The sequence below is a fragment of the Manis javanica genome, chromosome Y (assembly GCF_040802235.1).
Source record: "Manis javanica isolate MJ-LG chromosome Y, MJ_LKY, whole genome shotgun sequence".
Taxonomy (NCBI): Eukaryota; Metazoa; Chordata; class Mammalia; order Pholidota; family Manidae; genus Manis; species Manis javanica.
In genome coordinates, this window is record NC_133175.1 from 3,274,889 (window position 1) to 3,419,067 (window position 144,179).

Sequence of the window (144,179 nt, forward strand, 5' to 3'; positions counted from 1 at the left end):
ATGTTCCATGTGCACTTGAGAAGAATGTATATCCTGTTGCTTTTGGATGCAGAGTTCTAAAGATGGCTGTTAGGTGCATCTGTTCTAGTGTGTTGTTCAATGCCTGTGTGTCCTTACTTATTTTCTGCCCGGTGGATCTATCCTTTGGGGTGAGTGGTGTGTTGAAGTCTCCTACAATGAATGCATTGCAGTCTATTTCCCTCTTTAGTTCTGTTAGTATTTGCTTCACATATGCTGGTGCTCCTGTATTGGGTGCATATATATTTAGAATGGTTATATCCTCTTGTTGGACTGAGCCCTTTATCATTATGTAGTATCCTTCTTTATCTCGTTACTTTCTTTGTTTTGAAGTCTATTTTGTCGGATATTAGTACTGCAACCCCTGCTTTCTTTCACTGTTGCTTGCTTGAAATATATTTTTCCATCCCTTGACTTTTAGTCTGTGTCTGTCTTTGAGTTTGAGGTGAGTTTCTTGTAAGCAGCATATACATGGATCTTGCTTTTTTATCCATTCTATTACTCTGTGTCTTTTGATTGGTGCATTAAGTCCATTTACTTTTAGGGTGACTATTGAGAGATATGTACTTATTGCCATTGCAGGCTTTAGATTCGTGGTTACCAAAGGTTCAAGGTTAGCTTCTTTAGTATCTCACTGCCTAACTTAGCTCACTTATTGAGCTGTTATATACACTGTCTGGAGATTCTTTTCTTCTCTCCCTTCTTATTCCTCCTCCTTCATTCTTCATATGTTGTGTGTTTGGTTCTGTGCTCTTTTTAGGAGTGCTCCCATCTAGAGCAGTCCCTGTAAGATGCCCTGTAGAGGTGGTTTGTGGGAAGCAAATTCCCTCAGCTTTTGCTTGTCTGGAATTGTTTAATCCCACCATCATATTTATATGATAGTCGTGCTGGATACAGTATCCTTGGTTCAAGGCCCTCCTGTTTCATTGCATTAAATATATCATGCCATTCTCTTCTGGCCTGTAGGGCTTCTGTCGAGAAGTGTGATGTTAGCCTGATGGGTTTTCCTTTATAGTTGAACTTTTTCTCTCTAGCTGCCTTTAAAACTCTTTCCTTTTCCTTGATCCTTGTCATTTTAATTATGTCTCTTAGTGTTCTCCTCCTTGGATCCTTTCTGTTGGGGGTTCTGTTTATTTCCGTGGTCTATTCAATTATTTCCTCCTCCAGTTTGGGGAAGTTTACAGCAATTATTTCTTCAAAGAGACTTTCTATTCCTTTTCCTCCTTCTTCTAGTACCCATATAATACAAACATTTTTCCCTTTGCATTGGTCACATAGTTCTCTTAGTGTTGTTTCATTCCTGGACATCCTTTTATCTCTCTCTATCTTCTATACGTTCCTGTTCTCTGGTTTCTATTCCTTCAATGGCCTCTTGCATCTTATCCATTCTGCTTACAAATCCTTCCAAGGTTTGTTTCACTTCTGTGATCTCCTTCCTGACATCTGTGATCTCCCTCCAGACTTCATCCCATTGCTCTTGCACTTTTCTCTGCATCTCTGTCAGCATGTTCATGACTTATTTTGAATTCTTTTTCAGGAGGACTGGTTAGGTCTGTCTCCTTCTCAGGTGTTGTCTCTGTAATCTTTGTCTGCCTGTAGTTTTGCCTTTTCATGGTGATAGTTTGCAGAGCTGGTACGAGTGACAACTGGGAGAGCTTTCCTTCTTGTTGGTTTGTGGCCTTCCTATCCTGGGAGAATAGTGACCTCTAGTGGCTTATGCTTGGCAGCTGTGTGCACACAGGGCTTCAGCTACCTGCCCGGTTGGTTTGGAGTTTATCTCTGCTGTTGCTGTGGGCGTGGCCTGGCTGGGGCTGCTCCTCCAAAATGGTGGAACCCCATTGGAGGGGGAGCGGCCGGGATGCTATTTATCTCTGTAAGGGGCGTCTGTGCTCCCTGTTGCCCAGGGGGTTAGAGTGCCCAAAGATCCCCAGATTCCCTGCCTCTGGGCTGTGTCCTGTCCTGCCCCTTTAAGACTTCCAAAAAGCATTTTCCAAATGAAAACAATAGCAATGAGAAGAAAAAAAAAAGGGGAAAACACGCGATTTTCTTTGTCCTCAGGCGCCTGTCTCAGGCACCCGCTCACCAGTCTTGCTGCCCTGTTTCCCTAGTATTGGGGTCCCAGTCCATTTAAGACTTCCAAAAAGCACTGACCAAGAAAAAAAAAAAAACCACTCCCATTTCTTTGTTCTCTGGCATCAGCCTCAGGAACCTGCTCACCGGTCCTACTGCCCTGTTTCCCCAGTATCCAGGACCCCAAGCATGCACTGTCTGCGCTCTGTTCCGGAATCCTGGGGCTGGGTGTTCAGCAGTCCTGGGCTCTCTCTCCCTCCCTGCTGACTCCTCTCCACCCGCCACAGGCCGGGGTGAGGGGTGCTCGGTTCCCGCCGGGCCGGGGCTTTTATCTTACCCCCTTCGCAAGGCACTGGGTTCTCGCAGGGGTCGATGTGGTCTGGATGTTGTCCTGTGCCCTCTGGTCTCTATTTTAGTAAGAGTTGTCTGTTATATTTTCATAGATATGTTGTTTTGGGAGATTTCCGCTGCTCTACTCATGCTGCCATCCTGGCTCTGCCTGCATCCAGGAATATTTTTAATAGTATGTGAAAATCAGCAATAATGAACATAACCTCCATTTCCATTACATATTTCTGAGTGTCACAAAACATATCACCTTTAGTTCTGATATTACCATATAACCCGGAAATCGAAAATCTCATAGCTGTATGCTTTAGCTAAGGCGAATCTTCAACACAATTACATTTAATTGACACTTTACTCAGCTTACAGAGTACACCCATGTATAAATGGTGAACCAGAGCTCACAGAATTTCCTTAAAGTTTTCTTGTGATTCTTGCCTTTAACAATACAAATGAATTTTGCTTACACAGAATTAATCTCCACCATGTAGAAATGTTGATGCTCAAAAATTACATTTTATTCCCTACAGGATATTAACTACACTCGCATCTATTCACAAAATTTTCAGCATTCCTAAATTACCTATATACCTTTTCTTCAAAGGCTGAACTGGTTTTAGCTCTTACAGGCTTGCTTCATTAATTCATCACATAAAATCCTTGACACATGTAAATCTTATATTTGTATGAAGACTACAACTTTCTGAAAATTGTACTTTAGCACTAGCAATTTTCTCAAGGTTTTTTGAAGGAAAATGCTAATAAGGGGATAATGATAGCAGTATAATAATACTCTACAAAAATAATACAAACAAAAACAATATGAACTAACTTCTTTTGAGTAATTAATGGGTGGCAGGAAAGGTACCAAGTACACTAACCTTATCTTGTCCACAACGAGGTTGATACTCCAATTATTCCCATTTTTCACATCAAGAAACTGATGTTTAGAGATATAAAGTAACAGGAGGAGCAAGTTCACGTAACTTTTGAGTAGTATTCCTGGGATTGGAACATGGACTTCCCTTGATTGGTGCAATTTATTATTTGAATAGTATAATCTTTGTGTTCATAAGAACTGGCTTTTCTCCAGGCTCTATCAGTTGGTTTTCTTCATACTGCATCAACCCCTTAATGTAAGCCATGAATTGTTTTTCTCATGCCATTTTCAAGACTGTCTCTTTGTTTCTGATGTTCAACAGTTTACTTACACTGTCTCAGAGTGGGTCTCTCTAGGTTTGCCATACTTGAAGATCCAGATGACGTTTCAACCTAAAATCTCTGATCTTATCTACAAAGCCTTCTCCTTTATTTCGTTTTGATTGTGCTTTTTCGTCTCCCTGAAATTCTCTCCATTTGTTTGTATACGTACTATTACAAATTTTATCTCTTGCATGAATTTCCCTTGAGGACACCATCCCACACCGATCTCTGTCTTCTGAATTTAAACAACCTTACTGACTAAATTTCTCATTTGGTCTTAGGCAATACTATTTAGCTATTATATTTGCATATTTTTCTATCTTGAAAAGGAGTATGAATGGTATAACTGCAAAGTCATAGGATTGACTTATTTTGAATATGTCACACCTTATTCATGCAAATAAGTGTTTCCTATTCCAAAAAGTTACCCTTGGAAAATGAAGTACTTAACACAATAGAGTCATTATTCAGAACATAAAACCTTTCTTTGGGAATTCTTTATGTATATTTTTGTGGTGGTCAAGTCTTCATTTTTGAAGATCAGTTTGGTTTTCGAAACAATAGTTATTTTTTATTGAGATGGTGAATGTATTCAGTGATACAGCTGGGCATAAAATTTCTTTATTATTACATCCCTTTGGACTTATTATTTTAACAGTTAACTATCAAACAAAACAGCATATTCTTTTAATGTACTTCTTAATGATGGAACTGAAATGCTTAAGGAGAATTTCTTCAAAAATATTTTGAGCCTAAGAGTAAGTGTGCAATTACACAAATGATTGCACTCGCATCTATTCACAAAACGCAATACCTTAAAGGATTAACACTTATTCGGAAGCCTACAAATATTTCTGGTAGCCTGAAAATCTCATTTATGGAAAAAAGAAAAACAACAAATAAATACATGCATAAGGAAATAGATAATTTGCCCTTCCACACAGTTAGAAAAGCTGATGCAATTTTAGAATCAGAGGAATCATGGCCCACAGCAACATACAAGAATCCATGGTATGCTGCAACTCCCCAATGTCCACGTCTTTTAGAAATTGAAGTACACAGACTCCATTTGTTAGTGTGTGGGTCAAGGTATTCCATTGATTTGAGGCATGAACATCCATCACGTCCACCAATAGCATATAACCTAGAAGAAAGACACAAGCGTATGTGTATACACATACGGAGAGAGAGAGAGATTGTATTTACAATTTGTGCACAGAGTGAAAATGAAAGAACCTTGCACAAAGAATTTTAAGTTTATGAGTATTCTTCTCCGGTAGTATTTTGTAACAGATGGTCTGACTCTGTGGATGGATACTTAGTTGAAGGTACTTGGTAAGGTCTACCTTAATCCAAGTCTCTATCATTTTTGTGAAAGTTACTTTGACATGGTAGATTAAAGGATTCCATAGGCAATGAAATACAGAGAAAGGGGAGATGCCAAAAGCATTGACAGTGTTTGCAAATTATGTTTTAATAAAGGTGGAAATTTAAAAAGTTAGGTGTTGCCAAGACCAACTCTAGCAACCTTATAATACTAGCTGAATTCAACTGCCTTGTACTGGAATCCCAATAGTCTTTGTTTTTGTTATTAAGGTATTATTGGTATACACTCTCATGAATGTTTCACATGAAAAACAATGTGGTTACTACACTCACCCATATTATCAAGTGCCCACTCATATGCCATTACAGTCACTGTCCATCAGTGTAGTAAGATGTCAGAGATTCACTATTTGCCTTCTCTGACATGTAGCTGTCCAGTTTTGCCAACACCAGGTGTTGAGAAGGCTGTCATTTCCCCATTGTATGTCTGTAGCTCCTTTATGACACATTGACCATATATGCTTGAGTTTATATCTGGGCTCCCTAATCTGTTCCGTTGGTCCATTGTTATGTTCTTGTGCCAGTACCAAACTGTCTTGATTACTTTGGCTTTGTAGGAGAGCTTGAAGTTGGGAAGTGTAATATCTACCAATTTATTCTTCCTTCTCAGGATTGCTTTGGCTCTTTGCAGTCTTTTCTGGTTCCATATGAATTTTAGAAAGATTTTCTCTAGTTCATTTGAAGAATGCTGTTGGTATTTTGAGAGGAATTGCATTGAATCTGTAGATTGCTTTAGATAGGATTTCCATTTTGACAATATTACTCCTTCCTACCCATGAGCATGGGATGTGTTTCCATTAATAGGTATCTTCTTTAATTTCTCTCATGGGTGTCTTGTGGTTTTCAGAATATAGGTCTTTCAATTCACTGGTTAGTTTTATTCCTAGGTATTTTACTCTTTTTGCTGCAATTGTGAGTGGAATTGTTTTCATGATTTCTCTTTCTGCTAGTTCATTCTTAACGTATAGGAACGCAACACCTTTCTGTGTATTAATTTTGTATCCTGCAGTTTGCTCAGTTCAAATATTATATCTAATAATTTTGGAGTGGATTCTTTCTGGGTTTTACTTGTAATATCATGGCATCTGCAAGCAATGACAGTTTAACGTTTCCTTACCAATCTGGATGACCTTATTTCTTTGTATTGTGTAATTGCTGTGGCAAGGACCTCCAGAATTATGCTGAATAAAACTGGACAGAGTGGGCATCCCTGTCTTGTTCCCGATCTTAAAGGAAAGGCTTTCAGCTTTTTACTGTTAAGTATGATGTTGGCTGTTGGTTTGTCATATATGGCCTTTATTATGTTGTGGTACTTTCCATCTATGCCCATTTTGTTGAGAGATTTTATCATGAATGGATGTTGAATTTTGTCAAACGTTTCTTTGGCATCTATGGAGATGATCATGTGGCTTTTGTCCTTTTTGTTGATGTGAGGGATGATGGTGACTGATTTTCTAATACTGAAACATCTGTGCATCCCTGGAATAAATCCTAGTTGGTCTGGCTGCAAGATATTTCTGATGTATTTTTGAATTCGGTTTGCTAATACTTTGTTTAGTATTTTTGCATCTATGTTCATCAGGGATATTGGTCTGCATTTTTCTGTGATGGCTTTGTCTGGTATTGAAATTAGAATGATGCAGGCCTCAGAGAGTAAGTCTGGAAGTATTCTCTCATGTTCTACTTTATGGAAAACTTAAAGAGGATGGGTATTACATCTTCACTAAATCTTTGATAAAATTCAGTGGTGAAGCCATCTTGTCGAGGGATTTTATTCATATGTAGTTTTTGATTACCAATTCAACTTCATTGCAGGTAATTAGTTTGTTCAGATTTTCTGTTCCTTTCTGGGTCAGCTTTGGAAGTTTGCATGTTTCTAGAAATTTGTCCATTCCTTCTAGAATGTCTTGTTTATTAGCATATAATTTTTCTTACTATTCTGTAATGATTCTTTGTATTTCTATGCTGTCCATAGTGATTTTTCCTCTCTCATTACTGATTCTGTTTGTGTGTAGACTCTTTTTTTCTTGCTAAATCTGGCTTGGGGTTTATCTATTTTGTTTGTTTTCTTGAAGAACCAGCTCTTCTTTGCTAGTTAATTGTTTCACATATGTAGGTGCTCCTGTGTGTTGGTTGCATATTTATGATTAATATCTTCTTGTTGGATTGACCCCTCTATCATTATGTAATGTCTTTCTTGTCCCTTGTGACTTTCTTTGATATGAAGTCTATTCTGTCTGAAAGAAGTACTGCAACTCCTGCCTTTTTCTACTATTAGCTGTATGGAATATCTTTTCCATCCCTTCACTTTTAGTCTATGCATGTTTTTGGGTTTAAAGTGAGTCTCTGGTAAGCAGCATATAGTTGGGTACTTTTTTTTTTATCCATTCAGTGACTCTACGTCTTTTGATTCATGCATTCAGACCATCGACATTTAGGGTGATTATTGATAGGTACGTATTTATTGCCATTGCAGGCTTTAGATTTCTGCTTACCAAATGTCCAAGGTTAACTTCCTCACTACCTAAGAGTCTAATGTAACCCACCCAGTATGCTATTACAAACACAATCTAAAAGTTTTTTTTCTCCTACTTATCTTCCTCCTCCATTCTTTATATATTAGGTATCATATTCTGTACCCTTTGTCTATTCCTTGATTGACTTTGGAGGTAGCTGAATTAATTTTGCATTTTCCTAATAATTAACGGTTCTACTTTCTTTACTGTAGTGTTATTACCTATGGTGACAGCTATTAAACCTTAGGAACACTTGAATGTATAGCAGTCTCTCCAAAACACACTGTAGAGGTGGTTTGTGGGAGGTAAATTCTCTCAGCTTTTGCTTCTCTGTAAATTGTTTAATCCCTCATTCAAATTTAAATCATTGTCTTGCCAGATAATTATTGGCATGAGGCCCTTCTGCTTCTTTACATTAAATAAATCATGACACTCCTTTATGGCCTGTAATATTTCTGCTGTGAAGTGTGATGATAGCCTGATGGCATTCCCTTTGTATGTGATCTTATTTTTCTCTCTGGCTGCTTTTATGGTCTGTCCATGTCCTTGAATCTTTGTCATTTTATCTACTGTATGTCCTGACATTGTCTTCCTTGGCTCCCTTGCGTTGGAAGATCTGTGCACCACCATGGCCTGAGAGACTATCTCCTTCAGCAGATGGGGAAGTTTTCAGCAATTACCTCCTCAAAGACACTTTCTGTCCCTTTTTCTCTATATTTTATTCTGGTACCCCTTTTATATGAATACTGTTATGCTTAGATTGTTCACACGGTTCTCTTTCTGTGCCTCAGCTTCTCTGTTTTACTGTTCTCTAATTTCTGTTTCATTTATCATCTCCTCCACTGTATCTAATCTACTTTTAAAACCTTCCACTGTATTTTTTGTTTCTGATACTGTGTTCTGTAATGATTGGATCTCCAACCAGAATTCATTCAAGAGTTCTTGAATATTTTTCTGTACCTCCATAAACATGTTTATGATTTTCGTTTTGAATTCTTTTTATGAAAGATCGATGAGATTGCTTTCATTTGAGACTTTTTCTGGTGAACATGGGATTTTGCATTGAACCAGGATCCTTTGGTGGTTCATATTTGCAAGTGGCGCCCTCTAGTGCCCAGAAGGTCTATGCTTGGAGAAGCTCAGCCTCTGGAGCAATGTCTGGGGTCACAGGGGAGCAGTGTGGGTGCCGGGCAGTTGGAAAGAGCTGCTTCCTGCTTCCCGGCTACGATTCCTATCTCCAGTGCCAGGACCTGTGCGCTGAGCACACAGGTGTAAGCCTCTGTGCTTTCTGTTTCTGGCTGCAGTAGGCAGGGCTTCCCTCTTGTTGGCCTGATGCCAGGACAGGGTTTGCTGGTTTCGGGACCAGGTGCAGGCTGGCCTGGAGGAAGGCACAAGAGGCTGTGTATCACAGAGTGGGCCTTGGGGCTGTGTATCCAGCCAGGGAGCAGGAGAGCCTGAAGATTGTGAAAGTTCCCAACATTCTGGGCAGAGTGCCCCTGGACAATTTTGTCTACCTGTCCTTTCTCCTGAACAGTAAGCTCTGTGAAATCCTTGCCCCTTTAGCAGCCCTCTCACCATTAGGACATCTCTCAGACTGCCTGTCTTGTTTTTGTCCCAGAGCAGTGGGATATGGATCCAGTGTCCCTAAGAGGCTGGAATCTCTCTCTCCAGGTATTCTGCCTGTCTTAGCTTTCTAACTTCCCTAATCACCAAAGCATCATGCAGTATAGCTTTGTGCTCCCAGAACAGATCTCTAAGCTAGGTTTTCAGCAGTCCCAGGACTTCACTTTCTCCCCATGGTTTCTCTTCCTCATGCTGGTTTGCTGCAGTTGGGGAAAGGCTTGGGTCCTTTTGGTCATGTACTTGGAACTTCACCCTGTTCCATGAGGTCTGCTCTTTTCTCCAGGTGTATACAGTCAGGTGCAGCCTTCTTTCCTCTTCCGCTTTCAGGATAAGTTGCCTGAATTATATATTCCTATTATATGTAGTTTTAGGTGGAGGCCTCTGTCTCACCTCTCACACTGCAATCTTCAATGTCCTCTCATCTTTATGAACTGCTTTACTTAATAAAACCGTAACAAACCCCTAAGTAAACAGGGTAGAACAAGAAACTGGAATTTTTCCTAGGGAGACATGGTGTCAATGACATGTGCCTGATAAACTTTACAATGCAATTATTTTGATGAGCAGGAATTTTAAATCGAACTTAAATTGAATCCTGAATCAATGAAGAGAAACATTTACTAAACTATATGTCTACAACTACACTTCATTCACAGTTATAAGCCCATTTGTTTTCTGACTCAGGAAAATAAAATTAAATTAGTCAAATTTCATGCTTTAAGCCTATTCTCCAAGAGTTAGAAGATGGTCACTGAGTCCCCTGATATCATTCAGGTCACACCAGAGATAATGACAGTTAGGAGTCTTTTAAACTCTAAGACATAGTAAGGTGGATTTCTCTTAACCATACACATTTTCTACCACACACAGGTGCTAAAACACATCTATGTTGAAATTTCTGTTGAGATAATTTATATGACAAAGTACTGGCTTCATACATAGGAAATATGGAAACAGAAGACTATCTCCTGCCACTGATATTATCCTGGTGTCTGAAATTCTTACTATTCAAGTGCTTCCAATATGCTTGTCATTGTCTCCAAAGGTCCCTTGTCAGAAAGCACATAATTACATGGAAAAAGTAACCATTCAGGCTCTTTGCCACCTCTAACACCACAGGACTTTAATATATTAGCTTACTCTTATAGGCAAGTGATCATAAAGAGGGAAAGATTCAGAAAGACATACTAGATGTAATTCTAGAGTTGGGAAATCTGGACTCTCAGGAGAGAGGAAGTAGTAAAGAACCAAAAGACTTCCCTATTACAGAGACCAAAGTTTTGGTAAGTTAAAAAAGTTATAATATAAAAAGTGGTAGCATCTTCATGGCAAAATTGGAAATGATTTACCTACAAAAGTGATTTTCAATTTTACTGTGCATACAAGTCACTTGGGGATCTTGTTCAAATATTGATTGTGATTCAGGAGGTTTATTTAGGGTGGGGCTGGGATTCAGCATTTCTCTTTTTAAATGAATCTTTGAGGGACATACAATAAAATGAACAAATATTAATGTGTAACTTGATAAATTTTGAAATGCGCATACATATCACATAACCATCACCAAGAGTAAGATATCATACCAGCATATCTTAATAGATCTCATGTAATGTTAATGATGCTTGTCCCAGAATGACACTTGAGTGGCAAGGGAATACAGAATATTTAATTTAAATGTTCATTTTTAGAAAAGTGTTTTCTGTCATATTGAATGGAGGGTTCCTAAAACGCCTTTTATGACTGATAACTAGGATGTCCTGCTCCCTGGGAATCCTTACTCACTGATGGGGCACATCAAGAAAATGCTCTTATCATATGACCTGAGAACAAAGGGCATGCTGGTTTGGGTTTACTCACTTGCCCTTTAATGCAACAATGCCAAATATACTTCTAGAATTTGACATACTGGCCACATAAGTCCACTGACATCCCTCAAGGTCCTATCTTTCTACAGTATTTAGATAACTCGACCTATCATGACCACCAACAACATACACTGGTCCTTGAAGGGCAGCTACACCTTAAAGGATAAAAATAGCATGTGGGCTCACCAAGGTACACCACAGATAAGGGATACTGTTTCATTCTGCAAACTGATGCGCCAACAATTTTATTTGTTTCTTAAATGGTTTTGTGTATACATAAATGATTTACTTATCTTGATATGAAACTAAATGTGGTCTATTAATCCTAGGAAACTTTCAGCCTGTAGTTACTGTATTGTGAGAGGCTATCACTGTTGTAACGTTGAAGTCAAAGGAAGTAGTGAGATACACTTTTATGGGGTTATCATAGAAAAGGGAAGCTGATTTTTTCTGGCATAACTTCAAGGCTAGGTTTTGAATGTTAAGGGGTAGATGAGATATGATACTGAGTCTTAGATAAATTTTAGAATTGTAGGCTATCTGTGGTAGGTCTTTTGAGACCCTTCTCTTTGTTCTGGGATTTAAAAAAAGAGATTCCCATGGGATAACTAAATAGACAGGGCTTTTTGAGATTTAGTCCAGAGTTTGTTCCATTACATTCTATAAATAACCCCTCTCTAACTGTTGCTTATCTGCACTGGGAATTCAAATAATTGGTTTAATCCAACACCTTATTCACCATCTCAGTCTCTTAGTGGTATATCCTCATCACCTCTCTTACTTCTTTAGCGATATCAAAGAGATTTTTAAAACTTGCTGTGATTTCTCCTCAAGATATATTTTCTAAGCTATGTCAATGAATCACACTGACACTACTGAGCTGCATAATTATACAGTCTATCATTTGACATAGACAACGTGTTAGATAATTTGGGGTAAACAATAGCAGACCTTGATCTTCCACTGTTTAGTTGTATACAAGTCTGTTCTTAATTGACTTACTAAGGTAATTCTTCTTTATAAACAAAGTCTAGCTTGCATAAAGATGTAGTCTGTAGAATATTCAGGAGAATCAATGCTCCTCACTATTACGGAGGTTTCTATTACATCTTCCTTCAATTTATTGGCAACCTATGGCTTAAGTGTAACCTAGAGCTGTTACACAGTTTCTAAATATCCCTGCCTTGGATCTGCATCGTTAGAGCTTTTGCTGAAATACCAACTTGACATCCTGGGAAGGGTCACACTCATGTAACTAGAAATACAATGTCTCTCCATCACCATGTGCTCATTCCTCGAAACTGAGCTTAGAAAAAAATTCCTGGTGTCGGTTTATGTTCCTCAACAATGTATTCCTTCTGAAAGTTTTTGTCTCCCTTAAAGCAGACCTGGTTAAAATACCAGTAGAAAGGAGATTGGATTCACAAGTACGACATCTGAAACAAGAGAGAGTTTGACAGGGTTTTACTATTAGCTTAAAGTTTTCAGCATGTTAGAGACATTTTGGCTAATGGTTTGGCTAAATCCAATAACTTGCAGCTGAATTTAATTTTTAAATATCCTTACTAAGTATACATTCTTTAGAAAAGCTAACTTTTTTTGAAGCTTAAGGTAAACTATTTATTTACTAACTGTTACCCATCATTTTGAAAAAACTCCTATAATTGCATAGAGGAAATCCCCTTCATAAAATCTTTTCTACAGGCATAATCTTTTATCAGATTCCAATCTGGGTTATACTTTAAAAAATCTCTGCTAACAACTACACATTCTTTAGATACTATGTAACACTAAGCTCTCACCTAAGCCGTGCCTAGGTGTTGACATGGGAGTCATCACAGTCCAGCTTTTGCCAGTTGGATCAAAACATTCCATAGTATTTAAGGTTTTTAAGCTATCACTTCCTCCGTGGACACAGAGCTTACTATCAATAACTGAAACTCCAAACTGAAACCTAAGGCTACGCTACTATGTAGCCAGCTGTTGGTCCTGAGGTCATATTTTTCACTAATAGGACCTGTTAAAGGGGATATTGGACAAAGTTAAAAAATACATGGATAAAAATGTTGAATTGGCACCATTCACATTTTATTGATGTACCTAAAATTTATAGCTTAGAATCAGTGATTGCAACTCACAGTAATGTTAAGTAGGCCAGGTGATTCTCCAACTTGGCAGGCAAGACAACGGGAAAATTTTACCACTTCTCAATCCAAATTCGTGTCAGAATAAAATGGTTTATTTGCTATATATATGGCTTACATGCTCATAATGGCTTCTTTGGCTACAGTATGCTTCTGGTAATACTAACACAGGTGACAAACACAAAAAATTACCTTGGAATCTACCACTCACTTATTTACACATCCACTATGGTTTTAATTACTTAATCATTCAATATATTATACACATTATTATACCATTCTTTATATTAATTAGGGCCCTTTGAAACTTCAGCTTGGGGGTGTGTATATGCTAATCTAAAATGCAAACGACCTAAGGAACAGGAATGCAAATTCCTTTTAAATGGGTCTTTGGTGTTGATTCATAGGAAGTTTCATGATGGTGAAACTAATGATTATAATTAAGACTAAAATTATTTATTACTATTGATATTCAATATGACATTGAGTTATTACCTCCTTTATGTGTTAATAGTTAATTTTCTATTCAAGTACTGAAACACCCAAGTTTTCTGCCATAGCATATTGTCATCACTGTCATAATAAATTGTCATTATGTCATAATAAGTCGTCACTTCTGTAGGCAGTACTTTTTACCAGTCATTCAGAAAGGCTGTTAAAGTGTACTAAAAGTTTCCTTTGTACAACAGGGTTGTTCCTGACTAATAACCAAGATGGAAATTGGAAAAATTATTTTTCAAATGTAAAGCATACCTAAGACAGCTTAGTGATTTCCTCTATGTTTAAAATGATCTAAAAATAACTTGTCCCTTTCCATACCATCTGAGTTTATTGTTTTTAATAAATGAAAAGCTACTGATTGTGTTGTATGTACAAAAACCCAGTTTAAAAAGTTTGACTCTGTGATCATGCTTATGATTTTCTGATTACTTTAAATTGTAGGAGTCATATTTAGCCCCAGCCACTTGTGTGATATACATATTTAGCAACTAATTCCAAGTTACTTGCATGAGTCAGAGAGGAAATTAAAGACTGAGGAAGCACTACCTTTCCTAAACATCAGAAGGTGTAAGTACAAAAAATACCTTAAAAAGAAAGGTAATAGAAATAACAGAGTAAGAACAGGCATATCTGCAGAAATTCTTTAAAGTTTTATGAAGGAGTGAAAATTGGTACATTCTAAAATGTAATACTCATTTATGTATATAAATGCTACCTCGGTAATATTTTTGCTATACTTAGGTATTCTCCTTTTCCCTTTTTGGTTCCTAAGTGCTCATGCCAGTTTTTCAACAGATTCTAAAACCCTCAGAGAGGGCAATCAGTTCTGCTGTTGTTGCTCTCTCTTCTGAAATAATGGCAATATAGCAAAAAGGAACATAGGATTTGAGTGAGAATTCCATTGCTAGTCTTTCTAGGTGTTTGTCCTTGGGTTGGCTATCTAAACTGAAGAACCTTATAGTCACTTCATCTGCCAAATCAGATGATAAATCTATCTTGTAGCCTTAGTGCAAGGATTAGAAATGATGTTTGCAAAATGCAAATCAAGGATCAGATAATCAAATAGAGTAGCTTTACTACTATATTAGTTGGCTACAACTTACCACAGGGTCTTTTATGTTTCCAGGCTCTAGGTACACAAAAAGTCTCAGAAGCTGGTTCTTGCGTCCTTCCATATAAAACTGTGGTAAGGGAGTCAAGGGACGGTAGGGACACATTTTCAGACTCTGATGAGTTGTAAATACGTATTCCCATGTTCTGTAACAATAAAAAAAGAAAACAAACACAAAACCAAAACAAACACCAACAACATTTTCCACCTCTCACATTGAAACGTAGGTTCTTTTTTCTAATCAGAAACTAAGAATGACTGTAACTTACATTTTCTATTTAGTACCTGTTTAATTTAAATATCAAACAAGACACCGTTCAACATACTGTTACTATTCATTCTATTCAGTAAAATGCAATAAAATAACAAGTTGTCAGACCTGAAATCAATTATAAAATTTCATTGTTTGTTGTTTTCTGAAGATTACTCGTTTTCTGAGTTTACTCTACTGCATTGGAAATAATTGTATTTGCAAGTTCTTGTTTTATAGATTTGTGATTAATTGGCATTAGTTCCTGTATCACCTTCAATTTCCATATTAAAGTTACAACTACACATATCAAAAGGAAGAATAAGTTCCTAGTAGCACAGAACGTTGATGTTCACATCATTTTCTACAAGGTGTCCAATGAAATTTCCACATGTGATTTGGTGACTTTTAAGTAGCTTGACTTTATTTCCTCAACAGTCAACTCTTCACTACAAAATCCTTGCCCCACTGTTTTGGCAAACATGGGTCTACTGAATTATATGTAAAAATATATACTGAATTATATGTAAAAAAATTATATGTAAATAGGTTCTTAGAATAGTTCAAAGTGATGATGGATTCAGAAATATTTCCTTATTCCCTTTGATAAAATTCTTACATAAAATCATTACTTTATTCCAGGTTTTAACTACTGATCTTATTATCTTTACTTCAAGATCCTTTGTGACTGGCCTTTGAGTACCTAACACGAAAATGACATCAAGGTGTTGGAGGCCACTTTTCTATTTCTGACAAAAAGCTAATCTGGAGGACCTTGTCTGTTCCATTATGATAAACCTTAAATAAGTTTTCTTTGAAAAGATCTCATACTGCAGGGAAAATGCTCATATTTAAAACTTGCGCCACAAAAGTACCTGTTCAGAGAATAGCCAACACTAATAAAACATTATTTCCCATAAGGAAATTACATAAAGAAGCCTAAAATTAGGTTTAGATGCCAAGATTTTAATACAGCTTAAATACAACCCTCATAACTCAGAGGGTGTTTAGAATACATCATCTCTTTCAATTGATACTTTCAATTAATTAGCTTGTTCTGCTACCTTTCATAGGATTCATTCCTCCCACAGCATAAAGAGCTCCCACAGTGAATTTTCTAGGCATGGTCCAAGAGCTTTGCAGCATGTGCCTTCCTCTCAGGTAAGAGGTGATACTTCATAGCTTCTATCAGAGGTTTCTGGCATTCAAGTTAGCAGTAAACATGGGGCTGTCTTCAGGATCCACCAGTAACTGAAAAGCAATTATTCGCAGTATATGAAATGAGGAGCCCACTATTAGAAAGATCGTATTTATTTAGAGAAATTTGGAGAAAACTCTATAGCTAATTCAAATGTAGAAATGCTGTCTTTTAATATTTTAAATTGCATAGTGACATACTTTGTGTTCAATGATGATCTGAAGTGTCTAAAGCCCTCCATGTAGTAGCTAAAGTGCTCTACAGATTTGATGTATTATTCATCATTGGAATGCATACACATTCACTCTCAAGGGGTGAACGTGAAAAAGCACTCATGAAATGTGTTTCTTAAAGCATTCAAAGCGAAGGACTGTGTGCATGAACACAAAGCAAGCATCTCCCAGTCTATTGCATGTAGCTGGCTAAGTAGCCACCTGTAAGCTGGATTTAGATGAGGGAATGCAAACATGCCCAGTGAAAATGAAACAGCAGTGCCTGCAGGGTGTCACATCTTTATCATCAAATCATTTTTGTAAAGTATTCTGAAAGTAGATGCCTTTTATCTGTACACATGTACATGTGTACATCAGTGAAGTACATGTGTTAAGAATAAGGCAACACATCATCAAAAGTAGATGGCTAGTCCTTTCTGGCAAAACCATCACTGCCTGACAGACAGTAAGACCCTAAATGAATTGGATGTATATTAGATATAGTATTTTTCCTGAGATCAGCTGGGAAATTACATTTGTTTCAGAATTTATCAAGCATCACTTAGATTGTTCCTTGGAGTCTGGGGTTCACAGTATCACAGGACATTGAGAAGAGTATCACTTTGTTGTAATGAAGGTGCTGGTTTCACTCTCTAAAACTTACCTGAAGTTTCCTGTTCTGCACTGGTAAATCTCACCTGTTCTCACCTTACCTATAATCTCTGATGGATCACTCTTTTTATTTGGCTGGTGAGACCCTAGGCATTTCCTAATGCATACACTGCTGAAAATAGGTCTGAAAATTGGGCTGTGTAAATTTTGTCTCCCAAAAATATTCTTCAAAAGTTTACTACCATTCTCTTCATATATTACGTTTCTAGAATATTTGTTTAAGGTCACTTTCAAAATTGCTTTGGAAAGCCTGTATTCGGTATGCCATTACCCACCACTGCCATCATCAGCAGAACTCCCCAGGAGTCCCCATTCTAGGCTCTAAGGCCTGCTCAGTGGTGGGAGGCTAAGGTACCACTGGTTGTATGGGCTGGAAATTTACCCATCTTCTAATAATGTAAGAGAAGTCCAAACTAAGCACTTCGCTAAAAGAATGTCATATTGACTTTAAGCAGTGTAGAGTTAAATGTGTCTGAGCCTTTACACCAGTGCATCTCACATGTTTACATACCTTAGAATCATCTGGAGAACTTGCTCAAACACAAATTCCTTCTCCCTGTACCCAGGAATTGTTTCGGTATATATGTGGTGGGCAACAGAAATTTGAGTTCCTGACAAGCTTCCAGAAAAATGGCATGCAGCTGGTCCAGGGACATTTTGAGTAGCATTGCCTTAGAAAATCTATTAAATTGTATAGACCTTCTCATGAGAGTAATACACATAAGAACATTAGTGTAAAATTTCCATAGATGCTGAGCCTTGGGTCTAAGTTACATGTATATTTTAATGTTTCTCTTTTTGATGTGACTATTGCTTGCCCCTTGAATAATTTGCTATATCCAGGAGGACAATGTTTTTTTTTCCATATGAATAGATTCTCAAGATTACCCGCATTAAATGGAATTTAACTTACACTTAAAAGAAAAAAAAATGTAGAGTAATCATCAGCAAATCAGCATTCTTTTTCAGTACTAATATTTAATTAGTAACTTTGTTGAAAATCAATTAATTTTTGTAGTGTCTATGACACCGCTGATCCACTAGGTCCAGATAAGGTCACTCCTCCTAATGTGGATGATGTTTCAAGCCTTTAGCCAGAGGCTCTATATGAAGTGTGCAATATATTCATATGTATGATACATAAAGGATACATACTATTGATCAATTTGCAACAGAGAAAAAGTGTGGTTTTCACTAATGGTAGAATTATGTAGTGGGACTGTATTCCACCTTCCCTAAACATCACATACTAAAATTCAATATGAGACCTGTCAATCCTGAATCTCATACAAGGGTTTTTGTTTTTAGAATTATTTTTAGGGTGATCCTTCAGCATGCAAGATGAAGATGCTATTATCATGATGGTCTAGTGTATCCAACTATTACAGTATTCTTTCAATCACAGCAGCTAATTATCCATGTCACTAGTGATCATCCAGAGTCTAACTCCTTCCTAGAGTCTCCTCTGACATGCTACTGTACCAATTATCATTGCCATGAATAGAAGGTAGACAGAAAAAGACAGTTAACCTGGGCATTTTCCCTCGTTGTTACAAGTGCTGTCTGGTGAGAGAGGAAATGGAAGCTAATGCGTATGGTGATGTTCAGGGATTACTGGCAGAGTTTCAAAAAAAATCCTTGTTTTCTCTGTCTTCATCATAAATATTGCAAATTAAAGGCTGCATATGTCCTTCAAAAATCCTGTACACTCCAATGACCAGAAATCCTCTGAATAAAACCAGGCAACTAAGAAATGGATTAATGCCAAGTGGTAGTTCAGAACGAGAGTTTGTTCTACACGGGTAGATGTCCCTACCTGTGGTGGCAGTAAGGGCAGTCTGACGTAAGAGAGCAGCATTTCCAGGTCTTGCTGCCTCCCCTGCACATCATAACCTACCCACTGCATGACAGCATTGAAAATGGCTTCTTCATCAGGCACATCAATGTCATCAATGCACAGAAGATTGAACATCCCAATAGCTGGAAGCTTGGTTCTTTATTACCTTGATGAAGTGTTCCTAGAAAAGAAAGGTCTTCTACTGAAACCTTGTACTTTGGAAACTTCTTAACACAGTGAAAATATGAAAACATTTCACTTTGTTGAATTTCAGAAAAGGCCAGAGAGAGATACATATGCATTTATATTGCCTGTGACAGGAGGCATGGGCATGGGAAGGGTTGCTTGTGAGGCTGAAGAGGGATATTTACAGAATACAAGGAAAGACCGTAACTGTTTCATGGGCCACACAGTGAGCAGCTGAGTTGATTTTCTTTCCTAGCTTTTGTGCGTGACAACAGCCTATGACTCCAGAACTGATGTTGAGTTGGTCTCTAGTCAAAAAACCTTAAGAGAAAGGCTGAAAAATGTCAAGTTGGGTACTATGTTGAAGGCCTGGGAGGGGTAGCTCTGGCTGTGCCTTTGAGGGGAGAACATGCTGAATTCCTTTGAGATGAGGGGAAGAAATTGATGAAAAACTTTTTCCTCTATGGGAAAACATGATCTTCTATTAACCAAGGCAAAGGTTTCTTTTATAACGGACAACAATCTCTAGATTCAGGGTAATCTAAAAGTTACTCCTGTGGAATTATTTTGGGGGGACAGTGGGACTCTCAAATATTATATCTCCATTCTTCCTTCTGTCACAGTGTTACCTTGTATTTTGTCAGGTCCAAATTTCAGGCAGCTGTGTTTCATTTTGTATTTCTCAAAATACAAGTCTATTTTTTTCTGATTTATAAGATCAAACATTTTCTGTGACAGCACAATTATCATTTCCAACATGTTTCTCAGTAAGAATCTCCTTTTCAATGCGATGAAATATACTTCTGCAGTAGACATAAACATGTCTAGTTGGCAATTTATGTTGCCCACTAAATAGATATTCTGGAAGAAGCCAAAGATAGTCTCTGAATAACTGGAGGGTCTGGGTAAATCAAGACAATCAGCTCCACTCTGAGTTTGTCACTGTGCAACTGAGTTCACCTAATAGAAAAATATTTCAAGTTTGACATACCCGTTAGGAAGCTCTGATACCATTAAATCTGAGGTAACTTGCTTGTTTAGACCAAGAGCCCTTTTGTGACTGAAGCAAACAATTGACAAAGACATGATGATCTTACTGTAGCAGATGTCCCCAGAGGAAAACCCTCTCACCTATAGCAAAAGAATAGAACTGTTCCTAAAAACTCATCGTACATCACATTTGTACAGAACTGCACAATATACAGGTTTCTCTCATGAACACTGTCATCAGCAGTGGGATTTTGAGGAAGGTGGAAATCTGAGGAGAAAAAAGGCTGTGTGAACTCTTTGATCTCCTGTGTAGTGAACAGCAGGTATGGATTCAGACCTAAGCCCTCAGGTCTACTTCATTTTGTCTGATACTGAAATTGCTTTTCATAAGTGACATAATTTTTGTGAAAGGGTTAAAAAAAAGATAAAGCACTGCAAACCTTGTGGTTGTAAATTACTGGTACTATATGTACACTCTGAATAGTATAGTGGTGATACTATAGAAGACTCCATACTTCCTTTTCATTTGTAACCACTCTCTAATGTAATAAAAGAAAAAATGAAAGTAAATGAGATTGTGGGAGGGAGGGAGAGGAGAAAGGAAGGGAGGTGGCCAATATAGATTGTAGTACAGTCTATCCGATTGGTTCATGCATTAGAGAAAGCTAAGAAATAATTACAATGCTTTACATGAAGGGTCATATTTAGATATAACCATAAATTAGAATTTTTGATAGAATTGATTGTGGCTTCAGAGATCCTGCCTAATGAGATGGTTGAAAATTGTTTGGCAATACAGTGAATTAACCTAAATAAAACATAGTCATGAGTTGGTCTAAAATATCTATATATGGTACTGCCACACCCAGTACTATAGAGAAATATTTAGGGAGTCATGATTAATTTAAATTGCCTTATACTAGAATTATTTTGCTCCTAATTTCAAGCTAAACCCTCTCCTCCATGCCCCTTCCCAAGAGTCTTCTTTGGTATCTCTGGTTTCATATTCCTCTTTTCAAACTGACACTTAGACACTGTGGTAAAAGTTATAAAATGAATATAGCACACTTGGCTCAAGGTTTCACTGATGCTGGCTACTGCTTATATGATAATGATGCTAAATTTTATGTCCCACCTTGAGCCGTGGAGTGTCCAGACATTTGGCAAAATACTATTTTGAGTGTGTCTGTGAGGTTGTTTCTGGATAAAGCTCTCTCACATTCAGGAGGGCAATCTGGTTACTCACTACACAAATCAAGTGACTTTAATTAATTCTTGGGGTTTAACCCTTTGCTAAGACATTAAACATTTGCATTTTATACTATCAATAGTATATCACAAAAGAATTATTAAAGCAAGAACTATACTTATTTTACTAAAATAACTAGACAACAGAGATTTTTATTGGATTGAATGTGGTGGTGTGGGAGGTGAGACAGAGAACTCCTCGTAAAACCACATATATTATAAAAATACAGTTTAACAGAACTAATATTGAAAGAGCAAAAGGAAAGAAGGCTGCACCAGAATGCATACACCTGGAGAAAAGTGTAGACCTCATGGACGAGGATAATGTACCAAAGCTGTGATGTGGTGGGGCCCAAGCCCTTTCCCTACACCAGGTCACAGGTGGGAGGAATACAGAGTGGGAGTTAGTAGAGGCCTGGGAATGCTGAACACCTAGCTCTGCGGACATGCTCTGGGATCATGAACCTACATTGCATGGTGCCCTGGTGATTTACTGAGTTCGGAAAGCAAAGACAGGTGAAATACCTGGAGAGATGGAGATTCCAGCTGCTTGTGGAAAACAGGGATTCATATGTGGTGGATGTAGGTGGGCAGTCTGAGAGACTTCGTAAAAGCAACAGGGCTTCTAAACGGGCAAGGATTGCAAAGAGCTTAATGCTCAGGAGGAAGAATATGTAGACAATTGTCCAGCTGCAATCTGTGAAGCAGGGTGGGAGCTTAAATGGTTTTCAGGCGCTCCAACCACCTAGCTGGCTGTGAAGATACAAGACCCACCACCAGGACATGCAGCGTGCTGTCTTCCTCCTGGCTAGCCTACACCTGACTCAGGCTTGCAAACTAGCAACCCCTGCCATGGATTCAGGCCAGCTAGAAGGAAGCCCCACCTACAGCAGCTACAAACACAAAGCATAGAGGATGACACCTGTGTGCTCGGCCCACTGGTTAAGGATGTGTAGACAGGCAGAGCAACCATGGAGCAGGAAAAGCTCTTTCCTCTCCCCAGGCACAAACACCTCTACTCTGTGACCCCTGACATTGCACCAGGGACTGAGTAGCTCTGGAGAGTGGGGCTTCTGGGCACTTGAGGGCAACACAAATTATGAAATGTCAAAGGAACCTGTTTCAAAACAAAATTATGAATAAACCTGAGAAAGACTCAAATGAAATTAACTTTACGAATCTTCCTGAAAGAGATTTCAAAATAAAAATCATTAACATGCTCATGGAGGTACAGAAAAAATATTCAAGGACACAGGAACGAATTTAGGACAGAGATCCAAACTTTGAAGAACACAATGTAGGGTATTAAAAGCAGAATAGACATGGTGGAGGAGACAATATACGAGACAGAAATGAGAGAAGAGGAATACAAAGAAGCTGAGGCACAGAAAGGAAAAAGGATCTCAAAGAATGAAAGAAAACAGAACTATGTGACCAATCCAAACAGAATAATATTTGTATTATATGGGTATCAGAACAAGAGAGAGAAAGAAGAGATAGAAAGTGTCTTTGAGGAAGTAATTGTGGAAAACTTCCTCAATCTGGGGAAGGAGATAGTCTCTCCGGCCATGGAGGTCCACAGATCTCCCAAAACAAGGGACCCAAGGAAGATAACACCAAGACATATAATAATTAAAATGGCAAAGATCAAGGATAAGAAATGACAATTAAAAGCAGCCAAAGAAAGAAATCAGATCACATACAAAGTAAAATCCATCAGGATATCGTAAGACTTCTCAACAGAAAACTTACAGGACAGAAGGGAGTGACATGGTATATTTAATGCAATGAGGAGGAAGGGACTCAAACCAAGAATGCTTTTTCCAGCAAGATTATCATTTAAATTTGAAGAAGGGATTAAATCATTTCCAGATAAGCAAAAGGGGAAAGAATTTAACTCCCACAAACCATTTCTACAGTGTATTTTGGAGGAACTGCTATATGGAAGTGTTCCTAAGGTTTAATACCTGTCACCAGAGGTAAAGAAAGGAATAGACAAAGAGAACAGCATATGATACCTAATATATAAAGAATGGCACAGGGAGAAAAGGAGGGGAAAAAAGAACATTTATATCACTTTTGTAATAGCATACTAAGTGAGTTAAGTTAGTCTCTTAGATAGTACGGAAGTTACCCTTGAACCTTGGCAACCATGGATCTAAAGTCTTCAATGGCAATGAGTACATACTTCTCGGCAATCACTCTAAATGTAAATGTTCTGAATGCACCAATGAAAAGACATAAAGTAACTGAAAGGATAAAAAAATAACAAGACCCAAGAATACGCTGCCTAGAAGAGACCCACTTCAAACAGAAAGATATACAAAGATTAAAAGTGAAGGGATGGAAAAAGATATTTCACGCAACTAATGCTGAGAAAAAAGCAGGTGCTGCAGTACTTGTATAAGACAAAAAAATACTTCAAAGCAAAGAAAGTAACAAGAGACAAAGGACATTTCATAATGATAAAGGGGTCAGTCCAGCAAAAGGCTATAACCATTATACATATCTATGCACTCAATACAGGAGCACCTACCTATGTGAAACAAATACCAACAGAATTAAGAGGGGAAAGAAAATGCAATGCATTTATTCTAGCAGACTTCAACACTCCACTCACTCTGAAAGACAGACCAACTAGACAGAAAATAAGTAAGGAGAGAGAGGCATAGAACAACACATTAGAACTGAAGAAAATACCAGACGTCTATAGAAATCTACACCCAAAAACAGCAGGATGCATATTCTCCTAAAGTACCCATGGAACATTTTTAAGAATAGATCACATACGTGGCCACAGAAAGAGCCTCAGTAAATTTAAAAAGATTGAAATTGTACCAATAAACTTCACAGATCACAAGGGTATAAAACTAGAAATAAACTATACACAGAAAACAAAAAGGCTCACAAACACAGGGAGGCTTAACAACATGCTCTTAAATAATCAATGGATCAATGACCAAATTAAAACAGAGATCAAGCAATATATGGAGACGAATGAAAACAACAGCATAACCCCAACCTCTGCGGGATGCAGCAAAGGACATTCTAAGAGGGAACTATAAAGCAATCCAGGGCTATTTCAAGAAGGAAGAACAATCTCAAATGAATAGTTTAAATTCACAATTATTGAAACTGCAAAAATAAGAATAAATGAACAACAAATTCAAAAGAAGGAGGGGCATAGTAAAGATCAGAGAAGAAATAAATCAGATTTAGAAGAATAAAACAATAGAAAAAAATTAATGAACCCAGGAGCTGGTTCTCTGAGAAAATAAACAAAATCATGAACCCCTAGGTAGACTTATTAAGAGAAAAAGAGAATCTGCACACATAAACAGAATCAGAAATGAGAAACAAAAAATCATGATGGACACGAGAGAAATACAAAGAATTATTAGAGAATACATTGACAATCCAAATGAAAACGAACTGGATAACCGAGAGTAAATGGACAACTTTGTAGGAAAACACAACCTTCCAAGACTGACCCAGGAAGAAAGAGAAAATCTAAACAGACAGATTACCAGTAATTAAATGGAATCTTTAAATAATAACTACACAAGAACAAAATGCCTGGACCTGACAGATTCACTGCTGAAATTTATCAGACATTTAGAGAACCCACAATATCCATTCTCCCTAAAGTTTTCCAAAAAACAGAAGAGGAGGGAATACTTCCCAATTCATTCTATGAAGATGGCATCACTGTAAAATCAAGACCATGCAAACACACCACAAACCAAGAACACTACAGACCTATATCCTTCATGAACACAGATGCAAAAATATTCAACAAAATATTAGTGAACCAAATTAAAAAATACACCGTGATCAAGTGAGCTTCATCCCAGGGGTGCAAAGTAGGTATAACGTTCGAAAGTCCACCACATCAACAAAAAGAAGGGCAAAAATTACATGATCAACTGCATAGATGCTGAAAAATCATTTGATAAAATTCAACATTCATTCATTCTAAAAACTCTAAAAAATGGGTATACAGAGCAACAACCACAATGTAATCAAGGCCGTATATGACAAACCCACAGCCAACATCATACTGAACACTGAGAAGCTGAATATTTTTCCTCTAGGATAAGGAACAAGACAAGGATGCCCACTCTCCCCACCTCTACTCAACATAGCACTGGAGGTCATAGCCATGTCAATCAGAAAACACAAAGAAACAAAAGGTATCCATATTGGTAAGAAAGAAGGCAAACTGTCCCTGTCTGCAGAAGACATGACATTGTGCATAAAAATCTCTAAAGAATTAACTCCACAACTACGAGAACTAATATCTGAATTCAGCACACTTTCAAGACACAAAATTAATACACTAATGATGAACTATCAGAGAGAGAAATCACGAAAACAATTCCATTCACTATTGCATCAAAAAGAATAAAATACCTAGGAATAAACCTAAACAAGAAAGTGAAAGACCTACACCCTGAAAGCTACCAGACACTTCTAAGAGAAATTAAAGAGGACACTAATAAATGGAAATTCATTCCATGCTCATGGGTAGGAAGAATTAATATTGTTAAAAATGGCATTCTACCTAAAGCAATCTATAGATCCAATGCAATCACTATCAAAATACCAACAGCATTCTTCAATGAACTGGAACAAATAATTCTAAAAGTCATACGGAACAACAAAAGACCCCAAAGAGCCAAAGCTATCCTGAGAAGGAAGAATAATGCAGGGGGATTTTGCTTCCCAACTTCAAGGTCACGGTATTCAGTACAATCTCGTACTGATACAAGAACAGACCCATAGATAAGTTGAACAAAACAGAGAGTTCAGATATTAACCCAAGCATACATGGTCAATTTAAACATGAAACAGGAGCCAAGGCTACACAATTGGGAAATGACAGCCTCTTCCACAGCTGGTGTTGGCAAAACTGGACAGCTACATGTAAGAGAATGAAACTGGATTCCTGTCTAACCCCATACACAAAAGTAAATTCGAAATGGATCAAAGACCTGAATGTAATTTATGAAACCATAAAACTCCTAGAAGAAAATAAAGGCAAAACACACTTGAATATAAACAGGAGCAACTTCTTCATGAGCATATCTACAGAGGCAAGCTAAAAAGAAGCAAAAATGAATAATTGGAACTATAACTAAAAAGCTTCTGTACAGCAAATAACACAATCAGTAGAATGAAATGGCATCCTACTGTATGAAAGAATATATTCAAAAATGACATATCTGATGAAGGTTTGACATCCAAAAGATACACAAAGAGCTCATGCACCTAAATAAACAAAAATCAAATAACCCACTTAAAAAATGCGCACAGCATCTGAACATTGTCCAAAGAAGAAATTCAAATGGCCAACATGCTCATGGAAAGATACTCCACACAACAAATCACCAGAGAAATGTAAAATAAAACCTCCATGAGATATCATCTCACAACAGTTAGGATGGCCACCTTCCAGAAGACAAACAACAGATGTTGGCAAGGATGTGGAGAAAGGGGAACTCTCCTACACTGCTGATAGGAATATAAATTATTTAAACCATCGTGGAAAGCAGTATAGAGGTTCTTCAAAAGCTAAAAATGGAAGTACCATTTGACCCAGGAATTCTTCTCCTAGGAATTTATCCTAAGAATGCAAGATCCCAGTTTGAAAAAGACATATGCACCCCTATGTTTATTGCTGCACTATTTACAACAGCAAAGAAATGGAAGCAACCGAGGTGCTCATCAGTAGAAGAATGGATAAACAAGATGTGGAACATACACACAATGGAATATTACTCAGCCGTAAGGAGAAAACAAATCCTACCATTTACAACAACATGGATGCAGCTGGAGGGTATTATGCTCAGTGAAATAAGCCAGGCGAAGAAAGACCAGCACCGAATGATTTCACTCATCTGCAGAGTATAAGAACAAAGAAAAAACAGAAGGAACAAAACAGCAGCAGAAGCACAGAACCCAAGAATGGACCAACAGTTAACAAAGGGAAAGGGACTAGGGAGAATGGGTGGGAAGAGAAGGATGAGGGGAAAATGGGGCGTATTATGATTAGCACACGTAATGCAGAGGGAGGCACAGGGAAGGCAGTATAGCAACCACAATGTTGTTCATGTAAGTGTATATTAATAACAAAAAAAAGAAGGGGGATTTAAGGAAACCACAGTGTTGTTTCGATGCACATCCTGCACTAACACTCAGTTTCATTCATACACTATGAAAAGGAAGACAAGTTCACTTTGAGCGACAAAAATAATTCAAGCAGTTTATCAAAATTTGTTTTGTCTGCAATAGTAAGATACAAGTCTAGAAACTGTTAATACTTAGTTTAAGAATTTAGGCAATTTAACAGGGAAGTTTTCATGTTTTGTTTTTGTGTAGGATTAACCTTTGAATTATATAACCGGTGTTACTGTAGATTATATGGCATCTGTATTTAGGATACAGGAATATAAATAGCATAATTTAAAAACATGTCAAAAATGCCAGTCCAGTATAATATGTCTCTCTACATTTCAGGAATATGTTTGAAACTTCCAAATTCTGAACACTAACCAGGGCTGGGAAGAAGAAAGAAGGTTTAGATGAAATTTTTTGAGAATTCAAATACTAGAAATTTAAACATTTTAAGGTTTTCATAAAAACTCTAGAAAATATTCTTTATTTAAATGCACCTCAAACATAAATCTGTAATGTTAAATTTATTTGTTTCTGTTTATGTGTGATTTTCTATTGCTTTCTTTATGTACTTGCCTTTTATTTTTGAATTTTAGATAACTAGTAGTGCTCTTATCTTGAAATATTTATCTTTGACTGGCTTTCACAGAAAGATCCATCTCATGTTGTTTCCTGCTTCACAAGTTAAAACATTCGTTTCTACTTTCCTACGTATCAGGGAAATATTAGCACTAATGGTAATTTAATGTCTTTCATCCACTTTTTCTTGCCTCCCTACAGAAATCTGTATTTCATGTCACTGACATCTGAATAAACATAGCCTTATCCCATGCAAATTTCAAAGAATTAACACATAGAAATATTCAATTATTACAATTATATTAATAGTATTGAAAAAGATCGTAAGTTAGTTAAGTTAAAGGATTGAACTCAAAACTGTTTTTAACAAAAATACTTGTTTTCACTAGGATATAAGAAGCCTGTTCAATAGAACTGGCTCATTTACTAATTTTGATAGTTCTCAAGTTATTCCAGTGAATGTTGGTCCATTAATAATTGTTTTTCCTTATTGAACATTTAACTTTCATTAGCAATCAAAATTTGTGTGATTTTGTATACTAAAGTTCTAATAGTGTGAAAACATAAGGGAAACCTTATTTTCCTAATACTGTGGATTGTACTTGAAGTATGTACTTGTTTGACAGAATTTTTGGCAGATTTTCCATTTCTCCAGGCTTTGACATTAAATTTAACCTTTTTAATTTCAAAATGAGAAACATGTTTGAGTACAGCTCAATCAAATACTTTTATATGCTATTCATTAGGTGCAGGTCATATGCAAATTATGTTTATATTGCTTTTTCATTTTATCCCAAAATAATAATCTTTACTTTAGAAAGGTTTTATAAGTATACACATATAAATTCATACATGTACAAATACACACTCACATCTATATATATGTAACCATATACACACACACATGTATATCAGTAAACAAATCAATAAGTTAGGTATTCTATTACAGAAGTCAATTTGAAGCAGTTGGTTTTACCACTGTGTACTTATGGGCCACTCTCAGGAGCCCTGTGAAGCCCAGGGCATTTCCAATTGACAGAATCCCTAAGCAGTTTGAAGTATGGAGCTGCTTTATAAGAAAAGAGAGCAGACTTTAATGACTTGAGTCACCTTTAGAGAAGAAGCTGCACCCAGCAAATTTTCAATATAATATCTTCTTTCAATAGCAGAGAACCAGGATATTTTGAAAAATAATGATTATAAGTCCCATGAAATAAGGCACAAATATGCTAACTAGAAATTTTTCAATTCTCTCATTAGGAGGGCTGTCTTTTCTAATGTAGAACAACCATACAGGAAATAGCTTTTTAGGCCAACATCTGCAAGGGAATGCATGTAAACATTAATAAGATGGCTGGAAGAAGCCACACTAGATTATCAAAAATAAATAGCAAATGAACAGTGAATACTGTCATTACAAAGAGCAAATTGTTATTCTTTACCATCTTAAACCTGCATCTACACCTTATTTTACAATAGTTTATATCATGACTCACAGAGCATTATATCATATTATAAAAGGATCATACAGTTGATGAAAGATGTAGCTGCCATTTGTGTGGAAAAACATCTTAGTAAATAAGAGCATGGAGGTTACATGTCTGTTTTTTAAAGTCTTTATTCATTAGCTGGTAAGGATGACTCTTGTTAATATTTTGCCTGCAAGTGATGCCTGGGCTGCCTCAAAAGAAAGAAAACATGCCCAGAGTCTACAAATAAACAATTCTTTATATGGTTACTTTCGTAGGTATACAAAGCATGCCTTGTTTAATAACATATGTAAAGACTATATGTAAGAATTTTAAAAAATGAGAGCAGAGCTATTTAAGCTATTTCTTTTGTAGTGATGTTCTGCAAAAAATGCATATTTATTTTTATAATAAGCAGCTATTTAAGCCATTTCCTGTGTATTCACATGCTGTATTATTTTTGGAGCAAGCACTATTGAATTATTGCAAAGATTATGTTATTTTGATAAGTTATGTTTCTGTTTGCTTTGGCTAAGCAATATAGGTACGTTACAAAGCATGATATTTCACACGGATTATATAAATTATAAACCCTTCCTTTATAAGATTCCCTTTAAAATATCTTCACATAGATTCTGTATGGTTGCATAACCATAAAGAAAAGAGTAACACGTACTGCGAGATGATCTATATTTGGTTCAACCTCTAAAATAAGTTACTAGACAAATCTGTTCCATCATCACACTTTTCTGTGTTGTTTTTGTCCTGGGTTTTGAAGAGAGAGCCCTGCCCATATTTCATGAGACCCAGAGAAGTATGAACTATTCTTAAGATTCAGATCTAAAGATTCACCTGCTATAGACATTGAAACTTGGCCTGGTTACTAAGAATATTTATTGCTTAGTGGATGAAATCATAAAACTCCTATAAGAAAATAGCAAAAAAGTCCCTTAACCTTAGAATGATTTTCTGAGTAAGCTACCAAAATACAGCCAACCAAAGCTAAAACAAACAAGTGAGGCAACATTAAACTAAAGAGCTTTTTAACACCACTGGAAATAAAAATAAATTGAAAAGAAGACCTATAAATGAGAAAAATATTTGCAGCTTAATATTCAAAATGTGTTAAGGACTAATACAAGTCAGTAGCACAAAATAAAATAATTAATTAAAAAATGGACAAAGAACCTGAATGGACATTTTCTAAAAAAGACATAGAAATAAACCAACAGGTACTTGAAAACGTGCAGGACATCACTAATCATCAGGGAAATGCAAGTCAAAACCATGAGGTGTTCTCTCACACAACTTAGGATGGCTATTATCAAAACGAGAAGAGATAAACAATGTTGGTGAAGCTTTGGAGAAAAGGGAACCATTGAACTGAAAGTGGGAATGTAAAGTGGCATAAACATTATGGAACACAGTAGGGAGGTTCCTTAATAAAATTTGAAACAGAACTATGACATGGTCCAGCAATCCCACTCCTGGGTATAAATCCAAAGGAAATGAGATCAGGCTCTTGAGATATTTTCACTGCATGTTAACTGCAGCGTTACTCACAATAGCTAAGATATGGAAATTAAATGCCCTTTGACTGACGAACGGATGAAGAAACTGGTGTGTATATGTGTGTATGTATATGTGTGTGTGTGTGTATATATACATATGTGTGTGTGTGTGTGTGTAGATGACACACACAATGTTACATTAGTCAGTCCCGAAAAAGTTGGAAATCTCGGCATTTGTGACAACATGGATGAACCTGGAGAGCATTGTTAGGTGAAGGAAGCCAGAAACTGAAAGACAGATAATATAGGATATCACTTGTATGTGGAATTTAATAAAAAGAGTGCCGATTTCATAGAAACACATAGATCGGTAGTTGTCAGAAGCTGGAAGGGGAAATGAAGAAATACATGTCAAAGGGTACAAACTCCAGTACAAGAATAAGTTGTGAGGATCTACTGTATAGCGGGATGTCTACAGATAATAACATGCTATTGGTTATTGTATTCTTTAAAGTTGTTTCAGAGTATAGCTTAGCGTTCTCACCATGGAAATGAGTTAACTCTTTGCTGTTCACTACTTTTCATGATTTTCGTAAGGATTCCATAATGTATATGCATATCAAATCATTACATTGTACACTTTTAAGTATGCACAATTTTGTCAAACATTCCTCAATAAAACTGGCATGAGTGAATTAATAAAGAAATACTGTCAGCCCTAAACTCATCTTTGTTACCTTTGTTCTATAGTTTGGATAAATGTGATTATTTCCAAGCAGGAGACTGACTAAAAACCTAATGTACAATTGGTATATCCCACTTTCTCTGTCATTTCTACAAATGAGAATGTACCAACACCATGAGAGAGACATATTCTTGAATCTTTGTGTTAAAATAGTTTTATTTTCTCACAGTCAAAAATTTTTATTGCATATTATTTACTTATTTCTCTTTTATACTGCTGATTTTAAATCCTGGTTCTTCCCTTTACTACCATAGGTTACTTAACTAGTCTATCCTTCAGTTTTCTCACTGGTAGAGTAGGAATAATAGGACTGTGGGTTATATAATGCAGGGTTATTGTGAGGACTGAATCAGTTAATCATACCAAGCACTTACCTGTGTAAGCATATCGAACCTAGGAATTAAGTACATTAGGATTGATTCCTTCCATCTTGACCTCTTCTTGTCTGGCATCACACACATTGCCAGGAGACATCACAGCAAGAAAATCTGACATTGCACTGAGAAGCAACCTGGAAATAGAAATATTTCATAGGAACATAAATTAGTCCATAATTTCTTTGAAAAGCATGAAATACAGACAGCAAGCTTGTAACACTGGTAATTCTGTTTTATGCATAAATCTTTCACATTTCATTAAAGTGTTATGAAATTAGAAAGGTAAAATGAGTGGATTTTCTTTTAGAGGGTTGATGCTGTTTTTCTTCATCAATTTCTCCCTGGCTTGATCTTCTAAGTATCACACAAGGCGATGGAGCAAATATGCTACTGCTTTTTCAATACAGGAAGATAAACGTCTGTTTTCCTTAGTGTTCCAATTTGTAATCAATGGACTGATTTTTGTTTATTCATACTTGGCTATACTCACCAAATGTTCTATCTGCATACGGATACTTACCGATGGGCTGGGATTCGCATGTTTCCAGCAATGAGTATCACATCACACAGTTGTTTCTATTTCAGGTAGTTCTCTATTTTATGGAGAGTTTTCTCTGCATGGTTTACAGCAATGAACTCCTCCTCAGCTCTGGTGACATTCACTTGTTCAGGATGTCGTGGATCTAATCTAGAAGGGGTGAGAGTGAGAGTATGTGAGTGCAAATGTCTGTGGAAATTTAGACACATCAACTACAAGAAATACATTGTATTAAAGTAAAACTGAAATTTGCCCTTCGATTTAAAAAAATTCACTGTGATTACTACCTAACCTTCCATCTAAGTGATATGTCATCATTAGTATTTATACCTGGAGTGGACCCATAAAGAGGTATGGTTCAGCTGCAGGGTTACTGGTAACTGCCATATGAACAAACATAAACCTCAAAATACCAGTATTTCTTTGATTTTTATTGGTATCACAGCTTTGCCATTAGGCATGAAATTGTAGGCATGATTTAAAATATTTTTCAAGTTTGAAAGGTATCAAAGTACTCATAACATATGAGCAGTATTTCTTGAAGAATCTTAAGCCTGAGAGTTTGGTTACACTACACATGTCAATCCCATTAAAAAATATACAACTTCCATCTTTTATATCTTTTTCAGCTTTAATGGGATATAATTTACATATAACACTGAATAATTTAAGGTGTACAATATGATTTGACAATGTATATATAGTAAATTGTTACAATACGTTTAGTTAGAACACCCATCACTTCACATAGTTTCTATCTTTTGTGCGGTAGGAACATGTAAGATATACTCTGTCAGCAATTTTCACCTGTCCAATACAGTATTTTTAAGTATAGTTACCATGCTGTACATTAGATCCCCAAAATTACTCATCTTCTAACTGGAAATTGTACCCTTTGACTATTTAGGCAAACCTGGTAATTATTGAATTTACAATAAGGAAGCTCTTCTTATGTCCTGTCAACATCACACAACAGCAGAACTTAAATACTAACACAAGCACACAGAGGCCTACAATCCGTAGAAACTTAAAAATTTGGTGGTTGGAGGAATACACTTAAAAATACTTTGATTATTACCTTTCTTCCAGGCATCATTTTCCATCCACCCAGTTAAGATTAATTTTAAGTTCACCCACCCCCAATTCACACTGTGTTTTTTTAAAATACAATTGGTGAGGGTGACATTTACTCTTTATTTTGTTCAAATAAATGATTCATCTCTGAATCTTCTTTGGGACTTTAAATTACTCTACTATATGAATCATCAGGATAGCATGATATGAATACCCTTAAAATCGCCTGCTACAGAATGAGCCTATTTTCATGTGTTTTGGAAAGGAACTATCCCTTGGCATCACAGACTGGAAAGCATTTAGGTTTCAGTCAACTCACTTATTGTAATCTTTACTCTGCTCACGTAATAGTTTGATTGATAATGAGTCAATCAAACATCGAATGTCTAATTATCTGAGATATCCTCACATATAGTCCACCACGTATTGGAATGGGCATATTCTAAAGGAAGAATATGTTTTGTGAAGTTCTGGCCAGGAAATAATTTTATTCTATGAATGTTCTTCAGCCTAATTTAAGGATACAAAAGTATCTTCAATTTCATCTTGTTACATAAGGAATGAAGTTAGATTTTTATTTGACATCCTTTTCCTTTCCTAATGTGAGCATTTATAACTGCAAATTATCTTCTTAGCCCTGCTTTTGCTGTATCTAATATGTTTTGGTATGCTGAGACTTCATATTCACTGACTCAAGATATTTTCTAATTATACCTGCAATTTCATCTATGCCCTCTTAATGGTTAAGCGTGCCTTGTAATTTCCACATATTTGAGGATTTTCTAATTTTCCTTCTATTAATTTCTATTTTCATGCCATTGTTATCAGAAAAGGTACTTTGCATCATTTAAATATTTAATGTATTCAGTTTTGCAGTCAAAGTGTGATCTAATCTTGAGACCATTCCACGTGCACTTGAGAAAAATCTGTATTTTTCTATTTGGTGGGTTGTTCTCTGTATGTCTGTTAGGTCAATTAATGTATAGTGCCGCTGACGTCCTCTATTACTTTATTGAAGTCATGTCTGATTATCCTTTGGCTATTTTGTATTGGGTTATCAATATTACTGTAGTTTCATCTAGTATTACTGTAGCTCATCCAATTCTCCCTACAATTCTGTCAGTGTTTGTTTCATATATTTAGGAGATCTGGCGTTTGTTGCTTCTATCTTTATAAATATTATATCTTATTGATAAATAACCCTTTTATTAGTGGTTATTTATTTAAAAAAACCTCCTTTGTTTTTTTGTAATGGTTTCTTACTAATCCTATTTTGTTTGCGATAATATAGCTACTCAGGCTCTTTTCTGGTTGCTATTTACATGAAATACATATTGCATCCTTGACATTTCTTAATCTGTAGTGAATTTCTTTTTGATAGCATAAAAGAATCTATTGAATAGCCTTTTTAAATATCTGTTATACCAATCCATGTATTTGATCAGGAAGCTTAATCCATTGATATTTAAGGTACTTACTGACAGAGAAGTTCTTAGAACTGCCATTATGTTCTTTGTTTCGTGTATCTGTTATAATAACTTTCTGCTCCTCATTCACTCCATTACTGCCTTTGTATCTTGTTTATTTTATTATTTTTAGTAAAATGTTTTGATTCTTTCCCCATTTCCATTTGTGGTATTTTATAGGTGTTTTTCTCATGGTTAACATGAAGATTACATATGAAATTTTAAAGTGATAACAATCTTGTAATCTGATGCCATCTTAATTAACTTCAGGTACAGAGAGAAACTGTTATGCTCCTCCCTTTTTGTTCTAGACACCACAAATTGCATTTTAATGTATTGCATACCCATAGATTTATAACTGCTTTTATGCTCTTGACTTTTAAATACTGTAGAAGAATAAAAGGTAGAGTTACGAACCAATTTTACAATACTGTTTTTTATATTTGTCATGCATCTTCCTTTGTCTGAGAACAGTGTATTTTTGTTAGGCTTTGAGCGACTGTCCAGCATCCTTTCATTTCAACTTGAAGGACTCCATTTAACATTTCTTGTTGGACAAATCTAGTGGTAATCAAGTGTTTCAGTGTTGTTTATCTGGAAATATCTTAATTTATCCCTCACTTTTGAAGGACAGTTTTGCCAGATACAGAATTTTTAGCTGATACATTTAAACTACTGAATGGAAAAATGTGATCATCCCAGTGCTTTCTGCCCTGCAAAGTTTCTGCTGAGGGAACCACTGATTGATGAGTCCTTGTATTGATGAGTTACTTCTTTTTTGCTGCTTTCAAGATGTTCTGTCTTTTACTTTGATGGTTTGACTACAATGTGTCTTATCTGAGTCTCTGTGTTTATCTTACTTGGAGTCATTTAGCTCCTTGCATTTTAATCCTATATCTTTCCTCAACTTTGGGTAATTTGCTGCCATTATTTCTTCAAAGAAGCTCTATGATGCTTGTACTCTCTCTTCTCTTTCTGGGATTTCAGTTATGCATATATTGTTTTGTTTGGTGAAGCCCGATAATTCTCTAAGGATATATTAATTGTTTTTCATTATTTTTCCTTTGCATGTCTCAGATTTGATAATTTCATAAAATCTGTTCACATATTCTTCTTTTAACTGGTTCAAGTCTGTTGATGAAGACTTCTAGTGAACTTTTCAATTCAGACTTATATTTTTCAGCTCCAGAATTTTTGTTTGCCCTCTTTTATAATTTTTATCTCTTTGTTCATATTCTTATTTTGTTTATGTATTGTTTCCCTGATTTCCTTTAGTTCTTTTCTGTGCTTTTTCCTTTAGCTCTTTGAGGATATTTAAGAGAGTTGTTAAAATTCTTGATCTAAAAAGTCTGAAACCTGTGGTTCTTCAGAGTTACTTTCTGGATGTTTCCCATTGCTCCTTCTTCATGAGCCCTGTTTCCACATTTCTTTGCCTGGTGAACTCTTGGAAAAATTGGGATTTGGCAAAACAGGCACATTTCCAAATCTTTACATAATGGCATTGGGTGGGAGCTCTCTTTCATTAATAAGCCCAACATGAAGGTTTAAGGACATCTCAGGTCTTTTCTGAGTATGCGATTTTTGTGGACTTGCACGTGTTTTTTTTTATCTGTGTCTTTCATGAACATGGCTGCTTATATATGTCTTAATTTCTCTAGTCTCACCCCTGCCTCCTGAGGCCTTAGATATTCTATTTATTCCTTTCTTCATAATCTCTTACCCCCAGGTGTCTGTAGGTCTCTGGTGCCCCTGCAGTTTCATGTGCAATGGCATCTGCCACTCCCTTCTGTGTTTTCCAACCTCAGATCCAAACTATGCTGCCATTCTCATCGAAGTTCTGAGATAGGTAATTTTGAAATCAGTTTCTTAAAGATAGCCTCGAGACAGGTCAGAATATTTCAAACCAGTTCAACTCTTGTCCTTGTATCCTGAGGGGGGAATCAAAAAAATAAGTTGCATTCTTCCAACTATGTCATGCCACCCTGGGAAGGGGCTGGTAGAAGAGCAACACCAAGGCTATGAAACTTCCTACTGATTTGAAAGTGAATTTTTCTTGATTGGACATTTGTTTGTTTCTGCATATCTTTGCCTTGTTTCCAGAGCTCCCATAAAGCTATTTCAACCAGTCTGTAATTATTTACTTGATGTTTGCAGTGGGGAACAAGACGCTGGAGCTCCTTATTCAACCATTGTGCTGTCATAACAGAAGCTTCTCTTGCATGTGTTTTGTTTAATTGTAAAATGTTTGAGGCTCCTTTCGGTTTTTCTGAGTAGCAGTTTTTAAAACAGACATCAGAAAAATAAACCTTTGAGACTCCATTTTCTGTAAAACTATTTTGTAACTATTTTATTATGAGAAAGAATGGAAGGCTTTATCTTCAAGAAATCAGGGTGACTGTTAATTTTGTCAGCCTATATGGAAGGCTACTTGGCAGTATACATAAAAAAATTAAAACATACATATTCTGTAAAGAATTTTTGGGGAGCCTCAGAGAAGCCTCCTAGTTCCAAGCTGAAACTCTGAATATGATTATATTAGACAGTGTACCTTTTACCACAGTAAAATATTGTAGAAGTACAGAATGGGGTAGAGCTAACAGAGAGTGTATAACAATATTTAGGCATTTCTGTTCTCTTAGAGTCTCAACTCTTTTTGACATTTTTTGTCAAAAGTTCATTCTATTTTTTAAGTGAGCCATGGAGGTTAAATGGAAACTCAGGACTCTAATGGTGTGCATAAGTTTTCAAAACTCATTATGGAAAGGACGATATTCTTACTGAGGGAATACAAACCTGCACCCAAAAAATTAATTTGTTTTGTTTTTGGTACATAGTGATATTTGACCATCAGAGAAACATTGCTTTCTGAAATAAAGGGTACGATCTTTTTGCTGAAATAACATTTTTGTACTGACTTTTTCTTGGAGAGATATTAAAGCTTGATCTATGTGCTTTACTTGGAAAATACAGGCACCCAGTAAATGACTGATGAATGTATTAATTTATGTACATTTTAATGCCACTGCAGCTTGAACTTTACTAATGAGCCATGGAAATGGACAAAATGAACCTCATGAACAAATCACAAACTTAAAAGTTTCTTCTTGCTAACATAACTGTGGTACATATCGAAAGGCTTGCCATTATGCAGATATTTTGATTCCAGGTGGCATAGATTAAGCCAACACTATGAAACCTAGAATAGAGAATTTTCTCTTAAGAAATTATGTATCTGTCCTTTTGTGTAAAATAAATATTTTAATAAATCACAGGTTATCTTATTTTAAGCTATGCTGCTATAAATGACTGAAATTATTATTTGAAAGAAATATTATATATGGTTAATATGAAGCAAGAGTCTACAATGTTTCTATTAAATCCAAAGCTTATGGCCATTGATGAACGTGAGATACGGACTGTGGGTTTAAGCAGAGTAGGCTGAGGGCCTCCAGAGAAAAAGCACAGCAAGACAATTACAGACAGAACAATGTAACAATATGCCAAGATGTCCCTATCGAAAGTTTGTGTTAAGCATTACACACAGTCAGAATAAACACTCGTTCTCTAGGGTAAAGATACCAGCCTAGGAATATAGACATCTTCAGTCAGATAAGTTAAAGCTCAAAAGGCCAGGAGCAATTAGGCCTAGAATGTTTGAGTGTTCTGCAGATAAAGAGAAATGTCTCAGCATAACCCATGACTTCACTGTACCAATTTTGATCATTACACTGTAAAATTTACCTTAGCCTGCTAAAAGGTCCAGCATATTTTTAACTGTACATATGTGCTGCATTTCCTTCTGTGATCCTAATTATGTAATCTGCAACCTAGTAAAAAGATGAATTTAGTAAGCAAGTGCAACTATAAACAGCCCAAGAAGTTAAGAAGTAAGTTTCTTAACATGCTTTAGCAAACAGGCAACAACCCAGCCCACCTTGGGGGAGGGCAAGCAGTCTTAATTGACATGCTCCCAGAGGAAAACTGCTATCCTGAGAAAGAATAAGTGCAGATAATTTCTTCTGTTACTCATCAAAATTGAGCATTCTGGGACCAGTTGGCACCCCTAGCCCTTTAACCCCATTCCTAAAAATCCTAAACCACACATAAAACCCCTAGACAACAAGCCAACCACGGACTCGCTTGTCCCCTCCTGATGTGAGCCAGTTGGTTCAAAACTGGTGAAAGTGATATTAGGCAGTGATCACTAAGGCTTTGCGGTTTTCAGTTGTGAGGTAAGCGAGGTATGATCCTATTCTAGAAAATATCTTGATTTTCATATAGGAAATACATTTGTAATTGTCCCGAAGATTTTCCCATTGCTTACGAGTCTATTCCTATTCAAAATAATGAATTTAAGTTATCAATAACAAATGAACAATTATAGAGTCCTCACTAATAAGTTATGAGCTCTGGTGTAATCTTTTCCAAGTAATACAGCCAGGTCACTCTTTGAGTATTGGTACATGCTGGTTCAAGAGTCCTTCAGGACAGATTGTCACGATTAAGGTACACTTTCCACATTTCCCATAATATACTGAACCTGCGATGTCAAGTGTTTCATTTAACATAAGCAGAAAAGTTGTTAATGCTTAAATAGAATGCATTGAAGTGCTTCAAATGAGAAGAGCTATTCTTGTTTGCAAAATGTTTGTAAATCGGCCAGGAATGCATGCATTTTTTTCCCTTTTTGGTATCACAGGCTATGTATTATGTGTCAAAAGACTCATTACAATATCCTCCTTTTACAAGCTTCCTTGGTATATCCTTAAAGTTGTATTAAAAAACTGAAGTTAAGGTTGATGTGTATGCAAATATGCATGTCACAGTTCTGCTCATCTTAGTGTAAGCATGCTACCAAGTATTTAAGTCAATATCAAGATCAAGTCCTAGAACTAGATATATATCTAAAGATTAAAAAGGAAAACATACATTCTCATTGATGCCTCAAAGTAAAATCAGAGACTGTAAAAATGTATATATCTTGTGGATACATAATTAAAGCTTTACATACCATAAAATAAAGACAAAAGTGTGTATTTTTAAGATTCTTCTCAGGAGAGTTCTGGAAAATGAAGTGTCGCTACCTAGAGTACCTTGCATTCTAAATAGTTTTCGGTCTTGCTGTCTCTTTTTGGTTTTGAAACAAAATATAATGAAAGAGATGAAGCCACAGTACAAAGCAAGCACAATTATGGGCAGTTAATTTTACTGACAATTCTGACACAAAAATGTTCATTCTCAAGTAATTGCTTTTCAAGTAGTACTTGTGCCTGCTCTCTCTTCTTTGTAAAATAGTTATTTTCTACCCATTTTATACATCTAAATGAACTGTAATCAATTACTTATAGGAATAGGTTGTGTGTCATGCTAATAAAGTTAAATGTGAGTAATGTTCAAATGTCTTCCAAATATGCGTTCTTTAAGCAAAACTAAACATCTGCAAGCTAAGTGAAGAGATTTCTTGATAAAAAGAGATTATGCTTCTGTGGGTAATATTGTAACATTTCCAGAAAATCTCGCCTGGCTTTAGTACATTTGTATATCAATGCGCGTTCAGTAGTGTAAAGAACTATGGCTTTAGTGCATTTTTATAATTTCTCAGAGGTGGAGAGAGGTTCATCTCTGTATCACTGGGTAACTACCTGGGCAAGGAGGGCTTATCTGTACCTGAGAGGTGTGAGGCAGAGGGCCAGATTAGCTTCTGCTGGAGCAGGAAAGACAGCATGGCCTGGACGGCAGTTTGTAAGCAATGAACGCTTTCAAACTTTATTTCTACCTTTGACTGATTTTGGTTTTTACAGGTATTTTATCCCAGGATTTCCTCTCCCCAGACGTACACCTGGCCTAGTTGGCAGAATTTGTCTGAACCCAAAAATCTGTTATAATGGGTGCGATCTTTGGGAGGGCCACCCCAAGAAATGATGGGGAGAATTGGCACTTGTGCTGAGGGACATGTGTCTACACTCAGGTGGCAGTGGAGGCCCCACCAGCACTACTGCCCACACCAATACCGGCCTGTTGCCCGAGCCTAAGGCTCCTGCTTCTGCCACTGTTGCTGCTTCTGCTGCAGCTGGAGCCTGGTCACAACTATGGAACGGAGCAGATGTGTGGGTCTTGATAGAGGAGCAACTGGCTGCTGTGTACCGCACCTTGCTGTCTATGGAGCCCATTGCTGGAAAAGCTCCAACTAGGGTAAAAACCACCTATCCCATCAAAGAGTGGGTGAGCAACTGGACCCAAAGGCCAGGGAGTGGTATGGCACAGACCCCTACAGTAGATCATGTGACTGGGCCATTTCCCTTTCACATCCCCAGGGAATAATGAAGCAGACACACTGGCCCAGGTGCTCTGGCTTGAAGGAAAGCCTGCTTCTGATGTGGCCGAAAGGCTACATCAGCATTTGCTGCACGTGGGGTAAAAGACAATGTGGGCTGTAGCCTGTCAGTGGGGCTTGCCATTGACCTTTGAAGAAGTCAGCCAAGCCTGGAAGGAATGCCCTGAACATTGTGCAGATCAGCAAACCCCCATTAGGGTCCTAGAGATTCTCTTTGTAGTCTATGGCCGGTCACTGCTGATTGAAATCAGCCAAGGTACCCACTTTATTGCACATACATTGCAAGGATGGGTGCAGCAATTAGGAATAAAATGGACATGGCCTTGGACATTTCAACTCATGGATCAGCAATGGCAAGCTCTTCTGGCACCTTGGGGAAAAGGTCCGGAAGCTGGCCTCCTACGTATTCCTGGAATAACAGCAAATTGGCCCCCTACAATCACAGTTATTTGCTTCTACAGTCCTTGTGTCCTGGATGCACTCCATGGCGGCAGTTGCTGCATGACAGCTGGATAGGACGAGGTTTGACTTAATCTGCATGGGACTTTGAACCTAGCTGACTCATTTGACTTGAGAATTATCATGATTTTGTTTGTGTTGTCAAAAAAATGCTTAAAGAGATGTTTTACTTTGTGTACTATTCGGTAAAAGTTCTGTGAGCCATCTAGCATGGTTTTTAGGAATGAGTAAACAAGTGAAGGGCCATATTTTGTGCTTAGTAAGCGATTATGCTATAAAGTACATTTACTCAGTCTGCATCGACTAAATCCTCTGCCTTGAGGATTATCAAGATTTTATTGCTGTTGCTATTGTGTGTTATTAGATAGGTTGGAAAAGGGGGAATGAGTAAATTACAAGGCGAGATATTTGGAGGGGAGACCTGTGGGTAAAATTGTAAAATTTCAAGAATATCTCACATTGATTATTACATCTGCATATCAATAGGAGTTCATTGGTGGAAAGAAGCATGGCTTTAGTGCATGGGCATAATTCCTCAGGGGTGGAGAGAAGTTCATTTCCGTATCAATGGGTGATTACCTGGACAAGAGTGCTTATCTGTACCTGAGAGGTCCAGGGAAGGGTTACCTTTGCTTTTGGTAGGGCAGGAAAGAGAGAGGGGACCGGACTGCAGATTGGGAGCAATAAATGGATTTTAAACTATATTTCTCCCTTTGACTGATATAGGTTTTTAGGAGTATTGTGCACCAGGATTTCCTTTCCCCAGACTTACAGCATTTTTATATCCAAAAGAGCTTATGTCAAAATAACAAAATGAAAATTCCTTCATGAGGCTAGAGTTGGGGCTAACAGAACTGACCCTTGTTTGGTTGGGTACCAGTTATGAGTCTATTTCTCTTCAGGGTTGCTATGTATTAGAAGACACTATTTGAATAGCAGTATATCTAAACTCAGTTTCTAATGAACAATATACTTCATAATTTCAACTATGGTGAGAGCTCCCATGCAAATAAAAGTGTTTCCTTTCATCTACATTTACTGAAAAAGAAAGACATCCTCATATATTAACAATACAATAATGTGAGGAATAACAATAAACTATTTATTATGTGTCAGTTATGAGCCAGGCAATACACTTGATGTTTTCAAATATAGTGACCAATTTAATATGCATAGTCTGTGAATTTTTATATCCCCATTTTTCAGATATGCAAATGGACTCAGAAAGATTTTTAAATTGCCCAGTATTACACAGCTAGTAAATGGAAAGTTGGGTTTCAAACCAAGATCTATATGTTGCTAAGGCCGATTTCTTTCAAGTATTACACAATACCACTTAAGAACTTCTATTGCATTTGACATTTAACTTGTAGGATGTTAGAATGTTTATACTCTTCTAAACAGCTGTAATCTAGGCTGGTACAGGTAAAGTATATATTTATTCTAAATAAAATCTTAGAAAAGATAAAGAGGCAGCAGTTCTATAATTTATGAAGTACAATTTCAGAAATCAACTTCTGAAAGCTTCATACATCATTTATAGTAGTGGTAAAAGGTAATGATTACAAATTATTGACCTGGAAATCATGTTTTCAGCTCAAGATATTTTAGGGAAAGGAAGAGAGGGTCTTTGGGGATTGTTGGCTTAGATGTTATTTGAGAAGTACATTAGTTTCCTAGGTTGACCTACTAATTTCAGCATTTTTAGAACCTCTACTTAAATAACTTGTTTCAGGAAGAGAGGACTCTTGAAGCAATGTCATTTACTGTTGTCTAAAAAAAGATCTTATCTATGGATATTTTTAAAGAAAAGACAAAAGTTCTTCACTAACAGATCTCAGAGGAGACGTATGTAAGAAGGGAATGACGTTTTTCTTTGAAACACTACTTTCAGCTTTATCATCATCAAGTATTTTGATTTTGATTTATACCCTTTCGGCTTCTGTGCCAAATCACTGACTTGCAGTAAAACAGGAAATACAAGAAACAAATGCTGAATAATGGGTTTCCTCGATCTAATTAATTTGAATGGCTTTATTGCTATTTGTATATATGTTTTATTTGAATACTGAAGCCATATGCAGTGTTCTTCATCCTTTTTTCAGAAAGTGATGCTATCACCAAACCCAAAGTAAAGCTGCTGAAGATGTAATGGCAGAAGTAGGAACACTGAAATGACTGCACCCACTCAGTGATCTGAGAGTGCTCTGTTCAATGCTGCACAGGTGATAACACTGCTCTAGGCTCATGTTTGGTACTCGCTGACTATAACATTACTGTTTTGTTTGCTACTTAGATTTTACATATTTCTACATCATGTATAAAGCATCACATGAATCTGATTACATGTTTACCTCAGATGTTTAAAATATTCAGGGCCTGTGACTGTAGAATAGGATCACAAGCAGTATTTTTCACAAGGTTATCATATGAAAGAATTGAAAGATACATTTAATTAATGCCAGGCATATAACTTTTTGAAACAACATAATAGATTATTTTAGTTCTCAAAGCCGGATTGACTGGAATCTAAAAGAACAAACTATATTTTTTAGATGGAATTGGGTCTCTGGAATTTTTTTCCCTTTCATTGTCCTTATGAATTTGGCACCTAGATATCTAGGTAAGGCAATGTATCAGGATCTAGTCAGTTAGTAGGAACTTCAGAAGAGCAAATGAAATGAGTCTCAGAAAGCAAAGAGCCAGCAACACAGACAGACAGATGAGGAGCAAGTGGAAAGAGCTTTATGAAACAAGAAGTCATTGTCTCAAAAGTCTGAACATGTACTGAGGAGAAACCAATGGAAAAGAAGAATGTCACAATAAAGCCATCGTATAGTATTTCATATCATATTTTAAATTACATTAATTTCAATAATCCATCCATACAGCAAATGAATCACCTCTAACACAATAAAATATGTATGTCTTACTTCCCATACTCTAGCGATAAGATGGTTATAATTTCCAGTTCCCAAAGGAAGTTATTAAATATCTCACTGTACATGTATTTTTTTCAAATTTCTCTATTCCATTTTTACGATGCATCAAATATTTCAGGACCCACTACTGGACAAGGAACTATGAAAGATCTAGCATTTTCCGGGTCTTCAGATGGAAAAAGTATCAAACTTAAAGTGTCAGAATATATTATGTTAAGGACCATATATTTTTTAATATTCCTATAACAGCGGGAATTTTAATTCTGTCCTCCCTCATTTGATTGGGTTAAAAGCTAAGCTAAGAGTTTAAACAATCATCAAAATAACATGTATTATTTTTCTAATAAGCTTAGAGAATGTATTCACTTCTATCTCTTCCCTGGATTGGTATATTACCCTTTTCTAATTATTTTGCAAAAATCAAAGGAACTGACACTTAAAGAAGTAGATGAGAAAACTATTATCTTCTTTCCATTAAATTACTGGCTACATTTACTTACTTAACTTATTCATTATTAATTCATGGACCCATTATATTTTATTTTACTAAAATGGAATGCCAAAATATCAGCATATTTTAATTCACATTAACTGGTATAACTGTCCTGCCAAACTTCATTAATTTGTACTTCACTAATTTAGAATTTGTAATTCTTCAAACATAGGGTAGAAAGATACTGTTTAAAGAATTTAGCAAGCCTATCAAAAACAAAGGTAAATTCCAATTATACAGAAGAAACAGTTTTAAAGTATATTAGAAACATTCATTTATAATCCAAAACTTTTACCCTAGCATGCACAGAGAAGAACAGTTCAGTTTTCATACACTCATTATAAATAATTCTTGACTAGACATTGGACTCATATTCTTACTTGGCCATATGCATTTTAAATGATTTAATTTTTTTCCTAAACACTTAGTGTAGGAATCCAAATCCCATTACTATAGTAACATTCTATCATACAAGACTAATCAGGGAAAAGAAATCAAATTAGCATGAACAAGCTTTTCTATACAAGAAAGCATTACAAAGTTAATGTTCTAATCTGTGGAGTGATTGAAGGGCCCCCAACCATAAGATGGTGAACTTACGGCTTCTCTTCTGGGCCCTCGGTTCCCGACGGTGCCATCTGAAGCCCAATCACCTCTCGCCCACCTCCCAATCCCAGCACCTAGCCAATAGCCACCAGCCCCATAGAAGTAACACCACAATCACTCCATGCCCCTTCCTATATAACCCAGCACCTTTCCCTAATAAAGCGGAATTCTCCAGTGAATTGCTGCTGTGTGTCGCTCCTTCCTTTCATTGGTGCCGAAACCCGGGAGACGGGACACCCAAACTAGGCCCCGTCTTCCCCCCTGACACCAGCAGCAGCTTGACCTCATCCTCTTTTTTCTGGCGCTGGCTCATCACACTCACCACTCCTCTCTGGCCTTTAGGTAAGTTGTCCCCCGGAGTAGGCCACTCTTCCTCCAGCTATTGCAGCACCATTGACTGTGATCGTCCGGCAAGGCCCTGAAGCTCGGGGACGAGAAGGGAACTCTCCCCGCCTCAGGCCTTCACAGCTGTGGCGGACCTTTAGGCCCCTCCTCCGACAGTCATAAACACACTCACCGTTCCTTCCATAAGTGCCGAAACTTTTTAAGCAAAATTTCCCTGGGGTGGGCCACTCTCCCCGGAGCTATCGCAGCGCCATTGACCATGATCGTCCAGCAAGGCTCTGACACTCAGGGACGAGGAGGGAGCTCTCCCTGCCTCAGGCCTTCACGGCTGCGGCAGACGCTCAGGCCCCTACTCCAACAGCCATAAACGAGGTGACTCCTTTATGGATGAGAATGCTCCCTTTTTCCCCCTCCTCCTTCCATTCCGTCCGCTGAAAATTCCTAGTACTAGGTTCCTCGTGACTCCGGCACTCTGCCTTCTTAGAGAAGTCTGGGTGATGACCCACACTTCCTAAGAAATTCCAACTCGTATACGAGTTTCCTCAGACCACCAAGGATCATCGGGGACGCCCTTTGTCTCCTTGCAGTCTGCTTCCAGTCCGAGGATCTCTGTTCATCTTCCCCTGTGTGTCTCCTTCTCTGTCCTTCAGCCATGGGAGCCTCCTCATCCCTCCCTGAAAGTTCACCTCTTGAATGCCTGCTCAAGCATCTAACTACCATCTCCCTGACCCTGATATAAAACCAAAACTTCTCCGTAAATACTGCTCCCAAGATTGGCCGACATACCCACTAGACAATAACAACCAATGGCCTGCAGGGGGAACTCTTGATCCTAACATCACTCGCGATCTTTTTAACTACTGCCAGCGCCTGAAAAAATGGAAGGAGATTCCCTATATCAAAGCTTTTCGCCTCCTAGCTCAAAATCCCGGCCTCTGCACCACCTGTTCCCCACCCCAAGTTCTCCTAGACTGCAAGCCGTCTGCCTCCCCTCCCCACACTCCCAGTCCCCCTTCAATTACCTTTGACCCAGCCGACGAGCCTCCGCCATACAGGCTTCCCCCCTTCGGCTCCTTCTCCTCCTACAACCTCTCTGCCCTCTACTGCCGGCGCCTCCACCTCCTCCCCAGCAGAAGCCTCCTGTCCTCTCCCTTCCCCATCCTCTCCTTCCTCCACCACCATCTCCTCCCCCACTCCACCCCCTCTGCCTCCGTCCCCCTCACCTTCCCCCCTCCCGCAGATCGAGCCTGAGCCTTTCAGCCCACCTCTAACTAAGTCACAGGAGCCTGCTCCATATTTGCCCCCTCAGACTCGGTCCCGAGGGCCTCCCAAAATTATCACGGCTTTGCCCCCATCACCTGTTTCCCTCCTACAGACTGAGCTAGAACCCTTCACTCCCCCTTAGACTTGATCCCGAGGGCCTCCCAAAATTATCGCCCCCCTCTGGGAGGTAGCAGGATCCGAAGGCATTGTGCACGTTCACGTCCTTTTCTCCTTAGATTTAGCCCAATGTGAGAAATGCCTAGGTTCATTTTCCACTGATCCCATGACATACATGAGGTATTTCAGTGGACCCTCCAGTCTTACAGCCTCACACATCATGACATTTTCATGCTCCTGGCCAATACCCTCCTCCATGAAGAGTGTAGATGAGTTTGGAACTTTGCCCAAACGCACGCGACCGAAACCCACAGGACTGACCGCACCTATCAACCTAGCCCCACCGCTGTCCCTGAACAAGACCCACACTGGGATTATAACACCACTGTGGGTCTCCGCTCACAAGATATTTTCACTTCCAGCTTAATAGCAGGTCTGAAAAAGGCAGCTCGTAAAGTAGTCAATTTTCAAAAGCTCCAAGAAGTAATTCAAAGGAGGGAGGAAAGTCCCTCCAAGTTCTTAGACAGACTCACTCAAGCCCTATTACAGTATACCAGCCTGGACCCAGAAATGCCTGACAGAAGACATGTCCTTATGATGTAATTCCTAGTTCAAGGCTACCCTGACATTAAAGCTAAAATCAAAAAGTTAGAACAGGGCCCTGCTACCTCAAAGACTGAGGTCCTAACAGTGGCCTTTAAAGTCTTCCATAACTGGGAGGAGGAGAAAGAACGCCATAAACAAAAGGCTGATCAGGCCAATTTCCAAATGTTGGCACAGCTGATAAAACCACAACCTGAGCGCCCCTCTACAAACAAGCCCCCGCCTTAGGAGCTTGTTTCAAGTGCGGAAAAGAAGGATATCGGTCAAAGGCATGCCCCTACCCCAGATCTCCTACCACCCCATGCCCCAGATGCCACAAAAAGAGCCACTGGGGGTCTGATTGCCCAACCACCCAAAGGGGAGGCTGGATTAACCCCCATCCTAAGCCCACCATAGTGGGGCTCACAGAAGAAGATTGACGGAGCCCTGGGGCTTCTCGCCCGACCATTTCCATTGCCAAACAGGAGCCCAGGGTTACTTTAACAGTAGATGGTCGCCCCGTCTCCTTCCTCCTAAATACAGAAGCCACCTTCTCAGTCTTGCGAGAATACCGGGGCCCTACCATGCCTGCCATTACTCCTATAGTCGGGGTAGGAGGTAGACAGATTTTCCCATTAACCCCCCCACCTTTTTATGCACAATCCAAGACAATCCCATACCTTTCTCCCACTCCTTCCTGGTTATGCCCCAGTGTCCCATCTCTTTATTAGGACAGGACATCCTTTCTCTCCTCCATGTTTCCATAACTGTATCCACTCCCCCAGCCTCCAGTACTCCCTTTCTGATGACCCTCATAGTCGACGACCCCCTTCTACCCACTGAAAGCTCCAGTTCTGCCCTCATACACCCTGTAAATCCCAGTTTGGGACATTACAAGCCACTCTGTGGCTCTATGTCCTCCTGCCTCTATCAAATTACGTGACCCCTCTCAGTATATCTGTAAGAAGCAATACCCCCTAACCACTTCGGGCCTCATAGGCCTCCAACCCATCATTCAGGACCTTTTAAACAAAAATTACCTCAGACCCACTCAATCTACATTTAATACCCCCATATTAGCTGTTAAAAAAACCAATGGATCTTTCCGCCTAGTCCAAGATCTCTGCCTCATTAACATGGCTGTCATCCCTATCCATCCCTTAGTTCCAAATCCATACATCCTTTTATTGTTGATCCCTGCCCCAGCCTCCCACTTCTCAGTCCTAGATCTCAAGAATGCACTTTTTTCTATCGCTCTGGACCCCTCCTCCCAAGATTTTTTCGCCTTCACCTGGACGGACCCATACACAAGATATTCTGAACAACTCACTTGGACAGTTTTGCCACAAGGCTTCCGAGATAGTCCCCATATTTTTGGACAGGTCCTAGCTCAGGACCTCAAACAGTTTCATCATGATCACTTCAAGTCCACCTTATTACAATACCTCAAACAGTTTCATCATGATCACTTCAAGTCCACCTTATTACAATACGTGGACCATCTTCTACTCTGCAGTCCCTCGTGGGAACAGTCTCAACTTGACACTGCCTCCCTACTTAACCTTCTAGCTTCCAGAGGTTACTGGGTATCCCCCGTCAAAGCTCAAATCCCTTCCCCTTCTGTCACTTACCTTGGATTCCTTCTGTCTCAACAAAGTCCATTACCTTAGACAGAAAACGACTCCTCTCTGACCTGCCCGTTCCCAAAATCAAGACAGAAATCCTTTCCTTTCTAGGCCTGGTTGGGTATTTTAGAGCGTGGATCCCTAACTTCTCCCTGTTGGCAAGACCCCTATACGACCTCTGCAAGGGCCCCCCTGAAGAACCATTATCCCCCTCACCCCGACACTCCTTCATTAAGCTCCGTCAAGCCCTTGTGGAAGCTCCAGCTCTCCATCTCCCTGATTTGTCAAAACCCTTCTCATTATACATTCATGAGAGGTCCAGTCAAGCTCTAGGAGTCCTAAGCCAATATTATGGTCCATCCTTTGCCCCAGGAGCTTATCTCTCCAAGCAATTAGACCCCACAGTTCGGGGATGGGCCCCCTGCCTACGGGCATTAGCCGCTGGACAGCTCTTGCAGAAGGAAGCTGATAAACTGACATTCGGGGCGCCCCTTACCATTCTGTCCCCACATCACCTAAAAGATCTCTCAACCTACAAAAGTTTACAGACTCTCCCTCCCTCCAGACTCCTGAACTTACCTCTTTCCTCCAAAATCCAGACATTTCTTTCCTCCCCTGCCAGCCCCTGAATCCGGCCACTCTTCTTCCTCTACCCTACTCTCCTCATACTCCCTCGCATGATTGCCTGGAAGCCCTTCACAACTTCCTCCTGTGCCACTCCACGATCTCTGAAGGAGTGCTCTCACACTCTGACCTCATCTGGTTTACTGATGGGTCGTCCTTTAAACGTGAGGGCACCCACTATGCAGGATATGCAGTGGTGTCCCTCGAAGACGTCATTGAGGCACGAGCCCTACCCCCCAGTACAACCAATCAACAGGCCGAACTCAGTGCCGCCACCAGAGCTTGCACTCTGGCCTGGGACACGTCTCTCACACTGTACACTGACTCCAAACACGTATTCCACTTTCTCTTGTCTCACACGGCAGTTTGGAAAGAACACAGCCTCCTCACCACAAAAGGAAATCCATCACTAACTGAGCCTTAATTACTAAACTTCTAGACCTTCACAAGTCCCACACCGACTAGGCATAGTCCACTGCAAATCACATCAATAGGATGACTCCCCCGTTGCAAGAGATAACAACGAAGACGACAAAGTAGCCCTGTCAGTTGCCCTATCAGAAGACACACCAGACAACAATCCGTCTGCCCTTGCGGTTTTAGCCTTATCACAAGACACCCTCTGTTCCCAGGCCAAAGATTCTCTCTTCTGCTTCTTACATGATCTGTTCCATCCCAGCCCCCAATCCTTGATCCATTTTTTACAATCCTTTTTTTTCTCTCTCCAGAAGACAAAACCCTACTTAACCAAATAACCCGCAGGTGCACCATCTGCCAACGCACTAACCCTAATGCCCCCTCAAGGCCCGACCCTTCCTGGCTCATCAAGCAAGGGGTAATGTCCCTACTGCAGATTGGCAAATAGACTTCACTAACATGCCCCCTGTACGGCGTACCAGATACCTACTCATGTTAGTAGATACATTTCCAGGATTGGTCGAAGCTTTCCCCACCACTAACAAATGAGCCTCCGTGCTTGCCTCTATCCTCCTCATCCAGATCTTTCCTAGGTTCCGGATGCCCACTTCCCTCCAATCAGATAACGGCCCTGAGTTCACTGCCCAAATTATCCAGAACCTCTCCAAGTCGCTCTTGCTCCCCTGGCATTTACATTGTCCTTATTGACCACAAGCTTCGAGAAAAGTAGAAAGAGCCAATAGGACTCTAAAAGACATCCTGACCAAACTATCTCTAGAACTACACCTTGACTGGGTTCGCTTACTTCCCTTAGCTCTACTCTGCATTCGAGCCCTCCCAAAGAAACCTTCCTTCTTGTCACCCTTTGAGATCATGTACGGCCACCCGATTCTACCCCCGGGGCTCCCTTCCCACAAAGGACCAATTTCTCCCAATATGGCCCTTCCGCTACTCTCTCTCCTCTGCACCGAATTGTGGAAATATCAGGATTGGCTCCTTCCTGATCCATCCGCCTCCCAAAATCCTCCTGTCTTGAAGACCGGCCAACTAGTGTTTTATAAGCCACCAGAGGATCAGCCCTCTCTCGCCCCGAAATGGGAAGGTCCACACCCAGTTATTCTCTGCACCCCCTCGGCCGCCAAGCTCTCACTGCCTGATAACTCTGTCACCCCTTGGATTCATATTTCCAGGTTGAAACCAAATACCCAGGACCCACCTTCTCTGCACACCCAAGACCCATCAGTCAAAATCCAGAGTCCTTCGGATACAGCCCAAGACGCTGTCTACTCTACCACTCCTCATCCCTCTGATCCCTTGAAGCTCTGCATCTCCCGTTCACCCCCTTTGCCATCCATACCTGAATGACTTTTTCCTCCTTTACTGCTCTCTCGCTTTTTTCCCTCATTCCTATTGTCTTCCCCGCCACCCCAGCCTCCTTTGTATGGTGATTCAAAGTCAGCAGACTTACACACAGCATCAAACAAAAGTTATTGCCCTCACTGCCACATCAGACTGCCCTCTGAAAGGCTGCTCTGAGCCTTTATACCTCCACTTTCCTCCCTCCACTGAAGTGTTCACTAGTGGCTACCTTTATTCTCCCTACCTCTGCTTCCTCTATGACCAAAAACAAGCCTATTGCAGGTGATGGCCAGACACCTACGGGGGATGTCCCTACTGGTCTTGCACCATTCACTACATGGGTGACTTCCAGTACCCACAGTATTACTCCTCCAACCGTTTCATAAAATATCCCAACAGCGCATTCTCCTTATCAATCCCAGATCCCTGGAACTCTCGATGGGCCGCCGGGGTCACAGCCTGGGTTTATTATGGGGGGTCCTCAACCCCCCACGGTACCCTTCATCTCTCTCGAGAGTATGTTCCCTCTCACTCCCAGATCTCTCAAGTTGCATCAGATATCGGGCATTCTGAAAAAGTCATTATCCAAACTCTTGATGGCACCTCTTCATCTTCTCACCCACGCCCCTCTTCCAATTCCTCCTAGTCTTGGTTACAGCTCATTCAGGACACCACCCTTTCTCAACCACACCCTTCACACACCAATTGTTTCTTGTGCTCATCACTACAGCGCCCACTGCTGGCCGCCGTGCCCCTTAACATTTCCAATTACTCCTTTCATGCAGGACAACCCTTCCGCCCCCTGGCAGACATACACCTATGGGAACCAGAATACGCAAACAATCTCACCATCCACCACTGTGTAGGCCCAACCTCTCCCCCTTCCAGTGCACTTCATGTCTCTCTATCCATACCCCTACCTCTGGCTCTAAGACTTTTACGCAGCCGGGACACTTCTTTTGGTGTAATGGCAGTCTTTTCAACTCACTGCCTCCCAACTCCAGCACACCCTGCATTCTCGTCACCCTAATCCCACAGTTTACACTTTACAGCATGGCAGAATTCCTTGAGCTTCAACGTCCTTTGCCTTGTGCACAAGAAGGACTGCTTTCCTTCCCATTATGGTAGGTATTTCCCTAGCCACCTCAGCCATTGGGGCAGGATTTTCAGGGGGAGCCTTGGTTCACTCTCTATGGGCAATTAGAGATCTCAACGCCAAACTTGAGGGGGCCCTGACATCCAGTGCCGATTCTCTAGCCTCTCTCCAAAGACAGGTCACTTCGCTAGCTAAAGTCACCCTTCAAAACCGGTGGGCCCTAGATCTGCTTACAGCTGAAAAGGGCAGCACCTGCGTCTTCCTTCGAGAAGAGTGCTGCTATTACATCAATGAATCCAGCATTGTAGAAACTTACATTACCAAACTCACCGACCTTGCCTCCAGCCTCCACTCTGCTTCCAATTCCACCCCACTCTCTTCAATACTAACAAACCCCCTCCTCACCTGGCTGTGGCCCATTGCAGGCCCCATAATAATCATTCTTGTTGCCTGTCTCTTCTTGCCTTGTATAGTAAAGTTTATCAAATCCCAAATTGGTAAAATCTCTAATCAAACTTTCAACCAGCTTTTACTCAGGAACTACCAGCTTTTAGCCACAGAAGATCCCTCACCCTCACGTAACCTCATCACCACACGCTGACATGGACCCCTCTCCCCGCTGGAAACAGTTCCTGGAAACACTGGCCATGGATGCCTGGCTTCTGGCACCCATATCCTCTTGGCACCATTGGAATCAACAAGTCCTCGACCTACAGTTACAGGGAACCTTCATTGATTTCCAACCTGAAGAAGTCTACATCTACTCGCCCTTACTGTGGGGAGTCCTATCAATCCTTTCCTCCCAATCCTCAAGCGCTCACTCCCTTCTCCGCCCCCATTCAGCAGGAAGCAGTCAGAGAGAAAGCAACGTCCACAACCCCATAGAGGAGAAAGGGGGGAATGAAGGGCCCCCACCCATAGATGGCAAACTTCCTGCTTCTCTTCCGGATCCTCGGTTCCCGCCGGCACCACCTGAAGCCCAATCACCTCTCTCCCCCCTCCCAATCCCAGCACCTAGCCAATAGCCACCAGCCCCATAGAAGTAACACCGCAATCACCTCATGCCCCTTCCTATATAACCCAGCACCTTTCCCTAATAAAGCAGAATTGTCTGGTGAATTGCTGCTGTGTGTCGCTCCTTCCTTTCAGACAGTGTCAGACTGGCTTTCTCCAGAGTGGGGATATCTAGGCTGAAGGAGGGCAAGAAACATGGGGCTCATCAGCACTTCCGTTTCTACACAGATCTGTCACTCTGGCACATATCCTAAATTAGTCAATAATTCTCCTCCATGTATAACCCAGGTGCTTTTCAAACTGCTGCCTCTGTGCTGGGTCGGAGTGAGTGATATAGAGCACTGTCCCTTTAAGAGCAGAGTCTCAGTTTCCCACAGCGCTGTGGCTCTTCCTGAGTGCTGATTTTCATAGCTCCCTGAGGTAAGCCCTGATGATTTCAAATCTCAGACGTGATGGAGTATACAGGTCCCCAGGTGGGGTGGGGCTGCTTGATGTAGCTTCATTCCTTTGCTTCTCATGGAGGACTTCCATGCCTGTGGTATCTCTCCCCGTGAAGGTTGCCATGCCAGGGATTTTGTTCCCAACTGCATTTCTGCTTCTCCCCTTCCCTTCTTCAATGTATTTTTTGTTATATCTTTAGCATCGAAGATCTGTTGTGTTAGTCATCAGGTTGTTTTCAGAGTTGCAGTAATGTAGTTGCAGCCTTGTTGTTTTCACGGGAGGAGGTAAGCTCAGGAACCTACTCTGCCATCTTTCCAAGCTCCTCAATAAAGGCTTTCGTTTAAAAAAGTCAATGCTACATTAACAGTAGTTTTGATTAAGATTTACATGCATAAGATGAAGAATCCAGTTGATCTTAGTGAGATAATGTGACTATAAAAATTATTTTTGAAAAATCCTACAAAATATGCATAGTCATGTCTCCACAATTCGGTTGTCAGTTCATTACAGCTAAGTAACTTTGGTAAAATATCTATTTACATTTCCTCTCTTTTAATACTAGCACAATGTTAAGTGTCTCTTAATAGTTTTATAATTTTCAAAATATGGTGGTAATTTGTAGAATTTCTTCTTGGTAAAGTTTCTTTCCTGTCTTTGGAATTATATATCCAAATATATCCCCATCTCAGGTTTAAATCAAATTATTCTCTCATTTGCTTAAGTAGATTTCTGGAATGGATCTGCTTAGAAAGTAACATAGTATAACTTAAACAGAAGAGGGAATATGAGAAATTTTAAGAATCCATTTTGATACAGCATCGGTTTATTTGGATTGTGGCAAAATCACCCTTACATATGGAAAAGAGGACCAGAGACTTGCAAATAAACATGATCCTTATTAAAATCAGTAAAGAGTAGCAAGTGTTACTTATGACTTAAAAAAGACAATGACACTGGGGATTAAAGATGGCAGCCTGAGAAGAGGCAGAGGCTTCCTCCTAAAACTGGATACAATTAGAAAATTTAATTGGCACAACTAATCCTGAGAGAGCAACAGGAAAGAGGATGGAGTCAGAACCACACATCTGGAGACAACAGCAGACCTCAGCAAACCGGATAACGTACCAGAGCTGTGACTCCACGGGACCTGAGCCCCTCCCCCACCCCAGCTGATGGGAGGGAGGAAGACAAACAGAGCAGGGAGGGAGTGGAAGGCTTGGGACTGCTGAATACTTAGCTCTGGAGAGCTGTTCTGGGAACACAACCTACATTTCATGGTGCTTTCATGAGAGTCACATGACTACCATGTTGGAAAGCTAATACAGGCAGAGTTCCTGGGGAGACTGTGATTCCAGATGCTTGTGGAAAGAAGGGGTCCATATCGGCAGTTCTGGGACAATAACTTATACCTGTGTGACCGGCCCACTGGCTCAGGCAGTGGAGACAGGCACAGCAGCCCAGGAGGTGGGGAACAGCTCTTTCCTCCCCTCAGGCACCAGTATCACTCCCCTGCAACCCCCAACATTGCTTCAGTGGCTGAGCATCTCCAGAACAGAGCTTCTGGACACTAGAGGGCGCCATAGACAAACATGAAACAAAGGAACCTTGTCCAGAGTAAAACTTAATACAACTCCTGAGAAATATTTAAATGACACGGACCTCGTTACTCTTCCTGAAAGGGAGTTCAAAATAAAAATCATCAACATTCTAATGGAGGTATGGAAAGACATCCAAGAACTCAGGAATGAATTCAGGTCAGAGATCCAATCGTTGAAAGAGCACGATGGAGGGTATTAAAAGCAGGTTGGATATTGTGGAGGAGACAATAAAGGAAGTAGAAACCAGAGAAGAGGAATACAAAGAAGCTGAGTCACAGAGAGAAAAATCATCTCTAAAAATGAAAGAATATTGAGAGAACTGTGTGACCAATCCAAGTGGAGCCATATTCGCATTATAGGGATACCAGAAGATGTCAGAGAGAAAGGGATAGAAAGTGTCTTTGAGGAGGTAGTTGCTGAAAACTTCTCCAATCTGGGGAAGGAGATAGTCTCTCAGGCCATGGAGATCCACAGATCTCCCAACACAAGGGACCCAAGGAAGACAACACCAAGACACATAGAAATTAAAATGGGAAAGATCAAGGATAAGGACAGACTGTTAAAAGCAGCCAGAGGCAGAAATAAGATCACATACAAAGGAAAGCCCATTAGACTTCTCAGCAGAAACCTTACATGCCAGAAGGGAGTGGCATGATGTATTTAGTGCCATGAAGCAGAAGGGCCTGGAACCAAGATTACTTTATCTGACAAGATTATCCTTTAAATTTGAAGGAGGGATTAAACAATTTCCAGATAAGCAAAAGCTGAGAGAGTTTACCTCCCAAAAACCATCTCTGCAGTCTGTTTTGGAGGGACTGCTACAGATGGAAGTGTTCCTAGGGTTGGATAGCTGTCACCAGAGGAAGTAAAACCACGGTAGGGAAGGTGGAGCAGCTGATTGTGAAGCAAATGCAAAATTAAATTGACTATCCCCAAAGTCAACCAAGGGATAGACAAAAAGTACAGAATTTGATACCTAATATATAAAGAATGAAGGAGGAAGAAAAAGGAGAAATGGAAAAGAACCTTTAGATTCTGTTTGTAAGAGCATACTAAGTAAGTGAGTTAAGTTAGACTCTCAGACAGTAAGGAAAGTAACCTGGAACCTTTGGTAACCATGAATCTAAAGCCTGAAATGGCAATAAGTACATACCTATCGATAATCACCCTAAATGTAAATGGACTGAGTGCACCAATCAAAAGACACAGAGTCACTGAATGGATAAAAAAGGCAAGTCCCATCTTTATGCTGCTTACAAGATATTCACCTCAAACCCAAAGACATGCACAGACTAAAAGTCAATGGATGGAAAAAGATATTTCATGCAAACAACAGGGAGAAAAAAGCAGGTGTTGCAGTACTAATATCAGACAAAATAGACTTCAAAACAAAGAAATGCACAAGAGACAAAGAAGGACATTACAGAATGATAAAGGGCTCAGTCCAACAAGAGGATATAACCATTATAAACATATACGCACCCAACACAGGTGCACCAGCATATGTGAGACAAATACTAACAGAACTAAAGGAAGAAATAGACTGGAATGCATTCATTTTAGGAGACTTCAACACACCTATTCACTCCAAAGGACAGATCCAACAGACAGAAAATAAGTAAGGACACAGAGGCACTGAAAAACACACTAGAACAGATGGACCTAATAGATATCTACAGAACTCTATACCCACCAGCAACAGGATACACATCCTTCTCAAGTGCACATGGAACATTCTCCAGAATAGATCACATACTAGGCCACAAAAAGAGCCTCAATAAATTCAAAAAGACTGAAATTCTACCAGCCTTTTGTGGTCTAACTTTTAAGACCATAAAGGTATAAAACTAGAAATAAACTGTACAAAGAAAGCAAAAAGGCTCACAAAACCATGGAGGTTTAATAACACACTTCTAAATAGTCAATGGATCAATGACAAAATTAAAATAGAGATCCAGCAATATATGGAAATAAATGACAACACAAAGCCCCAACATCTGTGGGATGCAGCAAAAGCAGTCTTAAGAGGAAAGTATATAGCACTCCAGGCATATTTAAAGAAGGGCGAACAATCCAAAATGAATACTCTAATGTCACAATTATCAAAATTGGAAGAACAAATGAGGCCTAAAGTCAGCAGGAGGGACATAATAAAGATCAGAGAAGAAATAAACAACATTGAGAAGAATAAAACAGTAGAAAAAAATTAATGAAACCAAGAACTGGTTCTTTGAGAAAATAAACCAAATAGATAAGCCTCTAAACAGACTTATTAAGAGAAAAAGGGAATCAACACACATCAACAGAATCAGAAATGAGAAACGAAACATCATGACGGACCCAACAGAAATAAAAAGAATTATTAGAGAATACTATGAAAACCTATATGCTAAAAAGCTGGAAAACCTAGAAGAAATGGACAACTTCCTAGAAAAATACAACCTTCCAAGATTGACAACGGAAGAAACACAAAATCTAAACAACCCAATTACTAGCAAAGAGATTGAAGCGGTAATCAAAAAAATGACCCAAGGAGAAAAACCCCGGGCCAGATGGATTTACCTTGGAATTTTATCAGATATACAGAGAAGATATAACACCCATCCTCCTTAAAGTTTTCCAAAAACTGAAGAGGAGGGAATATTCCCAAACTCATTCTATGAAGCCAACATCATCCTAATACCAAATCCAGGCAAAGACCCCACAAAAAGAAAATTACAGACCAATATCCCTGATGAACATAGATGCAAAAATACTCAGTAAAATATTAGCAAACCGAATTCAAAAATACATCAAAAGGATCGTACACCATGACCAAGTGGGATTCATCCCAGGGATGCAAGGATGGTACAATATTCGAAAATCCATCAACATCATCCACCACATAAAAAAAAAGAAATAAAGAAACCACATGATCATCACCATAGATGATGAAAAAGGATTCGACTAAATTCAACATCCATTCATGATGAAAACTATCAGCAAAATGGGTATAGAGGGCAAGTACCTCAACATAATAAAGGCCATATACAATAAACCCACAGTTAACATCATATTGAACAGTGAGAAGCTGAAAGCTTTTCCTCAGACATTGGGACAAGACAGGGATGCCCACTCTCCCCATTGTTATTTAACATAGTATTGGAGGTCCTATCCATGGCAATCATACAAACCAAAGAAATATAAGAAATCCAGATTAGTAAAGAAGAAGTCAAACTCTCACTCTTGGCAGATGACATGATATGTACATAAAAAACCCTGAAGACTCCACTCCATGCCTACAAGAACTGATATCGGAATATAGCAAAGTTGCAGGATACAAAAACAACACAGAAATCTGTGGCTTTCCTAAACACTAACAATGAACCAATAGAAAGAGAAATCAGGAAAACAATTCCATTCACAATTGCATCAAAAAGAATAAAATGCCTAGGAATAAACCTAACCAAAGAAGTGAAAGTCCTATACCCTGAAAACTATGACACTCTTAAGATAAGAAACTTATCCCATGCTCTTGGTTAGGAAGAATTAATATAGTCAAAATGGCCATCTTGCCCAAAGCAATATATAGATTTGATGCAATCCCTATCAAATTACCAACAACATTCTTCAACAAACTGGAAAAAATAGTTCAAAAATTCATATGGAAACACCAAAGACCCTGAATAGCCAAAGCAATCCTGAGAAAGAAGAATAAAGTTTGAGATGGGGGGGTAATCTCACTCCCCAACTTCAAGCTCTACTACAAAGCCATAGTAATCAAGACAATTTGGTACTAGACTAGCACAAGAAAAGAGCCACAGACCAGTGGAACAGATTAGAGACTCCAGACATTAACCCAAACATATAAGGTCAATTAATATTTGATAAAGGAGCTATGAACATACAATGGGGAAATGACAGTCTCTTCAACAGATGGTGCTGGCAAAACTGGACAGCTACATGTAAGAGAATGAAACTGGATCACTGTCTAACCCCATACACAAAAGTAAATTCAAAATGGGTCAAATACCTGAATGTAAGTCATGAAACCATAAAACTCTTAGGAAAAAACATAGGGAAAAATATCTTGGACATAAACATTAGCGACTTCTTCATGAACATATCTTCCCAGACAAGGAAAACAAAAGCAAAAATGAAAAAGTATGACTATATCAAGCTGAAAATCTTCTGTACAGCAAAGGACACCATCAACAGAACAAAAAGGTATCCTACACTATGGGAGAATATATTCATAAATGACAGATCGATAAAGGCTTGACATCCAAAATATATAAAGAGCTCACACACCTCAACAAACAAAAAGCAAATAATCCAATTAAAAAATGGGCAGAGGAGCTAAACACACAGTTCTCAAAAGAAGAAATTCAGATGGTCAACAGACACATGAAAACATGCTCCACATCACTAGTTATCAGAGAAATGCAAATTAAAACCACAATGAGATATCATCTCACACCAGTAAGGATGGCTACCATCCAAAAGACAAACAACAACAAATGTTGCGGAGAAAGGGGAACCCTCCTACACTGCTGGTTGGAATGTAAATTAGTTCAACCATTGTGGAAAGCAGTATGGAGGTTCCTCAAAATGCTCAAAATAGACTTCCCATTTGACCCAGGAATTCCACTTCTAGGAATTTACCCTAAGAATGCAGCAGCCCAGTTTGAAAAAGACAGATGCACCTCTGTGTTTATCATAGTACTGTTTACAATAGCCAAGATAAGGAAGCAACCTAAATGTCGTCAGTAGATGAATGGATAAAGAAGATGTGGTACATATATACAATAGAATATTACACACCCATTGGAAAAAAACAGATCCTACCATTCACAACAACATGGATGGAGCTAGAGGGTATTGTGCTCAGGGAAATAAGCCAAGTGGAGAAGGACAAGTACCAAATGATTTCACTCATACGTGGAGTATAAGAACAAAGGAAAACTGAAGGAACAAAACAGCATCAGAATCACAGAACCTAAGAATGGACTAACAGTTACCAAAGGGAAAGGGACTGGGGAGGATGGGTGGGAATGGAGGGATAAGGGCAGGGAAGAAGAAAGGGGGTATTATGATTATTAGTATGCATGATGTGGGGGTGGGGTAAAGGGGAGGTCTTTGCAACACAGAGAAGACAAGTAGTGATTCTACAACACTTTACTATGCTGATGGACACTGACTGTAATGGGGTTTGTGGGGGGGCCTTGGGGTAGAGGAGAGCCTAGTAAACATAATGTTCTTCACGTAATTGTATATTAATGATAACAAAATTTTTAAAAAGTTAAAAAAAAGATAATGACTGACTTGATAAAGAGGAAGTGATCTCCAAAAATGTATGTAGAAATTAACAAGATGGTTATGGTCGGCATATTCAGGCCATAAGGTGCTTTTCTGTTACTCCTCAAATTACACTCTGCCTCCTTAAAGGGCCACCATGACGAATGCAGAAGCAAGACTGAAACGTTGATTGTCATTTGGCTGAAAAAGTAAATGCTGGTCAGCTGCACTTACTTTAGGTGTCTGGGCTTTATCTTAAATAAACATTTGTCTGATACAGAGAAACAGCCAGCTTTTTCTAGCAAGGCATCTAATTATCATCCAAAAGAATAAACATGTCACATACACACAGACACCCTCTCCTCAGCACACACACAACACAATGCATCAGTAGTTAACATACAGTTAACTGTATGAGTACAGTTATTTTATATTAAGGTATAGTTATATAAAGTTTTTCTAACTATCAAATATTTACACTATCTATGACTTATTGGATATATTGCTACTACAGCACTTACTACATTCCACCTTGTATTATACCTATTGCTGTACATATTTTGTTCTCTACTAGATGGAAAGCGGCTGTAAAGCAGTCATTCCAGACATCAATCTCTCAGCCAAGGTATTTTGGATATATACTTATCAAACGAATGACTTAGTAGTAGTGTTAGGGGTGTTTTAACTTTTATATGATTTTGGTTTACAGAAATGAGACGAATTTACAATAATATACTTTCTTTAGGCTCTCTTGTCCCCTCCTGGTGTTAGCCAGGAGCTCTGTCCTCTTTCTTTCTCTACAAATAAAAGCCTCAGCCTTGTTCTCCTAAAAATGTAAAATAAAATAAAATGAAGTAATAATAATAATAATAATATACTTTCTTGACTTTTTTACTATTTTGCATCAGAGTAAAAACTTGCATTGAGAATTATTTTTGCTGCTTTAACACCAGTGAGAGCATCCTGACATACAAAATTTAATCTAAGTGTCAGATTAAAGCACTTCTGAAAAATGGGAAATACTCATCTAGCAGGAAGATCCAAGGCCTAAAGTTTCCCAGTTAAGGGCTGTCAGCACTACGGACTTTTCATGGTTGTCTGTTGCAGAAAACATTTCCTTCATTTCTCACAAAGCACTTCTAGAAAATGGGGTGGCAAACTATGATGTGGGCAAAATAGAGCCATCCATCATTTCAGTATGGTTTGTGGGCTAAAAATTGATTTCACATTTTTAAATGGTTAACAAAACCAAAAGGACACAGGAAAATTATAAGAAATTCCAAATTCAATGTCTGTCTTCTTACTGGAACACTGTTGTTCCCATTCATTTATATGTCATCTGTGGCTGCTTTCACATTACAGTCAGAGGTGAATAGTTGAACCAGAGACTGCACAGATTGGAGAGTCCAAAATATTTACTCTCTGCTTATTCATTACAGGTGAAGTTTACCTGCCCCTGTTCTAAAACATTCATTGCATTCATGTTCCAAACTGTGCTTGTAGAACATCCAAAAAGGACTTAGAATTTTTTACTATCTTATATACTGTATTTTGTTATTTATGACTTTCCCACAATCCAAATTAAAACAATGCTATATTAAAATAGATCCTTAAATTTCTCCCATTCCATTCAGGACTTGGACTGCTAAAAATGTTACCTGTTAAACCTTACTACTCCAGTTACTTACTTCAGCAAATGCTGGAAGGATGTTTGTAATTTGCTAGATTATGAAGATAATGTGCAAATCTCCTCAAATGAGAAATCAAATGAAGGAAATAGAAAAACAATTATGACTTACACCTATTATAAAATAATTAACTGAATGACTAAACAATGGCTAGATAAATAGGTGGCAGTTTTTATTTCCTATAAGAAACTGAAGTATGCTTAATAACCTGCATTACCACATAAGGTGAATGAGGTATGATGAAAACTGTTAAAACAATATAAAATGATAATGTTGACATTTACTGAACATTTATATGTGAGGTTCTATTCCAATGACTTTATATTTATTGCCTCAATTTACCACATATGAAATAAGTGGACATAGTTTTCCCCTTTTAAAAATAAGAGACAATTTGGCCCCAAAGGGGTTAAGTAACTCAGCTGAGATTATAACACAAATAAGTGGTAGACCCGGACTTTCAATTTTGATACTCTGACTGCACAATACACCCTTAATGTGCCTTTCTTTGTGGGTGTGATAGGAACATGCCCCAGGAACAAACACACTTACTTTGGTTGGCTGTGGGTCAGTAGATAGTTTTTTTACAGAAAACAATTGGCAGTTTAGGCTGCTTAGCATGCCTTGAAGATAAATTTCTTTCCTCATTTCAATTAATTATTCTCTTCAGCATATTAGCCATTTCATCAGTGTGTTTTTTTCATTCCTTTTTAGATTTTTTATGAAATAAATGATGCCTGATATTTTGAGCAAATGAAATACAGTTTGAGGCAACCACAGAACTATAGTCAACAATAAATACATACACTAACTTAAATAAATTTTAAAAAGCGAGAAATCTAATTACCACTCTAAAGAAAACTATTAAAAATAAGAAAAGAATATAACACAGGAAGAAAGGAACAGAGAGGCGGTATAAAAACAATAGAGAATAATACAATGGCAGGAAGCACATATCTATCAATAACCATCTTAAATGAGAACTGACTGAATGAATTAATCAAAAGACAATGACTGGCAGAACGGATGAAGAAACAAGACCCCTCTCTATGCTGCCTGCAAGAGATTCATTTCTGATCCAAATACAAAGACTAAAAGTGAAGGGATGAAAAAGATATTCAATGTAAATAACAGGGAGAAAAAAGCAGTAGTAGCAGTACTTATATCAGACAAAACTGATCACAAAGCCAACAAAGTAAATAGAGACAAAGAAGGACATTGCATAATGACAAAGGAATCAGTCCAAAAAGAGAATGTGACCATTATAAATATCTATGCATCCTATATAGAAGCACCTATATATGTAAAACAAAAAAAAATTAACAGAATTAAAGAGGGAAATAGATTATAACAATTCATTTCAAGAGACATACATACACCACTCACATCCACAGACTGATCAACTAGACAGAAAACAAATAATCAGAACCACTGAACAATACATTGGATCAAATGGACTAAACAGACATCAACAGAACTCTCCATCCAAAATCAGCACGATGCACATTTTCCTCAAGTGTACGTGGAACATTCTCCATAATAGTTCACATGCTAGGCCACAGAAGACTTCAATAAATTCAAAACAATTGAAATTGAATAAAGCAGCTCCTCAGATCACAATGGTAAGGAACAAGAAATAAATTACACAAATAAAAAAAAAACACCTACAAACACATTGAGACTAAACAACGTGCTTCTAAACAATCAGTGAATCAATTAAAAAAATTAACAGAAATCAAGCAATTTATGGAGACAAATGAAAACAAAAGCACAAAACTCCAAAATCTGTGGGAGGCAGCAAAGGAAGTTCAAAGAGGTAAGTACATATATAGCAATACAAGCTTACGTCAAGGACCACAAATAAAAAGTCTAAAATTACAATTAAAGAAACTGGAGAAAGAACAACAAATGAAGCCCAAAGTCAGTAGAATGAGGGACATAATAAAGATTAGAGAAGAAATAAATAAATTGGAGAAGAAAAAAACAACAGAAAAAAATCAGTGAAACCAGCAGCTGGTTCTTTGAGAAAGTAAACAAAACAATAAACCCCTAGCCAAACTTCAAAAAAAAAGAGAGAATGTACACCCATAAACAGAATCAGAAATGAAGGGATAAACACAATGGATACCACACAAATACCAAAAATTATTAGAAAATGCCATGAAAAATAATATGGCAAAAAACTGGACAACATAAAAGAAATGGAAAAATTCTTTTAAGAATACAAGTTTCCAAGACTGACCCAGGAAGAAAAAAAAATCTGAACAGAACAATTAGCAGCAATGAACTCAAACTGGTAATCAAAAAGTTCTCAAAAACCAAAATGGCAGGTCCCCATGGCTTCACAATTTCTACCAAACATTTAACAAAGGGTTAGTATGCATCCTTCTTAAAGAGTTCCAAAATGTGGTAAAACGGAAGAAGGAATACTTGCAATCTCACTCTATGCAGCCAGCATCACTCTAATACCAAAACCAGGCAAAGCCACCACAAAGAAAGAAAATTATTGACCAATATCCCTGATGAACATATATGCAAACATCTGCAACAGAATATTAGCAAACAAATGCAGAACTGCATCAAGAAGGTCACCCATCATGATTAAGGGTGATTGATTCCAGGGATGTCAGGACGGTACAATATTCATAAATTAAAGAACATACAGCACATGAACAACAACAAAAGGGTAAAATCCACATGATCGCATAAATAGAAGCAGAGAATGCATTTGCCAAAATTCAACATCCATTCGTGATAAAAACTCTCAATAAAATGCATAAGTACCTCAACATAATAAACGCCATATATGACAAACCCATAGCCAACATCATACTGGTGGGGATGCAGAGAAATAAGAACCTTCCTGCACTGTTGCTGGGAAGGCAAATTGGTGCAATAGCTGTGGAGAGCATTATGGAGGTTCCTCAGAAAACTAAAGTACAACTAGCATTTGACCCAGTATCTCCACTCCTAGGAATATACCCAAAATAAACAAAATCCTCGATTTAAAAAGATATATGCACCCCTCTGTTTACTGTTACACTATCTGCAATAGTCAAGACATGGAAGGAACCCAAGTGCCCATCAGTAGATGAATGGATAAAGAAGGTGTGGTACGTATACACGATGGAATATTACTCAGCCATAAGAAGAAAAGAAATCCTGCCATGTGCAACAACATGGATGGAGCTAGATGCTATTAGCTCAGTGAAATAAGCCAGGCGTAGAAAGACAAGTACCATATGATTTCACTTATTTTTGGAATAGGAAAACAAAGTAAAACAGAAGGAGACTCTTAGACACTGAGAAGTGACTAGTGGTTGCCGAGGGGGAGTGGTTGGGGTGGGTGCATGGAGGAGGCGGAGGTGGATAGAAGGGCACAATAATCTGCAATCACAATATAAGCTGATCACAGGGACTCTGGAACCATTGTGACGTTCATCTGAAACCAAGGTAAGAATGTATGTTAGCAATACTTGAATAAAGAAAAGAAAAGAGAAGAAAGGAAAAGAAGCGAAAGGCAAAGGAATGAGGGCAGAGTATACAGACCTAGGTGAAGCTCATACTCAAAACCTGATGAATGTTCTACTGTGACAGAATTTGGGGATTGCTGTTATATTTCACCATGGTTCTCTAGCAGCTATCACAAAATAAACTCTTCCATAAAGAACTAAAATTAGTTCAAATTTTGATTTCTCAAGGTGATCAGTATGAGTAAAATTTAACAAACAGAAACTTCTAAGAATTGTTTTCTTTTAGATGTCCTAACTATAGTAATAGTCCTCCAAAAATTGTCACTCTTTTTCATGGCAATTCTGCTACCCCAACTTATGTCTTTGCTGTGCTAATTAAATTATCATACCTAGAAAAATGACTGGGCTAAATAAGTTTCTGGAAACGAATTTCAATAATTCTCATTGTTCTTACCCAGTTATAGAGGCACAATCTTTATGACATATGTTCCTGATGCATCTCTGTTATTATGATACAATCATGCCTGGAGCTCAGATTAAAATCTCCTTTTAATTCATGTTGACCTCTGTAACAGCCTCGAATCCCATGTTTGAAGGAGAACTACAGCAGGGATTCCCAGGGATTTCCATACATCAACTCCTATCCCTACTCATCCTCTCCTAGGAAAGGAATCAAAATAGGAAAGAAAGGAAAAAAGAAAGGTAGGAAAGGAAAAAAGGGACAATCTCAGACATTGGAGAATCACAGGAACTTAGATGCTGTCTTTACCTAGCAGAGAATGAGGAGCTGTAGTGAGACTTTCAATCTTTCATTTCCTACATTATTATTTCGTGTTAAGTAGAGGACTGTGACTTGACAGCACACCAAACTCACAGTTAAATGCTTGCTCCCAAAAACACTTGCAAATGAAATATCAAATAACTTTTCTGCGGGAGTTGGTTCAATTCTTAGATACTTTACAGTGATGACAAGAATCATTATGATTATGAAAGTTCCTGGCCATGTGCTCCTGTTTTTCATTAAATAACAAGAATGTGATTATCAGCATTGACAAAGCTAATTAATGTGACTTCCAAATGAAATATCAAATAACTTATCTGCGGGAGTTGGTTCAATTCTTAGATACTTTACAGTGATGACAAGAATCATTATGATTATGAAAGTTCCTGGCCATGTGCTCCTGTTTTTCATTAAATAACAAGAATGTGATTATCAGCATTGACAAAGCTAATTAATGTGGAACATTTAAAAAATACTTAATCAGGGAAAATAGGGAGGACATGCATGACATTTCAGCTAGTTAAATTTAAGTGTTTCATAGTAAAACAAATGTTTTATTCATTATACCTTGAGGGATTGCATAGCTTTTTGAAACTGGACATTTTCTAGGATGTATGTGTGTGTGTGGGGGGGTGTAGGTTAAAGAGTATTATGGGACCTCTCAGATGAAGGTATGAGTCAATCCTATAATTTCTATTAAAGTTGAAAGGATTGAAAATCATGTAAGCTATAAAAATAAAATAATTTGGAGAAAACATTCTTTAGAATTCAACTTAATATTATAAAAAATTATTTTGTGTTTTATCTTCTCAATGTAGTCAAGGGAATGTGTTTTTAAGGGACAAAATATTCCAAGTCAATAACCTCTTGGTTCCTGCCTATCAGCTAAAAGTACAACAGATTGGGAAAGTGTCTAGATATTTTTAGTTTACTGTTCTACCCATATTGTCACTTGGTTATTTCTCAGCACTGTAGGTGTGACCTTGACCTTAATGGCTCTCTTAGAGACGTGAGCACTATTCTTGAAAATTCCAGAGCCAGTCTTCCTTTTAGGGTGATGCAGACTAGGGAGAAGCAGAGTGATTACTAGAAGTTGTGAGTTCCATGCGTTTTCTTTCATTTGATCACACACAGCATCAAAGCATGCCTTCTGGGAAATATCGCTGGATCATGGAAGAAAAGATGAGTGAATAAGATGGTTCTCAACATAAAGATATTTTATAAATGAAATAAACTAAGTAACAGGCTTGAATTCAATAAACAGTGTGTTCTAATGTCACAACGTATACCATTCTCAATGCTACTAGTAAATCACTTAATGCATAAGAGCCATCAGTGGCTTTACTAATGGTATTGCATGCATCAGTACAAAAATAAGGAAAGCCTTAAAAATACTAGAGATGCAAATAGTTTAATCATTAAAAATACTTAATAGGGCCTTAGCTTATAAGTGTTTCTTACATAGACATTCAAAATTAAGCAATTATCATTCAACAAACAAGAGCAACTCTACAGTTTCTATTTACTTATAAACAAGTATTTGTGATTGACTGCAAAAATTCACAAACTAAATATACATGTTTACAGTCTTCTAAAAACAATGATAAATCATATTTTAAAAGTGTTTGATGATCAAGCTGTATAGGAATTACTTAATCAACTAAATATACAGCTTTGTCTTAATGTAACTTCATAATGACTATCATATTTTATTTGCTCAAAATGAAAACAATAAAACACTATGTGCTCCCTCCTACACTGCTGGTGGGAATGTAAATTAGTTCAACCATTGTGGAAAGCAGTATGGAATCTCCTCGAAATGCTCAAAATAGAAATACCATTTGACTCAGGAATTCCACTTCTAGGAATTTACTCTAAGAATTCAGCAGCCAAGTTTGAAAAAGACAGATGCACCCCTGTGGTTATCACAGCACTGTTTACAATAGCCAAGATATAGAAGCAACCTAAGTGTCCATCAGTAGACAGATGAATGAAGAAGAGGTGGTACATATACACAATGGAATATTATTCAGCCATAAGAAGAAAATAAATCCTACCATTTGTATCAACATGGATGGAGCTAGAGGGTATTATGCTCAGTGAAATAAGCCAAGTGGATAAAGACAAGTACCAAATGATCTCACTCATCTGTGGAGTATAAGAACAAAGAAAAACTAAAGGAACAAAACAGCAGCAGAATCACAGAACCCAAGAAAGGACTAACAGTTACCAAAGGGAAAGGAACTGGGGAGGATGGGTGGGAAGGGAGGGATAATGGCGGGGGGAAAGAAAGGGGCATTACGATTAGCATGTATAGTGTTGTGGGGGTGGGGGGCTACAGGGAGGGCTGTGCAACACAGAGAAGACAGGTGGTGATTATATAGCATCTTGTTACACTGATGGACAGTGACTATAGTGGGGTGTGGGGGGGGACTTGGTGAGGAGAGGGAGCCTGGTAAACAGTGTTCTTCATGTAATTGTAGATTAATGATAGCAAAAATAAAATAAATTAAAAGACACTATGTGCTAATTTTTCACAGTATATCCCCCACATTGGTCTTTTCCATACTTTACTTTTGTCAGATAGATGTATTACCTAACTAATGAATAGAATCGTTCCAGTTTTGGCCATTGGGAGCTTTTTCAGTTGGCTCCTGTGACCCTTTGATATGCCCCCATCACTATTTTTAAGACTTCCTTACTTTATGCACTACAAGCTGTTCCAGGCTCATCTTACCAGTTATAATTTGACTTAATTTTCCTTATTAAGGATACCGTGTTCCCCAGTCCAACACAGTGATTGCTAGTTTTCATCTCTTTCAAATGTAAGAATTTCACGCTGATATACATATTTACACACACACACATACATATGTGTGATGCTTGGCACATGTAAACACTGCAAATATTTTCACAAATAAAGTCATAGGAAAGACATAAAAAGACTAGAATTAAGGAAAGATGCCTTATAAAAGTTAAAAAGAAGACATACACGTTAAGAAAAACTTTAACGTACTTAGCCACTGAACATTTAGGGAATGTATAACAAGTCAACACAGCTAATATGTTGCTTTTGAAGTCACATATTGATTAGAACCATTCATTTTGAGTCATTAATTGTTACTTCCAAATGCAAAAATAAAGTGATACTTGCTTTTAAATATCTAAGATAATAACTATAGGTAACCTTACATAAATAATACCATAGCCCTAGATCGAAAGGAGTCCCACATTTTTCAAACATTAAAAGTATTTTAATTAAATGCTAACTTAAATATATATGCAATACCACACTGCTAGAAATGAGACATAAGGATATAAGGAACACGGTATCTCAATTCACTCTTAGGAATGAGGCTGTGAGTAGCAAGGATTCAAAATCAACCAACAGATATTCCATCTCTAAAAAGATTAGGGATCACTGAATTGTTTAAATCAATTATGTGTTAAAATGTTGAAAGTTGGTAAAGCAACTAAATAACATGCATAATTCTATATGGCCTGTTTTAAATAGGCTAAGGGGTTTAACCTTAAACTTTCTATAAATAACAATTAAATTATAGTTTGCTCCTTGTTATTTTCTTCAAAGTTAATAGTTTCTACTAAGCAATGAAGTGCAAAATTAAGTGTAGTAGGCCTTGCTCTGAATTTTAGGAAACCATATTGTTTGTGCCTTGTGAGAAGATAAGCAACAGCAATGATAGCTTTTCAAAAAATTAATACCCAGGGAAATATCATTTGTAGATGTGAGTACCATCTTTATATTCAGAGATATTCCTTGGAAGAATGAGAGAATATATGTAAAGCTTTTAGCACCTGGCACATAATATGTGCCTAGAAAAGATACTTACAATTTTTAATGTTGTTTTATTATTGTCACCTATCCAAAATCATCTCTCATCATTCACCCACTGAGTACTCTACTCCAGGTGTATTGGCTTCCTTGTGTTTGAACCTATTGCACACATTGCCATCTCAGAGTTCTTAAAATTGCTCTTCTGGCTTACTGGAAAACTTTCTTTTTAAATACTCCTATTGCTTACTTCCTACTTTATGGGAAAGAATACTATAATAAGTTCCACTGTTTAGGACTTTGGATTTTTTTTCTTTCGTTTCTTTTTCTTTTTTTTCGGTAGCATTAATCTGCAATTACATGAGGAACATTATGTTTATTAGACTCCCCCACATCACTAAGAGTAACCCACAAACTGCATTACAGTCACTATCCATCAGTGTAGTAAGATCCTGCACAATCACTACTTGTCTTCTCTGTGTTGCATAGCCCTCCTGGTGTCTCCCACATTATACATACTAATAGTAATGCCCCCCCATTCTTTTTTCCCCGCATTATCCCTCACATTCCACCCATCCACCCCAGTCCCTTTCCCTTTGGTGACTATTAGTCCATTCTTGGGTTCTGTGATTCTGCTATTTTGATCCTTCAGTTTTTTCTTTGTTCATACACTCCACATATGAGTGAAATCATTTGGTACTTGTCTTTCTCCGCCTGCCTTATTTCACTGAGCATAATACTCTATAGCTCCATCCATGTTGTTGCAAATGGTTGGATTTGTTCTCTTCTTATGGCTAAATAATATTCCGTTGTGTGTATGTACCACATCTTCTTTATCCATTCATCTACTGATGGACATACAGGTTACTTCCATTTCCTGACTATTTTAACAGTGGTGGGATAAACACAGGGATGCATATGTCTTTTTCAAAGTGGAGTGCTGCATGCTTAGGGTAAATTCCTAGAAGTGAAATTCCTGTATCAAATGGTATTGCTACTTTGAGCTTTTTGAGGAATCTCCATACAGCTTTCCACAGTGATTGAACTAGTTTACATTCCCACGAGCAGTGTAGGAGGGTTCCCCTTTCCCCACAACCTCAACATGATTTGTTGTGTCTTTTGAATGGTAGCCATCCTTACTGGTGGGAGGTGGTATCTCAATGTGGTTTTAATTTGCATTTCTCTGATAACTAGCAATGTCGAGCATCTTTTCATGTCTCTGTTGCCCATCTGAATTTCTTCTTTGGAGAAGTCTCTATTCAGCTCCTGTCCCCATTTTCTAAATGGATTATTTGCTTTTTGTTTGTTGAGGTGCATGAGCTCTTTATATATTTTGGATATCAACTCTTTATCGGATCTGTCATATATGAATATATTCTCCCATATTATAGGATACCATTTTGTTCTATTGATGCTGTCCTTTGCTGTACATAAGATTTTCAGCTTGATGTAGTCCCACTTGTCCATTTTTGCTTTTGTTTCCCTTGCCCGGGGAGAAATGTTCATGAAGAATTCGCTCACGTTTACGCCCAAGAGATTTTTGCCTATGTTTTTTTTTAAGAGTTTTATGGTTTCATGATTTACATTCAGGCGTTTGATCCATTTCGAATTTACTTTTGTGTATGGGGTGAGGCAAATTTCCAGTTTCATTCTGTAACAGGTAGCTGTCCAGTTTTGCCAACACCAGCTGTTGAAGAGGCTGTCATTTCCCCATTGTACGACAATGGCTCTTTATCATATATTAACTGACCATATATGTTTGGGTTAATATGTGGAGTCTCTATTCTGTTCCACTGGTCTGTGGATCTGTCCTTGTGCCAGTACCAAATTATCTTGATTACTGTGGCTTTGTAGTAGAGCTTAAAGTTGGGAAGCGAGATGACCCCTGCTTTATTCTTCCCTCTCAGGATTGCTTTGGCTATTCGGGGTCTTTTGTGGTTCCATATGAATTTTAAAACTATTTGTTCCAGTTTGTTGAAGAATGTTGTTGGTATTTTCATAGGCCTTGCACTGAATATGTAGACTGCTTATGCAGGATGGCCATTTTGAGAATATTAATTTTTCCTAGCCAAGAGTATGGAATGAGTTTCCATTTGGTATTGTCCTCCTTAATTTCTCTTAAGAGTGTCTTGTAATTTTCAGTATATAGGTCTTTCACTTCCTTGGTTAGGTTTATTCCTAAGTATTGTATTCTTTTTGATGCAATTGTGAATGGAATTGTTTTCCTAATTTCTCTTTCTGTTCTTTCATCATTAGTGCATAGGAAAGCAACAGATCTCTGTGTATTAAGTTTCTATCCTCCCAGATTGCTAAATTCAGATATTAGTTGTAGTAGTTTTGGAGTGGAGTCTTTAGGATTTTTTTATGTACAATATCATGTCATCTGCAAATAGTAACAGTGTGACTTCTTCTTTACGAATCTGGATGCCTTGTATTTCTTTGTTTTGCCTGATTGCCATGGCTAGGACCTCCAGTACTATGTTGATTAACAGTGCGGAGAGTGGAAATCCCTCTCTTGTTCCCGAGGCTTTCAGCTTCTCTCTTTTAAGTATGATTTTGGCTGTGGGTTTGTCATATACAGTCTTTATTATGTTGAGGTACTTGCCCTGTATACCCATTTTGTTGTGAGTTTTTATCATGACTGGATGGTGAACTTTGCCAAATGCTTTTTCAGTGTGCATGCAAATGATCATGTGTTTTCTGCCTTTTTTTTGTTGATGTAGTGGATGATATTGAAGGATTTTCAATTGTACCATCCTTGCATACCTGAAGTGAATCGCTCTTGGTCATGGTGTATGATCTGCTTGAAGTATTTTAGAATTTATTTTGCTAATATTTTTGTGAGGATTTTTGCATGTATGTTCATCAAGAATACGGTCTGTAATTTTCTTCTTTGGTGCAGTCTTTGCCTGGTTTGGTATGAGAGTGATGCTGGCTGCACAGAATGAGTTTGGAAGTATTCCCTCCTCTTCCATTTTTTGGAAAACTTAAAGGAGAATGGGTATTATGTCTTCTCTATACGTCTTAGAAAATTCCACGGTAAATCCATCTGGCCCAGGGGTTTTATTCTTGGGTAGTTTTTTTATTACCGATTCAATTTCTTTGCTGGTAGTTGGCCTGTTTAGATTTTCTGTTTCTTCATTGGTCAATCTTGGAAGGTTGTATTTTTCTAGGAAGTTGTCCATTTCTTCTAGGTTTTCCAGATTGTTAGCATATAGATTTTCATAGTACTCCCTAATAAATTTTTGTATTTCTATGGGATCCATCATGATTTTTCCTTTCTCATTTCTGATTCTAATGATGTGTGCAGATTCTCTTTTTCCCTTAATAGATCTGGCAAGGGGCTAATTATTTTGTTTATTTTTTCAAATATCCAACTGTTGGTTTCATTGTTTTTTTCTATTGTTTTATTATTCTCAATTTTGTTTATTTCTTCTCTGCTCTTTATTATGTCCCTCCTTCTGCTGACTTTGGGCCTCATTTACTCTTTTTTTTCCAGTTTCAATAATTGTGACTTTAGGCTATTCATTTGGGATTGTTCTTCCTTCTTTAAGTAGGCCCGGATTGCTATATACTTTCCTCTTAGAACTGCCTTCGCTTTGTCCCAGAGAAGTTTGGGCTTTATGGTATCATTGTCATTGGTTTCCATATATTGCTTGATCTCTCTTTTAACTTGTCATTGATCCACTGATTATTTAGAAGCAATTTGTTAAGCCTCCATGTTTTGGGGAGCCATTTTGTTTTCTTTGTACAATTAACTTCTGGTTTTATGCCTTTGTTGTCTGAGAACTTGGTTGGTAGAATTTCAATCTTTTTGAATTTACTGAAGCTCTTTTTGTGGCCTAGTATGTGGTCCACTCTGGAAAAAGTTCCATGTGCACTTGAGAAGAATGTATATCCTGTTGCTTTAGGTTGTAGAGTTCTGTAGATGTCTGTTAGGTCCATCTGTTGTAGTGTGTTGTTCAGTGCCTCTGTGTCTTTACTTATTTTATGTCAGGTGGAGCTGTCCTTTAAAGTGAGTGGTGTGTTGATGTTCCCTAGAGTGAATGCCTTGCATTTTATTTCCCCCTCTAATTCTGTTACTATTTGTTTCACATATGTTGGTGCTCTTGTATTGGGTGCACATATATTCAAAATGGTTATACCCTCTTCTTGGACTGAGCCCTTTATCATTATGTAAAGTCCCTCTTTATCTTTTGGTACTTTCTTTGTTTTGAAGTTTATTTTATCTGATACAAGTACTGCAACACCTGCTTTTTTCTTCCTACAGTTTGCATGAAATATCTTTTTCCATCCCTTGACTTTTAGTCTGTGCATGTCTTTGGGTTTGAGGTGAGTCTCTTGTAAGCAGCATATAGATGGGTCTTGCTTTTTTATCCATTCTATTACTCTGTGTCTTTTGATTGGTGCATTCAGTCCATTTACAGTTGGGGTGATTATTGAAAGGTATGTACTTATTGCCATTGCAGGCTTTAGATTTGTGGTTACCAAAAGGTCAAGGGTAGTGTCTTTACTATCTTGCCATCTAACTTAACTCTCCTATTAAGCTTTTATAAACAGTGGTGATTCTTTATTTCCCTTGCTTCTTATTCCTCTTCCTCCATTCTTTATATGTTAAGTATTTTATTCTGTACTCTTTTGTGTTTCCTTTGAGTGCTTTTGTGAGTAGTTGATTTTATTTTTTGCCTTTCGTTAGTTTTGGTTTGTCTGTTTTTTTTGGTGTGATTTTATTTTCACTGTTGACATCTATTTATCCTTAGGAGTGCTTCTATGTAGAGCAGTCCCTTTATAATATCCTGTAGAGGTGGTTTGTGGGAGGGAAATTCCACAACTTTTGTTTGTCTGGGAACTGTTTAATCCCTCCTTCATATTTAAGTCATATCGTGCTGGATACTGTATTCTTGGTTCAAGGCTCTCCTGTTTCTTTGCATTAAATATATCATGCTATTCTCTTCTGGCCTGTATGTTTTCTGTTGAGAAGTCTGATGACAGCCTGATGGGTTTCTCTTTGAAGGTCACCTTTTTTCTCTTTCTGGTTGCCCTTAATATTCTGTCCTATTCTTTGATCTCTGCCATTTTAATTATTATATGTTTCATTGTTGTCCTCCTTGGATCCCTTCTGTTGGGAGTTCTGTGGGCCTAAATGGTTTGAGAGACTATTTCCTCCCCGTTTAGGGAAGTTTTCGGCAATTATTTTTTCAAAGACACTTTCTATCCCTTTTCTCTCTTCTTCTTCTTCTGGTACTCCTATAATGTGAATATTGTTCCATTTGGATTTGTCAACAGTTTTCTTAATATTCTTTCTTTCCTGGAGATCTCCTTATCTCTTCCTCAGCTTCTCTGTAATCCTGTTCTATGATTTCTCTTCCATTCACTGCCTCTTGCACCCCATTCAGTCTTCTCTTAAGAGCTTCCAAAGATTTTTTTATTTCTGTAATCTCCCTACCTGCTCCTTTAGCTCTTGCATATTTATCTGCAGTTCCATCAGCATGATTATGACCTTTATTTTGAATTATTCTTCAGAAGATTGGTTAAATCTATCTCCTCAGGCCCTCTCTCAGGGTTTTTCAGCTCAATTTTTTAGTAGACCAAATTCTTCTGCCATTTCATGGCGATAGAGGTAGCGGTAGGAAGGTAGTGCATGTTTCAGGTGGGAGAACAAAGTTCTTTACTGCCTGTGGGTTGTCTTGCCATCTCCCACTGCCTCTGTCAGTTATCTGCACACCAGGAGCATTCTCTGGATTAATTCCTTAAGCTGCCATGAGCAGGCTGCTTTCAGGGTAGCCCAGAGACCTGCGGGGAGTGATAAGCACACCGGGTGTGCTCTCCTGTGAGAGCAGCACCCCTTCACACCTTGCCCCAGTTTCTTCTCCCTGTGTGGTACAGCTGCACGCTTGTGGTGGCCTTTGGGTCTGGCCCAGGTAGTTGGGCACCAGGAGAAGATTCTGGGCGGCAGCTGGGTGTGCGGCTATTCCCAGGCCTCTCTGCCACCACCAATCTCTGACTACTGGACCACTGTGGCAGGAGCCTTGCTGGCTGGGGAAATGACTGCCAGGCTGTTTATCAGCGTGAGGGGCTTCAGAGCTGTGCTTCTACCATGGGGGATAGGGCGCCTGGAGTTCCCTAGGATTCCCAGCTACTGGGAAGAGTGTACTGGCATGATTCCATCCAGCAGTGGGATATCTGTCCCTTTAAGACTTTTAAAAAGCACTTGCTTTTCTTTTGCCCCCAGGGAGCTGGTTCCAGGGAACTGCCCACAGATTTTGCTTTTCTGTTTCTCTAATATCCAGCACAGCATGCACTCTGTGTCTGTGCTTCCTGTGTGGATGACTTGAGCTATCTGTTTGGCATTCCTACACTTCCACTCCCTTCCCACTCTGAATCCTTTCCTTTCACCAGGGAGCTGGGGTGGGGGGAGCACACGGGTTCTGCAAGGCTACGGTTTGCACCTTACACCCTTTGTGGCTGTACTGTACACACTGGCCTTTCTTTTAGGAATAGTTGTATTTGTTGTATTTTCAGAAATATATACTAGAACTAATATCAATATTCAACAAAGTTGCAGGATACAAGATTAACACACAGAAATCTGTGGCTTTCCTATACCAATGAACTAATAGAGAAATAAGGAAAACAATTCCATGCACAATTGCATCAGAAAGAATAAAATACCTAGGAATAAACCTATCCAAGGAAGTGAAAGACCTATACCCTGAAAACTACAAGACACTCTTAAGAGAAATTAAAGAGGACACTAACAAATGGACACCCATCCCATGCTCATGGCTACGAAGAATTAATATCATCAAAATGGCCATCCTGCCCAAAGCAACATATAGATTTGATGCAATTCCTATCAAATTACCAACAGCATTATTCAACAAACTGGAACAAATAGTTCAAAAATTCATATGGAAACACCAAAGACCCAGAATAGCCAAAACAATCATGAGAAGGAAGAATAAAGTGGCGGTGATTTCACTCCCCAACTACAAGCTCTACAAGAAAGCCGCAGTAATCAAGACAATTTGGTAATGGCACAAGTACAGATCCACAGACCAGTGGAACAGAATAGAGACTCCAGACATTAACACAAACAAATATGGTCAATTAATATATGATAAAGGAGCCATGGACATACAATGAGGAAATGACAGTGTCTTCAACAGATGGTGCTGGCAGAACTGGACAGCTACAAGGAAGAGAATGAAACTGGATCATTGTATAACCCCATACACAAAAATAAATTCAAAATCAATCAAAGGGCTCAATGTAAGTCATGAAACCATAAAACACAGAAAAAAACATACCAAAAATCTCTTGTACATAAACATAGCAACTTCATGAACATATCTCCCGGGGAAAGGGAAACAAAAGCAACAATGAACAAGTGGGACTACATCAAGCTGAAAATCTTCTGCACAGCAAAGGACAGCACCAACAGAACAAAAAGTACCCTACATCATGGGAGAATATATTCATAAATGACAGATCCAATAAAGGGTTGGCATCCAAAATATATAAAGAGCTCACACACCTCAACAAACAAAAAGCAAATAATCCGATTAAAAAACGGGCAGAGGAGCTGAACAGACAGTTCTCCAAAGAATAAAATCAGATGGCCAACAGACACATGAAAAGAAGCTCCACATCGCTAGTCATTAGAGAAATGCAAATTAAAACCACATTGAGATACCACCTCACACCAGTAAGGATCACCACTATCCAAAAGACAAACAACAAATGTTGGCAAGGTTGTGGAGAAAGGGCAACCACACTGCTGGTGGGAATGTAAATTAGTTCAACCATGGTGGAAAGCAGTATGGAGGTTCCTCAAAAAGCTCAAAATAGAAAAACCTTTTGACTCAGGAATTCCACTTCGAGGAATTTACCCTAAGAATGCAGCAGCCCAGTTTGCAAATAACAGATGAACCCCCATGTTTATCACAGCACTATTTACAATAGCCAAGAAATGGAAGCAACCTAAGTGTCCATCAGTAGGTGAATGAATAAAGATGTGGCACATATACACAATGGAATATTATTCAGCCATAAGAAGAAAAGAAATCCTACCATTTGCAACAACATGGATAGAGCTAGAGGGGATTATGCTCAGTGAAATAAGCCAGGTGGAGAATGACAAGTACCAAATGATTTCACTCATATGTGGAGTATAAGAACAAAGGAAAACTGAAGGAACAAAACAGCATCAGAATCACAGAACCCAAGAATGGACTAAAAGTTACCAAAGGGAAAGTGACTGGGGAGGATGGGTGGGAAGGGAGGGATAAGGGTGGGAAAAAGAAAGGGGGCATTGCGAATAGCATGTATAATGAGTGGGGGGCATGGGAGGGGCTGTACAACACAGAGAAGACAAATAATGATTCCACAGCATCTTACTAGGCTGATGGACAGTGACTGTAATGTGGTTTGTGGGGTGGGGACTTGTTAAAGGGCAAAGCCTACTAAATATAATGTTCTTCATGTAATTGTAGATTAACGATAACAACAAATATGTTGTTGTTACATATATATATTTGTTGTTATTGTGTGTATATATATGGAGGAGATTTCCTCCACCCTACTCATGCCACCATCTTTGCTCCTCCACTTTGGATTATTCTTGTGCATAAATATTTCCCAAGCGTACTGCATACTTCAGATCGATCTCTGTTGTGGATGAAGATGTACCATGCCTCTGGCCATCTCTGAATAGGTTTGTAAGGAAAGCAAATATAACATCATGTGTCTGTTTTCATAAATGGCACAGTTCTCTGTACATGAGGATTATGGCGTGCTAGCTGAATAGACAGATCCCTAGAGGACAAAATGGCATCACAGTTACAGGATGGCTGGGAAGTCACTTCTGTGGCCATGGGACATCATGTGATCTGAAAAATCATTATAATGAACAACAGGTCAGGGCATATTTTTTAGTTCACCAGTCAAGGACACTTTGAACATTAATTAGTGGACTGTATGGGGACATATGGCACTGATCTGAGTAGAAAAAGATGCATGATGGTTAAGAGCAGTACCTCTCACTTGTTTCAAATTTTTGAGTCAGACATCTCTACATTGTTTAGATGTCTGCTCAAATGTTACCTCCTCAGAAAGGTCTTGCCTCTCTGAAGTAGTATCGCTTCTTCACTCTCTTTCCTCTGTTTTGTGTTCCCATTAGTTACAACCACTTATGTACTACTTTCTTGTTTTAGTTAAATTGCCTCTCTCCCCTCACTAGAATGTACACTCCCTGAAAACAGGTTTTCTTTTTGGATCTTGTTTTACTGGGTACCTAGAAGTGTGTCTGATGAAACACAATGTGTGCTTAATAATTGTGGAATGAATTATGAATAAATTCTAAGTCTTTTTCATCTAATCTTCCTTTCTTTGGAATACCACAGCATACAAAGATAGCTGCACACTTTTTTCTGGGTCAACCTCTCTTAAAATTTGGAAAGGACTCAAGTGGAGGGGAAATTTGGAGTCTTGCTAAGGAACTCTGGCAAGGATGTGCAAAATCACCTAGCATACATTTGGTAAGTTCTGCAAAACCTAAAGCCCCAATGGATAGAATGAGGACATAATCCCTCTTTCCTACCAATCCCTTAAAACTAAACAGCCCAGATTTGTACTGGGGCATGTTGCTCTGGGCCTATATACAGCTCATCAGCATTTTAATCAATGATCTCAAGTACAAAGGAGGAGATAACTTCAATGCAGTCTAAAACTTTGACATACACCTTGTTCTTTATGCAATTATTTCTTTATGAGCAGTTAAATATTGTTTTAGATAGATATGATTATTATGTATATATAGTTGATAACTAAATGTCATATAAGAAGCATAATAATAATATACTGTTCAAACATTTGTTCTCATCTTTTGAGTGCTAGGAATGAGATAAAGAAAGTAAAGGGTACTGAGCAAGGTAGTTATGGGAAAGCAAAGAAGCAGAGTTAATAGGTAACTGTAACAAAAAGAAAATGGTAAGTGAGCCCAGATCTCTGATGACTGACGTAGCAGTATGTGCATACTCACACTGTGGGATCATGATGTAGATCTGTTCCTAAATGAAGTACACACTTATAATTACATAGGAATATATTTGGATTTTTAAATCCCCAAACCAACATATTTATCTAACTTTAATATCTGTTTTTGGTATAACTGAAAGTTATTCAGTTACACTGCAGTTAGTAATTTAGTACATTCTCTATTCATTCCCTGATATATTTGTAGAGAGGAGGATGGCTTTAAAGACCTTAAATTTTCCCTGAAGGTCAGAGCCCATTTAGTACTGGCATGATAACTGTCCACACTTACCGGCATTTTCATTTGTTTGTTTGTTTGTTTGCTTAATCACAAGAGTTCAGTTGAGGCGATGGCAGGCTGCTGCCAACTTCTCAGGATCCTTCCCCCTCCCTAATCTTGTTGAAGAGAGGCATTAGAGAAGCAGGCCATAAGAGAGCTCCTTCTCAAGCTCTCCTTAATCAAGACACGACAGTTCAGAAAGGGTAATGGTACATAGGTGAATCATCATAATTCAATTAATAAGGTTCCCTTCTGCTTAAAATATCATTGGCACCTCTATGAAACCATTTCCTATATTTATAAAGAAAACATAACTTTCCACTGTAACCACAGGATATTTAGCAGAACATTTCAGAATGTGCAAACTGTCAAGAATAAACTAAAAATAGTAATACATGTTTTAAAGTATTACTTAGGGATACTTAATATTTTACATTTTATCTGGCATTTTCTTTCAGCAACTGATTTATTATAAATATATTCTCTTAAAAGAAAATCAATTTGGAATCCTCAAAAACTTTTGTCAGGATCTCTCAGTGCATAATTTAATATTAACCTTCAAATTCAGTGGTTTTCAAAATTGTCATTCATGGTGAGGAGAGATCATTTCAAAAGATGCTAAATCTGAAAGCACAGATTGCATATTACTTTAGAAGTCCAGTTCGTTGTACTAAACAACTAAACATAACCTTCAGTCCCAACAGTTTCATAGCATTTTTGTTTGTAATTACACACAAACGCATACACACACACTTTTTTTTAACATACCTTATGCATCCTAAACACTCTAATACTATACTTAAAGTCATTTCACAGTCTTTTGCATATTTACATTTCAGTAAGAAGACCAAGTTCCTACACATACAACATTTTGCACAGCTCATCTCTCTTTTGCAGCAATGCTGCTATGTTGCTTTTCTACTGATACTATGGTTTGAATTTAGGGAAGCAAGGACCTGTCAGGCAAATATGTTGGAAAAATAGTATCTAGAAGCAAAATTTCCAGTCCTTCTCCTCTACAATTACATAGACACAATATACCATATATTCATATTTCCAAAAGCATTAGCATAGCTTCCTGTTGAACTGTTATATAATTCAAAACATATCACAAATGCTTTTTGTTCTGTACTTTTTTTAAAGTTTAGTTACATTACCAAGATACTCAGTCGTGTCTACACTGTGTTGGGCAAATGAAACCTGATAATGAAAGATATTAAAAAATACATAAAGACCTACAAGATAAGTTAGGTTGGACAATACTAAAAGACAGAACATAACTCTGTCCTCCTCAAGCAATGCTAGTGGGTCACAAAAATAAAGTTGAAGTCAAATATTTTATGAAGTATACTGCAACTGCACTTTATTATTACTTCTTACTCCATTTTACTCTTCTGAATTAGACAACATGTTCTGTTTCCTACTTTTAAGATCTCACTGCAAGCAGCATTTCACTACCTGCTTTGTGCAAAATTTTTTCATGATTACAAACAAACTATGAAACTAATGCATCCTGAAATAAATCTCAAATGCCAAAGGAAGTTGTTCTGTATTGTCACATAAAGACATAATATTTGTCAAGTGTCAATAGAGCGACCATGTACCAAGGGACGGATAAGGATGTGCTGAGCAGTCAGAGCCTTTATTTAGTCAGAATTGTCATAAGTCACCAAGTCAGAAAGAGTTCTATTTGTGTGATCACACTTACACAAAGAGTCACAACTGTTTGAACATCCATGCCACGGAGGATATTTACAGAAATTTAGTAATTATAATAAACACCTCTTAGAACTGAAACAGAACTCTCAATGAAATCAAAATGGAACAGAAGTAAACTCACAACCCTAAGAAGTATGTCCCATTAATTATCAAAATGCATATATTATTACTGTTTCCCTTTACAGACAGAGGAAGGGATTTCTAGGAGATCCTGACTGAATGCACACAAGTTTGGCACTTATGACAGCCCTTTTTGTTCAACGCTAAACGAGAATTTTGGAGGAGAAATTACCCCAGGCTGTGACTTTCAGTTATACGATTGAAAACTCCTAGCTCTCTGTAGAACCCTCTGTATTGTCGTCAGCCATCACCTCCAAATCTTGTGTTTCTCACAAGCTTCTTTGAACAAATTCTCCTCTGGAATTGCTTTAGGAGTATCTTCATTTGCTTGAAGATGTTCTATCAGGGTTTGCAGGTGCCAGTTCTGAAGGACTCTTTTATGGGCAGGAGCCGGTGCCGGCACTGGTGCCAGTACGCTGTGGATAGGACTGTTGCTTTTCCTCAGTCCATCTCTGAGCCAAAAGTTGTTCTTCAACCTGCCATGTTGGGCGAACCTTGAGAAGGAGGGCTAAACCACCTCCAGCATAGCCTCCGGATCTGTTTCACATCAAACTCCTTCTTGCCAGATATCGACATTGTGGCAAGAGGAAAGACAAAAGCCTTCTCTCAGAGAAAGGAAACGGAGCCTTTGTTGTCTCTGTTTCTCTGCCTCTTCTGCACAACTAACTAAAGCACAAGTGCTGAGAGCAGTCTGTCTTGCTTCCTCTCCTCCCCCTCTGCCCCGCGGTACATGGTGAATTCTCCTAGCTTTCTAGATGAAGCAGAAAAGGAAAGCAGCTACCACAACACACTCCAGGTGCTAGACTGCATGGTCGCAGCCCTGCCCTTCGGACTTGCAAATGTCTAACCCAGCTTTTTCCTTACCTAAGTACAGTAGCTGTAGTGTAAAGGCAACTGAGCAAAAAGAAAACCCTCCCCCTGCCAGATTCCCTTCCTAATAGCCCACTTCTAAAACTGTGCCACTTTGTCGTAGGAGAATTGGTAACAGGGCATTCATTATGATCTATTTTGGGGTTCCTGTTGTCTGGGTAGGTATCATTCCAAGGAAACTCCTTAGAGTCAAGATCTGAGTTCTGGACCTGTGTATTCCTCACTGTGCGTACAACACAATGCTGAACGTAGAGTAAGCAAACTGGAAATACCACGCAGAATGAATACCGTGTTATAACAGAGGAAAAACTGTGGTGTGTGTGTTCATTTGTCCTTTTTTTTGTATATATATTCTACATGTAAGTGAAATCATATGGTAACTTTCTCTGTCTGAAGTATTTCACTTAGCATAATACCTTGTAGACCCATACACTTCATTCCAAATGGCAGGATGTCTTTTCTTTTTATGGCTGAATAATATTCTATTGTGTATATGCACCAACTCTTCTTTATCCATTCATCTACTGATGGACACTTAGGATGCTTCCGTATCTTGGCTACTGTAAATGATGCTGCAATAGGCATATGGATGTACATATCTTTTCAAATTGGTGATTTTTCTTTGGATACATACCCAGAAATGGAATTAGTGGGCCATATGAGTATTCCTATTTCTATGAAAAGATGCTCAACATCATTAATCATCAGAGAAGTGTCATTCAAATCCACAATGGTGTATCAGCTCACACCAGTCGGAATGGCAAGATCAGAAAGACAAGAAATAACAAAGTGTTGGCGAGGATGCAGAATCCTCATGCACTGTTGGTGTGAATGTGAAATGGTGCAGCCACTGGAAAACAGTTTGGAGGTTCCTTATTGTTTTCTAGTTTAAACTAAAGCCTGTTTCCTAATTTCAGAAAGAAAACTTAAAAGGGGGAACACAGCATACAATGGTGGAACAGTTTCTTTTCTTCGTGATTTTTGCATGGGTATGCATGTGTGTATGTACGTGTACATGTGATGTGCTATTTTAGACAGGATCTTTTACTTTGAAGGGTGTTTTTGGCCTCTTCGAAGCCTGCTTTCAATACTAGATACCTCATAAATAATAAAGAAACAAAGTATTATACAAGTGAAGCAGGAAAAGCCTAAAACTGAATTATCTGTAATAGTTGACAGTTACAGATGAAAAGTCAAAATTTAAATTCACAGGAATTTTAATGATATTCATTTTATAAATACTTTAGGAAATGAGAAGGGATGCTGGGAAAAAACCTGAAAGGGGATTAAGAAACTTAAATGTACCAAAAAAAACCCCAAGTTTCCAGGCACAGAACAGTATGGTATTTCATAAATACAAAGCCTGTGGTGCAGACTTCAGATGGTGTTTGTGTGTATTTGTAAAAGAAAACACAGAGGAATAGATGTTCATATAACAGATGCCAAATCATGTCCCATTGATGTTGAAAACTTCAAGCACTAAATTCTATGGCAAATAGTCAATAAGATAATGTTTTCCTATACCCTATACAAGCACAAAGATAAACACACAGACCTTGACAAACACACACAGACATATATATATATATATATATATATATATATATATATATGCTGATAAGCACATACATATGTGCCCCCACACACACACACACACTGACTTGGCATACCTAGAAATTTTAGAAAGTAAATAACTTTAGTGTCTACTGGAGTCTAACAATTGAATGAACATACAAGTCAGACCTATAAAATCACAGTTATCTATTTAGCCACATACACTGTAAGAAATTTCATTCAAACAACACTTATGGACATATGTACATGCACTATGTACATTCTTGTAATCATCACATAGAGACAAAAAGCTGAGAATCATGACTGATCAGAAAAATGCAAATGAAACCTAAAAGTGAAATATTTAATATCCAACAAATTGGCACAAATTAAAAGGCCTTAAGGTACCAAGAATTGGCTAGCATGAAAGGTTATTTAATAGTCGCATTTAAATGATTAGTAAAGTCATTTTGCTAGTAAAGTTGAAGATGCACACATCAAATAACCCAGGGATTCCACTCCTTGCTATGTGACTGAGAGACACTCTCACATACATACATGAGGAAACACGTACCAGAAATGTTCATCGCAGAATTTCTTGTAATAGAATGGAACTGAAACATAAAACAAATGCTTACCAATCTAGTAAGAGAAAAATGTTTTTATATAGTCACATACAATAAAATGCTACATAAAATGGAAACTAAACTAGAGATAAATCAGTCATTTTGGAGATAAATTTAAAATGATACCACCAAGTAGAATTACTTGATTATTCACAATAAAGTGTGTAAGGAAGTAATAACTGGCAGGAAATTTCCCTTATGAGTGCAGTGTTTCTGATACAGAAGGATATTTGAGAGTTTGAGAGAACAAGGCTATACAGTGAGATACAAAGGTAAAATGTTAAGATTTACTACATGACAACATTAAGCAGGACAAGTTGATATGTGTGCATACATACACATGTGCTTTGTGTACATATACTTATACATAAGTATACATATGCCCACACCCACAGAGTTAATGACATTCTTAACAGCTCCAGCAAAGATTTTTGTGGACATACACATACTTTTAAAATTTATAAAGAAAGGCACAGTTCCTATAATAACTATTATGGTGTGAATGTTTGCATCCCCCAAAATTCATTTGTTGACACCTTGACCCCCAGTGTGATGGTCTTAGGAGATACGGCCTTTGGGAGGCGACTAGGTTGAGATGAGTTCATGGGGGTAGACGCTGCATGATGGAATTAGTGCCCTAATAGGAAGAGGAAGAGATACCTGTGTGCTCTCTTCCTCCACCATGTGAACATACAGTGAGAACGAAGCTGTCTATGTGCCAGAAAGAAAGCTGTGCTCCGACTTGACCATGCTGGCAACCTAACTGAGAACTTACCAGTCTCCTGAGATGCGATAAATAAATATCTGTTACTTAGGACACCAAGTCTGTGTTATTTTGTAATAGCAGCCCACACAGACTAAGACAGTAACTAAAATAGTCTTGAAAAAGAATCACACTTCCCAATACCCAATAGTAAGTCCTTCTACATGGCTGCAGAAGTCCAGATTGGGTGATATTCACAGACAGAGCTATACACAGATCAGTAGAAAATGGAAAACCCAGAAATAGACACACAAAAATATGCTCAACTGATTTTTGGACAGTTGCAGAAGCAATTAAATGAGCAAGAGATATTCCCTTCAACACACATTATCAGAGAAACTGGACATACACAGTACAAAAATGAATCTTGACCTAAATATCACACTTCATGCATAAAATAGCCCAAAATGCACCATGGACATATATATAAAATGTACAACTGTGTAAAAGTTTTAGAAAAAGAAAACATAGGAGGAAGTGTTAGAGATCTACTGGTACACAAAGAGCTCGCAGACTTGACACCAAAAGCATGATCCATAAAAGGAAACTTTGAAAAACTGCACTAGGTCAAAGTGACAAACTTTTGCTCTATGAAAGAGCCTCCTAAAAAAGTTCTTACATGGAAAGACAATCTACAGAGGAAATATTTGAAACCACATACCCAACAAAAGATTACAACCTAGAATATATGAAGAATTCAACACTACAAAAAAAATCCAATTAAAAAATGGACAAAAAGCATGAACACATTTCACCAAAATGGGTATAAATGTCAAAGAAATATATGAAAAAGATGTCCAGCATCATTAGCCACTGGAAAAATGCAAATTTAAATTACAATGAGATATGACTATATATTTATCAAATTTGCTGAAAAGGAAAAGTGACAATACCAAGTGTTGGTGAGGATATGGAGAAAGATCACTCATAAGTTGCTGGTGGGCATGTAAAATGCTACAGCTGTTCTGGAAAATATTTTGACAGTTTCTTATAAAACTAAATATGTGACCACCATACTGATGCCGGGATTCTTGTTCACGAAGCCGAAGAATGAGCTTCACAAATAGTCAAGCTAGAAGAGCAAGGTACAGGCTTTTATTTAGAGATTGAGAGGACAGAGCTCCTGGCTCATGCCAGGAAGACACAAGAAAGTCTGTGGTTGACTCATTGTCTAGAGGTTTTATGCGCAATTTGAGGATTTTCAGGAATGAGGGTAAAGGGTTACGGGTGCAGACTTGTTGAGTGGTCCCAGAATGCTCATTCCTGGTGAGTAACAGAATAAATTTTCTGCTCTGATTCTCTCTCAAGATAGCAGCCTGCCTCCAAGGTGGGCTGGGTTGTTGCCTGTTTGCTGAAGTAAGTTAAGAATCTTACTTCTTAACTTCTTGGGCTGTGTATAGATGGGCTTGCTTACTAAGATAGTCTTTTTCCTAGCTTGCAGATGACTTGGTCAGGATCAGACAAGGAAATACAGCACATAGATAGGTATGGTTTCAATGAGCAGGGCCTTTTAGCAGGCTAAGGTAAATTTTACAGTGTCAGGATGTAAATTGATACAGTAAAGTCACGGGTTATGTTTAGACACTCTTCTTTACCTGCAGAACACTCAAACATTCCAGCTTAAGTTGGCCTTTTGAGTTATAACTGATCTCACTGAAGATGTCTATATTCCTAGTCTCGTATCTTTGCCCTAACGAATTAGTGTGACTCTGACTTTGCGTAATGCTTATAACAGAGTTTCAATAGGGACTTCTTTGTACATTGCTACATTGTTCTGACTGTAATTATCTTTCTCTGCTTTTTCTCTGGAGGCCCTCACCTTACTCTGACTACGCCCACGGTCCCTGTCTCAGTATTACCCAGCAATTTTTACTCTTGGGTATTTTCCTCAGAGAACATAAAACACATTTTCACACAAAACCTGTACAGATATTTAGAGCAGGTTTATTTGTAATAGCTAAAAACTAGGAACAACACAGATATATTCCAACAGGAGAATGGTTAAACAGGAATGTGTTATATCCATAACACAATGTTATTCAGCAATAAAGATAATGAGTTATCGATATACACAATCTGTATAAATCTTGAGAGAACTATGGTGAGTGAAAAAAGACATTCCCAAAAGTTTAAATACTGTATGATTTTATTTATATATAAAACTGGGAAAATACAAATTTCCTTTACTGAAAGGAAAAAATATACATAAATGGAGAACAGATTAGTTCTTGCCAGGGACCAGTGACAAAAGTGGAGTGACTTTGGCTATAAAAGGATTCCACGTAGTTAAAGAACTGTTCTTTTTATCTCCTCTGTATCCATGACAACATCCAGCATCCTGGTTGTGATACTGTACTATAGTTTTGCAAGATGGTACCACTGGGGAAAACTGAGTAAAGGGTATAGAGAATACCTGCATTAATTATAACAAGGGCATGAAAAGATGTATATATTAAAAGGGTTTAAATTATAAAATTCACCATAATGTAGAATAACTATCGAGTCATTCGTACTTAGGGAAACTTTGAAAACACTTAGAAAACACAACTCAATAAAATAGATTCATGTTCTCAAAGAGTAGAATGATGGTTGTCAGGGGCTGGGGAAGCGGGAAATGAGGAGTTCCTAATCAATGGACATTGAGTTTTAGGCAAGCAAGATGAATAGACCCTAGAGATCTACTGCTCAACACTGTACACTTAAAAATTTTTTTTAAAGTAGGTCTTATGTTAAGTGGGCTTATCACAAAAAGTTAAATTTCAGAAAGAAAATACAATTGCATTTCAGGAATTATCTCTTTTACAAAGTATCTGACTATTAAAGTGAATTAAATATATTGCTGCATGTATTTGCCATTTTACTAGTTTGGCGCCTCAAGTGTAATGAAGGAAAATCTTGAGAGAATATACCTAAAGTTTTGGTTAATAAAAATCATTGTGGACGAGGTATAGTTTGTACTTTTTTGCTGCTAGACTATCACCCATCGTGTTGAAAGTACATAAGAGCTAGGCAGACAGAATAATTACTGGCTGACATTGGCAGACCCTAGTTTGAGTTTCTATTTTAATTAATAATATTGTATACATTCTTTGAGAACTAACTCTGTGCAAGGCACTTTTCTAAAAACTCTCCAAGAATTTTAGCGTTTAGTCTATCAGATAGTCCACTTCTAATGGTGGTAGGAGAGCTCTTATTGAAACAGCTTTCTTGCAGATAATTACTGTAAATCTGGACAAAGCATTAAAAAGAAGTACTTAAAGGCTACTAGAGAGTGGTAAAAGCAAAGAGAAAGTGGGGAGGACTTTATACTTGTAAAAAGGGAAGAGAATTGAGTAAGTTTTTCTTTTTTTAAGTTTTTGAGCTTGAGGGTAGGACACCTTACACTTACGTAGGATAGCTACACCTTGGTTATAAACATATAGTCTTACTGCTTTCAAGAACCAGGAAATGTGTTTCAAAGTACCCACAAAAAATGGATGGGAAGGGAGAAGAGCCTAATGAGAGACAAATATGATCCCACAAATTCTGAGTATAAGCACTACCCAAATTTCTTGCTGAACTATACATGTGTGGTGCTCATTCTAGGATCCAGATAAGGCTAAAAGAGCTGCATAAAGAAATAAGCTGCTTCAACTGCAAGTATGACAGATTCTAAGGCCTCACTTCAGCTGAGATAAATGATTACTAACAAACAGGAATAAAAATGGTACTCCAGGAGAAGATATGACAATCCAGCATCCATACAGATGAGTGACACAATGTCCAAGATAAATTCCAAAGTACCATATATAAGAACACAAAGAAATGACCCATACTCAAGAACAAGAGAACCAATGCGGTCAACCCAGACATAAAGCAGAGGTTTGCATTAACAGATAAGAATTTCAAAGCAGCTGTTACAACTATGTTCACGAATGTAAAGAAAAGTGGGAAACAGCAGATAAATAGAAGTCGTTAAGTAGAACCAAATGAAAAGTATGAAGCTGAAAATAATACAATATTTAAAATTCAAAATTCCGTGGATGGGCTTAACGACAGGAAAATATAACAGATAAAACAGGGAATGTGAATGTAGAAATCTAGGAAGTAGCCAATCTGAAGGACAGAAAGCAAAAAGAATTTAAAAGGGCTGCACTGCTCCATGCGACAATATTAAAACACCTAACTGAAATTCAAAAGGACAGAAGGGAGTGAGTTGGGCAAAAATTATTTGAAGAACGATAGTCAAATATTTCCTCAATTTGGTAAAAAACATTACGTTACACACTCAAAAGACCTACAACCCCAAGAAGAATAAACACAAGGAAACCACATTTAGGCATATTATAACTAAATTGTTGAAAAATGAAAGAGAAAATGGGGAGAGGAAATCCTGACCAATGAGCTCTTATCAAGAAAAGAACAAGAGGCCCAAAGACAGTGGAACATCATATTTAAAATGCTGAAAGATAAAATAAGTCAACACAGAGGTTTATATTTACAGGAAACATCATACCAGAATGAAGGCCTGATATATCCATTTTTAGAAAAATTAAGAGAATCCACCACCAGCAAAACTGTACTACCAGAAAGAAATACTAAGGGATATCTTCAAGATATGGGAAAAAGATACCAGATGGCAGTGGTACTCTTCAGGAAGGAATGAAGAACAGTAGAAATGGCAGATGTCTAAGTCAATATAACTTTAAATACAAATTTAATATTTTTAAGTTACATATGACTTGTTAAAGCAAAAAGGAAATCTAAATGGAGGCTATCTGGGCATTAAAGGATAAAGAAGTTTTAATATATTAGAGAAATTATTCCATGCTAAGGAAACAGAATCTGCAATTACACTACTAAGTTGAATATGATTTATCATGAGAACAGTGAGGACATTAATGTGTTTGGTGGTATAACATACTCACATTTATCTGTGGCTAGGTAGTTCTTCAAAATTAAATTTGATGAGACTGAGGATGGAATGTCCAAGCACCATGGTCTTCACATGGAGAATTGGGCTGACTGATTCATGAACTGTATATAAAAACTTCTAACATAATAAACTGCAGTATGTAAAATACATAAAACATAATCAAGTGAATCATCACCTTCTGGTTGCTAGATACCAAACTCCTTATTAATCTAAGCAATTTGTCAACTTTGTATATCCATTTTAATTCCCAAACATGAGGAAAAAGCCTGCTCTTAATTAAACTTCATTAATATTAATTATGGCAAACACTTGCATTTCTCGGGATGTTTGCTAAAACTGAAAGGCACTTGGCAAGCTTTCTGTTGTCATTCTTTTCACAACACCCTTCCTCATAAGCACAATATTTAAATGATTTTCCAAAACCAACCCAAAATTACAACATAGTCAAAAACAATTTCAAGTGAAATAAAAATTCATCTATGGCAAAGACCTAACCAACATTTCAAGCTTTGTGAATCCTTCAACTACATGAGAAACTGCCACTTTATAATTTTTATCTAAACTGGGTTGTTAGACTGTCTTTTTCACCTTGAGTCAACCTGTTTGCTTTCCACCTCAGTCCTTTTGAGCTATCCCGTGCTATCTTGATAGATTTCAACTAGTCTCTCAACCTTCCGTCAACTTGTCCTCTCTTCCCAAGTCTTACATTGTTTTTTCTGAACCACACCAACCCCACTCCTCACCCTGACCCAACCGGCTTTTTTCCAGACCTTCACAAGTTAATGAAAATTTCATCTCTTTCCACCCTTCCATCCATCATTTCCCCCCTAATTTATGCCACCAGACAGTGCAGTGACAGAATTTTTACCTCTACATTTAACACTGCTCATGAAAATTGGTTTTGAGGGGCATCAAGAATCTGTAGAGCTGGACTGCCTGTATGTTTGGAAAGAACAGCAGAGCTCATTTATATACACCAAGATTCTTGGACTCCAGTGGGCTTCGAAATTGGCTAATGTACCAAAGGAATGTTATATATTACTGTGGATGATATCCTTTAAATTAATAGAAATGCTAAACATGTATTAAAAAATTAAACTATGTATTCTATAGTAAAGCAGATCTTTTGAGAAAATGAATTTCTTTCACATCTGAAAATCTTATTTTAACTTCCTGCATTTCATACAAATACAATCAGAAAACACTGACCATATCTAGGCACTTTAATTTCTGATATTTCTGTAACTTTATCATAGCATGTCAACACCTTTTGTGGTGAAAATATATGTAGAAATGCATATAATAATATAGAATACAGTACATGTGTGTGTATATATATATATATATGTATAGGATTTATATATGTATATGAATATATGTATGCATAAAAATTACAGTTTATATAGCATTTTATACATATAGTGTTTATATGCATATAGACATACAGGTATGCATATGAGGATACATATCTACATATATACAACTGTTCTTCAATTTTCATGAATTCTACATTGATCTACTCCCTAAAATCTATCTGTAACCCCAAAAACCTATACTCACAAGGACTTTGTGATCATTTGCAAACAAGCACAGAACAGCAAAACATCTGAGTCACTCAATGCATGTGTATTTCCAGCTGAGGTCTAACACAGCACTGTTCTCTCCCTTTTGGCTAGTGTTGTTACACTGTGAGTAAGTGCCCCTTTTACAGTCTATTAAGTGCCATGATTTTAGCATTTTTGTGCTTTTTGTTGCTGATTTCACTGTTTAAAATGGCCCTTAAGCATAGTGCTCAGTTGTTGTCTTGTTTCGTAAGCACAAGAAGGCTGTACTGTGCTTTAAGGAAAACCGGTGTGTGTTTTGGATAAGCTTACTTCAAGCATGACTTGTAGGGCTATTGACCATGAATTCAATGTTTGTGGACCGGCAATTGATATTACATAAGGTATCTTTAAAAGGAAACACACATGAAACAAAAATATGATTGATTAGCTGATCAAGTGACCAGAGGCTCTTCAGAACTCAGCTCTAAATTTCACCAAGGAGCTATGTCTCAGTATTTGCCAAGTCAGTGTTCACAGTGACTTTGCAGGACATAACTAGTGCAGATGATGAGGACTGACTCCATGGACATGTGTATGTGTGTGTCCTAAAAAAAATGACAGACTGAAAATGATAACAATGCAAATGCCAGCAAACCATAGTTAAATAGACCTTAATATATTATTGGTCAGCCACACTAGAAGGTGAAGAAAAAAAACCTAGTATATATTTAGTAAGAAATCAGTCAGAAATTCTAAATTATGTAAAATCACCAATACAAAAAGATATACGCACACCTACACTTATCATAGCATTACTTACAATAGCCAAAATAAGAAAACAAACCTAAACGTCCATTAACAGATGAATGGATAAATAAGATGTGGTACCTATACACAATGCAATGTTACTTGGCCAAAAATATAAATGAAATCTTGTCACTTGCGACAACATGGATGGACCAAGAGAGTATTATGCTAAGTGAAAAAAATTCAGAGACAAGTACTGTATAATTTGACTTATATGTGGAATACACAAAAGAAAACAAACATACACAAGTGACACTCATAAATACAGAGAACAAACTGGCGGTTCCTAGAGGGGAAGTGGTGGGAGGATGGGTGAAAGGAAAAAAAATTTAGTAAGAATGTTTGATACATTGATATGGGTGATGGTCACAGGGGTATTACACATGTAAAAATTAATCAAATTGTGCACTAAAACTTGGGAAATTTAACTGTATGTACCTCAATTAACAAATTTTTAAAATTATGAAAAACTAATTCTAAATTGTGAGGACTATTTGAATATGAATTTATTATATTCACTGACATTAACAAGTCTTCCTTAAGTATATATTGTACCTTGACATATTTACCAACAAAAATATAGAACGATCAAAACTTCCAGTACATTAAAAATACATATTTTGCCTATATCTTATTCCTCTTAAATGTCTAATTATGTATATACATTTTTACTGGGTAAAAATGTATATACATAATTATGATTTATGTACATATACATGTTTTATGATTGCATGTTCAAAATATTTTACTGATTTAAATAATCCTAAAAATTTTCTAGACTATTCTTTGACCACATAATTCCGAGTATATAGGAGCCACACACCTGCTTAGATAGTTGGAGCACATTAGAAATGAAACCTATTCCACTGTTCTACAATATGGCAAAGAACTTTATAATTTTAAATTTTTCTAAATAGTGGTTCTGTATTATGTAGAATTATCACATTTGAAGTTTGCTCATTTCACTTCTATCCATCTCTAGAAAATAAGTTATTACAGATAATTTACCAAGAGTTTGTAATCACTAATTTAATTCAAGTATAGACTAAAAAGCAGTGTGCACTTTCTCAGTGGCAGTGAGTTCCAGAATTACTGAGGTCTCAACTGAAAAAAAAAAACCCAGCATAATTCTAGTTAATGCATGTCAGCCTAAGAAGTTTCATTATAAACTTATAAAATGTCATAAGATTATAAAGATCCTCATATTAGAGTTTAGTTTCATTTATTTCTCCTCATTGCTCATTGGAAATAAGTCTCATTTTCTCATTACAGGATTTATGGAGTCTGAACCCACCACAAACAAATATAAATTAAACCACAAATAATGGTAAGCCTTGAAATTTTTGTCTTTCTTTACTATTTTGTGACATAATATTTTTCTGCACACCCAAAGAAAGGAAGAAAGCTATGGATAATTTCTGTACTACAAGCAAATATGGATATTATCTTTGGTAGTCATAGGATTCTTTCAGGTAGATTTAGCTCTAACTAAAGGTAGTTTGAGAATTCTGACATAGGTTAATAACAGCATTGAGGTCTTCCCTTACTTTTCCTTTTGGTGATAACTTTGCATTTTGTATCTTCTCATACTGTCCAGCATACTGTCCAGATACTCTCAACCTAAGGCTTCCTTCTCTTTCAATGCACTATACTCAGTTTCCTTCACTTCCTGTATTAACCTGTCCTCGGCTAGCTGTTAGCACCTCCAAGAACTGTAATCATACAGTAAATCAATCAGTAGTAAATAAAATAATCTGAATAGAGGGTGAACACTGAAATAAAATTGATGATAAAATGTGGGTCATGTTGAAGTGTGTTTTTGTGTGTGTGCCTGTGCACATGTGAGGAAGGCCTTCCACATAGCACTATGATTTCTACAGAGACATACTACTAACAAGGAAGGCTGCTCTTGTATCTAACTAGTGGCAATTTACAAGAAATTTATCTTTACAGGATGCTCCAGGGTTCTTTAAAGAACTCAAAGGCTGACATAGTCAAGAATTTACTAATATCGATAGGCAATTTTTAACTTGGTTTAAGCCCTCATGTGAGAGTTTATTTTCATTTATTTCTCTTTATTACTCATTGGAAATACAGAATGAATGTATTTCCTTTCATATACCTGAAGAGCCTTACTACTAAGTATTCTTCCAATCAACTAATGTAAAGGAAATGACTTACGGTTTCATAAAACCAACACATGAGAGAAAACTGAATGTAATGTAATGAATGTTGTTTCCCTTGGCATAATAATGTCACCATTCTCCACAAAGTTAGAAAAACTACAGGACTGTAATCTCTTTTCTCTCATATTGCATCGCTATGTTAGACTACTCGATCAGCCTTTCAAATAACCTCCCTGTTTCTAGTCTTCACTATTTCATTGCACCCTTCAGCCTTACATCAAAAGTACACATTAAGCCATGCCCTTGTATTATGCCCAAACCTGTGATAATTTTCTACTCCCTTTGTCATACAGTTGATTTTTCTTGGCATAGGATCCATGATGTACTTTTCAACTTTATTTTAATTAATTTTTAGAAAAATTTCATAGTCTATTTGGGGCAGTAAGTCACATATACAAATCATTATAGTACACAATTATAAATTTTCATAGGCAACAAGAAGTAAAATTTAATTTACTCTCCAAACATATACTTAGGATCTAGTCCCTGTTTCCCTTGAAGATCTCTCTAATACAGCTGTAGGCTAAACAAAGAGATGTTTACCAAACCAGAATATAAAACAGAATATGATGTTTACAAAGTTTTGTAGAGTCTGTCAAAGAAAATAACTACTAATGAAAACAGAAACAGAGTGACCTTAGGAAATGGGGTATTTAAACAGGTCCTTAAGAAATGAGGTCCTTGATGATGACGGCAGAAAAGAGAATAGCCACGGTACAACTCTACACATCTATCAAATCTCATCACATTACACACTCAGAAGTAGTGAATTTTATTGAATGTCTGTTTTATTTCAGTAAAACTGATCAAATGTATTATTGCACAAAGTTAAAAACATTTTTCAAAATGCTCCACTGGTATTTTAGGTAAAAGGATAAAGGCACCTTCTCTGAGAAGTGGATGAAGTAATGGAGTTTATCCATCAGCTATATTTCCCTTTGTTTCATACATCCCATATAAGTAGGGAGAAAATGAAATGAATGAACACATAAGCATTTGTTGCTATAAAAAAGAACAAACAACCGTTTGGAAGGTGCCTGAAACATCTGGAGAACAGGTCTGATGAGACTAGAGAGGGAGCTAACAATAAAAACATCTAGCCAGTCAGCAGCGCCGTCCACAGCAGCTTTCCCTCCTTCTCTCCCGCAGACCTCCAGTCAGTCAGGTCAGTTTCCACCACCTCAATTCCTCCCTCTGTACAGTTCTCTCCACTCCCATTATGTCTATCCTTTCTCAGACCCTCACAGTCTGATAGCCAGAACTGCTTCACCAGGACTATTGGTAAAATAACATTGAGGGGGTTCTTTGAATTAAAAAATTATTAAGTCGTCTTTTATTTTCAACACAGAAGTTAAAAATCACCAGTCACATTACCACCTAGAGATTAGGACTGTTAACACACTCTTGTTTATCTTTCCTATCTGTTAAATACAATGTTATATGGGCTTAACATTCATTCAACATATACAGAGCAAGCAGGCACCCCAAAACGAAAGGTAACAAAGGGAATTCCAAAGGCAACAAAATATACAATCCTTGCCTTCAAAGAGTGCTTAATACTAAAATGAAAAAATATAAACTTCAAGAAAGGAATTTGTGACCATGGTATCAGCGGAAAAACTCAGTCCTGACATCATTTAAATAAAAATGTACTCAGGAGTGGATTTAGCAGAAAGGCCTTCAGAGGCTATTTGTCTCCAAAACTATTGGTATAATACTATACTTGTACCTTCTTTATACTTTAATACAGTGTGCACATTTTTCCATGTAGTAAACAATTCTTTTTTCTAAACCATTGCAATTGGTCTTCCTGCCTCTGTCTCACCTCCCTCCCAACCATCTTTATATACAATGTTCTTTCATCAACCATTCAGACTGCCAACAAAAACAGGCACTCTTTTTGGTTAACGGTGTGAAAAATATGCACTTCTTGCTTCAAAAAAGTTGAAAGCCTTCCCAGTGCCATATTTCCACACCCCAAATACAGAGACATTAATTAAGGTCTGGAATATAGGCCAGTACTCCAGTATTGTAAAAATCTGCACTTTTACAATCACCTCTGGTACTATTAATGCAGATGGTCTGTAGTAGTCTACCATAGAGATACAATATGAGAGAAAAGAGATTATCTTGAGAAATGCTGCCTTGAAGTATAAGCTCCAAACTACTGACCCTAGCACTGGTGGCTCTCCCATGACCTGGTCCACAGCCTGCCCTCTGACTTTTTTCTCCCTACTTCCTTTGCTTGCTCCATGCTCCACACTGACTGAACTGCCTTCTAAGTCTGCCTTGATCACAATTTTTTCACTACCAGGAACTAACCCTTCACCCAGGCATTTCTTCCTCAGAATCTATTCAGACTTCAAATGCCAACTCACTCTATCTTTGCCAGCCCAGCTAGAAATAAAACTGAATGTCTATAACATCATATCTATACTTCTTAGGACACATACTCTCTTACTTGTAGTAAGTTTTAGATACTCTTCCCTACAGAGCAACTCCTAAGAATCACCACCAAACTGAAGGGAAAAAAATTAGCCTCTGCACTGCTGCACAAACCTTGGATGCATCAAGTTATATACACACAAAAAATCTCATTATGAAAATATATACAAATCATTAAGTAAAGATCGTAAACACAAAAAATACTCTGAATAAGGAAACAACGTTAGAAAGTTTTCCTAGACAGGACATGGATGGGCCCAGGGATCATGCAGCAGCAAGAGGCAGTGACAGCACTGTGTTGGGAAGACAGGAGCGATCTGGCCAGCAGGGCAACTTGGCAGAGCAGGAACTCAACTGGACACCTGTCTGCAGAGGGCCTCGAGCCAGGACTTCCAGACTGAGGGACAAGGCGATTCAAGATCTCGGCAGGTGACTTTATGAACAGAGAAAATACATGATAAAGGCAGCACTTTAGGATTAATTTAGTAATGGCCAAGGCATAGAAGAGACAGACAGAAAGCACTGGCTAAAAAATACTTGTTTATTAATACACATAAATATTTGAATATATTCACTGCTGTTAAGGTCAGTTACACTATAATGCTGAAGATACTTGGAAGAATCAAGATTTTTCTAATACAGCTTGCTTCACTGTTAGTTTAACATAAAAACTGAGATTAGTCAAGCTATGTGATGGTTTTTGTTTTTCTCATAGAGAATGCTCTAACTGAGAAATGCTCTAAAAGACAGCTGTCCAAAACACCAAATTCAACTTTGTTTAAATGACAGTCACAGCCAGTTTTACAAAGTGATACACTTAAAAACATTAAAGTACACCCCCCCCCAGTCTATAAAAATCTTTTAAACACCCATGGACTTTTTAAGATAGAAATTACTTCTTTTACAAATCATACACTGTCAAATTCCCAAAAGTTACCTTAAGTTTCCACACAAAATAACTACATATTTTAAATACCCACCAATCAGAAGCTACTGTTCTGTATTTGCAGACTTAAAAGAGAGTCTGTAAATGATTATTTAAAAGTGAAATAAATTTATTTACAGACTTTAAAAAAAAAACCACAATATCACTTAAAGTTGGAAGACACCTAAATGGTGTTCTGACACAAACCTGCATCCAATCTGAGATTCTCCTTTATAATCAGAAAGTATCCAGCTAGGCAGGCCCTGACTACATGTGAGTAACAAGTTACACCCCTAACTCCCATGACAGCCTTTTCCAGTTCTGCCCAAGGAAAACTATTAAAGGTCCCTATTGTAAGGAAAATGGAACTTTCCCCCTTAGAACTTTCAACTTCTGATCACACCTCCTAAGAATGTAAGGGTTAAGTAAATACATGCAAAGCACTTAAACAAAGACTGGCACATAGTAAACACTCAACTGATATTGGCAATTTCCACTACTGTCAACACAAATGAATTTCCACAACTGGGGCCATCAATAGTGATTAATTTACTTTTAAGTTCTCAAATACTTATAGACTGCTCCACCTCTCCTCCCCCTCCTCTACCACCTACCTACCACCACACCCTAATACTCTCTCATCTAGCTTCCGCACTACCAATTTTGTTTTGTTTTTTTATAAAACAAGTTCTCGAATTTCCTAATCAAGCAGGTAACTCTACTTCCTGGAATAAATTACATGTCCATCATATAACATGGCACCCAAGAAAACATTACCAGTAATAATATTTCACTTGAATATAGCAGCAATACCAACTCAAGAGCATATTCAAACTAGGATCTATTTGCAAATAAGTCAATTATAACATTTGACAGGTGAAGTGCCAATGTTCTTTTGACATTCAGTGGGGCAAAATACCATTGGAAGTTGTCATGTTCATATGACATAATTCTAGGTCATAGTACCAACAAGTAAATCCTATAAGGCTTGAGGTGAAATGAAAATAGGCCACTGTGGCATCTTATTTCACAGCCTACTATGCAGTACAAAGAAAATTAGAGAAGTTGTTATACTATGCCTTATTAACTATTAATCATTATTTACATAAGTACAGTGTTATGACATGTGACTCACGATGATGAACGTCAAAAATTAGAAACCTGTATGTGCCTTCTGATAAAATTAAAGGTTCAGTATTAGCTGTATGCAGCATATTTTTTATACTCCAATACTGAAGGTTTTTAAATTCATAGCCAGGATAACAATCACAGAAAACTATTAGCCCCAACACCCAATTCCCTGACCATGTCAGACGAAGCACACTCTTTGTATGTAAGGATCCTGCCCAAGTTATCCTTCCATCCTCCACAGCGCGGTGTCTCTCATCTGTCATATGATTTCTAAATGTCTGAATAAATGAATACCACAAAATGGACTAAAAACAAATCACAAAGGAATATAACTGGATTTGAATTCAATAAAACAGTTCTTTTTTTATAAGGGTTATTTTCATAACCTACAGTAAGAGCCAGCCTGTGCAATTCCCACCAGACCACTTATAAAAGCTGAAATGTAAGTGCAAGTCACAACATCATTCTATGTTTAAAATTACAAACTACCTCTTCAAATTTCTCTCTGTTCTCTTGAAGATAGTGAATACAGGCCATTCTGACTTCAACATGGCAAGACTGAGAGTGCAATACCTAAGAAAAAAAAAAGTTATTAAGCATTTTGGTAAACGAGGACTTGAGTTACAACCCAGTGTCTTCTTTCACACCCAAGACAACCTCACAACCAACGGACATCAGTCTCCACTACCCTTTCCATAATTTCTAGATCTTTACATTCCCAACTCTTCCTCTAACTACAGAAATAATGTAACATATACGAACAGTAGTACTTCTTAAGTCAGATGTCATTCTGTAACAGCTTATTACCATTTCTCCTTCAGGTCACTACATCACTCCCTTTAAGGAAACCTTTGTCAACTTAAGACACTTTCTAGGCCAGCCCTCTGCGGTAAGTCTGCTCTTCACAAAGCAGGGCTAGCAGAATCCCTGTTACACAGTGCTTAGCATCGTCCTATGCTGGATGGAAAAGAGAAGAGGCAACTTCAACAGGAAATCTCTTTGATTCTTTAAGCCTGTAAGATTCCTTTTTCCCAGGAATTTTGAATTACTTGCCTGATGTAGAAATTTAAGTCCACTGCGGTTTCACAAAAATTAATCCTTGTATTCTTAAATCCTCAGTTGTCAGACTTCAGTGAATCTTGAAAGAACATCCAAATAGGCAGCACATAGGATACAAACATGTTGCTGTGTGTTGTCATCCCAACAGCCTTGAAACTTGCACTTACGCCCAAAATCTTTTCTTAAAGCACTACCCAGACTAGGTCACACTACAGTGATGATCCAAATTCTCTCACTTTGTAGACTCTGTATTCTTTTGTTAAACTAGTTCAACAAAAGGATAACTTACTGGCATTCTGTCTCTGAATTCCAAAGTTTTGATTTAAAACTATCAGGAGTCCTCTGGCTAGCCTCCAATATTTTTAACTGCCATGCTTAAAAGAGGAGATTAAAATAATTTCCTATTACTAGGTATCTCCAGTGAAGGTGTACCTGATGCCACTAAAGGGTCATGGTGGGAGTGAAAAAAAAACCTGGGGCATTTAAAATAACCACATCTCAAACTACTAAAAAGGATCCTTGGGGGAGCCAAGATGGCGGCGTGAGTAGAGCAGTGGAAATCTCCTCCCAATACATAGAGCTATGAAAATATAACAAACAAAACTCTTCCTAAAATAGAGACCAGAAGACACAGGACAACATCCAGACCACATCCACACATACAAGAACCCAGCACCTTGCGAAGGGGGTAAGATACAAGCCCCGGCACGGCGGGACCCGAGCGCCCCTACCCCCGGCTCCCAGGGGGTGGAAAGAAATTGGAGCAGTTTTTTGTTTTTTTTTTTTGGCGAGTGCTTTTTGGAAACCTTAAAGGGACAGGGACCCCGTTGCTAGGGAGGCAGGGCAGCGGGACCGGTGAGCGGTGCCTGGGACCGGCGCCTGAGGGCAAAGATCGCGCGTTTTTCCCTACGGGACCGGTGGGCAGGTGCCTGAGACCGTCACCTGAGGACGGAGGAAATCATGCGCTTTTCCCCTTTTTTTTATTCTCTTTCTGGCGAGTGCTTTTTGGAACCCTTAAAGGGACAGGGACTCCGGTGCTAGGGAGGCAGGGTGGCAGGACTGATGAGCAGGTGCCTGGGACCGGCACCTGAGGACAAAGACTATCCCGTGTTTTACCCTGCGGGACAGAGGGCGGGTGCATGAGACCAGCGCCTAAGGACGGAGGAAATCACGCGTTTTTCCCCTTTTTTTTTCTCTTTTTGGTGAGTGCTTTTTGGAAGCCTTAAAGGGACAGGGACCCTGGTGCTAGGAAGTCAGAGCAGCAGGACCGGTGAGCGGGTGCCTGGGACTGGCACCTGAGGACAAAGAATATTGCACGTTTTTCCCTGTGGGACTGGTGGGCAGGTGCCTGAGAACGGTGCCTGAGGACAGAGGAAATCGCACGTTTTTCCCCTTTTTTTAATTTTCTCTTTTTGGTGAGTGCTTCTTGGAAGCCTTAAAGGGACAGGGACCCCGGTGCTAGGGAGGCAGAGCAGCAGGACCGGTGAGAGGGTGCCTGGGACCGGCACCTGAAGACAAAGAATATCGCATGTTTTTCCCTGCGGGACCGGTGGGAGGGTGCTTTTTGGAAGCCTTGAAGGGAAAGGGACCCCGGTGCTAGGGAGGCAGGGCAGCAGGACCAGTGAGCGGGTGCCTTGGACCGGCGGATGAGGACAAAAAAAAAAAAAAATCACGTGTTTTTTCCTTTTTTTTTTTCTGTTCCCTCTCTCATTGTTGCTGTTGTTGTTTTGGTTTGGAGAGTGCTTTTTGGAAGTCTTAAAGGGGAAGGACAGGACACTTAGACCAGAGGAAGGGAATCTGGGGATCTCTGGGCACTCTAACCCCCTGGGCAACAGGGAGCACAGAGGCCCCTTATGGAGAAAAATAGCCTCCTGGCTGCTCCCCATCCAACGGGGCTCCACCAATTTAGAGGAGCAACCCCAGCCAGGCCACGCCCACAGCAACAGTGGAGATAAACTCCATAGCAAACAGGCAGGTAGCAGAAGCCCTGTCTGTGCACAGTTGACAAGCATAAGCCAGTAGAGGTCGATATTCTCCCAGGAGAGGAAGGCCACAAACCAACAAGAAGGGAAGCTCTTCCAGCCGTCACTCATACCAGGTCTGCAAACTATATCACCATGAAAAGGCAAAACTACAGGCAGACAAAGATCACAGAGACAACACCTGAGAAGGAGACAGACCTAACCAGTCCTCCTGAAAAAGAATGCAAAATAAAAATCATGAACATGCTGACAGAGATGCAGAGAAAAATACAAGACCAATGGGATGAGAAGCAGAGAAAAATTCAAGAGCAATGGGATGAAGTCCGGAGGGAGATCACAGATGTCAGGAAGGAGACCACAGAAGTGAAACAAACCCTGGAAGGATTTATAAGCAGAATGGATAAGATGCAAGAGGCCATTGAAGGAATAAAAGCCAGAGAGCAAGAACATATAGAAACTGACATAGAGAGAGAGAAAAGGATCTCCAGGAATGAAACAACACTAGGAGAACTATGTGACCAAACCAAAAGGAATAATATTCATATTATAGGGGTACCAGAAGAAGAGAGAGGAAAAGGGATAGGAAGTCTCTTTGAAGAAATAATTGCTGAAAACCTCCCCAAACTGGGGGAGGAAATAATTGAACAGACCATGGAATTACACAGAACCCCCAACAGAAAGGATCCAAGGAGGACAACACCAGGACACATAATAATTAAAATGGCACGGACAAAGGACAAGGAAAGAGTTTTAAAGGCAGCTAGAGAGAAAAAGGTCACCTATAAAGAAAAACCCATCAGGCTAACATCAGACTTCTCAACAGAAACGCTACAGGCCAGAAGAGAATGGCATGGTACATTTAATGCAATGAAACAGAAGGGCCTTGAACCAAGGATACTGTATCCAGCACGACTATCATTTAAATATGATGGCGGGATTACACAATTCCCAGACAAGCAAAAGCTGAGGGAATTTGCTTCCCACAACCCACCTCTACAGGGCATCCTACGGGGACTTCTCTAGATGGGAGCACTCCTAAAAAGAGCACAGAACAAAACACACAAGATATAAAGAATGGAGGAGGAATAAGAAGGGAGAGAAAAAAAGAATCTCCAGACAGTGTATATAACAGCTCAATAAGCGAGCTAACTTAGGCAGTAAGATACTAAAGAAGCTAACCTTGAACCTTTGGTAACCACGAATCTAAAGCCTGCAATGGCAACAAGTACATATCTCTCAATAGTCACCCTAAATGTAAATGGACTTAATGCACCAATCAAAAGACACAGAGTAATAGAATGGATAAAAAAGCAAGACCCATCTATACGCTGCTTACAAGAAACTAACCTTAAAACCAAAGACAAGCATAGACTAAAAGCCAAGGGATGGAAAAGCATATTTCAGGCAAACAACAGTGAGAAGAAAGCAGGGGTTGCAGTACTAATATCAGACAAAACAGACTTCAAAACAAAGAAAGTAACAAGAGATAAAGAACGATACTACATAATGATAAAGGGCTCAGTCCAACAAGAGGATATAACCATTCTAAATATATATGGACCCAACACAGGAGCACCAGCATTTGTGAAGCAAATACTAACAGAACTAAAGAGGGAAATAGACTGCAATGCCTTCATTCTAGAGGACGTCAACACACCACTCACCCCAAAGGACAGATCCACCGGGCAGAAAATAAGGACACACAGGCACTGAACAACACCCTAGAAGAGATGGACTTAATAGACATCTATAGAACTCTACATCCAAAAGCAACAGGATATACATTCTTCTCAAGTGCACATGGAACATTCTCCAGAATAGACCACATACTAGCTCACAAAAAGCCTCAGTAAATTCCAAAATATTGAAATTCTACCAACCAATTTTTCAGACCACAAAGGTATAAAAGTAGAAATAAATTCTACAAAGAAAACAAAAAGGCTCACAAACACATGGAGGCTTAACAACATGCTACTAAATAATCAATTGATCAATGAACAAATCAAAATAGAGATCAAGGAATATACAGAAACAAATGACAACAACAGAGAATAAACAAAATAGATAAGCCTCTAGCCCAACTTATTAAGAGAAAAAGAGAATTAACACAAATCAACATAATCAGAAATGAGAATGGAAAAATCACGACAGACTCCACAGAAATACAAAGAATTATTAAAGACTACTATGAAAACCTATATGCCAACAAGCTGGAAAACCTGGAAGAAATGGACAATTTCCTAGAAAAATACAACCTCCCCAGACTGACAAAGGAAGAAACACAATAGCTAAACCAATTATGAGCAAAGAAATTGAAACGGTACTCAAAAAACTACCCAAGAACAAAACCCCGGGGCCGGATGGATTTACCTCGGAATTTTATCAGACAAAGAGAGAAGATATAATACCCATTCTCCTTAAAGTGTTCCAAAAAATAGAAGAAGAGGGAATACTCCCAAACTCATTCTATGAAGCCAACATCACACTAATACCTAAACCAGGCAAAGACCCCACCAAAAAAGAAAATTACAGACCAATATCCCTGATGAATGTAGATGCAAAAATACTCAACAAAATTTTAGCAAACAGAATTCAACAGTATATAAAAAGGATCATACACCATAACCAAGTGGGATTCATCCCAGGGATGCGAGGATGGTACAACATTCGAAAATCCATCCACATCATTCACCAGCATCAACAAAAGGAAAGACAAAAACCATATGATCATCTCCATAGATGCTGAAAAAGCATTTGACAAAATTCAACATCCATTCATGATAAAAACTCTCAGCAAAATGGGAATAGAGGGCAAGTTCCTCAACATAATAAAGGCCATATATGATGAACCCACAGCCAACATTATACTGAATAGCGAGAAGCTGAAAGCATTTCCTCTGAAATCAGGAACTAGACAGGGATGCCCACTCTCCCCACTGTTATTTAACATAGTACTGGAGGTCCTAGCCACGGCAATCAGACAAAACAAAGAAATACAAGGAATCCAGATTGGTAAAGATGAAGTTAAACTGTCACTATTTACAGATGATATGATACTGTAGATAAAAAACCCTAAAGACTCCACTCCAAAACTACTAGAACTGATATCGGAATACAGCAAAGTTGCAGGATACAAAATTAACACACAGAAATCTGTAGCTTTCCTATACACTAACAATGAACCAATAGAAAGAGAAATCAGGAAAACAATTCCATTCACCATTGCATCAAAAAGAATAAAACACCTAGGAATAAACCTAACCAAAGAAGTGAAAGACTTATACTCTGAAAACTACAAGTCACTCTTAAGAGAAATTAAAGGGGACACTAATAAATGGAAACTCATCCCCTGCTCATGGCTAGGAAGAATTAATATCGTCAAAATGGCCATCCTGCCCAAAGCAATATACAGATTTGATGCAATCCCTCTCAAATTACCACCAACATTCTTCAATGAATTGGAACAAATAATTCAAAAACTCATATGGAAACACCACAGACCCTGAATAGCCAAAGCAATACTGAAAAATGAATAAAGTAGGGGGAATCTCACTCCCCAACTTCAAGCTCTGCTACAAAGCCATAGTAATCAAGACAATTTGGTACTGGCACAAGAACAGAGCGACAGACCAGTGGAACAGATTAGAGACTCCAGACATTACCCCAAACAAATATGGTCAATTAATATTTGATAAAGGAGCCAAGGACATACAATGGCAAAATGACAGTCACTTCAACAGATGGTGTTGGAAAAACTGGACAGCTACATGTAGGAGAATGAAACTGGACCATTGTCTAACCCCATATACAAAGGTAAACTCAAAATGGATCAAAGATCTGAATGTAAGTCAGGAAACCATTAAATTCTTGGAAAAAAACATAGGCAAAAACTTCTTAGACATAATCATGAGTGACCTTTTCTTGAACATATCTCCCCGTGCAAGGAAAATAACAGCAAAAATGAGCAAGTGGGACTATATTAAGCTGAAAACCTTCTGTACAGCAAAAGACACCATAAATAGAACAAAAAGGAACCCTACAGTATGGGAGAATATATTTGAAAATGACAGATCCGATAAAGGCTTGACATCCAAAATATATAAAGAGCTCACACGCCTCAACAAACAAAAAACAAATAACCCAATTAAAAAATCGGCAGAGGAACTGAACAGACAGTTCTCTAAAAAAGAAATACAGATGGCCAACAGACACATGAAAAGATGCTCCACATCGCTAATTATCAGAGAAATGCAAATTAAAACTACAATGAGGTATCACCTTACACCAGTAAGGATAGCTTCCATCCAAAAGACAAACAACAACAAATGTTGGCGAGGCTGTGGAGAAAGGGGAACCCTCCTACACTGCTGGTGGGAATGTAAATTAGTTCAACCATTGTGGAAAGCAGTTTGGAGGTTCATCAAAATGCTCAAAACAGACCTACCATTTGACCCAGGAATTCCACTCCTAGGAATGTACCCTAAGAACGCAGTAGTCAAGTTTGAGAAAGACAGATGCACCCCTATGTTTATCACAGCACTATCTACAATAGCCAAGAATTGGAAGCAACCTAAATGTCCATCGGTAGATGAATGGATAAAGAAGATGTGGTACATATACACAACTGAATACTACTCAGCCATAAGAAGTGGAAAAATCCAAACATTTGCAGCAACATGGATGGAGCTGGAGAGTATTATGCTCAGTGAAATAAGCCAAGCGGAGAAAGAGAAATACCAAATCATTTCACTCATCTGAGGAGTATAAGAACAAAGGAAAAACTGAAGGAACAAAACAGCAGCAGAATTACAGAACCCAAAAATGGACTAACAGGTACCAAAGGGAAAGGAACTGGGGAGGATGGGTGGGCAGGGAGGGATAAGGGGGGGAAGCAGAATGGGGGTATTAAGATTAGCATGCATGGGGGGGAGGGAGAAAGGGGAGGGTGGGCTGCACAACACAGAGAGGACAAGTAGGGATTCTACAACATTCTGCTAAGCTGATGGACAGTAACCGTAATGTGGTTGTTAGGGGGGACCTGATATAGGGGAGAGCATAGTAAACATAGTACTCTTCATGTAAGTGTAGATTAAAGATTAAAAAAAAAAAAGAAAGAAAGAAAGAAAAGGGGGGTTACTCCTTGATAGGATAAAACTATTGGTAAATGAAAGATCAATGCATGCTTTAAATATTCTTAATGTTGATCACTTAAAGGGTGTCAGATGATCAGCTATGGAGGTACTCTTTTCTGATATTCCTTTCTCTTAATAATAAAAAAATAAAAAATAAAAGGAGTCCCTGTGTGCTGACCTCCAATGAGTTCTGCACAGTGGTACAGAGGGCATGTCAAAGTGTGGGCAAAGGGTCTGTTTGTTACTATGCAGAAGATCAAGGCCTAGCTTGGATACCCAGAAAATGAACTAAGATACGATATGAGGAGGAGCTTCCGGCATCAGCACTCTCTGGAGGACTCGTGCCAGGGGATGATCATCAAAAAGGCTCCAAAGGGATCCGGACGATGCTGAGGTCATGGCTGCATCCACCCCACCGTTTCCTGGACTTGCCATTGGAATGAGGAGGGAGATGTCTAGGCTGGCATGTGCATACAGTGAGACAAGGAATTTGACCGGATGTGTACTGTTGGAACTCAACCAGGAGTTGGGAGGGGTGCAAGTTGTAGCACTCCAAAATCTTATGACTATAGACTATCTACCGTTAAAAGGACATATGGGAGGTGAACAGATTCCAGAAATGGGCTGCTTTAATTTGTCTGATTTCTCTCAGACTGTTCAAGTACAGTTGGACAATATCCATCATATCATAGACAAATTTTCACAAATGCCTAGGGTGCCTAAATGGTTTTCTTGGCTTCACTGGAGATGGATGGTAATTATAGATTTGCTTTGTTTATGTCACTGTATTCCTATTATGTTAATATGTGTGTACAAATTAGTAGTTTAAAACCTATACATACTTAAGGTACTCTACAAAAAGATATGTCAAAGAAATAATCAATTTTCCCATGTTTTCTTCCATACGCTACCTCTATAGCTTTTCTTCTTCCTTCCTAATTACAACCCTTAAATAGAATTCGTGCCTCATATCGAAGTCACCGAGTATCATAATTCCTCCAGGTGGTAAAGATACCTCGAGACAAGTGCTTGGCACAGAAGCCACAGGGCATAAATCTGCAGAGAAGTAAAAAGCTAACCTTTTCAAACAATATGGCTTCTTTCTCACTTACCATACAGGGAACTTTACATTTCCCTGTATGGCCCCGGAAGATGACTGGTTAGCCAGAGACGGGTAAGATTCCTCAAAGGAGGAACAACCTAAGACAGGCACAGTCGCAGGGGGGCCATCAGGTGAGAAATTGGGGATCAACAGAGGTGAGGCTCAGAGCCTCATCCCCCCTGCTTTGAGAGAAATCTTCTGCATCCGTGGATGGTTTATTGCCCTTGTCTAGCTTGGATTAACACATAGTCTACAGGCACACACCTGATCATCTACAATTGCTCTCCTACAACACTAAACTGTTTTCTACCCTTTATCTTGCATCTACCTACCACTTCAGCATTTTATTAAAAATAAAAATAATAATAATAATAAAGGGAGAAATGTGGGATCAACATATATCAAGTATAAAAATCAAATGAATATTCATATTTGACCTGATTGTTTATAGTTCATAATGCGTGATCAAAACCGAAAGTTTCTCTGATGAATGCCCTTGTACTGTTCACCATGTAAGAATTTATTCACTATGTAAGAATTCGTTCACCATGTAAGAACTTGTTCGTTATGCTTCAGAAGACTGGAGACTGACAAGAGTTAGGCTTGAGATGGATTAATGATTGTACATTAAGCATTGACCCCCCTATACAGAATTTTATTGTTATTAACAACCATTTGATCAATAAATGAGATGCCCTCTCAAAAAAAAAAAAAGGATCCTTGGGATTTTCCATTAATATCAAGTAACTTTAAAAGTTACAGCTCCAGCTGAGTGACTTAACCTTATGTTCAGCGTAAGCAGAGAAAAGGGGATCTCCGACTGCTGGTCTTCCACAGCCAAGGCTCATTTACACCCACAGAACCAACAGGACAACTCTCTTGACAGCCAGTTATGTCCCTTTCCATTGAGATATACGGAAGACGCGCTAGCTGAGGTTTGCAATGAGTTCGTTTTCAATATACTAGCTGGCTTTCAACCTGGATGTAGCCCCATGCTACCTTGGGAACAATGAGAAAGCATCCTGCACTGGAAGGGCTCTCCCCATGTAAAAATAACCACCACACAATTTTTTTTTGCCAATTCAACAAATAACGTTTAGCAACACCTTCTTTCACAGAAGATATGTTAGACATACCTAGACTATATGAATCAGGGTATTACTAGTTGGAGTAAACCACAGGGTCATCTGATAGGGCTTTCCTACCATTAGCAAAGGGAAGCTGGTCTTAAAGCCATCTACCTAGCAACAGGTGGCAGGCAGAAGTGAAAAATGCTTATTTCCTGTCAAAAACAATGACAGGCCTATCTCATCTTTTCTCCACTTTTAACGAAGACGTTATTTGCACATGAAATATGAACCTTTTACTCAGAAGCAAAACTCTCAAAAACCTCCATGAAGAATGGGGGGCTAGTGCTTTACAAAGCCAAGCACTACAACAGAAGCAAGGTTACATGACAACTGTTTAAAACGTATAGCACTGCACAAGTTCAAGGACACTCACGAAGAATGCAAATGGAATGAAAAATATATTTGCAAATTTTTATATACTTGAAAATAACCTAGAGGTAGGAGACTTTCAGTCTTTACTTTCAACAAGATAGCGATAAAGCACTGGGAAAGGCTGAGAGACACTGCTTTAGCAAATCCCTAAGTGTGTCCTATTTTTAGCTCCATGGCCACAGAGCTGATTCAGGTCAGGCCTCCTGCAGAGTGTAAAAAGGGAAGGGCCTAACTAAATCAAGTAATTTGGGGGTAAAGACTACCCCTAATTCCAGTCTCCTCTCCCCAACCAAGACTGTCCTTCAGATTGCTCATTCTGACTCTTTGTTAGACACAATAAATTATTTTAATGCTGGAGAAATTGTTGGCAGAAAAGTAAAGCCTTTGTACTTATTTTTAAAGGGCAGGCTGAGGTTAGTGTTACCCCCCTCGCCCACACATGCGCAAACACAAACTTTGCCTTTGACGTTGAGGGCTATACACACAGTCCTCATCTACAGACGAGGTGTCCTGCCCCAGAATTTATGGTATTGAGCTTTCTAAACTCAGTATACAAAAACATCAAGAGTGGCTTAATTGGAGGAGGTATTCTCTTGCACCTAACTTAAATCCACCCACAAGATAACAATAAAATGTGTTATCTGATGTTGAGTGCTTAGTGTTAACGAGCTCTTGCCTCTCTACTTAAAAACAGAGATCCCACTACAGTAACAGAGGCTTCCGCTTAATCAAGTTCACCAATTATCTACAGCTAGTAATACTGAAATCAGACACAGGAGGACCTGGTAATTTGCAATTTCAGATATTTCTATTCCTTTCTACCTCCTTACCACTCTTGCTACAGCTAATAGTCTGTATAAACGGGGAATTTACTCTGCTTCTAAAGGTGCTGGGGCCAGGCAGCCTGACGCTGAGGAAACAGCACAGATGGAGATACAGAAAATTCACAAATGGAACAGATTGTTTATCTACTAATAGTAAAGAGTAGGGTGGGTGTGTGAACATATCCCACAAGAACAATGGAACGTCCTTAATTTCTAAAAATGAGAGAAATCTAATGAACTGAAAAAGCTCGATTTGGGGAGCTTTATAATATTTGAATGGTAATGCCTGTAACATAATGCAAAGGTTTGTACCAACTCAATCAACTCCTAGTTTGAAAAAAAAAAAAATTTTCCAGGGATGTGAAAACATTGGCTGGACTTTTGATGTTGAAGAAAAATGAGAATAGACTGGGTCTGCAGATGTTAAGTAAAACATTTACTCACAAACAGAAAACTTCAAAGCTAATTAGCCTTCAAAAAAAGTGAGAAAAACAGAAACATAAAAACTCTACATGAGAGGAGAAAAGGGGTGTATCTTAAGGCAAAGAATGGCGAACTGTGAAAGGTATGTATGCAATACACACCAGGGCAGTAACGTGAAACTTTTACCCTGTTATTTAATTTCAGCAGCTGTTCTTCAATATAGGATCAGCTTGTTTTTTGTTTGTTTTTTCTGTATACCTACCAACTGCACAGTGTTACATAACATGGAATAAGCTCTCTTACAAACAAAAATCAAAAACACGTCCCGAGCAACCGTGTTAGAATGTGATTCTAACCATCCTGTAGGAAAAACTCGGTCAAGAAAGGCCCAGGGAACACCCGTATATACTTTGTCCACTACCAACAAGCCAAAACAGTAAATTGCTCTTACTACACCTGTATACTGCCTTACGGAGAAAAATAAAGTGTGGGCTCTATTCAAAGACAACTCTTTTAATACATTCTGAATGTTTACAAGGCTAGCTTTACCAACTGCACATTTATCCCCTCCTGATTCAAGGGGACCTCGGCAAGCTTGACTACCCGACACTCCAAAGTGCAGTAGGAGAAAAAAATTAAGTTCTGCGAGTGAAGTCTGGCGCACTGCCGCCTCTAGTAGACATTTGATTTACTGGTGTGAACGCCGACGGTGAATGCGGAAGAGAATGGGGAAATATCTCGTCAAGTCCCCAGCAATCCACGAACTGCAAAGTCCTGAACAGGCCTCACAGGTTGCCCTCATTACCTCTTCAGCAGGAGGGACGCCACCCAGTTAATTTACGGGTTTTTAAGTTTCGATTTTCAGCTTCCAGACCCAGGGCAGAGTCCCGATCCGGCGCTACCGTGCGCCGCTGTGACGACAGCGGGGCCACGCGCAGCGCCGGACGTGCGTGGCCGGACAGCGGCCCGCCGCCGCCTTCCCACCCGGCCCCGACGCTCACCTCACAGGCCCTCCTTGCCCCGTTACCTGCTCCGCCACGGCCAGGAACAGGCACGACCCGTCCTTGGAGACCATTTTCCCATACAAGCCCGGTTTCCGCAGATAGGCGTCCATGGACGTCGCGTCCTCGCGGCACCCCGCGGCGCCCTGGTCCCCGCCGTCTCGGGTGCTGACGGCGGCCTCCATGTTGTGGGTCCTGCTGCAGGCCGGGCGCGCCGCGGGCTCCTCGAGCCCCGGCCTCGGGCTGGCGGCGGTCCGCGCTCTCCCCGCGCATAGGGAAGGCCTGCCTAATGCATGGTTGGGAGCACGAGCGCGCGCCACGGGACCAGGGAGAACCAGGGGGAAATTAAAAGAGACCCCGAGAGTGCGGTCACTTCCCGGTGGCCTCGCTGCCCGGCTCAGGAACAGGCCCGGCCGGGGGTCGTCGCACACACGTTTCCCCGACCCGACTGGTGTGAGGTGAGGAGACACGCGCGACTCTCGAGCGCCGGGCTGACTCAGGTAAAGCGAGGTCTACGTTCCCCCGCGCGCTCCTCCCATTGGGAGCCGATGAAGCCCCAAGAGAAAGACGCGGCTTTCGTTTCCCTACCTCGCAGGAGGACGCAGGAGGGGCGGCGAGCGGGCTGCGGCGCCCTGCGGAGGGCAGCACCCTCGCAGCCCACAATTTGTTTCCGCTTCAGGCTCGACAGCGGAGAGGATGGCGGGAGGTGTAGTTTCGGCAGCGGCAGGAAGTCGGCGGGGAAGCGCGGACCCGCCTACTTGGGGAAGGCGCCGGGAGGCACGCGGACTACAAGTCCCTACAGCGCGGGCGGCGCCAGCGCACAGACGACCTCGAGCTGCCTCGGCACCGTGTCTCCCAGGAGGCCGAGGGTCTCCGCGAACCAACTCTCGGCGCTCTGCGCGCGCCTCCCGCACGGCCCCTCCCTCTGGGCCACCGCCCGCCCCGCGAGTCCGAGAGGAGTGCGCACGCGTGCGTGGAGTTGCCAGGGACGCAGCGGCGGCTAGGTCGGCCCTTGGTGTCCTCCCGAACAGAGAGCGCACCTGTCTGCTCCCCTCCCCGCAGCCCCTCCTGGCGTTTCCGTGGAGGAAGCTTATGGCTTAAGCAGAAAACAGAGCTAATTGACGAAGGCTCCTTGAACTGGCACCGTGCAGGACGACACAGACTGTCCATAAATCACCCGTGTACTGCTGAATCCTACTAGAAATTAGACGTACAGCTCGCGCACGATGGCCAGGTGATGCCCCTCCACATTTTTGATCACCGTGCCACTGTGCGCATTTCAGCACAAAGAGATGTCAGTGGTCAGAAAAAGTTAGATTTTTGTTTTTCTTGAAAAAGTTATCATATAATTACTTGATAACTCGCGGGGTCGACTAGGGGTTCAGCAGCACTTGAGGCTTCTAGCTCAACTTCCCACACATGAGTTAGAGCCGAGCATGTGTTCAGCATGTTTTGGTGACACCACAATTTTATTTTGCCAAAATATAACAGCATGTGATGTCCTAATTATTTAAATACGTGGATAATAAAATCTACTGGCGCCTTGCGGCCATGGTGTATGTGGGGGTGGGGGGGTGGAGTGGAGTGTAACTGTAGGTTTAGACAGTCAAATAAACTCTTTGGAATGAGGGCAAGGCAAGTACCAGATATTAAAGGTCCAACGCAAATTACTGGAAACTCCAGTTTTAGAAATTTGTTTTCACTATTTTTGGTTTAATCACTTCTGTGCTCACTTTCCTTGTAGCTTCTAAATTTGATTTTTTAATGTTTTAAAGATTCTACCTCCAATTGAGCTGTTCTTCAAAAATACAAGTTTTTGTGATCTAAATTAACTTTCTTGTCACTGTATTAAATTTTGTACATTTTCTAGAGAAATAAACACTTGTAAATCACTTTTAAAAATCTAGTTTAAAGTCAAGCCTGTTGCTTTTCATTCCCTAAAAATTCATACATCGCATGTGCTTCTCATTTCACTAAAAAAAAAATTACTGAGTATTGCCAGTATAACATGGCTTGCCTTTTTCATTTAAAGACTTGCTTGAAACCCACAGAGGAATTCAAAGTAAAGTAATATCTAAATTGTAGAATTTAAATATTGATTTCCTAAAATAGGAAGACTCTACAGTATTAATTTTAAAAACAAAAGGCTTTCTCATATGCCAAAGGAAAACCATGCCTTTCCTAACCTTTAATATCCTTCAATAAGAATTTCTGAAACTAATCTCATATTCACTATGTGTTTGTTGGAAATCTTTATATACCATGCTAGTTTTATTGCTGAGTATATTGAAGATACGTTAGAAATTTCTATTTCCAGAGACTTTACATTTTAGAAATGTATCAACACTTGTTTTGTTACTGAAATGTTCCTGATTACATTGCTTTCGTTGTTTTAAGCGTTATTCAAATAAAAAGCTTTGCCCACTTTTATATGCACAATAATTTCATTTGGGGTGACTACGTTTGAAGCGTCTTTTCTATTTTAAGGTTTATCCGTATTTTAATATTTACATGTGCTAACATATATAATTTTTAGTGAAGTAATATCACCATTTCTGAAGCCCCCAAACGCCTTTGAAATGCTTTAAAAAGAAAAGGAAACCCAATGCATCATTAATTCTACAATCTTTATTTTCTGTAGCAAAAATTTTAATTCACTGACAACAGTATAAGCAAAGTACGAATGGGTCATTCAAATAAGTATTCTAGTATAGAACCTAACACTGCAGAGTCCAATTGCAGTATTTATAGCTGAATTATGAAATATGAACACAGAGGCCTTTATCAGAATTCATCAAAATTCTATGTTACCTTGTAAATGTGATTTGTTGTCGGAAGTAGTAGAAGAATAACACATTTCTGGCCTTTTCTACACTTGAGGTCTTGGCAGAATTATTCATTGCCTCACTCTTGAAGAATGAGTGCAGAACAGCCTCACTCTGAACTGGCTACTTCTAATTCCAAAATTAGAAGTGAAAAAGCTGTTGTATCTGACCCTGGGTCTGTATAAGGAAAAGGTATTTTGAGACTAATCCAAGATAGACCCTCTGTATACCAACTCCCCAAATATAGTCTGCAACGTTAAAAGATCCTATGACTTTAAACTGGACCCAAATTCACAGAAACTCACTTTCCAAGGACCTTGTTAACTTTCACTTCTGAAACTTCTCAAGAAACCATGTCTGAGTATGTTCTCACTGAGGAAGCCATTTATGACCAGCAAAAGAGAAGATCTCTTTAAAATGACATTTTAAGCAACTAAAACCTGAAAGATTCAATGCTCCTGAGAGCCTCATGAAATGTATTAAATTCATTTTACGCATATATGTTAACTGATTTTTTCTTGTGCACGGCAAATACCTCAAGCCCATTTGTTTACTCTGACAAACTTTGGAGCTAACAGTTGTTCTGGTGGAGTTCTTTTGTTCTAAAGAGTGATAGCTTTTCTGGAGTTTTTCCAATAAAAGTTTAAGTACTGTGGAAGCCAACCTCTAAGATGGCCCCCAATGTTCCCTCCCTCTGGTATTCACACTCTTGTGTAATTGCCCACACGGTGTACCAGGGTAAGTTGGCATAATCAATGGAATAGAGCAAAAGTGATGGTGTCTAACCTCTCATAAGAGACAGTTTTATCATTTTGGTTGTCTCTTGCACTTCCTCTTTTGTGAGTGACTCGGTCTGGTGAAGGCTGGTTGCCATGAGTCCTGAGCAGATTTACGAAGAGGTGCTTTTGTTAGGGAACTAGAGCCTCCCATCAACAGCCATGTGTGTCAGCCTCGGAGCAAATCCTCCAGCCTAGTCATGCTTTCAGACGATTGCAACTCTGCCACAAATCATGACAGCAACCTCATGAGGAATCCCGAGCCAGGCCATCCAGTTAAACTCTGGGATTCTGAAATTCTTGACTATAAACTATGTGTGAATAATAAATATTGTATTAAGCTCCTATTGGAATAATTTGTTACTTAGCAATCAGTAAGTAATAATATAGTGCCGCATTGTTTGTCTTTATTGTTTGTCTGTATTTCAGTGATTCATTACAATTGCCACTAATTTAATATCCTTAGTGGTTTTACTAGTTCTCTAGTAAACTAGCCAGCCAGTAGAATTTTTTCTAATTTATAAATTCCATTACAAAAATAGAGTGATCTAAGAATGGTCTTTATTGCCACATAGCATATTTGTGTTCTATAAAAATTCAAGTAATTGAATTCTATGAAAACCAGTTTACAAAGAAAGACCAATTTCCTTCTGATCCTGTGTGCTGAAGACCACTAATGGTCCTCCATTTCCCATTTTATTTCTCCTGAACATTAGTTGGGCACACGGCCACCAGTTTGGGATCACATTTCCCAACCTAGCTTAATGTGACCTGAATGTGACTATTTCAGGCCTCTGTGGCGCGAACACAGTTGATGAGTTTCACTTCCAGGTCATCTCCTGAAAGATGAAGCCACCTTCCCTCTACTGCCTTTCCTTCTTCCCATGACTTGGTTTGAAAACCTGATCGAAGCTAGGGCAGCCTTGATCATACAAAGCCACCACCCTAAGAGAACACAAAGCAGGGGGATGAGGAAAAGCATCCCCAAATGTTTCACAGAACATAAGGCTTGGACTGCTCACTGGCAGATTCTTTTGTGGAGAAAAATAGACTTACTTAACCGATCATTTTTTGTTGTGCTTGTTGCAATTACCTAGTCTATGTAGTCTAGCATATTTTTTTTCTTCCAGTATTAAATACAGAGCAATGTATAGGGCCGAATAAAATTGATTTACAACAGTTACTTTCTGAGTTGTTTTTTTCCTCAAAAGTTCAGAAATTTTCATTCTGAAAGTCTGGGAATCCTGAATGTTGAAGGATTTCCAGAAAGGTTTTCCTATGTTATTTCAACAAATTCTTCATCACTAATCCGCATTCTTCTTCAGCTCCTGCATTTGACGCTGTTGACCACCTCCTCATTTTGAAACTGACTCTGCCTCTGTGAGTATAACTGTCTCATTATAGCTATGCGCTACGTCTCCTTTGCTGATTCTTTTTCTTTGCCTTCCTCCCCACCATCTTCTAGATGTAGAGACTTCCCAAGGCTCAAGCTTCAACATTATTTAGTCCTATTCTCTTTTCAAGATTGAATCCCTATCTCCAGACCACACTAGGCACATTGAACTAAAACGCATTTCTGAAAGTAAACTATTCTTCTCCTTAAAACCAATCACTCCAAGGGCTCTAATACCAAGCATTTGGGTTTCCATAGTAGGTACTCAGAAAACATGATGAATACTTATCAAATGACTTAATGAAACATCACTTACTGTGGTAGATAACCTCTTATTTTTGCTTGATCATCATTCATTCTCTGTGCACTAGATGAGAAACATTAAGGAATCATATAGTAGTCAAAATAAATTGATAAAGCCAATTTTTTGAGAATAAGATAATTAAAATGGTCCAGAAAAGTAGGAAAAGATATGTGTGATGGGGGTACATTCTCAACTTATATTTAATGGAACTATCACTCAGAAGAAGACCTTTTTTACAGTTTAATGATAGAGTAATATGTGAAAAAAACATATAACTTACATGTTCCATTTACAGACTCTGCACAGGAAGACTTGTGATTGAGTGAGGCCAAATCTCAGTGCTCAGACTGTAGTCCTGATGCCTGATTACCAATATGATTGAAGAAGTCAAAGTATGGTTTAGTTTCTTATCCTAGCTGTCACTTCATTGTGGGGTAAACACATTGCCATGCCCGAACTGGAAAGACTAATAAACCTCACAGTAGACTGAGGCTCTTACACGACCACCTAGTCAGAGTCTGTCATCTCTACAAACAAACCCTTACATAGTTTCAGCCTCTCCTTCCACTACCACCTCTCAATTCCTGCTCCAATCAAAGGAAACTCACAAAATCACATTATAAAGAATTTACTTTAGATCACCAGTGGAATCATAAATTCATCGTGGGCTTGTACAATTTAAGATTATTTTGTATTTTCCAGGTGTCTGATGGTGTGTTGTTCTTGCATATTCAGAGGAAGAACAATCCAATAAATAGTCACTAAATATTTCATGTACCCAAATAAATCAATGAAGAAAATATGTAGACTGAAATTCTATAATTATGAAACCTGTACATGAGGCCTAAATGTTCCAGTATCGGTCAAGATAATGTGTTCAGTTATACATAATATCCTTCTTTATAAATAAAGATTTAAAGGTAGTCTAAGTGTTCAATAGTATAAAATTGCTTAATATTTTATAATATGTCCATGCAATTAGAATATACTGAATCTTTTAATTATGTGTGTGTGTGTGTGTTTATCATCACAATCACCTGGAGAATTTTTAATACCACACATCACTGAAATTGAAGCTAGAGGATAGGAATGAATAAAGGGAGAGGATCGGGAATGATTGGACCATGAGATAATCATTATTGAAATTAGGTGATGAGTACGTGGGTGTTTATTATACTATCCCTTCTACTTGGCACATGTTTGAAATTTTCTGTAATAAAGAAAGTTCAAAGCAAGGTTTTTGAATTCTACTCCAGGTTTCTTGAGTCAGAATTAGAAGAGATGGGGCCCAGGAACCTGTTTCATCACGTTTATTCCAGGTGATTCTGAAGATAAGCCAATGTGTCTGGGAACATCTGAAAATTGGGATGGTGCTGGGTGGGGGTGGAGGGGTAGTGCACACCACCCAAGAAAAGAAAATTATGGATTTTTAAATTAATGTGAGAGAAGGAACTAGCTAACCCATTTCCCAAATCATAATCTCTGCTCTAGATCATGGAAAACTCTTAGATTCCAATCTTTTAATTATACACATTGTTTTATATGTATCATCAGATATCTAAAACGAAAACTGTATTTGTTAAAATGGCAGCAAAATGTAATACCAGTATTTTTAAATAAAAGTGAGAATATGCAATAAGACATTTAAAAAATGCAAAAATGTACTGTAACCGAGGATGCAATTAACACACAATAAACTGTACATAGTTAACGTACAATCTGACAAGTCTTGGTATAGGTGTATACCCATGAAACCATCTCAACAATCAAAATAATGAACATATCCATTATCTCTCTAAATCTGATCTATTAATTTTATTTCCAGTTTTGACTGTTAAAAATAAGGTTGCTATACATGCTTCGTTTCTCTCCGGCAAATTGCCTAGGAGTGTAATGGCTGGGTTATGTGGTAGGTGTGTACAGCCTTTATGAGAAACTGATATTGTGATCCATAATAAATATGCATTTGGTCTTTGTCCTCCTCAGTTCCTGGTACAGAACTCCCAAAACCCTTGGAATTTCCTATGAAGAGAAAGGTGTCCTTGTTACGTTAGTGAAGTGGCTTTGGAAGGCCCCTAAGTAACCTAAAGGCAAGCTGGTTGCCAGGGGAACCAGTCATGAATGGAGGATTGGAACCTTCAGCCCACCGCAACCTCAGTGGAGAGGGGCTGAAGATTGAGTTCAATCAGAGCGGCCAGTGATTTAATCAATCATATCTCTGTAATGACACCTCCATAAAAATCCTAAAAGGACAGGGTTAGAAGTGTTTCTGGGTTGGTGAACACGGCCATTTGGGGAGAGTGGAGTGTGCCAAGGGTGTGGAAGCTTCACCACTTTGCCCATACCTTGCCCTGTGCAACATTTCCATCCGACTGTTCCTGAGCGAACCTTTTATTATAAACCAGTCATATAGGAAGTGAAATGTTTCTCTGAATTCTTGAAGCTGCTCTAGCAAATTAATGGAACCCAGGGAGAGGGTCCTTAGAACCTTCGATCTATAGCCAGTTGCTCAGAAACCTGGATAAGTGGTCTTGTGATTGTGTCAGAAGTGAGATTGGAGGGGGGGATTGGGAGACAGTCTTGCAGGACTGAGCCCTTAACCTATGGGATCTGATACTATTTCCTGGTGCATGTGTCAGAACTGAGTTAACTTCCATAGGACACCGAGTTGGTGTCCGAGGACTGTTTGGTGGTGTGAGCTAAATAAAGTCCTCATTATTCCATCTGTGCTGGAAGCAGAAGTCTGAAGTCTGAAGTGATAATTCAAAAACAAATACAGAATAACACAGTAAGTATTTCTATTTTTATAGACTTTTCAGTGTGGGCCACAAAATAAGTCCAGATTTCCTGATTTTGACTTCAAGACAGCTGCATTATCTCAGATCCTACTGGAAGTTCTCTGAGTCTAATCATTTGTGCATCTGCATCTATCATGTCTTCTTGAGGTTTCCAATCTATCTCTTAAAAACTGTCCTGTGCCTTCTTCCCACCACGTGGCAATGCATAAGCACAAACTGAGGTATACAAAGATCATCCTTCATAAACTTTCTAAGTTTGAGACTTTGCATCATTACTTTTATTACTTTGATCTATATTTTTTAATCTGCTTGTGTGAATATACTTTCATTGAATATTTGTTCAGCAAATTTTTGCAGTGACCTAATTCACAAGTTACATAGATATAGTGGTAAGAGAAGCAAGAGTTTAAACAAAAGTTGACAGTAGAGTTAGATATGGAGAGAGAAGGTTTTCCAAAAAGTGAAGGCAGTCCATATATGAGACACATGACAAAGATATATTTTCTCTCTGAAAATAAAATGGAATCTACCAGAAAATTTAATTGGTTAATAATTTTCATAATACTGCAGGATACAAGATCAATGCAGAAATCAGTTGTATTTCTACACAGTAGCAATGAACAACATAAAAATGATGTTAAGAAAACAATTTGATTTACAATAGCATCAAAAAGAATAAAATGTCAGTAGTGAATTAGCAAAAGGAGTTCAAGACTTGTACAAATCTACAAATACCGTTGAAAGAAATTAAAGACACATCCATATCAAAACTTGTGCATGAATATCCAGAGCTGCATGATTCACAATAGCCAAAAAGTGAAAAAAATCCAAATGCCCAACAACTGATGAATGAATAAATAAAATGTGGCATATCTCTACCACAGAATATTATTCAACAATAAAAAACAAGGAGGTACTGAGTCATGATACAAGGTTGATAAACCTTAAAAATATTGTGAGAAGGGGAAGAAGTTGGTCACAAAAGACCATATACAGAGACAGAAAGTTGATTAGAATTTGCCTCAGGCTGGAAGGGAGAGGATGAGGAAAAGCGGAAACTAAGTGCTAATGTGCAGATGGTTTCTTCTGAGAATGATCGATATGTTGTCTAACTATGGTGAGAGTTTTTTTCTTTTTTCCTACCTGATGCTATGGTTCCAGGACCAGGACAGCAAATGCAGGTTCCAGAAGCAGACAAGATTCCTAGAGAAGGATTCTTGCACGTCATGGAGTTGTAGTTTAAGTTGGTGCACTACATAGTGTGTGGATTATTTCTCAATAAAACCATTGAAAATTTTTTAAAAAGAAATGAAAGAAGATACAAATACATGGGAAGACATCGCATGGACATGGATCAGAAAATTTAATATTAAAATGGCAATACTCCATAAACCGATCTTCTGATGCAAAACCATCCCTGTTTGTTTCTCCCAAAAGATACACAGAATGGCCAATAAGTGCATGAAAAGATGCTCATTACTCATCATGAATATGTAAATCAAAACCACAGTGAGAAACCGCTTCCTACCCACTAGGACAGTTACAATAAAAGGTAATAGTTGGGGTGAGGCTGTGGACACATTGGAACCCTCATACATTGCTGTAGGGACTTTTGTAAAATGGTACAATTACTTTGGAAAAACAGCTGCCAGTTTCTCAAAATATTCAACTAGAGTTATGCAATCTAGCAATTCTACCCTAAGATACATATTCAAGAAAATATAAAACATATGTTCACGTTAAAGCTTGTACACTCATGTCAAGTGGATTAGATTGGACCAATGCCAGTAGCCCCTGGCTATAAATGGGTCCTAGCTGGAATAGACACTTACTCTGGACTGCGCTTCACATACCTGGTGGTAGATGCAAATACACAAAATACTGCTAAAGGATGGGAAAAGAAGATACTTTACTAATTTGGATGACCAAGTTACATCTCTTCAAACAAAGAGACACACTTTATAGCCCATGGTGTCCAACAGTGGGCCAAGAAATATCACATCAGATATACAGTGTTGCATCTCATCCTCAGAGCAGTGGTTTAATGGAAAATTGGAATGGGTAGTTGAAATATGTGCTGTTGAAAATGGGAGAAGTTAAAGGCTTGAGGGGCTGGCTTATGTACCTTCAAGAGTGTGTGCTCACACTCAGCCTGAGAGAGGCTAAGACAGCGTCCCCACTGGATAGATTCCTCCACTTCTCCGGGGAATCTGGGGAATAGGGGGTGGGGAGGATGGTGGTGCGACCGTACAGTTCTTCCCCACATCACAGCAACTTTCTTTTTTCCTGCCGGATGCAGTGGTCCCAGGACGAGGGCTACAACTGCCGGTGCCAGAAGCAGGAAAGATTACCGAGGAAGAAATCATAACCTTACCCTTAAGTCTTTATGTCAAAATTCCTCAGGACCTGATTGGGTGGATTGTGGGTTTACCCCATGTGGCCAGGTTGGGGCTGACAGTGATCTCAGCTGTGCCGCCTAGTGGCCGGGACAGCCCGCTGGTTCTGCACCCGTTACGTGAGAGGGAGTGAACTGTGCGGAAGGCACTTGCTACACTGGTACTGCTGCCAGCAGTCTGCACCAGCACAGTAGCCAAACTTACTGTCCCTTCCACAGGGGGAAGATCTGGGTAAAGATCAATGACAAATGGAGAGAAGGAGAAATGGTAGATTGAGGGTAAAGGGATGAGTATGTGGGTGATGCAACATGGCAGATCCAACATTTTATTCATACCGTAAGAGAGGCTCAGAGCAAGAGAGTAGTAATATCGTCGTCTCTCAACAAAAGCATACCAGATGCCCGGCAGGGTGAAGCTAGACATTTGCCAAGATCACTCTGTGTTTGGAACCTGCCAAGGTATAGCAGCGTGCAAACTGGAGTTACATCTGGGAGAAACTCTGGTGATAAGATGTTGACAAACTGGCAATATAAAAATGTTTGTAATGACTTCATAGGACAATGAGTTGTTGTTTTAAATCTGTCCCCGTCCCACACTGGCTTCTTCAGACGTTAGGCGTGTTTGCATTGGTACTACTGTTGTATCTGTTGTATAAATGCTGCACCAGATATAAGTGGGGTGACTGGTATGATCATTTTTCTGTAAGGAGTCTGTGTTTGAAGACCAGGGCATGGATTGCAATATAATGAATTATAAGAAGTACATACTTGGTCATTCAGATGACCAAATACATATCTCCCAGGTGTATTGGTCTTCACTCACAGTTCCTGAAAACACTTCAGAGCCTTAAAGGTGAACTGGATATCTTTTCAGGTTAATGAGAAGCTTTGACCACACCCAAGGGTGGGGACTGGAGGTTGGATCAGCCAATGACTATTGATTCAGTCAGTCATGACTATGCAGTGAAGCTCTCACAGAAACTCTGTGAGAGGAAGAAGGCCTCTCTTGTGTTTTGCTTCTCTGTTGGGGAGAGTTCCTGCGCTCTGAGAACCAGAACGTGTCCACGTGCCACTGAGTCAGGCTATAAGCTCCACAAGGAGAGAAGCCCTTTCTGTGTTGCAGGTATTTTTTGTTGTTTTTATTTTTGTTTCTTAGAAGCTCCTTTATTTGGGACCTTGACTTACTTATCTATTCATCTGGTTGTTAACTTGTATCCTTAATGTTCATTAAACTGGTAAAGGTAAGTGGTAAGTGCTTTCCTAAATTCTGTGAGCTGCTATATCAAATTAATCGAACCCAAGGGGGAGATCCTGGAAACCTCGAATCTGTAACCGTCTGGTCAGAAGCACAAGGAACTGCCTGCGGCTTGCAACCGACATCTCCAGTAGGGGATGGAGGGCAGTCTTGTAGGATGAAGTCCTTAACCTGGGAAATATGGTTCTGTCTCTGGCAGACAGCATCAGAATTGAGTTCAGTTCTCAGACATTCTTCTGGTGTTCAAGAATTCCTTGTTTCTGTGTGTGGGACGACCCCCCCCCCACACACACATACACACACACACACACACACACACACACACACACACACACACACACACAGGAATCGGGTTCAAAAGGAGTTGTACTGCTGTGTATCAAACTACAGTGAGGACGTGTAGAAATTGGAACCCTCATACTTTGCTGAAGGGATTGTAAAATGGTATGGCTACTTTGGAAAAATTGTTGCTGGTTTCTCAAAGCATTCACCATAGAGTTATCATACAATCTTGCAATTCTACTCTAAAATGCATGTTCAAGAAAATTTATAGTATGTTGACACAAAACTTGTACACTCATGTTCATAGCAACTACATGTACACTACATGTTCATAGTAGTCAAAAACAGAAACAACTCAAATGCTAGATGGGTCAGTAAGAAATGTATATCCCTTTAATGGAATATCATTCAGCAATTAAAATGAAAGAACTACTGGTACACACCACAAAAATGACTGTACCTTGAAAACATTATGTTACATGAAGGAAACCTGTCACAAAAGTCCACAAAATATGATTCCATTTATATGAAATGTCCAAAATAGGCAGATCTATGAAGACAGAAAATAGATTCGTGGTTGCCACAGGCTATGAGGTGGAAAGAATGGGGAGTGACTGCTAACAGGTATGATTTTGGAGAGAAGATGAAGATGTTCTAAAATTAGATAATGGTGATGGGTGCACAACTCTATGACTATCCTAAAAAACACGAAATTCTGTACTTTAAAAGGGTGAATTTTATGGTATGTGAATTATATTTCAGTAGACCTGTTACAACAAAATAAATAAAATGGAGTATAAGTATTTAAAATACACTTAAACCACCAAAAATGAATGCATTTTACTTTTTGCCTTTAGGTCTATCATAAGGTTCAGTTTTATAAAGGGAATGGCATTTTCTTGTGCCCAGATGTGCTGTTTTCAATCAATGTAATTAGTATTGGTTTTATTTCCCTCAATTAGTAAAAACAGTTAAAATGTTCAGTCTGATTAGTTTGGTAATATAATAATTACCTGGTATTATTCTTCTAGGATAACTATCTATAGCTTTACTAATAACACATTCAGTCCTCTAATTATCCACTTTTATAAATCCTTACCCATAGGTAATATAAGATGTAGAAGTGGAAAACAGAATGTAGAAGTAAACAAATAAAACAATAATACCAATAGAATGAGAAAAATGTAGCAGGGTGTGAACTTGCTATTTGTTTTAATAAGTTTTCTTCCCAAGTTTTCTTTACTTGCAATGTTCTAGGGATGAAGGCACTTACATTGTCACTCCTGACAACAGAATTAACAATATATTTCTGTTACCTGTGTAAACACTGACCACTAGCCAGCAAGGCTATTGATGTAAGCATAGGTTTTAATAGGCCATCAAGACTTGTTGTAAAAGAAATTTAGGAACAGGACATTTGATTTGTGTAACTATATGTATAAAAATGTATAGGGCAGAAAGCATGAGGAAGGTAGGATGAGGTAAGATAGGAACTGGTGCTTGGGATATAAAGGTAGGAAGTGGGAGCTTAGTGATCAAGAAGTGCCAGATGAATGAACTAAGGATTCCTGTGAGTGTTACCAGCCAGCCAGCCCTTAGCCTTCACACAGGTAAACTCCAGGCCCCTACACACACTGATTTCCTTGACTGGCATGGTGGCAGGCACCCAGTTTAACAGCTGGTTGCCAGCTGAGTGTACAGATTTCCCTCAATGGCTTAAGTCTAGTCAAGGTCCAAGGAGGGCCTCGGACAACTAGCAGAGTAAGGAGGGTGCTGAATGATGAAAAAGCCATATTCCCTCCTCCACTGTGACATGTAGTGATGTCCACTGTTTCCCTTACTAAAATATGAAGAGACAGGGAAAAAAAGAAGAAAATTCTTAAATGGTGCCCCTTAACTTGCTTACTCGATAGATTGTCCATCATTTTTAACTCTAAATTGTCCCTTTCATAGTTTCTGTATTGACTCTAGGACTTGGGCTTTGCAAACTACATTTCCCAGACTCCTTTGCCAGCTGGCTGCCAATAGGAGGCAGTGGAGGGAGGTTAGAATGTCGGGGGGAGGACAGCAGAGACTTCCCCTGACTTTTTTGTTGTTCTTGACTGCGTAGCCCTGGCTCCTCCCACCCCCTAGCTTCATTGTCCCCTCAGACGTCACCAGGTAGCGTGTTCTTCGCAGAGGCCTGGTGCACCGCTCCAAAGGGCCCTTCCTCCGAGGTGAGCTCTTGCTTTCCCAGACCTAGATGTTAGCTCTTACTTCTGTTTGCTCTGCATCACCACGGTGCTCTAGTTTTATTCTCAGTCCTACAACTTTTGAGTTGCCCATTCTCTGTATAAATTCTAGTATTAACGTACCCAGTGTTTCCCTTTTTCTTTCGCCTTTTTTTTTTTTTTCCGACTGGACTCTGATAACAACTTGTAGAGACAACCACCTCTACTTTTATAAAGGAAAAATTGACCCAAAAAGGAAAAAAATTGCTAGGCTTGTTCCTCAGTTCAACCCATGACATTCTTCTGATTAAATCTGTTAATTCATCTCAGTTTGAACATATTATACTTGTTTTTCAACATGCCTAAACGGAAACCCTGTACCATGAATGAATTCCCATATAAAACAAGAAATTGTATTTCTTTTTCTTAGGGGATGTAACACATTTTTATAAAAGTTAAAATTTACTTTAGATGTGATTTCCATTGCATATGTAGAGCTGACAGTCACCTAGTAATATATTTCCATGCCACTCCCTAGATCAAACAGATAACCAGAATTTCATCTTTAGTCATCTATTCTGAACCAAAAATGTTTTTCTACTGGGGAAATTTCAACCCTGCCTTTTGAGTGTTTTCACCTCTAAAATTTGCACAGCCTGCAAAGGCACAATATTGTCCTCCTTCTCTGATTGAGTTGTATTTAAATATAGTAGAATAAGGCTAATGGATGGTATTTCTTCAAGACGAGTTTTTAAGAAAATGCCATAAATACTTTGCGCCAGTCACTACTTTATTGCCTCTCAGCTCCAAAGCCACCTGTCATTGTGTGCTGTATGGTAATGAAGCCGGACTTTCTTCTCTGCCAGTTGGCATGCTGTTATCTTTGCAAGTAGAGCCAGTAGAGGACTCTGGAGGAGAAAATTTTCTCTTCCTGGTTTCCTTGTACTCTTCTCCTTAGGCTCCGGCAGCACTCTGGACCGTCAGCATGGAGCTCCTTCTTATACACAGTTTCTCACGGTACCCCTTCGGTGGCTTCGCAGCAGAGTACTGGGAGCAAGGCATTTCCTCAGAAACAGTTTTCCGCAGTACCCCAGGGATTGATTTCCAGCAAGTTTCACCAGTGTGGCACCTCAGCAAACTTTGATATCTAGTGAGCTAAAGCCATGTTATTTCCACTGTCAGCACTAAGGGGCCCCTGCTTTGCTGTGGTATTTCAACCCTTTGTGTAGTGGCTGCTCCTTAAATTTGGTATTCATGTAAGAGCTCTCTTTACTAGTAAATCCCTCATAACTCCAATCCGCTGTTAAGTCAATAATTCTTCAGTTTAAGCTTTCCCTGTTCAAATTACTCTGTGTTTTATCGCTCCTAACTGCACCCTGATGAGATACCTGATCATTTGCTGTATTTGCCTCATCCCGTCTGTTACCAGTACAAAACATGAAGCCCAGTATAAATGTACACTAGAGGGGGAAGGAAAGTTTTTAAAAGGTTTACTCATATTAAATTTAGCATGGTGAGCATTTTGTATTGTATCTAATTGTCAGGTGACTGTGTTGTATACTTGACACTGATATAATAGTCAACTATACTTTAATAAAATTTTTTTAAAAAATAAAGTATTTTACATTGAGTTCTTTAAAAAAATTCAAAGGTTTATTCATGTTAGAGTAGGTTTTTACCTTTTCTCCTATCCTATTCCTGCTTTCAACTAGACCACAATGGACTCACCTAGTTTTCAAACCTTAGCTTTGGGGTCACACAGCAGTTGTACAGCCTGTCCTGTACCGCTGCTCTCTCATTTGGGGAAGTGCCATTCCTTTGGCAGGTCTACTCCTCTCTCTTCCCCACCCATTCTTCTAAATGTGTGGTTTTATTTAAAGGTGCCATTAACACATCCCATTTCAGGATTGGGCACAGGACTCGAGTGTGGCCAGTGGGAAACTTTGCTTAGGGTTTTTCTGAATTAGATGTTAAAGACGCAAGTCATTTCTTCTCTGACCAGGAAGAGGTGGACTGGATGCTAGCAGAACTATGTTTCCAGTCTTGTGGAAAGTCTGTCTTTCTTCAAGACAATGAAGTTAATATATGAAGAAAATTAGAAAAAACAGTGGGGGAAAGAGAAAAACATTTTTCATGGAGTTAGAGCACTTGGTTTCTGTATTAGAGGCATAAATGTGGCCCTTACCTTTCCACAGGTTAGTTAGTGGAACCAAGAAAAACATTTTTCATGGAGTTAGAGAGCACTTGGTTTCTGTATTAGAGGCATAAATGTGGCCCTTACCTTTCCACAGGTTAGTTAGTGGAACCAATTCATTCTTCTTTCCTAAACTACTTTGAGTTAGGTTTCTGTAACTTATAATTAAGAGTCCCAATGTATTATCTTTCCTGAGGAACCCTAACTAAATTCTTTCAGCACAGTCTACCTGTACTAACCATTTGTTACTTTATCCTGTGCTTTCTCCTTAACTGCCCACATGGTACAACTGAAAATTTAGCTAATAGTAAATAACTCCATATTTCTATATATAAAGTTTGTTTTAACCTGTTAAGTGGTAATCTTCACATCTATTACAGTGCCATGCATATGGTTTGCTGACTAACTGATGAACGGGAAATTCATGGGGCTCGAACTGTGGTTATGCATTTCCCTTATGGGGTCTTATTTCTGTAAATGGGGCCTAACAAATATTTAAGTAGCATACTGTAATGACAATACCCTCTATTTATGAAGGCTTTGTTATATTTAAGGAACTATGCTTTGTATACCTTATCATATTTAATTCTAACATTATGAAGTATTAATATTTCCACTTTAAACATGAGACTACTAAAGTTAAATCAACTTGACAGAATTTGAACCAAGACTTAACTGACTCCAGGGTTCATCCATTACAGTATGTTGCTCCAACTGTAATATATACATGTTTTATTTTTTAAAAGGAAGACCTTTTTAGGTGTAGTGTATGTACTTCTACCTTTAGCTACAGGAAATGGTTTAGGAAGAATAAAGACCCAAAGACATGCACAGACTAAAAGTCAAGGGATGGAAAAAGATATTTCATGCAAACAACAGGGAGAAGAAAGCAGAAAATAAGCAAGGACACAGAGGCACTGAACAACACACTAGAACAGATGGCATTAATAGACATCTATAGGACTCTACACCCGAAAGCAACAGGGTACACATTCTTCTCAAGTGCACATGGAATATTCTCCAGAATGGACCATATACTAGGCCACAAAAAGAGCCTCAGGAAATTAAAAAAGATTGAAATTGTACCAAACAACTTTTCAGACCACAAAGGTATAAAACTAGAAATTAATTGTACAAAGAAAGCAAAAAAAGGCTCACAAACACATGGAGACTTAACAACACGCTTCTAAATAGTCAATGGATCAACAAGCAAATTGAAATGGAAGGCCAGCAATATATGAAAAAAATCACAACAACAACACAAAGCCCCAACTTCTGTGGGATGCAGCAAAAGCAGTCTTAAGACGAAAGTATATAGCAATCCAGGCATATTTAAAGAAGGAAGAAAAAAACCCAAATGAATAGTCTAATGTCACAATTATCAAAATTGGAAAAAGAGGAACAAATGAGGCCTAAAGTTAGCAGAAGGAGGAACATAATAAAGACTTGAGAAGAAATAAAAAAAATTTGAGAGAAATAAAACAATAGAAAAAATAAATGAAACCAAGACCTGGTCCTTTGAGAAAATAAACAAAACAGAAAAGCATCTAGCCAGACTTATTAAGAGGAAAAGAGAACCAACACACATCAACAGAATCAGAAATGAGAATGGAAAAATCACAACGGACCTAACAGAAATACGAAGAATTATTAGACTACTATGAAAACCTATATGCCAACAAGCTGGAAAATCTAGAAGAAATGGACAACTTCCTAGAAAAATACAACCTTCCAAGACTGACCAAGGAAAAACACAAAATCTAAACAAACCAATTACTAGCAAAGAAATTGAAGCAGTAATTAAAAAACTACCCAAAAACAAAACCCCCGGGACAGATGGATTTATCTCGGAATTTTATCAAACATACAGAGAATACATAATACCCATTCTCCTTAAAGTTTCCCAAAAAACAAGAGGAGGAAAACTCCCAAACTCATTCTATGAAGCCAACATCACCCAAATACCAAAACGAGGCAAAGACCCCACCAAAAAATAAAATTATAGACCAATATCCCTGATGAACGTAGATGCAAAAATACTCGATAAAATATTAGCAAACCGAATTCAAAAATATATTAAAAGGATCATACACCATGAACAAGTGGGATTCATCTCAAGGATGCAAGGATGGTACAACATTCGAAAATCCATCAACAACATCCACCACATCAACAAAAAGAAAGACAAAAACCAAGTGATCATCTCCATAGATGCTGAAAAAGTATTCTACAAAATTCAAAATCCATTCATGATAAAAACTCTCAGCAAAGTGGGTATTCAGGGCAAGTACCTCAACATAATAAAGGCCATATATGATAAGCCACTGCCAACATTATACTGAATAGCGAGAAGCTGAAAGCTTTTTCTATGAGATCGGGAACAAGACAGGGATGCCCACTCCCCACTGTTACTTAACATAGTACTGGAGGTCCTAGCCACGGCAATAAGACAAAACAAAAAAAATACAAGGAATCCAGATTGGTAAAGAACTTAAACTGTCACTATTTGCAGATGACATGATATTGCACATAAAAAAACCCTAAAGACACCACTGCAAAACTACTAGAACTAATATAGAAATTCAGCAAAGTTGCAGGGTACAAAAATAAGACACAGAAATGTGTAGCTTTCCTACACATTAACAATGAACTAATAGAAAGAGAAATCAGGAAAACAGTTCCATTTACAATAGCATCAAAAAGAATAAAATACCTAGGAATAAACCTAACCAAGGAAGTGAAAGACCTTTACCCTGAAAACTACAAGGCACTCTTAAGAGAAATTAAAGAGTTCACTAAAAAATGGAAAGTCATCCCATGCTGCTGGTTAGGAAGAAATAATATCATCAAAATGGCTATCCTGCCCAAAGCAATATACAGATTCAATGAAATCCCTATCAAATTACCAACAGCATTCTTCAATGAACTGGAACAAATACTTCAAAATTCATATGGAACCGTCAAAGACCCCAAATAGCCAAAGCAATCCAGAGAAGGAAGAATAAGTGGGGGGTATCTTGCTCCCCAACTTCAAGCTCTACTACAAAGCCATAGTAATCAAGACAATTTGGTACTGGCTCAAGAACAGAGCCACAGACCAGTGGAACAGATTAGAGACTCCAGATATTAATCCAAACATATATGGCCAATTAATATATGATAAAGGATCCATGCATACAATGGTGAAATGCCAGTCTCTTCAACAGATGATGCTGGCAAAACTGGACAGCTCCATGTAAGAGAATGAAACTGGATCACTGTCTAATCCCATACACAAAAGTAAATTCAAAATTGATCAAAGACCTGAATGTAAATCAAGAAACCATAAAACTCTTAGAAAAAAACATAGGCAAAAATCTCATGGACATAAACATGAGTGACTTCTTCAGGAACATATCTCCCAGGCAAGGGAAACAAAGGCAAAAATGAGCAAGTGGGACTATATCAAGCTAAAAAGCTTCTGTACAGCAAAGGACACCATCAATAGAACAAAAAAGTATCCTACAGTATGGGAGAACATATTCATAAATGACAGATCTGATAAAGGATTGACATCCAAAATATATAAAGAGCTTACATGCCTCAACAAACAAAAATCAAATAATCCAATTATAAAATAGGCAGAGGAGCTAAATAGACAGTTCTCTAAAGAAGAAATCCAGATGGCCAACAGGCACATGAAAAGATGCTCCACATCACTAATCATCAGAGAAATGCAAATTAAAACCACAATGAGATATCACCTCACACCAGTAAGGATCACCATCATTGAAAACACAAACAACAACAAATTTTGGCAAGGTTGTGGAGAAAGAGTAACCATCCTACACTGCTGGTGGGAATTTAAATTAGTTCAACCATTGTGGAAAGCAATATGGAGGTTCCTCAGAATGCTCAAAATAGAAATACCATTTGATCCAGGAATTCCACCCAAGAATGCACCACTCCAGTTTGAAAAAGACAGATGCACCCCTATGTTTATCACTGCAGCATTTACGATAGCCAAGATATGGAAGCAACCTAAATGTCTATCAGTAGATGAATGGATAAAATAGATGTGGTACATAAGCACAATGGAATATTACTCAGCCATAAGAAAAAAAACAGATTCTACCACTCACAACAACATGGATGGAGCTAGAGGGTATTATGCTCAGTGAAATAAGTCAGGCAGAGAAAGACAAGTATCAAATGATTTCACTCATATGTGGAGTATAATAACAAAGGAATACTGAAGGAACAAAACAGCAGCAGATTCACAGAACTCAAGAATGGACTAATAGTTACCAAAGGGAAAGGAACTGGGTAGGATGGGAGGGAAGGGAGGAATAAAGGTGGTGAAAAAGAAAGGGCATTATGATTAGCATGTATAGTGCATGGAGGCTATGGAGAGGGCTGTGCAACACAAAGAAGACAAGTAGTGATTTTACAGCATCTTACTATGCAGATGGACAGTTAATGTGAAGGGGTATGTGCAAAGGACATGGTGAAAGGAGGAACCTAGTAAACATAATGTAATTCATGTAATTGTAGATTAATGATACCAAAATAAAAAAAGTGAAAGACCTATACCCTGAAAACTACAAGACACTCTTAAGAGAAATTAAAGAGGACACTAACAAATGGAAAGTCATCCCATGCTCTTGGCTAGGAAGAATTAATGTAGTCAAAAAGGACATCCTGACCAAAGCAATATACAGATCTCATGCAATCCCTATCAAACTACCAACAGCATTCTTCAATGAACTGGAATAAATAGTTAAAAAATTCATATGGAATTACCAAAGACCTCGAATAGCCAAAGCAATCCTGAGAAAGAAGAATAAAGTGGGGGGGGATGACAGTCCCCAATTTCAAGCTCTACTACAAAGCCATAGTAATCAAGACAATTTGGTACTGGCACAAGAACAGAGCCACAGACCAGTGGAAGAGATTAGAGACTCCAGATATTAATCCAAACATATATGGTCAATTAATATTTGATAAAGGAGCTATGGACATACAAAGGGAAATGACAGTCTCTTCAATAGATGGTGCTGGCAAAACTGGACAGCTACATGTAAGAGAATGAAACTGGATCATTGTCTAACCCTATACACAAAAGTAAATTCAAAATGGATCAAATACCTGAATGTAAGTCATGAAACCATAAAATTCTTAGAAAAAAACAAAGGCAAAAATCTCTTGCACATAAACATTAGTGACTTCTTCATGAACATATCTCCCTGGCCAAGGAAAACAAAAGCAAAAATAAACAAGTGGGACTACATCAAGCTGAAAAGCTTCTGTACAGTAAAGGACACCATCAATAGAACAAAAAGGTACCCTACAGTATGGGAGAATATATTCATAAATGACAGATATGATAAAGGATTGACATCCAAAACATATAAAGAGCTCATGCTCCTCAACAAACAAAAAGCAAGTAATCCAATTAAAAAAATGGGCAGAGGAGTTGAAGAGACAGTTCTCTAAAGAAGAAATTCAGATGGCCAACAGACACATGAAAAGATGCTCCACTTCTCTAGTCATCAGAGAAATTCAAATTAAAACCACAATGAGATAACACCTCACACCAGTAAGGATGGCTACCATCCAAAAGACAAACAACACCAAATGTTGGCGAGGTTGTGGAGAAAGGAACCCTCCTACACTGCTGGTGGGAATGTAAATTAGTTCAACCATTGTGGAAAGCAGTATGGAGGTTCCTCAAAAAGCTCAAAATAGACTTACCATTTGACCCAGGAATTACACTTCTAGAAATTTACCCTAAAAATGCAGCACTGCAGTTTGAAAAAGACAGATGCACCCCTATGTTTATCACAGCACTATTTACAATAGCCAAGAAATGGAAGCAACCTAAATATCCATCAGTAGATGAATGGATAAAGAAGATGCAGTACATATACACAATGAAATATTATTCAGCCATAAGAAGAAAACAAACCCACAATTTGCAACAACATGGATGGAGTTTGAGGGTATTATGCTCAGCGTAATAAGCCAAGCGGAGAAAGACAAATACCAAATGGTTTCACTCATTTGTGGAGTATAAAAACAAAGGAAAAACTGAAGGAACAAAACAGCAGCAGAATCACAGAACCCAAGAATGGACTAACAGTTACCAAAGGGAAAGAGACTGGGGAGAATGGGAGGGTAGGGTGGGATAAGCGTGGGGAAGAAGAAAGGGGTTACTATGATTGGCGTGTATAATGTGGGGGGTGGAGGGAAGGGGAGGGCTGTGTAACACAGTGAAGACAAATAGTGATTCTACAGCATCATACTATGCTTGTGGACAGTGACTGTAATGGGGTTTGTTTGGGGAACTTGGGGTAGAGGAGGGCCTAGTAAACATAATGTTCTTCATGTACTTGTAGATTAAAGATAACAAAATAAAATTTAAAAAATTTTTTATATGGAACCACCAGAGACCCCGAATAGCCAAAGCAATCCTGAGAAGGAAGAATAAAGTGTGGGGGGATCTCACTCCCCAACTTCAGGCTCTACTACAAAGCCACAGTAATCAAGAGGCTTACATTGGAACAGAGTAAAGACTGCAAACATTAACCCAAACATATATGGTCAATTAATAAATGATAAAGGAGCCATGAACATACAATGGGGAAATGGAAGCCCCTTCAACAGCTGGTGTTGGCAAAACTGGACAGCCACATGCAAGAGAATGAAACTGGATTATTGTCTAACCCCATACACAAAAGCAAACTCAAAATGGATTAAAGACTTGAATGTAAGTAATGAAACCATAAAACTCCTAAAAGACAACATAGGCAAACATGTCCTGAATATAAGCATGAGCAACTTCTTCCCAAACCCATCTCCTTGAGAAAGGGAAACAAAAGCAAAAATGAACTCATGGGACTACATCAAACTAAAAAGTTTTTGTATGGCAAGGGACATCATCAACAAAACAAAAAGGCTTCCGATGGTATGGGAGAATATATTTGTAAATGACATATCCAACAAGGGGTTAACATCCAAAATATATAAAGAACTTGCACACCTCAACACCCAAAAAGCAAATAACCTGATTAACAAATGGGCAGAGGATATGAAGAGACAGTTCTCCAAAGAAAAAATTCAGATGGCCAACAGACACAAGAAAAGATGCTCTATATCCCTAATTATCTGGGAAATGCAAATTAAAATCAGAATGAGATATCACCTCACACCAGTAAGGATGGCCACCATCGAAAAGACTAAGAACAACAAATGCTGACGTGGATGCAGAGATTGGGGAACTCTCCTACACTGCTGGTGGGAATGTAAGCTAGTTCAACCATTGTGGAAAGCAATATGGAGGTTCCTCAAAAAACTCAAAATAGAAATACCATTTGACTCTGGAATCCCACTCCTTGGAATATACCTAAAGAATACAACTTCTCAGATTCAAAGAGACATATGCACCCCTATGTTTATCGCAGCACTCTTTACAATAGCCAAGATATGGAAGCAACCTAAGTGTCCACCAGTAGATGACTGGATAAAGAAGATGTGGTACATATATACAATGGAATATTATTCAGCCATAAGAAAAAAACAAATTCTACTATTTGCAACAACATGAATGGAACTGGAAGACATTATGCTCAGTGAAATAAACTAAGCAAAGAAAGACAAATGCCAAATGATTTCCCTCATTTGTGGAGTATAACAGTGAATAGAAACTGAAGGAACAAAATGGCAGCAGACTCAGAGACTCCAAGAAGGAACTAGTAGTTACCAAAGGGGAGGGGTGTGGGAGGACGTGTGGGGAGGGAGGGAGAAGGGGACTGAGGGGTATAATGTTTAGTACACATAGTGTGGGGGATCACGGGGAGAACAGTGTATAACAGAGAAGGGACATAGTGGATCTCTGGCATCTTGCTGCACGGATGGACAGTGACTGCCCTGGGGTATGGGTGGGGACTTGATAATATGGGTAAATGTAGTAACCACATTGTTCTCTTACGTGGAACCTTCATAAGAGTGTATATCAAGCATACCTTATTACAAAAAAGGGATGTGGGTGTGGTTATTTATGGTTTCAGAATCCTATTTGGCTGTATGAGAACTCCACTTTCATCATTTTTATTCTTTCTGTAATATGGTTTCTTAAGAGCAATGCTCTTTGCATGTCATTTTGGGAGCCACTTACACTGATCAAAGATAATGACTTTCTTCGCAAGGAACAGATACCATTTCCCAGCTGAGTATTTTTCTAGGACAATTTGTTGAAGCAGATTTTAGGGAAGGCGAGGAAGTGGGGGAAGCACTTCAACTAGCGTGCCTGTGGCAACTGCTACAAAAGCTAATGGAACACTCACTCTGCTTCTGAGTGAGTACAGTTTTACATCTTAAAATATTACCAATTTCCGTGGTACAGAGATGCAGTTAGCCAGGTCTGTAGATGATTTTTTTCTCTCTCTCAGGTGCTGGAAGGTCAGGCTAAAATGAAACCTTTTCACAGATAAAATGACTGGAGTTTCAAAAGCTATTTCAGGTGCACTTGGGTGGGGTGACGTGCGGCATGTCTGAAGGTCCCTCCCCCAGGGATCAGCTCTGGTAGCCCTTTGCCAGGACCCCTGAAGACACTCATTTGGGGAAGGAGAGAGACGGAGTTTCTCCTCCCGAGTGGCTTCCCAGCGCCAGAATTGTGATATTTTCCAATTGTCACTGCTCACCATCTGTCTGACACAAATTACTTAACTGCTGCAAGCTTCCGCTTTCTTATCTGGAAAATGGGAGCAATACTCCACACTATATGGATTAAGCAATAAATCACAGTGGACTGCCTCGAATGCTACACAGACAAGAAAAACTTACCCACATTTCTGTCCATTGTGTCGTAACTCAGCGAGCACATAGAAGAATTTAATTCCAGCTCAAAGCAAATCAGTAACTATTAAAGGCAATTCTATTTTACTATCTTAAATGGTTCTTTTCTATCATAAGCTCTGTTTCATAAAGTGCTGGCTATGAACTCCAAGAACACTGAACAAGGATTATAATTTATAGATGTCATCTCCAGGCCGCCCTTGGGACCAAAAGATGCATTTTAAATGAATGGTGACACTGGACGCAGCAACTCAAAAGAAGAGAGCATGGAAAGAGAAGACATGGTAAGTTCACAGCGCAGACACCTGGCAAGTACTCTCCTAGCAAGTGATCAAGGTCAACATTGTTAGGGTCCGGGCTTCCGAGGCTTCTCCAGAGAACAAACTACACAGGCATAGAGATGTAAATTCAAGCAAAGTCTTTATTCAGCCAGCTAGCTGGGGTCCAATGTCAGCCCAATGCAGCGGGTCTCAACAAGGACCCCAAGCACTCAGAGCCAAGGGTTTATATAGCATTTTCAAAGCACTTAACTCATAGTAATTTTCCACAACTATACATTATTCTTGCAAGACATACATCCTGGGGTTAAACAAGGGCAGGATAAGACTACTCCTCAATGGTTAGGGAGGTTCTGCACGATAAGCTTGGTATGTAAGATTAACTGACCAAGGGTCACAGCTGCCCACCACCCGGTGCTCATGATTAACTTGTTTTTCAAGGCCTTACCCAGTTCCAGTTTTTCTTTCTAAGTCACATACTCAGAAAATGGCTTCTAGGCCTTTAAGATGGCCATGCTTATGCTAACCTATTTCTATTCTTACAAACATCACTAACGGTGTGACCCTGATACAGTGGGATGGGAGGGGTTCAGCACCTGTGTGGCATAAAAGTAGGAAGAATAAATGTGGGCAGAACGCCAGACTTCGGTCTGATCCCTGGGACAGTGATGGAGTCAGCCCTTCCCTTCTGACTGGAGACTGTGCAGGGCAACAGCACACATGAAATGGTACAGGGGCACTTACTGAGCCCATCTGCAAAAGCCAATGTTACTGGCTTCTGTTCCTGGGAGGGGCGGGCATCCTGAGCACTTCAGGGGGCTGAGCAGCATCCAGGGCCTCCACCTGCAAGGTGCCAGCAGCAATGTGTCCAGACTCTGTCAAAGGTCCCTAGGCATAGGGAGGTGGGGCACATCTGCCTCTGTACCTTACAGCTTCTGCCTGGGTAGGAACCACTCATGTAAGAAAACTGGCCAGACTTCCCAAAAAAGTCACTGTCATGGAAAACAGACAATTAAAAATAAAGGATGGGAGGTGGGACCTTCTAGGTAGCATACAATTATGAGAGGAATTCTGGACACATGACCAAAAGTTGTTTCCTAAATGTAAACACTCACACACACAGCTCATTAGAGCAGAGCAGCCCTTCTTCAAGGGACATGCCCCATCCCCTCAGGGCAGCCCTAAAATGCAGGTTCCAAAGCTGTGGTGGGGTGGGTTACAGAGTCTCTGCACTGCTAATGAGCTCCCAGGGGCTGCCCTCTCACACCACACCTGCTCACACATACAGCAGGGGTCACTGCAAGTAGACAAGTCTATGGGTAGAGAAAGAGAATCTCTCAGTTCCACTTCTTCACAAAGTGGTGTCCATATACTGGCCTTTTCTGAGCATACATATGTTAGGTTGCTGATCCATCTGCGATGGATAAAATATAGAAAGAAATTATTTAAGAACAGAGGTGCCTAATTACTCATCTGCTGTGACTCATACAGCTCTGCTTCTGTCTTTTTCAGAGGATGGAGATAATGTTAGTTTCTCTAACTAGGGGAAGTAGGCACCTACCTTTAAATTCAGGATAATATATAGTTAAGTTGTACCAGTATTTGAAGTGTGATAAAATTATCAAAATAGTTTCCAGAAAGCACCAAATAGTCAGGGTTTGACGTTAAAATATGGCTTATTCATTAAGCAAAATCTAGAGGAAACACAAAAAACAAAGCCACAGTTGCATTGAACCCAGTTGCCCCTCACCTTTTTACGTATTATTTCATTCTGGACCTTTTCCCCATGTATAGGTTTGTTTATATTGCTTATCATATAAAAAGTTGCATCCTTTCTCTCTGACTTACTAGTAGGATTACTGCTCTGTTTTATTAGAAGCTTCACAAACACCACATTCATGACTCAATAATATCCTATAATCGCATTTAATATGCCATGTTTCAAAGTGAGAGAACATTCAGATGGCGCTTCCTTCGAAAACTGCTCAGGGACACCCTGATCTCTGTCTCCCTCCCCTTTGGTGTGCTGATCCCAGCTTAATCAAACGCTAAAATGATTACAACGCTTTCTACCATCTCACCCTGACATCTCTGGAATGGGTGGTTCTAGCTGCGAAGCTAATGACAAGGGTGGTTGTAAAAATGCCCTGAGATGGGCACCCAGCTGCCTCTCCATCGGGGAGAGGGCGGTGAGGTGCGCGCCAGCTAAGACCAAAAGCCCTAGTGTGCGCGGTGGCTCTGCTGGGTAGGTGGGCTCACGCACTGCCCCTCCTGACCGTCAAAGCTGGGGGGGTCTCTTTCCCCTCGGCCAGCTAAAGCAGGAGCCACTGCCTCGGGGCTCCAGCATGACCATTCCCAGCATTTACCGAAGCGAGCGATTTCCTGGCCAGGCACCCCGCTCCATACAGCTCCTTTATTTTTTTTCTCACTTTCCATCTCAGTCTCCATCAGTACCTGCTCTCTGTGAATCCCCCCAGATGGTCACCCGAACAGTGTGACTTTGAAACTAGCTTCTGAAAGACAACACCGTGTCATTACCAAGCAGCGTCAAGTGTTTTGAGGCGGCAGTGAAACCAGCAGAGAGGGCCAGGCCCTGGCGTGCAGGCCGTGCTGCTCACCCGGGACCACGGCTGGCACAGAACTAGAAAGGAAGAGATGCACCCACCCTCCACAGACTTTCAGAACTAAGACCCGTCCCCCAGAGGCAGAATCAAGGAGAGCGTAGGGGAACAGGGACCTGGTCATACCTTGGAGGCCCTTGGGCACTGCTCATCCTGTTCCTTGTCTGGGAGAAGACTGCAGACTTCAGAAAGTTACATGCCAAATTTGGGTGCTGAAGAAGAAAAACAGGACTTGGGCACCCCAAGGAGAAAATGAGGAACATTCAGGTAACAAACTCCCTTGAGGGGCGTTCCCTTGTCTGTCCAGCTGGAATTACCTGGGACTGGACCACCCCAGTGGTCAGCTGCAAAATGCACCTGGGAGTCAGACTCAAATGAACACAGGCAGTTCCTTCTTATCACGGTGCTGCTTCTGTTTGCTTAATAAACGGGTTTATGATGGCGACGAACTGCCTTCTTTCCACCTAAAGATGGCAATCGCAGGTCACCCGGATGCAGTGGCCAAAATACTAGTAAGACTGTTTCTTCGTGGCCCCGGGGAGAGGGAGCACCTGCCGCAGGGTCACCTGGGAGCTTGTGTGGTGCACATGCGTTCCTGAACGTCATCCCAGGCCCCCTGAATGCGTATCTTGGGCGGGAGCCAGAGAATATGCATATCTAATGAACTCCCTTGGGGATTCATAGGGAGGACTTACAGGACTTTACTAGCACAAGACATGTCCCGACCCGCGGGATTAACGTGGAGTGTAGCCGGAGACGCCTGCAGAAATGAACAAGCAAGGGACACAAAGAACGACCAGCAAGACAGGGTGTCTGATCAAGCTGGCAAAGTTTATTGTTTACAGGCTCAATTTATACAAGTAGCAAGTAAGGGGTGGGTCAGGAGATAATTGGACCTTAGGTGGCGCTGGCGGGGAGGTGTTTTCACACATCCTCAAGGTCTCCCTATTTTCAGAGCGAGGAGTCTTGGCTCATTTTCAAGGACAAGATATGTTTTTGTGAGCAGATAACTTCCAAGGACTGCACCGGTTGCTCTCAAGCTTGTGCTTTCCCATGCTGCGTTCAGACGTGGGGGAAGGGACATAGCCCCGGCTCCCAACATCTCCCCCTTTTTTCTTTAATAAAATAACCAGCCTAACTCAGACTGGGTCAAGGTATGTGCCTGTCTTAGGTTGTATGGTTGAAGTAAATCCTTACCCGTCATGGGGGCATAGTCCTCTGTCGACCACTCCCTGTCTTAGGTTGGTATTTACTATTCAACCATATCTTACCCGTCACTGGCTACCATACTTGACTTTAGATCTTATGATTTACAAGTGGGGGAGCCGTCTGCAATTTCAAATAATGCAGGTCTCTTAAGGCTTGTTGGATGAGTTAGGAGGGATTGGGACAGGAACTTGGAGCTTTTTATCTACTGGGTAGACGGTGCC

General features: G+C 38.8%; 1 protein-coding gene across 3 annotated transcripts; it reads right to left on the minus strand.

Moving 5' to 3' along the window:
- Nucleotides 1-18,084: 18,084 nt before the first annotated feature.
- On the minus strand, nucleotides 18,085-114,768 carry LOC118966927 (OTU domain-containing protein 4-like). 3 transcript variants are annotated; one of them, XR_012127612.1, is made up of 5 exons: nucleotides 114,610-114,768; nucleotides 102,048-102,131; nucleotides 32,754-32,921; nucleotides 32,231-32,367; nucleotides 18,085-19,132 (listed from the first exon to the last, which is right to left on the minus strand). XR_012127612.1 is itself a non-coding variant. In XM_037004804.2 (3 exons), exons 1-3 carry the CDS (start codon nucleotides 114,766-114,768, stop codon nucleotides 99,726-99,728), a joined length of 453 nt encoding a protein of 150 aa, XP_036860699.2. In that variant the 3' UTR covers nucleotides 97,828-99,725. The 3 variants fall into 3 exon arrangements, 1 of the variants encoding a protein (XP_036860699.2); XR_012127613.1 differs by lacking the exon at nucleotides 18,085-19,132 and adding an exon at nucleotides 20,290-20,395 and having other exon boundaries at nucleotides 114,610-114,745; XM_037004804.2 differs by lacking the exons at nucleotides 18,085-19,132; nucleotides 32,231-32,367; nucleotides 32,754-32,921 and adding an exon at nucleotides 97,828-99,935.
- Nucleotides 114,769-144,179: the final 29,411 nt, after the last annotated feature.

Coding starts and splice junctions, on each gene's coding strand:
- LOC118966927 (XM_037004804.2), bottom strand. CDS start 114,768: ATGGAGGCCGCCGTCAGCACCCGAGACGGCGGGGACCAGGGCGCCGCG. Junction 102,132..114,609: donor TCCTGGCCGTGGCGGAGCAG/GTAACGGGGCAA, acceptor TTTTTTTCTTAG/GTATTGCACTCTCAGTCTTG. Junction 99,936..102,047: donor ACAGAGAGAAATTTGAAGAG/GTAGTTTGTAAT, acceptor CTGTTCATAAAG/TCACCTGCCGAGATCTTGAA.